A 144,179-nucleotide genomic window follows, 5' to 3' on the forward strand; every position below is an offset into this window, starting at 1 on the left:
GCCAGGGTAAACCCAGGATTATCCAATACTGAGGCGCTCGGATGATGGTGAAGTCTATGCCCTCTTCATGATCCTCCCCATATCTCACTGGTAGTACCCCCGTGTGGTGCCCTATGGGGCCGGTGACCAGTTGTCTTCCATCCACAGCATAGACATCCTCGGGCAGTTCTTTGGGTATGAGCGCTACACCCAACCGCCTAGCCTCGTCTTCGTCCATGAACAGGCCAGTGGCCCCTGAATCGACCATGGCTTCTACGGGAATCCACCTGGTTTCTACGGATACTTGTACTGTGATGTAGAGGTGCTGTGGTTTTGCCCGAGTAAGACTCAACAAAGAAGGGATGCTAGAACGACTCCGAGAGGCCCCTTCGCTATTCAGGGAGTCGGTTAGTTTTCCACCTGGACGTCGGATACTGCTGTTATCGGTTTATTGGTCCTGAAGCGGCTGTTTCTTGGTTTAGCTGGGCATTCTCGGACGTAATGTCCCTTCTTGCCACAGTACAAGCAGAGGCCTTTTTTGTGATGTGCCTCTTTTTCTGTGGCAGTGAGGCTGGCTCGAATGGCTCCGATATCCATGGGTTCCGCCTTTGTGGTTGCGTTGTTCTCCGGGTGTCCGGGCGTCCCTGGTAAAGGCAAAGGCTTCCCTTTCTTTTTGAGGTCTCCTTTGCGTTCGCCCAGACGATGGTCCAAGCGTAGTACCAAGGCGATGAGACCTTCACGTGTCTTGGGCTGGGGATCGATCTGTGCAACTTCATCTTTGAGCTCCTCGCTCAGTCCTTGATGGAACAAAGCTATCTGTTTTGAGACGGGCCACTTGGTTTCGGCCACTAAACGACAAAAAGAGTTCAGATACTGCACCACGTCGTTGTTGCCCTGACATAGTTCAAGCAGTTCGCTGTCGGCAGTGTACGTATCCGCCCGCCTATCGAAGACCTTCAAGAATTCCTTGCGAAACGCCCCCCAATCACACAGAATGGGGTCGTCCCTGCTCACCAAGGGCACCGCCCATTGTGCTGCGTTTCCCGCAAGGTAAGAGATGAGAAATGCCACCCTAGCCTGACTCGTGGGGAACGATTTGGGTTTGCAGGACAGGTGTAATGCCACCTGGGTCATGAAGACCTGCACCGTATTCAGGTCTCCGCTGTAACGTTCAGGCGTGGCCAGAGGAACGGCCATGGGCATCTAGACCACAACCGCTGGAGAAGGGGGAATCACCGGGCCACCAGCATCAAATGGATTCCGTGGGTTGCTTCGAACCTGGCTTTCAAGTCCGCTGTTTCTTGTCTGGAAGCTGCTAGCTCGATTTGGACGGCGGCCAGAGCAGCCAGTACGTCTTCCAGGGCAGCCATGGTCCTTTGTCCCCGACCGGGAGAAGATCGGTATGGAAGGTCGGATATTTTGTAATCTCCCTAGTTCTCGGGATCGGGGAAATCGTAATAATCCCACTATCACACCACGGTGTAGGTTAAGCCAGGATGGTTATGTTTAATGCACACAACAAACATACAGACATATAAGAAAGTAAGAAAGAGCGATGAACAGTCTCGCTATAATAAATGTAATTTATACGATACCCATCAGTCGTGGCCCTGTTCCCAGGAGGGCCAAAGTCCAACCGTCCTCTGCAACAACACCGCTCCCGGTGTTGGTCCAACAGAGGACACCGTGCTATGTAAAGGCCGAAAATGCCATTTGAGTACGACTGATGGGGCAGGAACTGAAAGGCAGAGCTGTCAAATGTGAAACAGCGTCTCTGCGCTGAGAAGACTCACAACTCAGGAACGCCCAGCCGAGAGCTCCACCGAGGGGTCTATCACGGAAATACCGCCACACACTGCGACGCGGAAAACACCTCCCTTGGTGTGCGTCGCTGTGCCAGTGTCCGTCCGGGGAGCGTAGAAACCAACGCTTCTACCCGGACTCCGACAAGTGAACAACAATTGAGCAGCCGCTCGCCTTCCTGACGAGTGAACCTGTCACCCGTACAGCGGGTTCTCTTCCTACGAGCTCTTCGAGTGTCGGCTTTCCAGGGAGGCAAGAGAACAGCAAGACGTCTCCGATGGCCGGCAAGGATTCGAATATCCGATGGCTTCCCCGTTGTCCTCTGCGTCTTAAGTACGCTATGTCTTGCGTGCGCGGTTCGCGCTAGGCATGCTGGTTTATGTAGTTCTTGCCTGCCCGTGACGCAGCATTCTGTGGCGGATACGGCTTTCTCCCTCGGAAATGCTTTGCGACCCGGGGCACCTGACACAGTGCACGGTAGCGCGTAGATGCGACCCCCACCGCGCTCCGTGGACTGGTAGCTGCAACCCAGCTAAGTCCAAAACAAAGGGTAGGATCCTTAAGTTCTCCTGGAAGTTAACTTCACTCCCAATGAGGCTAGAACGGCAACGCGCGGCTGTTCACCGCAGCGCTCCGCTCAACTCAGGATACAAACAGAACACGGCGTATCAGAAAACCCGCCGGTAAATAATCAGGCGCTCCCTGCTGTTCCGATCCTACCTGGATCAAGGACACGAGGACTCCGACCGAAGCTCAGTCCAAGACAGCCGAAAGGTCGGCTGCACGGCGTCTCACAACGGTTCCCGGACCCGGAACCAAAACGAATTACACGCAACAGGACGCGTGTTTGGATGGTACAAATACTCCCCTTTTTCCGGGGAGTCTGGGTAATGTAGTATTTGCCTCGCGCGTGCTCCTAGAGTGTTACGCAATGCAGGCGCAACATGGGATTTCCTGACAAATTTATAATTATAATGTTCATTAAACCTATAGTTTTTTCAGTGATTTTAAATTATCATTTCATTCTCAACCTGGTGAAAACAGCCGATATCGCCAGTTTTCCATCTATAGCTTCTGCAAAAAAAAATCACCACAAATGAGAGCAACAACTAATGCTAATAATATGCAGAGTGGGCATTCCTGTGCAAAAATAATACAAAAATACCACTTCCTGATATTTTCAGCGAGCAGCCAAATCGGCAGTACGATCCAAAAGCAGGTGATAAGCTGCGTTAGCAGTATGAATGTAACATCTGCCTTTTACTAGTGTAAAGTAGGACGACTACCTACAGTGTGACAGGGAGCCCTGCCCAGAATAACATGTGAAGACCAACACATGTCATAGAGCTACTGATTATGCACCTCCGACCCCAGAAGGCCACAAAACCCTTTGCCACCACCCTCAGGACCTCCCCCCAGAACACCCCTCTTCCACCACCGAGGTAGCACACAACAGGACAGCGGACTTTCCAAAAATGGCATGGCCCCTCAGCCACACAATAGCTGAATGTTGCGAGATGTGGCAACCAAACATGTGTGAAGGACGCAAGTCACCCACCAATAATAATGCACACAATACAAATGTAGCGGTGATGTGCTGGACAGAGCTCACTATGCAGAGCACAAACCTCTCCATGTGTACATATACTGCTGGTGCTTCTAGTGTTGTGGACAGTGGATGCAACCATGTTACCTCAGGGAGTGGGGAAGATCTCGGTCATGTACCTGTGTCGTCGTCCCCTGCACGCGGAAGCGCAGTGGGCTGGTCCAAACATACGCCTCTCCAGCGTAGAACTGTGAATAAAAAGGCCGGGGCTCTAGCCGTGGTTCACTTGTGTGAAGGCCAATACCAGAGCGGCGGCCCTAACCCTGCCACGGGGCTGCCGCCATGACCGCGGGCCTCCTCCACACAGACCCCCTGTGAACACAGTGGCACAGCACTGCAGAGTTATGTCTGTACAGACTACTGCCTTTGTTCTACACTGCGGACAGCAGGGCTCACAATTCAGATGGAGTCGTGATTGCAGATGACGCTGTCCAGCAGGCAAGACACATTGCTCCCAGTGCGGCCCGCCTGGACCACTCATCATCGCAGGCTGCGTATATGCTGAGCGCCAGAGGTACCACTAACTCAGTGCGCCACAAGTCAATGCCACGTGGCCCTATAAAGGCAGAATTCATTAGACAAAAGACATTGCTACCAGTGCGGCCCGCTGGGACAACGCATCATCGCAGGGTGCACACACGCTGAGTGCATCAGGTGCCACTAACTCAGTGCACCATAAGTCATTGCCACGTACCCTTATTAAGGCAGAATTCATTGGACAAAAGACATTGCTACCAGTGCTGCCCGCCTGGACCACACATCATCGCAGGCTCCGCACACGCTGAATGCTTCTGATGCCACTAAATGTGCAGCTCAACTCAACACCAAGTGGCTGTGGGCCCTTGCTGACCACTGCCTCCAGCCTTCACTGCGGTCAGCAGAGCTCACAATTAAAATGCAGTCTTGATTCATTAATTACAGAGTCCAGTAGGCAACTAACTACAACGTCCTTAAAACCTAAATAATATCCTTTTAGTATCCTTGCTTCAAGAACTTTTTTGATATCAATTATAGCTTTAGTCAATGACCAAATTCATCTTGCAAGGCCAAAGGAACACTGAATGGCAGTCTACACTGTGGACAGCAGAGCTCACAATTTAAATTCAGTTTTAATTTATTGATTGCAGAGTGAACTGTACTCTATGTTGTTGAATTTTGTCAAGAGGAAGTGACAAAAAGCATTCCTCGATGTCTGTTCTGCATGGCTCACAATTCAGATCGAGTTGCGATTGCAGATGACGCAATCCAGGAGGCAACAGACATTGCTACCAGTGCAGCCCCCCGGACCACGCATCATCGCTAGCTGTGCACACGTAGAATGCTTCTGATATCCCTACCTCAGTGCACCACAACTCATGGACCCTTTATGATAGAATCTTTTGTGTATGATTTCAGATCTGCTGCCCCTACCTCATTGTACCACAAGTCAAAAACTTTTACGATAGAATCTTTTGTGTATTATTTCACATCTGGTGCCCCTAACTTAGTGTAGCACAAATCATGGACCCTTTATGATTGAATCTCTGTGTGTGATCCGATGATTACTGTTGTACTTGTTGCCAGCACCAGCCATTCCCTGAGGGCTGGATTACACTCAACCCACAGGCATCCAGCACAGATGTCACTGGACATGTGACTCTGGTAATAGAAAGGGGCTGAGCTCGCGTGCTCATACCCAGTTCCACTATCTATTCAGCTGTGTCCGTGTGTTCATTATGTGCTGCCCACGGACCCTACCACATTACATTCTGCTGTGGACAGCGCTCCCAACCATGTTACCTCTAGCAGTGGGGAAAACTTTGGTTATCTAACTTTGTCTCGGTCATTGCATAAGTACATAGGTAGAGACTGGATCATTAGAGTACTGCAAGGAGAGTGTATAGTGAATTTATAAGTGCTTCGGAATTGGCGGAGTGATTGGATAAGTACATATGTTGGCGGAGCCTAACCGCCGAGCACGAGCTTGGCTCTAATTGGCTGCCCTCTATGTGCCAAAAACGGAAATCTGGGCTTTGCATGGCCCTGTATTGCTACAGCTGCAATACTCCACTGAATGTGCAATAAACATTCATATCCACACAGATGAGTCATGTGCACGTTTTTTCATGTGTGGAAGTATAGATGAATGTAGGGGTCAGTGATTCCCTCTACCTTCCATGTTGGCCATGTTTGGAACTTGGGCGGGTGGCATCAGCACTACAACAGGGACACCTGCATCAGTTGATTCCTCATACAGCACAGGACAGAACCACGCCCAGAGATCTGGAGTCATTGTTCACAATCTCACGCAGGACTAGCATACGCCAGGCCAGCCCACTCGGTTTCACATCGAGGGAGGGACAACAATGTTACATGGCCCAGATATTCATTGTAGTGATCTGACAGCAAGCACATTGACCTGGGACTTCATTCGCCGTGGGAACAGAGATCCCATACTAATTGCGACTCGCAGGGGGTCATTTATCTAATGTAAATGTAAATGTAAATGTATTTCGATTTATATAGCGCACGAATCACCCAGGGGTCTCAAGGCGCTTGCTTAGGGAACCCGTCCTGGTATTCCCCTGTGAGATACCCCGGCAGGGTATTCACAAGGTGAAAGCCAGGCATCCCGCCGCGAGGGGCCGTAGTGGAGATTAAGCAAGCTATTGCCCAGAGTCGCAGAGTGCGACCCCGTGAGTCGAGTAGGCACCGGAGCGAGAATTGTCGAGTCCGTGGAATTTTTGAGCCCGAGACCCGCCGAGGCGGGGAATCGAACCCTGGTCCACGGCTGATCTCAGCTTCCGGGTCTGCCGCCTCTAACCACTGAGCCACGCTTCTCCACCACATCACATGCCCATGCCACAAACAGTAAGAAGGCATGACCAGTAGGAAGGTGAAGACGCGAATTACAGAACACCGTAGCACTATTAGATGTGGCAGATCTAATGGTAGGCTGGCGGCACACTTCCTAGAGGTAGGGCTCACCTCGGAAGACTTAAGGCTGACTGTGATGGAAAAACTCTATTTGGGTAGGCATGCGGTGGATGATAATCAAACCTTGTTGCTGCATGAACAGAATTGGGTCTATCGACTCAGGAGCCACATTGTGGGACTTAACGATGATATACCTTGGCAAACCCTTGGTAGGTGAACTTTGTTTTCGTTTCATTCAGGTCACTTGTCATTGATATATCAGGTATATAAATGTGAGCTACGGGCAATGGAGACTGGTCTGGTTGGTCAGTAGAGATACTGACAACACTCTTTTTGATAAAATGTGTCTAAAGGCGAGTTTCATCTCGGGAAAGGGTTTTTTACTGACCACTAGTATAGCAGGTCCTCTTTATTTGCTTGGGCTCATATATTTGAAATAACCTGGGTGAGAGAGGTACCTACTATATCACATGAAATACAAAATAATCGATTTAATGTTCTTGGGTTACATCTACTAATGGTACAGTGGGCCACTTATCAACCCCACACAACAAACTCCCCGCCCCCCTTTACAATCTGTGGAGTGGGGTCAGTGTGTTATTAGACTGGTATGACCTGTATGGAGTATGTCCTTACCATTACTAGGAAAAGAGAGGGCTTCTGTTGCATTGTTGAAAAGAGTGCATTTACAACACTATTTATACATTGACGGTGATTCTTGAGAGTGCCCTGGAACACATTTTTCATAGCCTATGCACGAAATTCAGAGTAAAAGACTTCCTTCCGGTTGTCACGACAACCACCGGAAGGTACTACACCTCCCAGCAGCCCCACATGCATTGACGCACTGACCCGCGCACGGTCTCTGGTGGCTGCGAGAGGGCAGGTGTGTCAGAGATTTTCATTAAGTTAGGGAGCCACCTCGCGCTTGACACACTGCGCGGTGACCCAGGAGCAGGCACTATTAGTGTGGATATCCGACAGAACAGTAAGGAGTATCGCTGTTGTCGGAGGGGGGCTTGAGTTAAACGACTTTAATATTGTGTGGATGTCCTCAAACCCTGTTGGTAGTAGACACGCCGTCTGGAGGGGACACCGAACTTTGATGCCTGAAACGATCTCGTGTCGTCCTTTAACGATAGAACTAATGGTTCCCCACCTTTCTTTCTTTCCCTCAAACACAGGTTGTGTACTTTGGAATCCTCCATGCCGGGCGCCCTTTCGAGTTTAAAACATTGATAAACTCGGTAGGTACGCCATGAGAGTCGGGCACAGATGGCTGATATTATACTACCTTGTATGCATGCCGACTTTTAGGACTAACTACAGCAGGTTGTGCTGTAGGAAAATGTGGTACTTTTTATGCAGCAGTATATATTTTAATTAACTTTGTTTACAGATACCTGATCATGGCATGAAGGGTGGTGAGTACATTCATGAACCACACTAGGGGTCTGTTTAATATAATAGTCCCAAATATTTTGCTATTGAGGGGGACATCATTGAGACGCAAGACAGATGTAATTATTTAAGGGTGTTTATCAACTATTTGCATGATACATGAAAGTATATGACTTATTGTGCTTTCTTCCAGTATTTGTATCCCGTGATGGCGGGACTATCCTCCACACGTATTTGATCGTTTCACAATCCATTTTTTCTCCACCTATTTGCAGGACTGAGGTGAGGTGGTTAACAGGACTGGGAGAGATAGATGTCCTGAAGAAAACCTTGGTGACCTGCTTATTATTGGCACAGTAAATCGGTCGAAACATGTTGGCAGAAGCAGTTTATGGAGGGGTGTGTCAGAACTGAATATTCTCTTCAGACACCGTCCAACCTTCACTATTTTAATCCTGGTCGTGGAACCTACAAATAAAGGTGCTAAGGGTATCCACGAGCCAGTTTTATACATGCCATAAACATGACTCTCCTACCTAAGCTGCTTTATTTATTCCAAGCCCTACCTATTGAGCTGAAGCATGGCTTCTTTCGGAAAGTGAAATCAATGATGCTACGCTTTATCTGGCAAGGCGAGAAGGCCCGTTTCTCTTACTCTTTGCAGCGCCATACCCGCGCTGATGGGAGAGTTGGCTTAACCGATTTTCTTTTATACTACAAAGCGACCCAATTGAGAGTCTTGGTTGAATGGTCCCAATTAGAATCTGAAAAACATTGGCTGCATATGGATCGTAGTGTGACTGGACGGACTATTTGGGATTTAATATGGCGCCCACGTAAGGACAGACCCCCAAACACCTACATTAGCACTCCTACACGCACCACTCTCAGAGTTTGGGATACGGTTTTCGGCGATGACAGATGGACCTCCTTCCCTTCTCCGTTCACTCCGATCCATTTCAATCCAGCCTTTCCCCCAGCACAACACGAGGGACCCTTCGAGGCCTGGAAGAAAGGGGGGTGCCTTGCCGTAACTCATTTATTTCACAACTACGACCCCCTCACCTTTGATCAATGTAAAAGGGATTATGCATTAGAAGACACAGAACGGTACCATTACACACAACTGTTGCACTGGGCACTTTCCCCCGCGGTTAGGGAGGCGGGTACTCGACCCCTTACTAAATTTGAGGCCTTCCTCACCAAATCCTCCTCTATGAAGGGGGTGATTTAATTTATTTATAGTTTTTTGCTTACAACACTTCTCTCCCGCGCCCTAGATATATGTCTATGTGGGAAGACATGATCCAACGTCCGATCCTTGAGGAGGAGTGGGCTCATCTTCTTTGCGATATCACGCGCTTTAATCACTCTGTGGAGCTGAGAGAGGCGCATCTGAAAACCATGATGGACTGGTATTTGCATCCTTCCAAACTTAAATTGATCTTCCCAACTTCCTCAGATAGATGCTGGAGGGGATGTGGTCTACTAAGTAATTTCCGACACATATGGTGGGACTGCCCGTCTATCAGCCCATATTGGGGAGAAATTTTAGCTCATATAAAATACATGCACAGGTATCCTATCCCTACCACTATAGAGGGAATCCTTCTGGGGCTTCGGGATCACCAGACTCGAGTAGACAAAAAAATCATGTGGCTCTGCATCGGAGCAGCTAAGGTCACCCTGGCCGCTGCCTGGAAAAAGTAAGAGGCCCCGGCTATTTTCCTCTGGCACTCATGGCTCTGGAGGCTGCTCAGTCTTGAACGTATGGCCGATATCTTCAGAGATAACTTTAAGAATTTCGAGTACCAGAGGGGCCCCTAGCTACCTTTCTCTCCCATGGACTTCCATCTGCGGTCTGTCCCTCCACCGTTAGAGCCCTCCATCTCTTTCAAGTCTGATGAATTTGTCAGTGACGCTTAATTCCATTCTTGTATCTGTACTGCCGCCACCACGGGTAGGGTGGGGGGAGGGTAATGAGGGGGGAAGGGGTTCTGGGAGGGAGGGGGGTTTGTTAATTTGGGGTATGTGTCCCACGTTGGGACAATTTTTGTTCTGCTCTGTTTATTTCGCCTAAGGCTTTCTAGCTGGACTTTTTAAGAGACCGCACCGCAGAGGTCTGTGGCACCGCTATCACCCTGCTCAGAAGTGCAGTCAAGTTGCTTGGTTACAAACGGCTCTATAGGTTTCTTTAACGGGGCGTCTCCGGTACGTTAAGCAGCTGTATCCCTCATTTTGCTTTCTTATTGTGCAGAGGAGCTGGCCTAGTTTTTCTTATATGTTATTCCTTCAATAAATGATCATATTTTCTTCCCATGTGCAAATTATGGGTTTCGGGATCATGGACCGCTCAAGGCCTGTTAAGGTTATGATGTCACTGTATAGGATAAACATTATTTGTTATAATTATTTGTTTATAATTCTCTAAGTTCATAAACTTATTGCCTTTGCATTCTGTGATCTAAAAGGTATACCTTGATAGTTGAAGAGATATACTCAATATTTCATTTGGTTGTTGGGTCTAAACTCCATTCTTCTACCCATCAAGTGTCTTTCTGTTGAGTGGGGCAGAAAAGAATATAGAAAAAACTCATTTTTGTAGCTATTAATTAGTTTATAGTTTAGTAGTTCACATCCTTAGTCTATTAGTGTACCTGGTTATATTGCAAGGTTTGCCGTATATTGGACCACCAGGAGGAGCCACTGTTTTGTGATTCCTGGTTGCCGTCTCTTTCCCCTTTATAATTTGGGTGTTGAGTATGGTATCAAAGAAATGGTCCGTTTTAAATTCGGTCCATTTTCTTGTTCTAAATGGGTGGAAAACAAATGTACACGATTGGTATTTTTTCAGATGTTGTTCATTTTCATAGTGATTTAACTTCTCCCTTTCTTATTACTACCCAAGAACGAGTTTCTAAGGGTTTGGCTATTTCCTCCCCCCCCCTTTTTTTTTTTTTTTCCCCCTTTTCCCTTACTGTTATTGGGAAATGGCACCCGGCCAGCATTAGGCTCGGGGAACCACTCTTCGTAGTATTGCGTGGCCTGGTTTGTCATCTCACTTACCCTGAATCTTGGAATCGGCCTCCCCGCTCCTTCTCTCCTGGCAGTCAGTCCGTGTGTTACACAGTCGGTTTATCCCGAACTGAAAAGACACTGGCTTTCTGTTTCCTTGCGTTTTTAAGCAAGCCCCCATCTCGTTGGCTCATCGTGTTCTAGTCACTCATTGGTTGGAATGTAGCCAATCACCCTCCTGTTACTATGGTGATTGAACGCGTTTTGGTGCATTTCCGTGATGTTTTTCTATTCGCTCCTACGCTCTCATTTGACGTTTTTTATTGGTGCCTCACTCGTACGCGTTGTCATGGGGATTTTAGTTGCCATTTTGACCAATGGTTTACCACGCCGGAAAAATCACGGAACAAATTCCGGGGCCCCGTATTTGCCGTGGTTTGCAACTACATAATATCTGCCTATGTTCTGTAGTCTATACTTATTTAGATATTTGTTGGCAATAATCCCCCATCCACGGATATAAAGAATGAGCGAACACATCAATTGGGCATATGACTAAGGCTGCACTCAGTAACTTGAGAGTATTTCCTGCATGGTCAGGTTTGTTCCTCTCTACTATTGTGTTACTTGCCAGCAGCCCTAACCCCCCGTTTACATACAGTTTTTTGGGGGTATTTTCTCATGGGTATTCCCGGACAACAATCTAGAGTGTCTCTCATCTGATGATCTTTTCCCAATCCTCTCTCGAGTTTAGGCCACACCTCACACTATTCAGAGTGGACATATAAAATTGCTCCCTACGTTTCCTTTTGTTGTCCTGATTGCCACCTCTAATACTACTCGTTATTTTCTCCAGACCACACCATTTCAGGTCGTTAATTGTATGATTCGCCGCCCTCCAATGTTCAGTGAGGGGTGCACCTACTTTGTTTGTTCTTAGGGCTGACCGGTGTTCATTAAGGCGAAGCCTGAATTCTCTGGATGTTTCCCCTACATAGCATTTTTTGCATGGACATTGGATGAGGTAAATTGCGTTCTTTGTTCTGCAATTCATGAAGCTTTTGATGTTTATAGTTTTTCCATTAGCTGTAATTTTATCGCCTCTGATTATACTGGCACAGTTGGCACATCCCACGCATGGATGGGTTCCCGTTGGTAAGGGGTTGCCATCAATAGTTGTCTGTGAGTTCTTACTGGTGTCTCGATATGTGTGCACTAAAGAATTTCTTATTGTCCTATTCCTCCTGAATGAGAACATGGGTTTTGGAATTGGGACTAGAGTTTTGTCAGCGATTAGATTCCAGTTTCTATTTATGATGTTTTTTATTTTATAGCTTACTTGGGAATAGTTTATTACGAACATGATTGGCTGGGAGTTGTTCTGATTATGGCTTTCTGGGTTAAAGATACTGTCTCTGTTAAAATATTTGGCCCGTTTGTAGGCGTGTTTAATCATCAGAATGTGGATGTAGAATGATGAATTGTTTCAAATAATATCATGTTGAAAAAATACTAGAAAAATCTGTCATAGAGTGTACAGTACCCTGTTGTAGTAGTATAGAACAAATGACAAAAGATACAAGTATAGTATGAAATATGATGAAAAGGATGTTTTAGAGAGAAGAGAGATGTATGTTTAACCTGTACCAAAAAAGAATGGTAACTCTATGTTTTTAAATTCATTTAGAATCAGTCCTGAGGAAGGTCCACCATCAAAAATACCGAAACGCCGCGTCAACTGTTTTGATTCTTTGTTTTTTAAAAAAAAAATTCAAATGTTTGATCATGTGTTTTTAATATTATTGTAACAATGTGAAATTATTGTGATAGAATAAAGTGTAACAGATTTTTACAAAACATATAGTGTGGAAAATACATCTCTCCTTCTTGAATTTATGCATGTTTTTGACAAAAATTTTCTCTTCAGTTTCCTAAAAATTTGAATTTTAATTTTGAATTTTGTGTCATACTATTACAAGAAATGTGAATTTATTCAGGGGTATCTAGCATAATTGTGAACCCCCCACAAGAAATTTAGGATATAGCATTGTACCTTTACCTTTCCCGCCCAATTGATGGCATGCTGTGTTGTAGATAAATAGTTTCCACTCGAGTGATTACTCTTGTAATTGGACACCCAATATCTGTCCATTCCCAGTGGGGACGCCTTTATGTTTCTTTAAAAGAACTCACAATAATAACAATCCATAAACCAGGCAAACCTCCCAAGGACTGCACCTCGTACCGCCCAATATCATTCCTCAACGCTGAAGCCAAGATTGTTGCCAAGCTTTTAGCGACGCGCTTGACCCCTCACCTAACGACCCTAATTCGCCCAGATACAAAATTGCGCCGCACGGACTCTTTTACAAATCCCCCGCAGATCATCAGTAAAGTCCGGCCTAAGGAGACTGTACTGGCTCCCCGTTAGGGAAAGAGTCAACTTTAAATCCCTCTGTATTGCACATCAGGCCTTTTGGTCTTTAGGCCCAGTAATCAATCTACCTCTCATTACACCCTATCATCCTGCCAGACAGCTGCTCTCAACCGATGCCAACTTGGCCATTGTTCCTAAAATAAAGAAATCAAGATCGAGAGGCCGCTCTTTTTCCTATAATGTGGCCAAGTTGTGGAATGCTCTTCCCCAGCATCTAAGGTCCAACCCCGATCTCATCTCATTCCGCAAACAGCTGAAACCGCTCCTGTTCATTAATCAGTAGTTGGGTAGATATCCTTCTCTCAAGCAACCTACGCCTCAGTGGTAATCTTAGCGCTTGGACGCCTCAGGGTAGCTATGTGCGCTCTATAAAACTCATTTCATTCATTCATTCATCAATCCAGGTTCATGCTGCAGAAAAGCACAGCTCTTAACTTAAGGCGATTGCAAGCGGTGCTGGCTCGAAGGTCATTTATTCAGGAGCCTGCAGTCATCCTTGCACTGGATGCAAGCATGGCGTTTGATGTGGTGGAGTGGCCTTATCTATTTGCAGTTCTTAGACACCTGGGCTTCGGTCGATAGTGCATGGATTTGCCTGCTCTACACTAACCCACTTGCGCATGTGCTGGCCAACAGTCATATATCGAGGGACTTCCCGCTTTCACATGGGACACGACAGGGGTGTTCACTATCCCCATTATTATTTGCACTGGTTCTGGAACCGCTGGCGGCATGGATTTGATGGGAACTTCAAATCCACAGCCTTCGGTGGACACAAACTTGGGAAGACCGCATCTCATTGTATGCGGACGATGTGTTGCTATACCTATCATCCCCTGAAAAATCCATTTTAGTGCTCCTCAATGTTTGCGAAATATTTGATCGAGTGTCGGGATATACCATTTATTGGTCTAAATCGGTTCTCTATGTTCTGAGGGGTTCACCGCCAGTGCTGCCCCGGAATTGTCCGCTGCGAATCACTGATGTGGCCTTCAAGTATTTGGGCATTTACTTGACACCTGAGTTTGACGACTTCTCCTGGAAAAATCTAAAGCCCCCATTAGAGCGATCTAAGCGAGACACGGTATCTTGGCGTAGCCTCCCCCTCACGATGTTGGGTAAGGTTGCGCTTTTTAAAATGATGAAACTTCCCCATTTTTTATATGTCTTAGAAAACACCCCGTTTACGGTCCCACCGGCATACTTTAAGGCCATAGCGGCTGAAGTCTCCAGTTTAATATGGGGAAATAAGCCTGCACGAATTGCTCAAGACAAGCTTGTGCGAAGCTGGTATGATGGGGGGATAGCCCTCTCAAAAATACAACTATATTACTGGGCAGAACATCTTAAAATAATTAATCAATGGTTTCATGTCTCTCATGACGAGCCGGCGTTCCAGGCAGATAGGCAAGGGCTAGGAGAGGATGGAATGTTGTCGGCACTATATAGCAAACGTAGACCGCCCTCCCTGATTGGCCCAACAGCACATACGGTTCACGATATGGTATAGGGCGCAAGCTAGATTAAAATGTTCAGGGGTTATTACACAGATGACGCCACTCTGGGACTCATAGCAGCTTGGGTGACTTAGGAACAGTAAGGGATTCAAGAACTGGGACACTATAGGTATCTCCACCGTAGGTGATCTTTATAAGAAGGAAGCAGTTATCACTTTTGCTCACCTGAAGGCCCAATACGAACTGGCACGGACGGAGAAGTTTAGATGTCTACAAATTCGGCACGCACTTCAGGCGATTTTAGCAGCAGGTACTATCATACCGGAGGCTACTCCTCTGGAGGACAGACTCCTGACGGAACATATGTATAAAAGGGCGACATCTTTCACGTATCGTAAATTAGTTAATAATCTGCCAGACCCGATGACAATCCTAAGACAAAAATTGTCCTGCGACTGGGAGACTTCGATGAGTCGGAATGGCAAGAGACACTATCATCGCTGCGTGAAACTGCCATATCCTCGCGGCTAAGACTTGTACAACTCAAGGTGTTACATCGTACATACTACACCAGAACGACACTCCATAAAATAGGAAAAGCTCAACACCAGTTCTGTCTGCAGAATTGTGATGAGGAGGGTACATTTTTTCACACTCTTTGGGAGTGTCCACACATTGCGGCTTACTGGGCTTAGGTGATGCGCATCATATCACAAACCATAGAAATATCGATACTGCCAGAACCAAAACGATGTATATTAAACATGTGGGAGCCTAACGACCTCACACACCAGGTGCAGGACTGGGTGACGCTAGGAATGACATTTGCCAAACGTAATATTGCTATGTTGTGGGGGTCGGGAGAAACACCTACACTCCGGAAGTGGTACAAAGACATGGACAAGGCCATGGTGGCCGAAAGGGCGGTCTTTATCCACTGTGGATGTCCACGAAAATGGGAGAAGGTATGGGGAGCATGGAACAAGTTCAGAGGTTATGTTTGCGACCCACCTGAATTAGAGGTAGATGATGTGTCCATGTAATGCGATGGAAAAGTGGGGCGGTCTGGGACGGGAGTCACGTGCAATGTTTATGGTAAAATGGATGCTGCTGAAATGTGTAGTGTTGCCGTATTTAACAGCTATGATTAGAGCCTTCTATGTGTATCTTATGAATGTATTTTACCCTGATTTTCAAACTAATAAAAAGTTTAAAAAAAGAAAGATCCTGTACATATTTCTAAATTCATGAATTGTAAGACTGCCTTCGTAGTATACTGTCTGGTCTGCTCATGTGGCCTAACGTACGTGGGCAGTACCATACACGCTGCCAAAATACGGATACTAGAACACCAGAGAGCCATTCAGAACAACGATAGCAATTATCCGGTTTCACAACATTTCCAGTTGCACCATAACAGCAACTGCAAACTGCTAAAATATTTCTTTTTTTTTTTTGACTGCACAATAACTTTATTGTGCACTAGTTACAAGACTAAGCGTTTCTGCGTAAGCCTTTCTCAAGTGACTTGCTGTACAGCAATCCCCTTTAAAAATAGGCTCCACAGTGCATAAACATAGAAAAGTTACTTCCGGCTTTGGCATACACTCGTAATCAGACCAGAAAAGCATTATTGTTTATAAATGTAATGGCAATTCAGATGTAGCATAGTTGATACAATTAATTCCATTCATTTACAATTAAATTCATTTTAAATCAACTTATACAAATTAATTCTTAGATAGATTGTCTCGTTACCTCTGTAACTAAAGTACGCAATGCAACATAATGCTATGCATTCATGGACCAATTGTCGTGTAATAACAACTTTGTCAATAAAGTACAAGCAACAAATGCAACTGGGCCGCTTCAGTAGCATGTTAGACACTGCCACCGTCGTGTAATGAATAACAACAACAACAATATCTAACATGCCACCGAAACGGCATCATGTTTTTTTTTTGTTTTTTTTTTGTTTAAGACGTTTATTGAGTACTGTCAAGGGTACACAGCGCAATGCCCACAACCCGGAGGCTGGCCGCTATCGGTGCAATCAGCAGTAAAAGTAATGACAATCATAAATCGAAAGGGGGGGCCACGACAGCAGCAACGGAACTCACAGTTACTTGATACATCCCCACATCTCCCCATGTTTAGTGAACATCAGAGCAACCTCCCAGCATTCAAACCTTAATCCTCATCAGCCAGCGGGGAGTTCGTATCAAATAGCAATGTAATGGGGCCCATATGTCAGTGGGTCTGGAAGTGGGGGGTAGCAGTTCAGCATATATGTGTAATTGTTCCTGGCAGTACACCATGTCCCGCATCCACTCCTTAAATTTGGGCGCCCTTCCTCTTCCCCACCTGCAGGCTACTCTACGTTTGGCCAATAGCAGGGCCATTGCTACATATTTGCGGTGGGCCGCCTGGAGTGGTTCGACATAGCCCAGCAGAGCCAACACCGGAGACGGCTCCACTGTCACAATTATCATCTTGGAGAGTGCCTGAAAGACCTGATCCCAGTAGTGGTGTACTTGAGCACAGTCCCACGCAAGATGCAGGAAATCTGCCCCCGGAGCCCCGCACCTGTCACAAGTGTTAGTAGAGCGCAGCTGAAATCTGTGCAGACGCGCAGGCGTATAATATAATCGGTGAACGAATTTATAGTGTATGATCCTGTACCTACTGCTGGAGGAGATGCGTTCCGTTTGCTGCAGACAAAATGTCCATTGTGTATCAGTAAGGGGTATGGATAGTTCCTGGTCCCACCGCTCCCTAGCGGGCAACACAGCGTATTCCACATTGGCACGGATCGATCTATAAAGGGTGGAGACAAACCCGTTGGGGTTATCAAGTTGAAGTATATGTTGTAAAGGGAGTAACACAGGAGGTTCGTGTGGGAAATCAGGTGTAATAGCCTGCAAACCATGTCTGAGTCGTATATAATAAAAGACCTCTAGTGGCGTCGGTTGTATCCCTTCATAGAGTTGGTCCTTGGTGCGGAAAGTACCATCTCTGTACAGGTCACCCCATGTTTGAACATGGATTTTTGTCAATAGCCTTTGAAAGCCAGCTTCCCGTAGGAGTGGCAGTTGTGGGTGGTACGACAGGGGCAGTAGGGGGGCATATAGCAGCGGTAGATCAAGTTTCGCGCTAATATAATTCCACGCCGTTACTGTACTGAGGACTGTGTTTGGGGTCTTGTCTCTACCCTCTACTGGGGAGTACAGTGCTCCCTCGATCGGTGTCGGGTGCGCTAGCCAGTGTTCAGCCGCCAACTGTGGCATGTATTTAGGTTGTCGCACCCAGAAATAAGCGAAGTGGGCCTGGGCAGTTCGGTAGTAAAGCTCGAAATCAGGAATCCCGAAACCACCCTGCGAGTACGGCCTGGTGAGGACCTCCCATTTAAGCCTGGGCGTTTTCCCACCCCAGACCAGCCTGAGCATCTCCGAACGCAGCAGCTTAAAAAAGAACGCACCGGGATGAAATGGTATATTCAGAAATAAATACAGAAGTTGAGGGAGTATTACCATCTTGACTAGTGAGGCCCTCCCGGCCATGGACAGGGGAAGGGTTATCCATCGGGAAATATTGTCACCGATTTTGTCCATCACCTTGCCATAATTGGCACGAATGAGCGCCTCCCTATCCTTTTCTACTTGTATACCCAGGTATTTGAAGTCCCCCTCGCACCAGGTAAGTGGATATTCCATTGGAAATTTATGTGTAGAGGCAGTGAGTGGAAAGATACGCGATTTATTCCAGTTAATCTGCACTCCAGAGAGGGCCCCAAATCGGACGAACTCTCTGAGCATGGGGTGTAGATTCTCATCCGGGTGGCGAATATAGAGTGTAATATCATCAGCATACATTGAGACGAGAATCTGCCTTTGAAAGCACCGTAGGGCACGATCCCGATGATGTTGGCGAAGCTTAGCAGCGAGGGGTTCCGTGGCTATGGCAAACAGGAGCGGGGATAGGGGGCAACCTTGCCTAGTCCCCCTGGAGACAGGGAATTCTAGGGATAACTGCCCGTTAATAAGCACTCTGGCTACCGGACGTGTATACAGCAATCTGATCCAAGAGATGAAAATAATAGGAAAGCCCATTCGCTCAAGCACACGGAATACATAATCCCACTCGAGGGAGTCGAACGCCTTAGTGGCATCCAAGAAGATGGCCGCCATTGGCAAGTCCTCATGGACAGAATCATAGACCGAGAAGAAGGTGCGGAGGTTGTGTGACGTCGCTCTGCCTGGGACAAAACCAGCTTGATCCGGAAGTATGAGGTTCGGTAGTAGGAGACTTATGCGCGTCGCAATCAATTTAGCGAGGATCTTCACGTCGCAAGTTAATAGCGACAAGGGTCTATAGGAATCGCAGCGGGAAGCGGGTTTCCCAGGCTTAAGCAGGGACGTGATGAGAGCAGTTCTCATGGAAGCGGGGAGGTGACCAACCTCCAACGCATCCTCATATACTTCACGCAGAACCGGCGCCATGAAATCTATATACGTCTTATAAAATTCTATGGGGATGCCATCTAGCCCAGTGGCTTTGTCCGATCGCATATGCATGATGGCGTCCCTGACCTCCCCCAGTTCAAAGGGGGCACTCAAGAACGCCCGTTGGGAGTCGCTCAGCCATCCCAAAGATACATCTGCCAGGTATTCCTCCAGTGTCAGCTCCCCCGTTCTGGTTGATGTGTAAAGTGCACTATAGTGTCTTACAAACTCATTAAGTATTTGCGTGGAATCTCTAAGTAACAACCCTTCAGCAGTCTCCAACTCAAGTATGACAGTGGGCGAGCGCATAAGTTTAACTGTAGTGGCCAAAGCCTTCCCAGGTCTCTCGCCCTCTCCATACCGTCGTGCCACCCAGTGGTTGTGTCTGAATTTCACCTCTCGGGCAGCCTCATCTGTATACTCCGATATCCTTTCCCGTATCTCAGCCAAGGTGTCGCCACCCGGGTTCGCTCTGAGGGCCTCTTCTGCTCGCCTAAGGTCCATTTCCAGGGCCCTCAATCTGTTCAGGATGCTCGTGAATACCCCCGAGCCCTTCGAAATGCAGAAGCCTCTAAGCGTGACTTTGAATGCATCCCATATAGTTTCAACAGCACAACCGGAGTCCTTATTGCGTTTAAAGAAGTCTAGACATTCCTCTCTAAGCTCTTCCTGGAATGCCATATCTAGGAGCATCGAGGGTTGCATGCGCCACGCTGTGACAGGGGGGCCCAATTCAGCACCTTTCAATGTAATAAGAACCGGAGAATGATCAGAATATGTTCTGGGGAGGTGCGCTGCGTGTATCAGTGACGTGTAGAGGAGGGACGTCAGGAGTATGTAGTCAAGTCTGGCCCATGATTTTGCCTGCGCGGTAAAGTGAGTGCCTTCCCCCTTCGGCCCACAGTGAGAGCGCCATGCATCTATAAGATGGTTGTCGTCAACAGTCGCACGGAGGACTTCCCTCCCATTCGTGTAATGATGTGGGGCGGGGTGTGATCTGTCCAAGGCGTGGTTCAAGGTCAAGTTGAAATCACCCCCCCATATTATGTGTTGCGACCCCGTCTCAACTATTGCTGCCCACAAGGCGGTGAAGTAGTGCGGATCATGTACATTAGGTCCGTGACAACAGGCAAGCGTCACCGTCACACGTCCCAGCCTACCCCACATTAAGCAGTATCTCCCCTGAGGGTCAGTACGCGAGCCTGCTAGGTAAAAGGGCGTTTTCTTTTTGATCAGAATAGCTGTACCACGTGCATAGGAGGAATATGAGGAGAAGGCAGTATACGAGGCCCACCTGCTACCAAAGGAGTGTGGTCTAGTAGGTGCAAAATGCGTTTCCTGTAGGAAAGCAATATGGATTTTATGGCGATCCAGGTATCCCAGTATCTGTCTTCTCTTTCTGTGGTCCCCGAGCCCTCTCACGTTCCACGTGAGCACATTCAGGTATGTGTCCCCCATGGGTGCAGTTTGAGACATATATTAGGAATCAATACATCCATCAAGGCGTAATCCCTATCAATAGATTGCATAACCAACTTAAATCTCGCCCACTTTTCAATACCCAGGGGGAATGGGAGCCGCCTCCCGGGAGCACCTCCCCCGATACCATCACTGCGTGTTAGTAACTCACACTTCACATATCTCAAAAGAGTCCCATCTCTCTCTTGGCCGCCAGCCAGCCGCCTCTCAGCGTGACATCTAAGCAATCTTACAAGAACTGGTGCACAAGTTATGAACTGAAACTCAACAAGTTTGATACCTTTCTCACAAATTGTGATCCGAAAACAAACAGGTGTACCAACTCGATCTCCCCCCCCTCTCCCCCCCCAAGAAACCCCAACGAAAGTACACTGCGTGTAGAACTACCAGTGGCATCAAACATCAAATCAGTGACCCTGCATCCATCCGGCGCCACAAAAGTGAGCCACATTGCACCAGCTGCATTTCCCTCACGCACAGTCTCTCGCCCGCCACCCCCCTCCCACTGAAGCGTCCCCAACTCGCCAGCATCCCACGACCGCCCCCCACCCATACAGTAATCAAAACAGTGAAACAGCAAAAGAGCAAAAGTCAAGGTCTTTGGGGTATACCCAATAGGGGCCATCAGAGGTGCACTTCCTACCACCCCCATTCCTCCCGCTCCCTGGAAGTCCTCACTTAGCGTCTTTGTCCGGAAGGGAGAAGGAGTAGGGAGGGTGGGGGCCTGGCATACATTACCACCTGCCGTCCAGCACCCGCCTTCGGGACCCCAGGAGCCAGTCGTAACCACCGCACACAGTGATATCCTTCGCCATGTAGCAAGACAGCAGTGATAATTCAGCAGATCAGAAACTCACAACAATACAGGACCAGTGATCAGCCCTTCAGCTGCCGCAGGTCGCCTATCTCTTTTAGGCAAAGCTTTAATATACTCTTCAACCTGTTGGGGATTGAAAAAGAAATGCTGCGTGCCTTGGTGGGTCACTCGCAGTTTGGCCGGGTACAGAAGTGCATAATCAATGTTCAGGTCACGAAGTTTTCTCTTAACAGTAAGGAACTTCCGCCGCTGCTCCTGACACATCGGGGTGAAATCCGGATATATAGAGAAGGGCACTCCATCATATGAGAGGTTCTGGTTTGCCCTGGCCGCTCGCAACGCCGCATCTCGATCCCGATAGTTGAGCAAGCGCGCAATAATGGGCCGCGGTGGGGTACCAGGCTTGGGCTGGGGACCAAGCGAGCGGTGGGCGCGTTCCACAATAAATTGGTTCGAGAGAGCTTCCTCTCCTACTGCTGCTGTAAGTAGCTTTTCAATGTATAGCTCCATCTTCCCGGTGTTGGTCGATTCTGGAATGCCTGTGACGTGTATGTTGTTCCTTCGGCTTCTCGCTTCCAACTCCTCATTTTTGGCGGCGATCACCCGCAGCACATTATCCATTCTGGAGAGTCGCGTAGTATGCGCCGCCGTGGTGTCATCATTTTCTGAAATTCGGCGCTCCACCTCCGTAATACGCTCCTCGTGGACATCCAGTTTCTGGGCTATGCCATCCATTCTAGAGGACAACCTATCCACTTTGTCTACCACTGTGGCAAAGCCCTGGCGCATCTCTTGCAGCATCGTGGCGATGTCGGGGGCTGCGTGGGCCGAGGTGGACACCTCCGCTGCCGGGCTCTGAGGCTGCCTGCCGTCGCCCGTTTGTCTAGTCGTTTTCTTTTGCGTCGCAGGTTCAAACTGCAGCTTGGGTTGTCTGTTATCCGGTTTCCCCATAGTGGCAAGGAGAAGGGCCGCTTTCTAGCGCTACGCACACCTTGGCCTGCGGAATGTGAGGTGAAGAGTCCTGTGCACTGTGGATGTGGCGCAATCACTTAGGGTCAATACTCCCCTCGGGTCTCAATGATATCAGCGCAGAGTCGGCAGATGGCCACTGTGGGGGTCCAAGGGCAGTGAAGCGAGGAGCAGGGCAGATATTGTTCATAGGGCTCCAGGCACTCGAGTCAAACGTGTTGCCGCTAGGCCCCCAGAACCGGCAAATAAGTAGCGCCCTGAGGCTCTTCACAGGATGATAGGCACCGCGGGGTGCGCCTGCCTCCGCAGCGCAAGTCTGGAGGGAAGGCAGGAGCAGGGATCTCAGGTTTGTCTGCACATATAAGGAGCACAGGCAGGCCGGGGCTCGGAATTCCCTCAGGGGGGGCAGCAGCAGGCCGATTGCAGCGCTACGCGCTCGCGCCTGTCGAAAATGCAGTGCAGAGGCCACCGGGGCAGAGTAGCTTCAAAGGGGTTCAGGAGCCCCCCTCAGGCGTCGCCATCCCCACTCGCCAAATGCCTCTTACCGGTACTCCCGCCTATGCCAGCTAGTGTCCGTCTCCGCCACCGAGAGGAGCAGCGCTGCCCGCTTGTGCCTTGCCGGCCTGCGCGTCTCGTGGTGATCCCCGGGCTTGCGTGGTTTCTGCAGCCGCCGCCTGGCTTCACTCTGTCAGCACGCTCCCCGGCTCGCCAGTCAACTGGCGCTATCTCCACGACCACAGGTGGTAGAAGTCCCAAACATGCACCGAGTGTGCAGTGTCACCTGTCGCTCCTCCGTGGGAAGTTTGAGGCGGGTGGGTGCAGAAATGGAGGATCAATGTAGGATAGGGATGCCAGGTTGCTGGAGCCTCACTGAAGCGCGGCCATTCAGCCCGTGCGCCCTCTAGCGCCCCTCTGCTAAAATATTTCTGCCTGGACCATGTAGCTTGAGACTCACGAGACGGTGACAGGGAAAGACGTCTCAGAAGGCTAGAGTCTCGGTATATAATAGATTTGGCCACTAAAGTCCCAACAGGTTTGAATATGGGGGAGGAACTTAGGGTACACTTGCAAATATGTATATATTATTTTGAGATTTGGGGTGGTGGGACTAGGGGCGAGCCTTGTTTGGTTTTCTGCACACAACAGTATACATGTGTCCGTCCATTCGGGGAACTGACGTATGGGCTTCTTGGTTAGAATGTTTTTTGACATTTGTTATTAGCAACTCAGGCCCATCCAGAGTGACATCTCACGACTGCTAGTCTCCATGTAGCTAGTCCATGTATGTACATATACAATTTATTGACTTATATATGAGTTGCCTCACGTAATTGTGTTTGTATATTAACTGATGGGACCAAATGTATTTTGCCTGTTTTTTGATTTTTTGATTAATGCCCAGCCCACCCCACTACGAACAGTGATGAATTGAACTGCCTTGATTGTGCAAATATGTAAATATGCGACTTTCTGATTGAGATCGGCAATTTGCCCGACTGGCACGCAGGCAGTGATGAATTTAACTGTTATTTAAGTGTGAATGCAGAAACAGATATCACATTTCATTTTATTGAGTGAAAGTCAATTTATTTACTGTTTATTCATTTGTCTGTTCAATGCTTTATTGACAATCGGTAAAAAGCAACGTTAATCCTGACATTAAGATGGTGCCCTGTCGTGACACCACCCATGTGACCATGTGACCATGATGTGTATTAAATGGGGTTTGGTTATGGCGGTCGCCTCACACTGATGAAGGCGTACCTCTGAAACGCATTTGTGTTGAATATTTTCTGTGCCTAATAAATACTAACGAGGATTTACACCCCCGCGAGTGGCGGTATTTCTTTGGAGCTTTACAGTATACGCGAGCTTGCTGACGCGTCTCCAGCACCCGCTACTGAGTGTGCTGGTGTACGGCAGGGGCCCGGAGCATTGCAATATATATATTTTTGTCAACCAGGGGAGGTTAGAAACATCCCTCTATAGAAAGCCCACTGCCGGAAATAGTATATTACATGCCGGCAGTAGTCACCCCCCCAGTCTTATTCGTAGTATCCCCTACGGCGAACTTTTAAGATTACGGCGGAATTGCTCTCTAGAAAGAGATTTCGTCATCGCAGCAAGGGGATGCATTGCTAGATTTTTGAACAGAGGGTATGATGAGACGTTGCTGAATGATACCTATAACAAGGTACTGAGAATCCCCAGAAAACAACTTCTTGTCCAAACCATGGAGACCAAGAAACATTCGGAAAATACAGGTAAATTTCGTATGGTCACAACCTATTCTGCTGAGGCAAACAAATTGAGAAAAATACTCAATAAAAGCTGGCACATATTGCGAACTGATCCCGTAATAGGGGATGATGTCCCAGAGAAACCTCTTCTTACATTCAGGAAATCCAAACCTCTCAGGGACAATCTGGTACAAAGCCATCTCAAGCCGATTGAACCCAAATTAAGTGGCAAATTGAGAGATATGAAGGGCTTCTACCCATGCGGCAAGTGTCGTGCCTGTGAGAACAGCAGAAGGACATTGAAATACAATGTCCCAGGTCTAAGTCAACCAAGGTCAATTAACAAATTCATTACCTGTACAACCCCATACGTTGTATATTGTTTGGTCTGCCCGTGCGGACTCCAATATATCGGCAGCACGATAAACAATGTCAAACTCCGAATATTAGAACATCAGAGAGCAATAACTAACAAGGATGCTGCTTATCCTGTTGCTCGGCATTTCGCAAAGGTCCATGGCAGCAACAGAGAACTGCTGCGGTATTTTGGTATCGACCATGTACCAATGCACCCTAGAGGAGGAGACAGACTCTTGAGTCTTCGCAGACTAGAGTCCAGATTTATTATTGATCTGCAAACCAAGAGTCCCCTTGGGCTCAATATCGGGGAGGAATTCACAGTACATCTGGGTCGTTAACTGGTAAAATAATAGAGAGGGCGGAATAACATCTCATAGAGATAATAAATGATAAATGAATAATCCAACTCATGTTATCAGAAACTACATGAGTTAATCCTCTCCCAGTCAGCCAGGAATGACGTCACTAACAACATTCTTACACCATACACATTCCATTTCGGAATGGGATCCTGGGTCCAGTTTATGATTCCCAATGATTTGTTCTAAACTTTGATTCACATGATGGGTCTCTCGTATGAGTTTTAGCATTTTGTAAATATCTTTATTGTAAATATTTTCTGATGTAAATATCTCACATGAAATGAATGAGGTACTGAATTCATGATGTTATCTTTGCAACACATGTTTACATGTATATATATCTCTCTCCGACACACTTACTTTTTTTTTTTTTGATTAATGGTATGGCATGTATGAGCCTGGTATTTTGAATCGTCTCCGGTAATTCAATATATATTGTAACACCGGAGAATTGCCGATACACGGCGAGATTTAATTTTTATCCCTGGTGCAAGTCAAGCCATGAAGGGTCTTGAATTTATGGTGTATTATTTGGAGGTTACAATGCAATTGGGGGCGAAGCCAGAAAGAAGCCGATTCTCGGCAAAATGAGGTGTTTATTTTAATGCTTTATTTGGGTGCATTAATTTGCTCTGGCAAAAGCGATCAATGACTTTCATTGCATACAAGCTTGTATTTGAAGACTGTATTTTGACATTTATACCATGCTATGTAATGGCCGCCATGTTCCCCCAAGCGCTGTTGAACTAACACCTATATTGGTACAACAAGTCCGCTTTTCACCTTATGTGAGGGAGTGTACTAATACGAGCCGCGCGCAGCATTTCATTGACACTGAGGAAGGACTGTGTGTTTGAAACGCGTCTGTCATCTTTCGCCTGCTGTAAGCCGCAATAAAATTCTTTTTGCAGTACCCGGAGTGCTTAAGTTTTCCTTTGATTGGGAGAACCACGGAGCTTCTATCTATATATATATATATATATATTCACTGAAAAAACCATAGGTTTCACACCAGTTATAGTTAGGTGGAAATTTTACTCGCATAAAACCATTGAAATTCCCACGTTATAGTTAGTTGGACTCACTATAACTTGCGCGTGCAATGTACTGCTGATGACGTCACATATTACATCACTCATGACATGGTCAGTGACATCACTCATGACATCACTGATGACATCTCAAATGACATCACTGATGACAACATCCTTGTGACAAAGTGGCAGACCTCCTATCAGCATAAAATAACCTTTGACACACACATTCAAAAATAGAAACTAACATGTTCTTAAAAAAGGAGAAACCAATACCAATTACAACAACTTATTAGGTAATTCCAACATCTACATACACATCCACTCATTCACCAACAGTTCTATATAGTCACTCATGCATGTACTTACTCATCATATGTACTCATACACCTATACATCCTGTTACACACTAATACTCATCCATTATTATTATTATTATGCTGTTTTATAACGCGCTCAATTACTGCCGGAGTATCCTGGCGCGAAAAAGAAGAAAGAATTTTAACAGCAAACACTATACCGACCAAAGAACTAAACAGCCAATCTAAACAGGTGAGTTTTTAACGCTTTTTTAAAAGCACCAAAATTAACAATAGCACGCAGAGAAAGAGGAAGCTCATTCCAAGCTAACGCGGCCTTCACCGCCACTGAGTGCCCTCCCAACCGGACACGCCGAAAGCGAGGAACCTGCATCAGATGTTGAGAAGCAGAGCGCAAGTCTCGGTTGGGAGAGTACCGAATGAATCGTTTCTTCAAATAGGCGGGACCCAGCCCATTGATGGCTTTATGAGCCAGGGTCAAAATTTTAAAGGTGATCCTGTGGGGAACTGGCAGCCAATGCAGGCTCTGCAGGTACTTCCTAACGCTGATCCGGCTAGAGATGTTCCCAACAATCTAGCGGTCGCGTTTTGGATTACCTGGAGCCGCCTTACCAAATAGGCCGGAGAGCCACTCAGCAAAGCATTGGCATAATCCAAACGTGAGAGAATTAAAGCTCTCACTACTGACTCTCGTGCCGAGGCAGGCAGATAGGGGAAGAACTTTCTAAGCGCCTTCAGGGTCCCGAAGCACCCTCCGGTTAGCTTCTTAATATGCCCCTCAAACCGGAGGTCATCCCCGAACCAAACCCCCAGGTTCTTAGCAAGGCCGTTCACAGCATAGGGCATGGGGAAGCCAACCGGCCAAAGTAGGTCCCTGAAATTAGGGGGGAATTGGCCATAAAGATGAATTTCGGTCTTATCCTCATTACATTTCAGTTGTGATGAAGCTAACCAGTTGAAAACTGAGGACAGACAATTCTGAATCAGCTCTGTCTCCAATACCGCACTAGGCCAGGTAAACAGCAGCTGCGTATCATCAGCATACGCTATAATGTTGGCTCCCAGATGTTCGGCTAAGTCTATCAGGGGGGTCAGATAAACATTAAAAAGCAGAGGGCTCAAAGTCGAGCCCTGAGGGACCCCTGTCATGAGGGGCCTGACCGTCGATGAAAAAGGGGGGAGCCAAACCTGCTGAGATCTAGACGCAAGAAAGCAACTCAGCCAATCTAAAGCGAGGTCATTGACGCCAATATCAGCGAGCCGGGCAAGGAGGCGTTGGTGAGGCACCGTGTCGAACGCGGCAGAGAGGTCCAATAAAATTAGAGCCGCTCTGCCGCCACCGTCCAGACACTCCCTGACTGCTTCCGTGATTTCCACCAAAGCCGACTCCGTGCTGTGGGCTGCACGGAACCCAGATTGAGCCGGGTGAAGGGCCCCCGATGTTTCCATGAATTCATTAAGCTTCTGAAAAGCCAATTTCTCGCCGATTTTAGCCAAAGCCGGAAGCAGCGAGATAGGCCGATAGTTGGTCAACACTGCAGGGTCAGCTCCGGCCTTTTTAAGCAAAGGCAGGAGCTTAGCCTGTTTCCACTCGGCGGGCACAGTGGCTGATTTAAAAGATAGACCAACTAAATGTGTCACTTCCTGCACAACCACATCGGCAACGCTTGCCAAAACCCTTGCCGGACAGGGGTCCGATGGTGATCCAGATTTCAAGGATTTGATCACAGACAGTGTGTCAATAGCTGTGGGAGGAACAAACTCAGTCATCTTGGCCGATAAACCCCTTGACGGTGGGGAAAGATCAGGCATGCCATCCGCTAGGCTGTTGGCAACAAAACTTGACTGGATAGCAGCTATTTTTTCCTCAAAAACATGGACAGGCTCTCGCACCAGGCCTTTGAAGCAGGAACTATCCGCTGCTCAGCACAAGGGGAAAGAAAGCTATTAACAATCGCAAACATCTCGCGACTGCTATTATTGGCTTTACCAATTCGATTGGCATAGTATTCACCCTTGGCTATTTTAATGCTGGCGTAGTAGTTTCTTTGCTCTCTACGTAAAGCTGCCTTGGCAACAGGGCAGTAGGTTTGACGCCAAGCCCGCTCGAGTTTTTTACAGGCCTGCTTGTGAGTACGCAGCTCAGGAGAAAACCATGGTTTAGATGGGGTAGATCGCATTCTGCCGCAGCACCCCCTTTTAGAAGAGACCGACACCCCCGCAACCATCCATTCATTAAAGTTCAGCACCGCTTTGGCAAGATCACTGCCCAGCACGGGCCGACACTCTTTCAGGGTGGCAGCCAGGGTCTCGGTGTTAATTTTCCGGGCACAGACGGTTTTAACCCTCCCAGTGGAGGCTCTCTGAGCTGACCATGCAAATCTGATCAGCTGATGATCCGACCACGTCAAAGCTTGAGGGGCGTCAACCTGGAGGGAGAAATTAGAACAAATCACCTCCAGGGTGTGCCCCCCCGAGTGCGTGGGTAAGGAGACCCACTGGGAAAGATGTGCCAGATCCAGAAAATCACACAAAGTTCTGCTTTCCGGGAGGTACGCCACCTCGGCATGAATGTTAAAGTCACCCAGCAGTAAAAAATGCGGGAATCTTAGGGCTCGGGGGACCATAGAGTCCAGCAAAGCCGTAAGAAATGGTCCAGCCGGCCCCGGAGGCCGATAGATTAGTGTACACCCGAGAGTAAAATGAGGAGAGAGGACCAGAGAGAAATTCATCACTTCGCCACCTCCTAAGTTTTCCGGAGGATCCACCTGAAGTGTCCATGAATCTCTCAGAATAATTGCCACACCCCCCCCTCTTCCCAAAGCTCTGTCACTCCTATATATTTTATAACCTCGAGGGACGGCCAACTCGACATCCGGAGCACTGTCAACAGTGAGCCAGGTTTCGGTAACAAACAGAAAGTCGAGAAAGCCGTCAGCAAGGAGTTCAAAAATATCCGCAGAGTGTTTGCTCAAAGAGCGCGCATTAACTAAAGCTGCGGAAAATAAGTGGGGAGCAATCTCCGGGGGTGAGGGGTCAGGCAGTGTCTTCGTACAACAGAAGCCACAAAACGAGCAAGGGTTGAGCAGAAAAGAGTTCCTCCCCTCACCCCCGACATCCGGGCACCTTGCGGAGCGCAAGGACAACAACTGCTCACGAGTATAGGGAACCACAGTGCTAGCCCCAGTCTGAGACCGAGAGGCAGCCCGTCCTGCGTCCGACACGGCCGAGGCGCGGACGGGCGCAGACGGGCTGACCTTTGGCTTACCTTCGGCACGCCTAAGGCGCGCCCGCCACGTGTGACCGCTTCGCGTCAGAAAGGGCATGGTGTTCTTATAGGAGCACGTCCCTCCCCCAGCTAGACCGCTGACACAGGTTCAGCCGGGGAGAGGACTCCTAGCAAGATGGCCGCCCGCCCTCCACACAAACGACACACCAGCCGCGATGGACCGGGGCAGGGTAGGCACACCTCACCCCACCGCAAATGTCAGGTAGGTCGAAAAACAGCCCCCAAAAGATAGACTCAGATTTTAAACAGCCCACAAGAATAGAACAGACTGACTCAAAAGGCGAGTCTAAAGATATGCTGAAAGGTGGAAACAAATGTCACAGTCACAATTTGCTCGATAATTATTTAAAAATATTAAAAAGTTGCAAGTATGTGCATCAAAGAAAAAGCGGGTCAGCATAGGAGCTGCCACCACCCACTCTCACCGCCAAGAGCTATGACTGCAGTTGTTCTTATAGGAGCACGTCCCTCCCCCAGCTAGACCGCTGCCACAGGTTCAGCCGGGGAGAGGACTCCTAGCAAGATGGCCACCCGCCCTCCACACAAACGGCACACCAGCCGCGATGGACCGGGGCAGGGTAGGCACACCTCACCCCACCGCAAATGTCAGGTAGGTCAAAAAACAGCCCCCAAAAGATAGACTCAGATTTTAAACAGCCCACAGCAATAGAACAGACTGACTCAAAAGGCGAGTCTAAAGATATGCTGAAAGGTGGAAACAAATGTCACAGTCACAATTTGCTCGATAATTATTTAAAAATATTAAAAGGTTGCAAGTATGTGCATCAAAGAAAAAGCGGGTCGGCATGGGAGCTGCCACCACCCACTCTCACCGCCAAGAGCTATGACTGCAGTTGTTCTTATAGGAGCACGTCCCTCCCCCAGCTAGACCGCTGCCACAGGTTCAGCCGGGGAGAGGACTCCTAGCAAGATTGCCACCCGCCCTTCACACAAACGGCACACCAGCCGCGATGGACCGGGGCAGGGTAGGCACACCTCACCCCACCGCAAATGTCAGGTAGGTCGAAAAACAGCCCCCAAAAGATAGACTCAGATTTTAAACAGCCCACAGCAATAGAACAGACTGACTCAAAAGGCGAGTCTAAAGATATGCTGAAAGGTGGAAACAAATGTCACAGTCACAATTTGCTCGATAATTATTTAAAAATATTAAAAAGTTGCAAGTATGTGCATCAAAGAAAAAGCGGGTCAGCATGGGAGCTGCCACCATCCACTCATCCATATAGTTACTCACACACAAATTCACACATGCAAATAAACTATCAAAAAAACATTTACTTGATTATACTGCTATATACACACCACTACACATACTTCTACAGAAACGGAAACATATTTACTCTCTTAAACAATCAATTATAAAAACACATACTCACTAACCCACCCATACACACAATCATCCACCCATACAGTCTTGCACACATGCTGTCTTTAAAATACATACAAATAGTGAGTCACTCATTCATGCATCTGTGCTCTAAGTAATATCCCCCACCGAACCATGCAGACACTGATACTGATACTCAAAAAAACAACTAATAACCCATATACACACTCATGTAGCTACTCACCAACCCATGCAGCCACTTATACACAAAGTGAGACACAGATACAGCTATTTAAATATTTAAACATTACTCGCTAATATATGTATTCACTAAGATACATTTAATAAGTCAGTTAACCACTTGGATGCTAAGGTGTTTTATGGCTTTGAATGTAATTTCCATTGAAGTCAATGGAAACTCCATGACGAGCTTGGCTCGTCATGAGCGTCGAAGGGGTTAACCAATCAATTTTACACAAAAAAAACATCCATTTAGACATTTATTTACCCATTTATTCTTCCATCAACCTTTAGATATACATATATAAAAAATATTTATTTTTCAGAAAGATACACATTCACTGGATGATGTCATCAGTGATGTCATTTGAGATGTCATCAGTGATGTCATGAGTGATGTCACTGACCATGTCATGAGTGATGTAATATGTGACGTCATCAGCAGTGCATTGCCCGCGCAAGTTATAGTGAGTCCAACTAACTATAAGGTGGGAATTTCAATAGTTTTATGCGAGTAAAATTTCCACCTAACTATAACTGGTGTGAAACCTATGGTTTTTTCAGTGAATTTAATAGGTTTTTTAAATGCTAATTCCTAACTATAACTGGTGTGAAACCTATGTTTTTTTCAGTGAATATATATATATATATATATATATATATATATATATATATATATATATATATATATATAAATTTCTATGGCAAAATGAAACCCCTCATTTTGTTCCTTTTCAAATTAAATGTATTAAGTGTTACCACTTTATTCCAATCAAGATGACTTAAGGTGTGCCATACTTTTGTCATAAGTAAGACTGTTAGCGTTCTAGTTGTTCTTTAGAACACTCTGGGACATTCTGTCATTGGGCTATAGTTGGGCTACATCTGGCTGATATTTGGGCTACATTTGGGCTCTTTTGCCTCTGGTGGCCATCTTGGGAGACTGCATATCAGAATTTTTTTTATGAAATATAAGAGGATTTGAGAAGTCACTCAAAATGTGCCCTAATTTTTCTTTCTTCAGCACTAATCATAATTTCTATGGCAAAATGAACCCCCTCATTTTGTTCCTTTGCAAATTAAATGTTTTAAGTGTTAACACTTTATTCCAATCAAGATGACTTCAGGTGTGCCATACTTTTGTCATAAGTAAGACTGTTAGCGCTCTAGTTGTTCTTTAGAACACTCTGGGACATTCTGTCATTGGGCTATAGTTGGGCTACATCTGGCTGATATTTGGGCTACATTTTTTTTTTTGTCTCTGGCGGCCATCTTTGGGTTACATTGGGATACATTGGGCTCTAACATATATATAGCCCAATGTAGCCCAATATATATTTTTTCAAAGTTAATTTTTGTAAAAACCACTGGAGCATATATCTTGAGACATAGCAAAGGCACATCGGGGTACCAGTCCCTACAATTTTGCCAAGTTTGGTGGAAATCCATTCAGCCGTTCGGGCTAAAAGTGAGTCCAACCGCCCTATGGAAATTACCATGGGGAAAACATGTTTGGGACCTCCTTTTATCTCGGCCCCCGCTTGACGGATCCCCCCGAAACTTTCACAAAATCGTCAAGATCGCCCTCGTATTGGGCTTAAACCCCATCTCTCTCAAAGAGAGCAATATGCCCAAAAGCCTTCTCATCCTCCTAGACCTATCGCTGCATTCGATACAGTCAACCACAAACTGCTCCTAAGGGTTCTTCAGGATAGAGTCGGTTTACAAGAGACAGTCCTTCAATGGTTCTTCTCCTTTCTTCACAGCTGATCACAGAGAATAAAAATCAAAATCTTCTAATCCGACCTTCACCCGGGGGTCTGTACTCTCCCCACAGCTCTTCAATATCTACATCGAACCCCTCACCTCTCGACTCAGAAAATCCAATATCCCCTTTCATCTACATGCGGACGACACGCAGCACTATCTGGAAACGACCTCAATTGAAGACATCCAGAGACTAAACAATACGCTCAAGGAGGTACAAGACTGGCTCACAACTAATCACCTGAAACTAAACCAAGACAAAACAGAAATACTACTCATTTCTAACAAAGATGATAACCCTCAAATCAAAGAATGGTTCAAAGCCATCGATGCCCTCAATGGCAACCTCTCCCTGGTAGACTCAGTGGTAAGGTAAGGTAAGGTAAGGTAAAACTTTATTTGCATAGTTACTTAAAACCATTGCAATGCATACAAATATACAACCATATTAAAAATCTTCCATATTTAAAAGTGCATGCTCCCTCATGAGCGTCGAAACGTGAGCTGCAAAAGACGTTTCTGTGTCAATACAGTTTAATGTCCCGGATGTTTTTGTCTTTACTGCTTGTGGAAAGATGCAGTCCGCTGTGAGATTTAACCAGTCACTTAGTGAAATTTCCCCCGTAGAGCAATTGTCTACAAAGTGACGATCAGTTTTGGCATTTTTAAGCGAACTGCTTCGAGAAATTTAACTAGCCTAGTGTTCAGTTGTGGAGATGAGGGATGAAAGCATGCCAGGACAGCTTGTCTCCTTGTCCTGATCCCTCTTTGATTGAGGGGAATTTTTAGCAGCTGTCTCCTTTCTTGACACAGCTCCGTACAGGTGCAGATTGTGTGAATGATGTTGCCCTGATCCTTGTTGCACAGACTACAAAGAGTAAAAGCCTCCTCCCTTTTCCAAGGTGGGAGCTGCTGCGTAGTTGGTAACACTCCAAGTCTGAACTTTAAAAAATGTTGTTTTAATATTTTTGAATATCCCAAATTAAAGTAATGTTGTGGGGCTAAGTACTTATATGTGGCCAACGTCATCCAGGCATGCGCTCTAAGCGAGAAGGTCGCCTTATCCTCTAGCAAGGAGAGTGTCTTCAGCGTCTTCCGCACCGTTTTTTTCGAACGCCGAATGGAGGCAGTGTGTGTCCCATAAGGGGGAGAGGCCTGTGATCGTCAAAGCCTCCTCAAGATATTGGCCTGCGGGTGAATTCGGCCTCTGTTTGATCTCTTGCCAGAGGAGGTAGTTTAATGTGTTAGGGTTTGCTGACCTAATCTTGTGCCAGCAGTTAATGAAAGCACCGTAGCTGGCCCAAGTTTGCTTTATGAGACCAAATTCCAGACGAATTTGTGCCGGTGAAGTGTAGGTCGGGAGGCTGAACAATGTTCTATATGCTTTAACAAGTGTTTTATCCAGAAGATTGCTAGCTCTGCCGCACAGTGCCTCAGTGCCGTAAGTAATAGAAGGTAATATTTTGGCCCGGGCTACCGTCAAGAGTGGATTCAGAGTGGGGCCCAGTAATTTCGCTGAGACTCCTTTCAGAGAGAGTGCGAGAATCATCCCTTTCCTTTTGATCTCCTGTTGCTGGCTGTTGACTAGACCATCTTTGTCTATATATATACCCAGATACTTGTAAGCCTCTGCTGACTCGACGTGTTTATTACCCAGGAGCCACTGGTAGGGCTTTTTTGTTTCCTGTTAATTGTCATGCTCCTTGTTTAATTTAAGTTTATTGAGAGACAATTTTCTTTTGCATAGACCTCTAGGCAATTCAAGAGATGTTGCAGGCCCACTGCCGTGTAGCTGAGTAGAACAACGTTGTCTGCATAGAGTAGATTAGATATTGGGGAACCCCCTAATCTGGGTGCGTGCAAGTTGCAGTTGTTAAGTGCCAGGGTTAAGTCTGCCATGAATAGGTTGAATAACATGGGGGCCAGCACACACCCCTGTTTCAGCCCTTTCGATGTTTGGATTTTCCTTGAGAGAGGTGTTCCTGAGCCCAATTTTACTTGAACCCAGGTGTTGGAATGTAGGAGCATGATCAATGATAGAAGATTGTTGGGAATGCCCCATCTGGCTAGCTTCGACCATAGTTTGGGCCTATCCACATTATCAAACGCGGCACTATAATCAATAAAACAGGCATGGAGCTGCATGTGCTTGGTTTTTGCCATGTCCATTAGCATGGACATTGCCATGATGTTAGTTATTGGGCCGGTGCTTTTTCGGAATCATGTCTGGTTAAGCAGAATTATTTTTTTGTTTTCTGCCTAAGTTGCCAATTCCTCCAGCAATGAACTCGCAAAGTATTTAGCTTCATTATCGATCAGGGCTACTAATCGATAATTGGCTGGTAGATTCTTGCTGCCCATTTTATGGATTGGCACAATTATCGACCCTTTCCAAGAGTCTGGAATTATGCCCAGATGTCGTACTTTAAGAAATAGTGAGTGCAGTATTTTTGCCCAGTCCTCCGGTTTTTCTTTGAACACTGCTGGTGGAATACCATTCGGCCCTGGTGCTCCCTCCTTTTTCCTTTCTTGATCTGTTTTTTAATTAAGAGCTGTTCAGTGACGGGGGTGCATTTTTTGCTGTATAGCTTATCTCCAGCAGGTTGAGGTGTACTGATTGCCTTTACGCATGAACCAGCTTCAGGGTTTGCAGGAGGGAAGCTGGCGCTTTCCCTACTGCAGTCGGTGGTGTCAACTACATGCTCCGCTGTTTCGGTCTTCCCCGGCGTTGAGGCAGTGAAACTTTGGGCGCTGAAGTGGGACTTTAGATAGGTTGCCCATGTTTCTTCTAATATGTAGGAGGTGGGGCCCACACGGTTCGGATGTGTTATCTTATTTACTGTTTTCCAGAATCTATCACTGGCGTTGTGCTTGATGTTATGCAAGTTTTTGACCCAGAGGTCCTGTTCATTTTTGTTAATATTCCATTTCAGTCTCTTTAGTTTGGTTCTCTGTTCCCGCACATTGGAAATGAGTGTAATATTACATGGGTCGTGACGTAGAGATCTTAGCGAGCCATTTATTGATTTTTTGAGTCCTTTTAATTGAATTCTTTGACTCGTGGATAGATTGATCGGTTGTGACTGCCCATGAGAGATCCTTGGTGTAGTAGCTGTTGCCTTTAGAGCGCTGAGGCTGGTATTTTTTGGTAACTTTCTTCTCCGACAAGCCATTTCAGATAAGGCCAGGCCGGAAGCCCGACGTACCAGAGACTCCATCTCCTATTTTGTTAGGCCGGATTTTTGCCACACTACGGTGGAAAGAAGGTGGCGCCTACGACAACTTATCAAACCCTTTATGGAGAAGAAAGCGCAAGTATACCTGAATAACCCAGCCAAATTGAAAGTACTGTATAATGGACACCCAAATTTTTCACCTCCGAGATAAAAGCTAAAGAATTTCTAGATAGTATGATCTAATGATTTAATGATGACAAGTCCGGTTTAAAAAAAAAAAAAAAAAACAAAAAAAAAAAAAAACTTTTTTCTGGGCCGATGGCTGGGAAGCTAATGAGGTTGGAAACTGGGTTATGTCAGGGTAACTGGTTAAGATAATTGGTTAGGGATATTAGCTATTATATCCATACAAGACCAATTCCACCTATATCTTTACGCTCTTTACTTATCATCTCTTTATCTTACCCTTATCTTTATTTTTATTCTTTCGTGCTCTTTCCATACTTAATTAATTTCAACCTAAGAAAACTCTCCTCTTTCCTTTTTTTTTTTTTTTCTACTGGGGAAAAATATTTTTATTTTTTGTTGATGTGATTCTTCTTTTTTGTCTTGGTCTGGGAGTGTCTTTCCATCACTAACAGACTCTTATAGAGTCTAATTGCCTCACTGTGCGGGTTTTGGAGGGTGGGGGGTGGGAAGTAGGGCTTGGGAGGGAGAGGGAGAGAGCAGGGGGGGAGAGGGAGAGGGGGGGGGAAACGATAAAAATGAGCATGATCAATAACATAAGTATAAATATAAGAAATGATCAAAACTTGCGATTTTTTTCTTTTATCAGGAATTGTACGTTATTTATGTTGATTAATTGGAATTTTGATTGGAATATTAATACCGAGTCTGAAATATGCGGGTATACTTTATACAGTATAGAACAAACTGGTGTGATGGAGGATAACGTTAAATGGGGAGATTAAAACTGCGGTGCTGGAACGTTGCTGGCCTTAATGATGGAAAAAAAAGGGCTCAACTTTTTCAGCTGCTACATCAGGACCCTGTCGATATTCTATGTATTCAGGAGACCCATATAGCCGAAAGTGACAAGAATCTATTAAAAATTCCTGGCTATAATCTGATCGCATCAACATCTCAAACATCTAAAACACGTGGGGTTGCTATTCTGGTTAAACCGTGCCTAGGGGCCCCTAGACGCCAACTGGCAGATAAGTGTGGCAGGTGGGCTATGGTTCAACTGGAGCTAGGCATTACCATCTGTTCACTTTACGGCTCTAATTTGGACGATCCACAACTCTTTGGTGATCTTGAATTAGAACTGGCCTCCTGGCCTGGCCCCCTCATTTTATTTGGTGATTTTAATTTGAACCTAGGGAACTTAGTGAATAAAAAACTGTCCCAGAACTATAACGGTCGTAAACCTAAGGCTTTTAGGGCAGTATCCCATCTGATGGATAGTCATGACCTATCTGATGTATGGGATATGTTGAGACAGAATGATAATGGCTTCACCTACTATTCTTATCCCCACAACAAATATGTTCGATTAGACTACATCATGACATCGCTACAGAAAGCGGCCCTAATAGATATTATTAAATCCCCTAAAACCATCTCTGACCACAACGCGCTCACTCTTCTCTTTGATCTTGATAGTTTTAAAAGACCTAATATCCAGTGGACATTTGACCGTAAGCTCCTTGTCAACCCCGAATATATAGACCATATAACATCATGGGCCCAAGCCTTTTTTGATTGTAATCAATATAGTGCGCCTAGGTTCATTGTTTGGGATTGTTTTAAGGCAGCGATAAGGGGGGAGACTATATCGTTTGTAGCTAAGTGTAAAAAGACTCAGGATAGTACCATCACCCAGCTTAATATGGAACTCACCAACCTTGAAACACTACATGCTAGCCAGATTCAGCGAGGAATTTCAACGTCTAATACATTGCAAAAGCTATTGATCTTAAAAACAGAAATGAATAGCTCGCTAACGCAAAGCTAACAAAAATAAAATCTATGAATCAGGGGAAAATGTAGGGAGACAATTAGCTCTTAGAACCCGACAAAAGCAAACATACAGTAAAATAAAATATATCGAACATGAGGGACAACAATATTCTTCTACCCAAGACATTGTAGGTGTGTTTCAAAAATATTATCAGAAACTTTATCAAGGGGAAGATGATCACCAGCCTACTAGTGATACAAAAACCTTTCTCAATGAGTGGCTTCGTGAACCAGAACTAATTAAAAAAAATGATCAAGTAGTTAAGGAAGATCTTGAAAAGGAAATCACAATTATAGAGCTAGAGATAGCACTATCAGATCTCGCTAATGGAAAAGCTGCTGGCCCCGACAAGATCCCTTTAGATTTATATAAGGCGCTGGGCAAACAGATACTACCCTATCTATTAGATCTTTTTTTGGGGGTACAGTATCATTCAACATCACCAGACTCCTGGAAACACACTAATAATGCGATATTCCCCAAAAAGGGGAAACCCCCTCTGTTTCCGTCCTCATACAGGCCTATATCCCTCATAAACTCCGATTCAAAGCTGTATGCTAAAATCCTTGCAAATCGATTGAGCAGGGTCGTCGAACATCTTGTATCCCCGTGGCAGCATGGCTTCATCCCTGGGCGGGGCACGACCGATCATACCCGTAGAGCTATTTCCCTATTTGACATCATAGGTGCCACAGGGGTGAAATGTCGATGATCCTGCTTGATGCCGAAAAAGCATTCAACCGTGTATCCTGGCGGTTTTTATGGGATATTATGGAATTCAACAATTTTGGTCCTGGTTTTATTAAAGCCATAAAAGCTCTATACATCAAACCAAGGGCCAAACTCTCCATCGCTGGCGCAGAATCGGAGTTTGTAGAGGTACAAAGAGGCACTAGGCAGGGTTGCCCATGCTCCCCGATATTATTTGCCCTAGTAATTAATCCTTTAATTTTAAAGCTTCTTACTTCCCCTCAAATACAGCCAGTTAAGGTGGGCCTGTACTCAACCAAAATTTTGGCATATGCCGACGATATCGCCGTCCTTACAACCAATCCGGCTGATGCAATAATAGAAATAGAGCAAATCACCCAGGTTTTTGGATCTTACTCTGGCTATTCTCTAAATAGGGATAAAACCATGGTTCTCTGTACGAATAACATCACATATGACAGCCCATATAAGGTTAAAAATGCAACTTATCTTGGGGTAAATATATCTCCTGAGGTGAAGAACATCAACCGACTTAATTATGATCCCTTGATCAATATAGTAAAAACTGACCTCAGGAGGGTAGACAATCTACATCTATCTATAATAGGGAGGGCAAATTATATTAAAATGAGTATATTTCCGAGAATACTTTATCTGTTCCGGGCCATTCCACTGATGGCCGACATCTCCACTATTAAAAATCTAGACTCTACTATATCTAAATTCTTATGGAGCTATGGGAAAATTAGGAGAGTGTTACCATTACTGACTCTTCCCCTACAGAGAGGTGGCCTTGGAATCCCGAATTTGACACTTTATCTTTGGTCAACATTACTTCAACAAATGGGTCAATTTTTTAATGCCAAACCTTCCTTCTCGTCTAATATAGATTTATATATCCCTTCTATTTTTGAACTTGGATTAGGCAGTAGGTGCCAAGGCTTATTTTTGAGACAAGTTGAGACATCATACTATAAGAAGATCAAATTTAAGGTGATTAGTGATTCATGGAAAATATGGAAACTTGCCTCTAAACACCTAGGTATTCCTAAAATCACTAAATACACCTCTTTATGGCATAGTAAGATCATACCAACTTATCTAAAGGATAATACCTCTAAGAAATGGGAGAATCTTGGCATTCATACACTAGGTGACTTTTTTGGACAAAATGTTTCTCCATGCTTTGAAGGGTTACGGCAGAGATTTGATATTCCATCTACAGATTTCCTAAAATACCTTCAAGTGTTTACTAGTATCCGTAACTCTAAACTTAACTTTAATTTAGAGAATTTTCATTTTTTTTCTATTATTGGGAAACAGGCTACCAGGATAGGAACCCTATATGATCTACTCTTGGATTCTTCTGTCGATGATTTAGATCGTGTTGAGCGATCCTGGGCACTAAAACTGGGAAACCCCGATGTGGATATTGATTATTCCCTAAACCTCTCAGCAATATTATTTTTAGCCCCTAATCTTAAAGCTCAACATTATAAGACTATTTACAATCTGTATTATACTCCGTTTAAGCTTTTCACGTGGGGATTGCGGGCAGATGATTGCTGCCCGAGATGCGGACAGGCTCAAGCAAATCTAATCCACATGTTTGCAGATTGCCCCAAACTTGATATTTTACAAGCTATGATTGGTGGATTTTGGGCACAGGTTTTTAGTCGGAATCTTAGATCTTCTGCTACTTTATATATTCTCGGTCATGATGAATCCTTAGGGTATAGTATGGAGGAACGCAGGATTGTCTTTTTAGGCACCGCCGTCCTCCGTATTATATTGGCTGCGCGATGGAAAGATCCCGCTGCACCCACGTTTCAGATGTGGCTTAGTCTATTTCTTGCTACATATAAACAGGAGTTAGCTATATATAGGACAAGAGGTAGAAGATCTAGAGCTCTTGGTATTCAGATTTGGGCCCCAATTTCTGAATGGTATTCCAATGCAAGACTCCCTTCCTGATATGAGCTGAACTGACATGATGTTATGAATATATATGCTGTTTTCCTTTTCTCCTTCTTTATTTTTTTATTTTTTTTTATTTTCTGTATTTGTCATTGGTAAATATATATATATTTACTATCGAATTATTCAATGTATTATTATTATATTGTGTTGATATTTTTTTTTTGTAATGAAAGTTCTTAATTACTATTGATTATGCTCAATAAAAAAAAAAGAAAAAAAAAGGAAATGAGTGTAATATTACATGGGTCGTGACGTAGAGATCTTAGCGAGCCATTTATTGATTTTTTGAGTCCTTTTAATTGAATTCTTTGACTCGTGGATAGATTGATCGGTTGTGACTGCCCATGAGAGATCCTTGGTGTAGTAGCTGTTGCCTTTAGAGCGCTGAGGTTGCTTGTTAAGCGTTCCCAGGAATTTATCTGGTTTTCGCCAGGTGTTTGAGCCAATATAAGACTGATTGCTGTTTCTGTCAAGGTCTTTATTGATTCTGTCGAGAACTTAATCCTCTTGTAATTGGTTGTGTAACTTGAGCCTAGTTGTAAAGCGGGGAGGATGTTGTTCGTAGCTGTGCCCACTTGGGATGCCTCCTGTGGGCGGTGATCACTGTCTCCTATATCGCCCATTTTGAAGCCTGTTACATGTTGCCACAGTGGAAGGCTAACAAACGTATAGTCTATAAGCGAGCTTGTTCGCTCAGTGTGGTAGCTTGCCGCTGGAGGAGTATTATTGTCTGATCTTCCGTTGAGGGCCCTCAGGTTTAGGTGTTCCAGGTCTTCCAAAAAGTGGCGATTTACCTTGTTTGGCCTCCCATGGGAAAAGGTGCTTTGCTGAGGTAAATTGTAGTGTAATGATTGGAGAGAGACTTCCTTTGACTCAGATGTTCCCATTAAAAATAAATTCATGTCCCCTGATAAAATGAAATTTGAGACTTCTGAGCAGTCTGCGTGTGAGGATATTAGTTCTATTAGTTTTGCTGTGTCAGTTGATGTTCGTTTCGGGTGGATGTAAACATTAAACAGAATTACTTCAGACGTTGCCACTGCCCATGGGAGGGTGAGTTTAACTGATAATGCTACATCATTCTCCGGCCACGTTAGTTCCGCTGTTAGTATGGATGATATTGAAATATATGTCGCCAACCCACCTGAGGCGTGGCCCATTTTGCTCCCCTTAGTGGCGGGGCGAGCGAAACAGCGGAAACCTTGGATGTACATTGGTTCTATGAGCCTGTTTCCTGTAGCATGATGATATCGAAATTGTTGAGATATTGAAGGAAGTCTGAGTCCTCAGTTTTTGCTGCCAAACCCTTTACATTCGACAAACAAAGGCGAATTGTTGCTGCTTTCGGCACTACTTTATCCTGAGCTACGTAGTTGGTATGTCATTATGACACTCTTGCAAGAGTTATTGTTCTGACACATTGGTCTGGAAGACCAGAGTTCCGTCTGCTTGAAAGTTCCGCCCTTAACGGCGAAAATTGTTTACCTCGATTATCAGCCCTTCTTGGCTCCGAATGGCCAAGAGCCCCTTTTAGAATCGAGGTGGAAGGCCGAATTTTTTTTTGTTGTACTTGGCTTGGGCTATTGGTTATTAGCGGTGCTGGGTAAGCTGGAGGATGGTAGGGGCTGATTTGAATGCCCCAGTCCTTAAAGGTGGTGTGGTGATTTAATACTCTTTGTGCTATAACCGCTGATTTCCATAGTGCCCTTGTTATTTCCGGTTTTCCTGGATTGTCGGCGGGGAGGAACTCAATTGCAAGCAGATCTGAAGTATTTGGATCGTTCAAGGTGGGAATTGCCCGAAGTAGTTTTAGTATATTCCCACGATTCAGCAGATCTTGGCGACCTTTCGTGATGCATTCTGGTTTGAGCAATATATAGCTCTTATGCGACATCTGATCGTTTGACGGATGAACTATGCTTTCCCGAGTGCCTGTTTGGTAGGGGACAATATTTTGTTGTGCATGGTGATAGAACATTTTCTGATCTTGTTGTACTGCTGCACATAGATCGTTGGAGGCACTTCCCATGGTTGTTGTCGGGATTATGATTCCCGGAGGTATCTGAGCTTGCCCAGTGGGAGCGGGCTGTAGAATTTGGTCGGGGGTTATCCTCACTTGATTTTCCTCTGGCAAAAATGCCATTGCCTGGGGTGTGCGAAGGTTTCTCTTTACCGATTCATTGTATCCAACTGTGGCAGGTGTTATTCCCTGCTGGGTCTGGTCGTACCTAGGGAGAGGGAGCGGATTCAGCTGGTCCGGTGTTGTCCTTACGTGATTCCCCTCTGATGCGAGTGCCACTATCTGTGATGTGCAGGTCTTCTTTCCCCCCGTTGCTTCGTTGCCCGCTCGGTAGATGGTGATTTTTAGCCCAGTTTCCTGCCCGGTGCTCACCTGTGGAGGCTTCTCATCTTGGGACATTGGTTCCAATTGCTCAGGCCAGCCGGCGTGGCCATATATCTCACAGCTGGTGTTTGGAAGCGGAGGGCCACGGCCGATTGTATTAGTTGTTTTTCCATATACTGAAAGTGGGACTGTTTCGTCTTCCTTGGGGAGGGCTTCCTTTGGTCTTGTTGGCTTACCATCTGGGTTAAGAGGTGCTGCTGTTTGGGGGTGTAAACCTGTAAGGGTCATTCCTCCTTGGCTTCCATCCTCTGTGCTACGTGTGATTAAGTTTGAGCTTTGTTTGATGAAAATTGGATATGTCTGTGCTTGTTTCAATGTCGATTTCTGGTTGCGGCCTTTTCTTTTTAGCTGGCGACGTTGTTTAGCGTTCCGTGTAGTCACTCCCGGAGTTGTCTTTGCTGCCTTTGGGGAATCGCCGCTGCTGTTCGAAGTGCTTGCCCTTTGCAATAAGCATGTTACAATTAATTTGGTGGATGTTTTTTCTGCTGTCGAGAATGCGTTGCTGTCATTAGTGAAGCAAGCGTCGGGTTGTTTTTCCTTCAACTCCTTAAGCATGGTAGAGAGCATTGCCGGGAGGGTTGACAGTTTATCCACAAATTCGCTGCACCCGCATTGGAGGTATGATGCTGTTTGTGCCCTTCTTATTAATGAATTAAGATCCCCCAGTTTCTCATCAATCTCTGATGTGAACACTGCCAGTGTGTTTAGTAATGTGTGCTGTGTGTCTATCTTATCAGATTGATATTGTAGCGCCTCCACTGACAGCTGCATAGTTTTTAGAAGGGAGACCCAGACGCCTCTGTCTTGCGCATTTGTGTCCCCCTGCGCCTGTCCCTTAGAGCCACCTTCCCTCCTCCCCCCCAATGCTTGAGAATCTACTTATTCAATCTGCGAGTGATTCAGCTTCAACGGGGGAGGGTCCTGATTTTGAGCTGGGGAGTATGCTGCCAGCATGTCCTCCCATTCCTGAGTTCCTAAATATGACAAGGCAGTCCTGTCTTCCTCCTGCCTTGAAAAGTTTGAATTGTCTGGCGGAGATGTGGGCTTTTGGTTGGCTTGACTGATGAATCTGACATTTTCGGCGATTTCGGTGTCGCCACATGGTGTTATTGCCCTTTCATTGTTATGAACGTTTGAGGTCTCGTAACTAGTGGCCACCCCTTCGGTGGGGCCTGGGGAATCCTGATGAGTCAGCTCATTGTCCGGCCTTGAGGCTGTTAAACCCACCTGGTTCCTCTGGTTAGCCTCTAGATTTGTTACAGTTGGCTGTGCTTCTCCACTTGAGGGCCTTGGGGCCTGAGTGGATTCGGGAGTTTCTGCTGATATTGGTGAAATTGGTGGCAGTGTAGTACTGGCTGCTGAAAATGAGTGCTGTTTTGTCAATTGTGGTGGGAGCTGCCGCTCCTTGAGTTCTAATACGTTTGTTGATGCCTAAGGATCTCTTTGGGTTGAGCCCGTAGGTTTTGCATCTCCTGTTGAATTTATACACTGCGCCTTCTGATACACTGAAGGGCTGTCTGAGGGAGTGGATGTTGGAGTCCCAACTTTGAGTTGGTTAAACAGATTCTCGTTATTAATTTTTGTTGAAGGCCCTTCCATTGTGGAGACCATCCTTGTAGGTGAGGATTTATTAATGAGCAGAGCAGTTGTTGGATGGTGTAAAGGGGTCTCCAATTTATCTGGCACAGGGTGAGTGTAAACTTGATTGTGTACTTGTGCAGTTGTTTGCTGCTTCTGCAGAGTTTGTAGTTTTGATTGGGTTGTTTGCCCTTGCAGTGACTCTATATCTAGTGCTTGTTCTGGTAGTAGAGGTGTCTGAAGACCTTTCTCCATATTAATGCTGGAGTACAGGGCAGCCCCAACATCCTTTATAAAGTTGAATTTTGTGTACATTTTTGGTTGGACCAGTGGCGGCTTGGGCTTCGCTGTATGTAGCTCTCCTACACTGGGCTCATTTGCTATTGAGATTAGCGCCGGTTCCTCGTTGCTTTGGTCTGTGGGGTCAAAAGAGGGGTCTCCTTTGCCCTTTTTTCTTCGAACTGCAGTCTTCAGCACCCGAACCCGACCAGACCTCATGCTATGCAAGCAGATGTACAAGCAGCTGTCTCGTCAGGTCAGGTCAGGTGAGGTAGTGAGCTAAAAATTGTGTTTTACGATTGTTTTATGATTGACAGTGCTTGTTGTTCTTTTAGGTCGTTGCACCGTTGCGTCGACCAGCTGGTCTCTGGGAGCCTGTGTGCCCCCTAATGCCCAAAAGCTCTTGAGCTGCCCCCTTCTTGCTGTTTGGGCTGCCCCCTTCTTACTGCTGCTGGTGCTGTAGGTTCAGAGGGAATTCAGAGGAGATTGCTTTGAGTGCCCTTTACTCCTTGAGCCAGGACCCCAAGCCCTCGCTGTCTGCGCCTAAGAGTGTACTAAGGCGTTGGTCTGTAGTGCAGGTGAGTGGGGCACACACAACAGGACATAGGCCACTCCCGACCTGGTCAAGCCTGGTCAAGCCACCTCTGTTGTGTCTGTCACAGGTGCACACTCACCGGCCGCAGGGGTCCTAGCACACCTTTCACCCCTCTCGAAGGTAGCAGTCCTGCAGTGGTAGACTGTGCCGCGCTCGCTGCGCGCTGCACTCACATGGCTGTTCGGGGCTACGTGGTCCAGTAGTCAGAGCCGCCGCTTCCTCCCTCCTTCAGTCCACTCGTGGTCGACTCGCAGTATAATCCCGCTTTTGTGGTCCTGCTGATTAAACGGCACTGGTTTCGCATGAGGCTCGCAGGGCTCGCAATCCAGATCTGCAGCCCCGGTTGCGCTCCTTTCGGTGCTCATCTAGTGCTGCCGCTTCCACTGCTGCCACTGAGCGCGCCACGCACAGAGCCCCCGCAAACCCCCACAGAACCACGAGATTGTCGGAGACACCGCCGCCGCCTCTCTCCTGCTCGCGGCTCCCAAACTCGTAGACTCAATCTCGCTCACGCTCGTTTGCTGCTCTGCTGCTCAGTGAAATTTCTAGGGATCACCCTAGACCCAAAATTTGACATGAAGAAACACATCTCAAGATCTGCTAAAAGTGCCTTTCTCAGCCTAAAATTACTTTACAAAATAAAACAAGCCACTCAGGCATTAGACCTCTCCAGAATAGACTACGGGATCGCGACCCTGACAGGGACAGCAAAATCTCACCTTGCCCCCTTGAAGACGACACTCAATGCAGCAGCAAGAATGGTCTCCGGAATTAAGAAGTTTGAGCACATCTCTCCAGCCCTTAGAGAACTCAGATGGCTCCCAGTGGAGTTGCGAGCCAGTTACAGAACAGCCTGCATCACGCACAAAGCCCTGCACACAGGCAAACCAGGAGCTCCAGCTCACTACTGCTCATCCCTCCTAAAACTCGCAAGCACAGAACCTCAGCCAAAACCTTTGCTGGTAACGCTCCTAAAATCTGGAACTCCATTCCTCCCCACATTAGAACAATACCCTCATTTTAAAAATTCAAGAGGCTACTCAAAGACCTCTTCCTCGACCGTACTCGAGGGAACTGACAGACCCCGGACTGCCCACAACTGTCATTCCAGTTTTTCTAAAACTTTGAGTCTGACAACACGGTCGCAACTCAAGATTCCCTCTGGGTACAATCACTTAGATGACCGATTCTGTACAGTTGAATATCTGCTAACTACTGTATATAATGTATATGTTGTGAAGCGCTCTGATACCCTTTGGTCTAGCTAGCGCTATACTAAACTACTGAAATAAAAAAAATAAAAAAATATACAGACAAACATCCAAGTATAACCATGCACTAAAACAGGTGCAACGGACTCCAATATATAGCTGGTGCTAGTAATTCAGTTTTATTTTCGTGCTCGTGTTGCCCATGATGCGTTTCAGCCATGTCCTGTGGCCTTGATCACATGACCACGCAGTGTCTGTGTGAACATTTTAAAGGGAACTGCACACCCCATGTGATTTGTGATGCTTTACAATGGCAATGGCAAACATTCTGCTGGTTTGCTAGTACATTAACATAATGGTAGCTCTGTTGCGGGGATTCGGCTCATACACAGATCTGTGCACAGAGACTCAGGACCTCAGTGAATTGTGGTGTACCAAAAAAACTCACCTCAGTACCTAGAACCCCTAACCGACTAGCATCAGTGTCTCATTAGCTCTCCGTCCTATAGCAAAGCAGCTACCAATGATTAGACTACCCAGAATATGCGACTTAGGTTACTCTCAAGAATGGTGGGAATCAAGAACACTCTTTCGTTTGTTATTCTCATACCAGTCCACAACGCAAGAAATTAGAGACACAGAGAAGTTTAAAATGTTTATGTTAACGACGTGCTCTAAGATGCAGTATTTTTGCTAACATAAGCAGGCATTGTTACAATTCCATAAAACACCAAAGGAGAAATCATATTCTAATGATAGAGGAAACAGGTCCTTTAGGGCCAGATGTAGGTAGCCAAATACCGGTCGGTAACGGCCGAATTCGGCCGTTACCGACCGGTATTTGGCTTTTGAGTTGTAGGTGGGTCTGAATTTACAGAATCGGTATATTTACCGATTCAGTAAATTTACCACTTCGGTATTTTACCGAATCGATAAATATACCGATTCTGTAAATCCATATGTAGGTGGGACTCTTCAGAGTCCCAAAGGCCCTACAAATTCGGTATTTTAACACCCAATCCAATTGGGTGTTATAATACCGAATTCAGGTGTGCATGCACATCTGTGCATGCACACCTAGCCATGTGACAGACAGACATGGCCTTAGGGCATGTCTGTGTGCCACATGGCGCACATGCCTATTTTTGGGGTGCCAGAGGGTGTCAAAGTGACACCCCCTGCACCCTTGCTAAAATCGGTATTTACCGATTCTGTAATTACAGAATCGGTATTGCCCATTGATTCCTATGGGCTTCACAGCCCATAGGAATCAATAGGAAATACCGATTCGGTATTTCCAGATTCGGTAAATACCGAATCTTAACGATTCGGTATTTCCACATCTGGAAATACCTACATCTCCCCCCTTCATATTTACCACTTCTTAAATACCGAATCTGTAAAATTCGGTATTTAAGAAGTGGTAAATAAGAATTACCTACATCTGGCCCATAGTGCCTTGTGTACCACCCTCCCCTGCTAGCAACTAGGTTTTATAATGATAATAGAATGTCTCTTAGGCTTGAATGGAGAACCCCATACCTCCAAGATCAGCAGAAGTGAATCACATCAGGTTCCGGCAAAGCTCTCTCTCTGGAAAAGGATTTTCTCCAATTGCCCTAATCATGCATGCAGTGCAATATTAAAGGCGCTAGAATTTCAGTTAGCTGTAGCTGTGTTCATGTTGTGTCTTGAGTGTGGGCCAAACAGCCCGAATAACAGCTTACATTGTTATGGTAACCTTGGAGGCTGCTGCACGAACTGTACAGACTAAGGTTCCGATGTAAGTCTAGGGATGTTAAAAACAAGCCGCTATCATGTGAAGAAATTCAAGCAGTCTAACTTACAACAACAGTCACATGCAGTGTCGTGTGCAAAAGCCGCAAAAAGGCAAAATGGCATTTAAACTTCTAATAAGCTTATGCTAACACGGCAATGTGTGCAAGCAGGGCCCTGCCTTCACTACACCCTCCCCTGTTTGGAACACGTACAAGAAGGGAGGCAGTTTAGGAACGCAGAGTTCAAGTTCGAGTGAGACAAAAGCAAGTTCAAAATTTGCCAAAATGTATAATTAGGAGTAATAAGTTCAGAAAAAAACAATAAGGGAAAGTATTCTATCCAACCTTAAAAAGGAAAAAACTGTAAAAAATTGGTTGCCCACAAGCTGCGGTGAAGATGGACAAATGCCAAATCAATCCAACAGCGTATAGGCACAGTACGTTGCAACTGCCTCCAAGAGGAAGTCATTGTTATCATCAGAAAACATTTCAGCCATCCAATTCATTAACGTGAAGGAACATACATGTTCATCGAAAGCCGGAGCCTCTAGCATCATCAGAGGACAACTCGGGTGTTCTATGAGATAACTGCGTGCCAGAAAGTCATGGGCTGCAGCCCATATGTTCCAATTGCCTTGGACTCCATGTACCGCCGCACAGGCCATAATCCCGGTACCAGAATAATCTAACTCATGAGCAGCTAAGGGACTCATCAGTAGATCATAATCCGGGTTAGGAGACACCATATTGTAGACACACAAATCCAGAGCCCATTCAACACAGCAATCCAGGCAATGGAAAACAGGTTGCATGCATGTAAAGAAGGAAAACCGTAAAGACAAACCATAGGCTACACTCGAGGTGGCCAGAGGTAGCGTTCCATAGTATTCAAGCATCTGGTTGCGAAGCTGGAGCAACCGGGACAGGTTGTCTTGTGACACAGACTGTGCAGTCATTATTGAGCAAGCAAATTAACAGCAGTAGACTGGCAGCCAAGTCAAGAATTAACAATAAACCGCTGAAGAGGCTGGAAAAAATATAATGAAAAAATGCCGGTATCATACCAAATATAATTTGGAATGAAGTCACAAGGCCAGACCTTACTACTTTAAAGAAATTAACCAAGCCCGTGGTCGATGAGGCATTGAATATAGTGTGAATCAAAGTGCCGAAATGCAGTGGGAGATCAGTATTTTGCCACGTGAACGACAAATGTTTCATGGGATGAAGTAAGGGCAACTTCTTTCTGTGACAATAGAGCCATTATTCAACTCATCTTGTTGAACTCTGCTTTCAAGGTCAGAATGGAAGTCCAGATGGACACATCAAGCTTCCCATGTGGAGGCGAGAAAAGCACATTCTTACAGCAGACTACACGTTGGGAGACGGTCACAATGTACGGAATCCCAGCCAGCATACCGCAGCATTCTTCATTATTTAAAAGTAAATAGCTACCGTTAGCTAGCAACGTGAATGTTGGTGTTATTACTGGGACTGGAATACCCTCTAAAATGCAGGCTACGTTTGGAGCTTGCGGGTTACACGAGCCGTGCAATTGTATGTTCTTGCAAACTAGTGAGTGATCAGGTGTAGAAGTGCACTCTTCGCCCTTTAAATAAACCTCTTTACCCCCCCTTAGGCACCTAAAAGTAAATGGCAGAGACCAAACTTCATGGAGATAGGTGCTTCCCATTGGTTCATATCTGCCTATGGCATAATGTTTCATTCATGAACTGAATTTAAATAGGGGGAAAGGCAGCGTTATGAACCCATGAATGAGCCATATGGCTGAATTACTTTGGGCAACAGAATAAGGTAAAGGTTCCAATTTTTCCATATGCAAAAGTGAATATGCAGCATACCTAGACATAAACTGTTGTCTCTCAGTCAAATTAAACGGTAAAAATAGAGAAGATGTGTTCATGTAGTCCCAAGGTACTTACTCAGATTTTAAAGTTTGTAAGGTCCAAGCAAACTGCATAATGGAAAGTAATTGATTTTGACCATGGTACAAAACAGACACTTCATCCTGCACAATATCAACAACAGATGAAACAATATTATCTAATGTATAAATTCGGGAAGAAGGCGTATTTATGATATTGTCAACAACTGCAAGCACTTTTTCTAAATTGGCCTGATCAATAGCTCGTAATCTGGAAGCAGATTCAATTTGAGACAGTTTCCAATCTTCATTGTAAACAGTATATACCCATCTTTTTGACCTGCCTCCAACAGGGCCTTTAACAAAGTCATTCAAATCAACATCGTCAGACAATTTGAACAAATGAAGCTTAACTGACGCTAAAGTGGAATGTTTAACCAGTTATGACATAACTTGACTACTTAATAGGTAGTCACAGAATGGGTCCTTTCAATACGGGAATCCACCCTAACCTGTGTATAGCCAGGGGCCAGATGCAGAAAATTATGTTGGTAGGAATCTGAATTTTTTTGCCATAACAACCAACCTTAGCAATCCAAGCTGAAAAAAATGAAAGGAGGAATTTGTCAATAGCGACTGCAATTCAACAAGAGACATATCTGTGTGATTTTCCCATACGGGATAAGCACCTAAATGGTAGGAACATTCAGTTTTTTAGAAGTAGCTAATCCAAAGCAAGTAGTTTGTGAAATAGCCGAGTTCAAAACCAACATATGGTTCGGGATGAGAGATGCACGATGCAAAGCTTCAGTGTTTTGCACTTGCCAGTGTTTAGAACCCCAAACAGATTTAAGATCAATAGTATCTTTCCACAGCTCATAGCCCCCTATAGCTAATTGATCCATAAAGGAATTTGAATATAGTAATTTAGTGTGGGTCAGTCTAACTTTGGAAGAGGACTTCTCAGTCATCTTCTACTCAGGATTGGATTGATTAAAATCAGTAAAATAAGTACACTTGTTTAAAAGAGTATTGGAGCTGCCTTCAACGTGAGCCGGACAAGGTTCCCATTGTGTACAATTAACCACATTTCTAAATGTGTTAGCCTTATGAAGAAAATCATTGCCTTAGTGCTGGTAGCAAAATAAGTCTGCATAATTAGTTGAGTCTAAATAAAAATCTTCAGCATCAAAGGCAGCATAATATTTCAAATCAGAAAACAGAGCCTCAACGGCTTGGACATCCCAATCGTCAGAGCGTATGTTTTGTTAATCAACATCCCCCATTGAAACACAAAGTATATTGGGGACATTTATAACCTCTGTAGGGCCGTGGATTTTAAATTTAACCGCATCACACACAATCTCGTCGAATTCAGGCCAAGCTGTGATATTCACAAAAGACTGGCCCCTCTTCATTCTGTGCAATGAGGAGTGGGGTGCCAAAGTTCCATCAATTAACCTAATTGTAGATCTCTCCTTAACATAATGTCCATTTACTAGATGAGAAAATACAATTACAAATCCAATTGACATGAATAAAATAAATGAAAATAGTACCAGCCAAATGTAAGTCCACGGGGGTATCAAAAAATGTCTTTTAAACCAAACAGCAAAACTAGAAACATTCGATGGGGATTTTGATGTTGTAGAGATAGAGCAAATGAAAAGTGTGACTGATCAACTGCACCTGTTTGCACACCAGGCAACGACACATCTGTGGGATAAGTATACTTTGTATCATCAATGGGATCACCAGCCGGTGGATTCAATAAAGGAGTAGTAACTGTATGCATCTCGATGGCAATGTCAGGCCTGTTGGTATTCGCCGGAGGCAACACAGAATTTCTCAGCATCGCTGGACAAGAGACGGCTCGTGTCATACTAACAAGAATTGGCCACTCATTGTAGTTTGATATTGTCAATGGAGATGTCCATGTTTTCATTGTGACCAGGAAGTGGAGGTAAAATGTCTGTTCTTGCACCCTGCATGCCAAGCACTGGAACTGGTGCACGATATGAGGGGCCGAACTCCTTCGTGTTCTCCACCTTCTCGCGGACCAGGTCACCGACTCGGGGTAGCCAGCCAACTACCAGAATCTAAAGTGTAGCATCAGATGTGGAGGTCAAATGTTCCTTTGCAAGACTGTCACGAGTCTTTTGTAGGTTCTGTAATACAGCAGAATGATCATCTACGTTACAGGGTGCCGCAGATGCCGCCGTGTCTAGACCGTCAAGGTCTGGAACAAATATTTCTATGCCAAAGAGCATTTCGTATGGAGTCCGTCCACCCAGAGACCTTCTAGGGAGATTATTAAGTGCACGTTGAATGCTATACAGATGGGCCAGCCAGTTCCTGCCAGTACCTAAAACCCTAGCTGTCAAGGATTGCTTTAAGTCACGTTCATTTGCCCCACAACACTATTGCCCTCAGGCTTGTATGGAGATGAAAATTTGACCTGCACCCCCAGTGAATTCTGTACGCCTTAGAGGCAAACGCTGGACCTTGGTCCGAATGAAGGGTGCTACATGCAAAAAATTCCAAAAAGACACTCAAATCCCCTACGACAGTTTGAGCATCAGCACTACGTTGTGGCCAGAGACAAATAAAGTGTGTGCATGAATCCACTGCAACTAAGATGTACTTATACACAGTATCTGAGGAGAAAGGACTGCAGTGATCTAAATAAACGCATCCAAGTGGTTTATTAGATATGTACAACTGTGTTTGTGGTGGCCGCGCAGCAGTTGAAGGTTTGATCTGCTGGCAAATGTCACAATGAAGGACATAATCACCCATCTGTTTGTACAATTCGCGCCACCAGTAACGCTGCTGTAAGATAGAGACAGTCACTGATTCGCCGGCATAAGCCGAGGTCATGCCCTCGTGAGCAGCTGTTATGAAGGTTTGCCTGCTATCCACATTGGGAATCACTCTATCACCAACACCGTTACTTCTCACATAGGGAACTTTATCAGGACTTAAATGATAAGAGTATTTAGAATTGAAACCTCTAGGGTAATTACATCCCTTCTCTGTTGCAGCATTGGCTGCCAAGATGTCATCATCAATCTTACTTTTGGATTGTCTAACTGCCGCTACTACATATGTTGCTACTGCTGTCTTTGCTGCTTCGACAGCAACACTGTTACCAACACTGTGTACTCCTATGTGCTGGTGACCAAGAGTATAAATTACAAACACGAGTGGCAGATGTTCTTTGAGCTCAGCCACTCAAACCCATAGAATTTTATGTTTGATAGTGCCACCTTTGGAATCAAGAGTCCAAAAGAATACATTTTCATTGTAGGACTGAACACAGAAGTAAGAGTCACTTACGATAGGAGTAATCACACAAGGGTCAGCGTACTCCAGTGCAAGCACCAGAGCACGTAGCCCTGCCAATTGGGCGGTACAGTCCCCTAATGTCTGTGTATGCAGAACATCGGACTTAAACTCTCCATTCACCACTGTACCCACCACTATTGCGCAGGCTGCTGAATTAGCATGCTTTGAATCCGTTGCCGCTTGCTCCGAACCGTCAGTGTAAATGATACAATGGAAATCCTCCAGCGGGCGCAAGGGTAAAGGAGCCGGATGAACAAATTCATACTGCAAGTACTCCTGAGTTTGCAAAGAGGAATCAGATATAAACGTGACATCCGGGGATGTCAAGGATGTGGCCCATTGTATCCAACGTGGATGCAAAGCTTTCGAATTAGGTACACTGGCTCTCGACACTGCCTCCAGGTCAGGATACGGTGTAACAACCAACATGCGTTTCCCCATGCGACAGCGCTCTCTCTTTTAGACTCGCTATCTGCACCGCTGTCTAAACTTTCTCGACAGAGGAAAAGTGCATTTCAGCCGAAGTGTACAGGTGTGACGTGTAAGCAATAGGGACTTTGTCACCCTCATTAAAAGTCAGGTACGTGAAACCAACTGCGCCTGGGACAATTCTTATCACCAGGTTAGTATGGTTGCAGCGAGTCAGTAAGTATTTAGATTCAAGAAGATCAGCCTGCAAAGAATGCAGAATAGCTGAATGTTTGGGCAGCCAGCAAAATTTGGTAAAAGTAGGTTGCATCAAGTTATAAAGCGGCTTGATACGCTGGGCATAATCGGGAATATAAGTATGCCCGATGTTCAAAAAACCCAGCAAAGATTGTAGTTTTTTTCAAAGTCGTAGGAGCGTGCAACTGTGCGCATTTCTCCAGGAAGTGAGGTGCTAAACCTCGACCTTCATTGTTGAGCTCATAGCCCAGGAAAAACACTGTGTACTCCGCAATGTATGATTTTGCAAAGTTACATTTGTAACCGAAGTCCACAAACATGACAATGATGCGGTCAATGCGACACAGATGCAGCCATAATTTATCGTCTGTGAGATAAATATCATCAACATACGAGCACTTATCAGGGTCGAGTCTCTCCAAAAGAGAGACTATACGAGCAGCAAAGATGCCTAGGCTTTTCTTGTAGCCCATGGCTAATCTTTTAAATTGTTTCTGTTTGCCGCCAGAAGTAAAAACTGGTTGTGGCTAAAAAAGTAATTGGATAGGTTAAGTGTGGTCTTAAACCGTTTTCTCACGAGACTATCCACAAAGGCAGAACTGTGAGTATTTTGTACCGGGCAGGTCCAACAATGAGAGTTCAAGCGCCGGTAATCCAATATCAAGCGGTATGACCCATCTGGTTTGGTCACAATAAAAAGAGGATTATTCATGGGTGACACACATGTTTCAATTACACCTTGATACTCCAATTGTTCAATGATTTCTTTAACGGGAGATTTTGCTTCACGGCGCATGGGATATTGGGGTTGAGGTTGTGGCATTGACCGCAATGGAATCTCATGTCTGAGAGAAAGTTTGTCCCATCCACATTGAGTATGGTACAAAGCCAGTGCAAGCACCTTAGCTCCCTCTTCTGCAAAATTCTGCGCCTGCTCTTTCAGCACTGAGTCAGCGAAACTGGGAAGGATTACCTCCTCCCCTCTCAGGGTGGCCAAAATGAAAGGTGGGAGCCAGTCTGCCTCCGCTAACAAAATGTCATATGCAGGGGTCAGATTTTCCCCAAAAATCCCTTTTATTGTACGTTTTATGTCACCTTCAATTAAAAGGACTATGTCAAATAGTCTATCAGGGGGAGCCACTCTAGTGTCAGCTGTCTCAACAGTAATGAACTTGTCAGTTGTTGTTACCTTCAGATACGGACGCAGTGCTTTCCGCACTACTGTAACCTCCGCTGCGCTGTCGGGCAGTGTTAGCACCCATGTCAGGTTCCGAAGCTGTGTTTTCACTATCCGTGGCATACCTTGCTGTTTAAGAAGCAACTTTATTTTTCTGAAACTGAGGGCGTTGACGTTGAAAGTCGTCCTGCTTGCCTTTACCTTCCATCTGGCGGGGCTGCTCATAACCTTGTGGTGCGCCTCGACCTCTGCTGTGGTCTCCGCCACCGGTTTGCGAGACCGAGGTTTCCTGTAAAGAATGAGGAGAAGGTTGATCAGGAACCTGAAAACGATCAGGTGACTTAATACTCATTCGGTCGCACAAATCAAAAGTGCGCTCAGTAGACACAGGTATCGATGAAGCAGGACGCAACCCTTGTTTTTTTTGTTTCTTACCCAGTTTTTGGGATTTCCAACTTTGTTTAGGAAAGTTTGGACGGTCGTCCTTATCAGACTTTGCCGTCTGAGTTTGCGGTTGAGCTGCTACTTTAGCAAAAGGCTTAACACCCAAACTATTGTGGCCAATGGTTTTATAAGCCTCCGCAATAATTTTCGGTAACTGCCGGGGTTTATCAGCATCGGGGACATCGCGCAAAGCATTAGACACCTGAAAGTTCACCATCCCCCTTAACATTTGCACAGACGAGATCGGAAACTACGTCAAACACTCCAATGAGTCTTATTCCCAACTCAACAGCCTTGGACAAGCTTAATCACTGAGGGTAGGACAGCCATAGACTGCCACAAATATTTTACCCCAGGTCTCACAATCTGTTAGCTCAGGCACTTAGTATTTCTGCAAAATAATGGTCAGAATCCTGTGTTTCTCAACAAGAGTTGTATTTGGAAATACTGCTTCCAGTTGGTCAAATTTCTCAGCAAGCCAAAAAGGTATAAAGTCTTTATCTTTATCTATGCCAACGTCCTTTATTTAGGCTTGCCAGAGTACCTCCTGCAATGGCTACAGGTAGTCCAGAATACGGCTGCGCGATCCATATTTGGCCTCCATAGGCGAGCCAGAGCCGCTGGCCTTTTGCAGTCCCTCCATTGGTTGCCTATCCGGAAGAGGATAGTGTTTAAGGCTTTAACATTGGCCTTTAAGGCTCTCCACGCATCCGGGGCAAAATACTTGCAAAGGAGGCTCGCTTTCTACCATCCGGCACGGTCTCTGAGATCAGAATCGTTGTCTCTTGCTCTGGTTCCTCGTGTGAAGAAGGCCCGTATTGGAGGGTGCTCCTTCAGGCTGCTGGCCCCAGAGATTTGGAATACTTTGCCCCTCGCATTGCATAGTGCCCCGAGCCTGCTGGCTTTCAGGAAGGGCCTGAAAATCTGGCTCTTTGCTCTTTAGATTCCCTGTTTTTAACAGTTCTTGCTTTTTTTTCGTGGTTGTGTTTGTCTTTTTTGGGGTGTTAATAAAGCGCCGGGACACTCTTTTGAGTAGCCGTGCGCTATAAAAGACAACAAATAACATAACATAACATAACATCTTGTGGGTGCTTGCCGATAACCAAATTCACCATAACTGGACTCATTTTGCCCCCACCTGGATGTTGCGGGAAACATATTGCACTAAAGCCCGATGCCCTCCGACGATGGAGGCATAGAGTATATGTAACTCAGCTATAGTGACTGTCAGATAACGTGGATGCGGTGTGAACCTGGCCAAAACTGGCCAAGTAGCCCCAGGAATCGACAAGGGACCCAACCGAACTGCCGTTACCGAGTGGGGAAGGGCGCTATCAAACCAAACTCGATTCTGCCAAGCTGTAATCGGAATCTCCTGTGTCCTATGCGGTGTATATACATTAGGTACGGCCGTGGGAGTATAAGCATGAAACGTACCACTGTCCGCATTCACTGCAGGAAAGTTAACACATGAGTAGAAAAGCTCAAATGGATATGCGGCTTCAGCACTCACCACAAAAAGTACCGCCATGACTTCGAAGCGTACGCCAAACGCCTGCAAATGATTGCGGACTGGTACCCGACTATGTGGGGCGATTTCAACATCACCCATCAGGACACAGTAGAGAAGAAACAATCTATATAAGATGTAGCACAAAAAGGGTAGTAATTCAAGTTACAAATCTTTTTATAATAGCAAGCTTGAATAAAACTATAACACATTCGCATAGGTAGGTTAATCCATCACTACCGTCAACCGGAAACAGTGTCGTGGACTGTTATAAGCACTACTCAAGAGTCTCAAATATAAGACCACATCGTTAGGTGCGCCGAGTTGGGGGGATTCTGCTCATACAAAGAACTGTGCACAGAGACCCAGGACCTCAGTGAATTGTGGTGTACCAAAAAAACTCACCTCAGTACCTAGAAACCCTAACCGACTAGCATCAATGTCTTATTAGCTCTCCATCCTATAGCGAATCTACCAATGATTAGACAACCCAGAACATGCGACTTAGGTTACTCTCAGGAATTGTGGAAATCAAGAACACTCTTTTGTTTGTTATTCTCTTACCAGTCCACAACGTGAGTAATTAGAGACATGGAAAAGTGTCAAATGTTTATTTTAACGACGTGCTCTAAGATGCAGTATTTTTGCTAACATAAGCAGGCATATGACTAAAAATAGTACGATCAGCCTTGTTATAATTCCATAAAACACAAAGGGAGCAGTCATATTATAATGATAGTGGTATCAGGTCCTATAGTGCCTTGTGTACCACCTGCCCCTGCTAGGAACTAGGGGGCATATTATCTAGCAGGGTGTTAAAATTATCACAGTTTTAGCGGCAGAAAATTGCTGCTAAAGCGGCGATAATGGGCTTGATAATATGCCCTGGAGAAGCCCATGTTCACACCAGAACATGGGTTTCTATTGGAATTCGCAAGGACATATTATCAAGCCCATTATTGCTGCTTTAGCAGCGTTTTTTTGACGCTAAAATGGCCATCATTTTAATGCCCTGCTTGATAATATGCCCCTAGGTTTTTTAATAATATTAGAAGATCTCTTAGGCTTGGATGGGAAACCCCATACCTTCAAGATCAGCAGAAGTGAATCACATCAGGATCAGCAAATGTCTCTCTCTCTGGAAAAGGATTTTCTCCAAGTGCCCTAATCATGCATGCAGTGCAATATTAAAGGCGCTAGAATTTCAGTTAGCTACAGCTGTGTTCATGTTGTGTCTAGAGCGTGGGCTGATCAACCCGTATAACAGCTTAAATTGTTATGGTAACCTTGGAGGCTTCTGCACCCGAATAACAGCTTAAATTGTTATGGTAACCTCAGAGGCCTCTGCACGCACTGTACAAACTAAGGTCGCAATGTAAGTCTAGGGATGTTGAAAACAAGCCGTTCTCATGTGAAGAATTTCAAGCAGTCTAACTTACAACAACAGTCACATGCAGTGTCATGTGCAAAAGCCGCAAAAAGGCAAAATGGTGTTTAAACTTCTAATATGCTTATGCTAACATAGCAATGTGTGCAAGCAGGGCCCTGCTTTCACTACAGCTCCTAACGAGAATTATAAACAAGGCAGGCATGGAAGCATCCAGACGTAGTGTCTACATCTCAGTGTGTTCATAGTAAATACAGACACAATGTCTACTTTTTCACTGTGTTCATAATTGTTGCACAGTTATAAATATCGCAATACGTACTCATACAGTACAATGATGCAGTGCAAATAAAATGCCATGAGGTACTAAATAATGTTGAGATGTGCAAAAAAAACAATGATACAGTACATTGATAACTGATAGCCTCTACTGGCTGCTTTGAAGCAGAATGTGCAAACACGCAAATGCAGGGTTGGTTAATGTGTAACAGGCACAGTGCTTAGCCTCAATTATTGTGCCTACTTGTTGATCCAACCAATACGTGCTACAAATACGCAGATTTGGAATGCAGAAATCACGATGACCAGAATGTCTGTGTGATTGCTATTGTACTAGGCTGCCGGGGTGTGGAGAACAGTATACGGCGTGCAAATACGCGAATGGATGCCTATAATGTCATAACTCAATGAATACATAATGCAATATTCGAGCAACAATAACAGTTAAAATACTATAATTATTCCAAAGTGCTAATACGCAGTCTTAATGTGCTAATACGCAAACTTGGCAAACATCAATGCGTAAAGTCCTAATGTACAAAACAGTCTTTTGCTAGTAAATATGGCATTGATTTGCGGAGTCCCTTATGAGGGTCCCGTACTGGCATATAACTTTATATTAATAGAAATGTGCAAATTCGCAGATATGTTGTGCAAACTTTGCAATTCTAACGTGCCAATACGTGTTCTTTGCATACATCAATACATGAAGCCTTATTGTGCAAAACACCCTACTTGCTAATATAAATGACATCAAATTACGAAATCCATTATAAGGATCACATGCTGGCATGTAATGTTGTAATTATAAAAATGTGCAAATAAGCAATTGTAATGTACAAACATTGCAAATATCATGTGCAACAATCAATATAACAAGCCTACATGCCCGATTCCCTAAAATCCTAAAGTGTATAAAAATGATACGCTCTTATGCTAAAACTGCTGACAAATTGATATGTTACAAATGCTGTGCTAGGTATGGGCGCCCATATTATTCTCCCATGACCCAGTTGACAGTGCATACATCGTAGGAGAGGGACACCTAATGGCAAATCTGGTAGGGATCTACAAGTAGGTTTAAAGGTCTTCACCTGTGTCGAAACCTAATAGGGCCTTCATGTCTAGTTGCAAAATGTATTTGGACTCTAGGGGCCAGATGTAGGTAAATATCATTTGCTGATTCTAAAATACCGAATTTTACCAATTCGGTATTTTAGAATCGGTAAATATGTAGATAATGAATCAGTAAATTTTACCGAATCGGTAACATTCGGTAAATACCGATTCAGTATTCCCCATTCATGCCCATAGGAATGAATGAGAATTACTGATTCCCGAATCGGTAATAGGGGGTAGACCTACAAGATGGCAGGGTGTCACATTGACACCCTGTTGTACCCCTGTATAGTGCATGGGTGCACATATGGCACACATACATGCCCCAAGGGCATGTATGTCTGCCACGTGGCACTGTTAAAAAAGCATAAAATTGCTTATTTAATGTTTTTTGTTATTTACCACCACCTTGTAGTTGGTGGTAAATAACGAATCCTTACAAGTGAAAATAACTCACTTGAGTGCTTCCTACATTAAGGATTTGGTAATTTACCGAATTGGTATTTAAGAATTCGGTAATTTCCAATTCCTTAAATTACCGATTCAAATCCTTAAATTAGGCCCCTACATCCCAAAAGCCTAATACTGGTGGGTAAAGACCGAAATTCGGTCATTTAGGCTGTTACCGAACGGTATTAGGCTTCCTACATCTGGCCCTAGCTGCCTTAGTGATATCCCACAGTTTCCTCCACTAGGATGTGCCTGAACTATATTGATAACAAAGTATTGTAGGCAGCTCGGGTCATTTCCGTGTACAGCTTTGAAATGCCTTGTGACTGGGTACGTGGGATCGGAATTAACGATTGCTTGTAAATGTTGCAATATGCGAACATGCACTTGCAACTTCGTGCTCCCTATATAACGTAATCCACAGCTGCATTGTAACATGAACACCGCATGGTCAGTTCTACAGGTAAAATGTCCGGTAAGCTCTATAGTGTCATTTGCAAAAGCTGTTGTGTAGGAAGTGATGTTGACCCCAAACTTACAGGCCCTACATGTATTACATTCGTAGAACCCTCGTTTGGGTGTAAGGCAGCTGGTAGTCCTACTGATCTCAGGACTGATGCCAACTAGGTCATTGTGCATGTAATATGCCTTGTGAGAGGCAAATGTAGGTTTGGCTGGAAGTACCTGCTTTAATGTAGAGTCAGTGAGGACAATGGGCCATTGTTGGTTTACAATTTCCCTGATCTTGGTGGCCTGCCTACTATATGTGGTCACTACTCTCATGGGTGCCCTTTCCATATCAGATATGGACATGCTAAGGGGAGTTAGTTCCATGTTAGCCTCTTTGCTAGAATTGTGAAGGATATATATATATTGAGATCAAGGGCTCACAGGGCCCGAAACGCGTCATGGCGGAGATTGTGTTACACGCTCATTAAAAGATTTTGCAAATTACCTGCATGGGTCCGTGTTCGTTTTTCTGGAGGATTTCAGATGAGAAAGAAACGGAGTTCTTTGAATATATATATATATATAGATATATATATATATCTATATATATATATATCCGCACGTCGGTTCAAGGTTCCCCGGCCGTTGAGCGCTCGTTGTGGGTGCGGTACCTACGGCAGAACCACGCCGTTTCTTATCATTACACTTCTTCTCCTGGGTTGGAAAAGATTTGGGCGCACTCCCTTTGGTTTCCACAAATTAATTTATTTCGATCTCTCAAGCATGAAAAGCGGATGAGCTATGCGTTTCGATGCTCCAAGCATCTTGCTCACGATCAGTTTCCTGCATTTTTTTCAACACATTTAAAGCATTCAATTTGATCTTACATCATTTCCTGTACAACAAGTGCCAGGCATTGTGGTTATTGTAGTTTTATCTAAAAAAGTCTCTGGGTAGGGTTTTTCCAGTCAAAACCTTGGAAAATAATAACTCCTTATTTTCACTACCTTGTCTTTTTTGACAGTTCTGTGTTTTTTTGTATATATGTTTTTTTCGACCTTTTTTGATTCTTAAAAGTCATGAATTTAATTAGCGTCTCTCGCTCTTCAGTTCTCATTCAAATCCCTCCAGTGGGATTCGTTAATTAGATTTTTCAGTTTTCCTCCATAGGAATTCTTTACAGTTTTTTTTATTTTTATTTTTCTGTTTCCATTTTCCTGTGACTGGATGTTTCTCCCTTTGTTTCCATTAAGAATTGTCTTTCATATTGTTTGTTAGAGATGAATATATAACTCCTCCGATTGATTGAGGCCATACGGACTTAGCGTTTTGAAATTTATGATTTGACGTGACTCTTTTTGTCTTAGGGATTTTTGTCGGTCGCCTCCTCTTGTGTGTTTTGGTATTGTTTCTATCCCAAAGAACCTCAGTTTCAACCAGTCTCCATTATGTTTCTGCTCAATGTGTTTTGCCACCGCATTTGCTCTGTCTTTATGGGTGGTTGCTCTGGCGTGTTCCATTATCCGTTTCTTTAATTCTCCTTTTGTGCTGCCCACATACAGTAATGGGCACGGACATTCTACTCCATAGATCGTGTACTCCGTTTTACAAGTGATTAGTTGGCGTATTTGCCACGTTTTGTTGTTTGGCATCTTCAGTTCTTTTGTTTGTTTCGCAATTTGGCACATTTTGCAGTCATAACACTTTATGAAGCCCGTAGTTTTGAGCCAATCCTTCTTGTTCTCCTTTTTTGTTTTACAATGACTGTGGATAAGATGGTCCTTCAAGTTTGGAGCTCTTCGATAGGTTACAGTTGGATATTTTCCAAATTTTTTCCACCTGTGTCGTCAAGATGTAGGATTTTCCAATTTCATCCGCTTTTCATGCTTGAGAGATCGAAATAAATTAATTTGTGGAAACCAAAGGGAGTGCGCCCAAATCTTTTCCAACCCAGGAGAAGTGTAATGATATACATATATATATATATATATATATATATATATATATATATATATATATATATTCACTGAAAAAACCATATTTTTTAGGCCTTATATAGTTAGGAATTAGCATTTAAAAAACCTTTGAAATTGACTCAAAAAACTATAAGTTTTAGGGGTGTTATAGTTAGCTGGACATTTCACTCATACAAAACCATTGAAATTGCGCCTATATAGTTAGTTGTACTAACTGTATTTCGCGCACCCGCAATCCACTGCTGATGATGTCACATATTACATCATTCATGACATGGTCAGTGACATCACTGATGACATCTCAAATGACATCACTGATGACATCACTGATTACATCATCCAGTGAATGTCGTTTGCTTCGGTATTTAAATATGCATTATATATATAGCAATTTGCATTGAAGAATGAGTGGATATATAAAAATAAATATTTGGATGGAGGATTTAGTAGCAGTGTAATTGACTGTTTATAGTGTCTCACTAAATATAGTGGAGAGTGACTAAACTGTGTGAATATCTGTATCACTTTGTCAGTTGTTGTGTAAACTGGCTCTCCAGTTGGTTACTAGCTATGTGAAAGTCTATATTAGTTATTGATTAGTTTACTGAGTATTTGTATGGGAGAGTGAATGTGTGTGTGGTTCGGTGGGGGTGTGTGACTGCCCAAAGATGTGTGAATAGTTGATTCAGTAGATATATGAAGTTAAAACTACATGTTCTAACAGTTGTTTGGGTGAGTGAATATCTTTATGGGTGTGGTGATGAGCAAATATATTTCTCAATGGTACATGTCCAACAAACTAGAAAAATAAAAGGCAGTGTAAGTGTCAGTTGTTGTATATAAATAAGTATACATAAGACTCAATGATTGTGTGAGTGACTATATGGATAACTGTATACTTGTAATAATGATTTTATAATGCACTAAGTATGACTTACTATCTAAATGAATAGATGAAGTGGTGTTTGTATAAGTGTGTAGCTAAGTAAGTATGTAAGTATGATCCATTGTTTGCATAAGTGAGTAGGATAACTTCATATGTGAATAGGTTGTGTACTGGTGTGTAATGTCGATATAGGTGTATAAGTATTTTTGATAGTGTTCTATTGTTCATTGACAGCATGTATGAGTGAATCTACAGGTAAGTGATTAGATGTGTGTATACATCTAGGAATCTCTGAGTGGATTTTTAGATACTTGTATTGCTGTGTCAATGGATTCAAAAATGATACTCTGCATTTTACAAAGAGTGATGAAAGATTTTACTAGTGTATGAAAAGGTGTATGTGATTGTCACGTGGATGATGTCATCAGTGATGTCATCAGTAATGTCATTTGAGATGTCATCAGTGATGTCACTGACCATGTCATGAATGATGTAATATGTGACATCATCAGCAGTGGATTGCGGGTGCACAAAATGTAGTTAGTACAACTAACTATATAGGCGCAATTTCAATGGTTTTGTATGAGTGAAATGTCCAGCTAACTATAACACACTTAAAACTTATAGTTTTTTGAGTGAATTTCAAAGGTTTTTTAAATGCTAATTCCTAACTATATAAGGGCTGAAACCTATGGTTTTTTTCAGTGAATTTCAAAGGTTTTTTAAATGCTAATTCCTAACTATATAAGGCCTGAAACCTATGGTTTTTTCAGTGAATTTGCAAGGTTTTTTAAATGCTAATTCCTAACTATATAAGGCCTGAAACCTATGGTTTTTTAAGTGAATTTCAATGTTTTTTTAAATGCTAATTCCTAACTATATCCTGCCTGAAACCTATGGTTTTTTCATTGAATTTCGAAGGTTTTTTAAATGACAATTTTTAAATGTATTATTGTTATTTTTTTTATGCTGATTTGCAAAATTTTTGCAGGCAGGTGTTCAGAGGGCACGCCCCCTTTTTACAACACTCTGCAGCGCAACTCCATGGCGCTTACTGAAGATACCTGTTGGACTAGTTCCCTCTGCAGAGAAGAAGAGGTTATAGGGAGTCCAAGCTGAGGAGTCTAGAAACAACATATATTTTGGCAAAGTTTAAAATGCCTTGCAACAGGATAATTATCATCATTGTTGCAAATAGCACGAATATGCTGCAAAATCGTTTTATGTGCTGGCAATTTAGTGCAACCTACATATTTTAAATTACAGCTGCAGGTCAGCACATAAACCGCATAATCTGATTTGCACGTAAGGTGTTGATTGATTTTGCTAACTGCGGGATAAAATGCCGTTAGTTAACTTGTAGTATTTATACCATGTTGGCATGCCTTGCAAGCAGAGCATTTATAGAACCCTTTTCTCGCCATTAACTAAGAGCTCTTAGTTTGTGTATCGATACTGCTCCTAACCAGTGATGCACCCATACTGTTAGTTTTCCTGAAGGTAACTGATGGGTTATTGAGCAAAAGTCCCCCTATCACTGGATCACTCTTGATGATCGGCCAATTCTTCCTGACTATCTCCCTGATCTGTTTCTCCTGCCGGGAAAAGCCAAGGCTAAGCTGTATTGGTTCTTCCTGTCCTCTTCTACTGCTCTGTTTGTCCTTATATTTCAACAGATCCTGTCTACACAACGATTTAGATTTAATGATGCCTGTCTCGATAACATCTGAGCTATATCCTCTATTCAGGAACCTGTCTTTGCATTCCTTTTGCCTATCATTACAATCACCTTCCCTGCTACAGATCCGTCTAATACGGAGCATCTCTCCATATGGAATGCTCTTGATTAAATCAGACGGATGTGAGCTGGAGGCGTGTAGCAGTGTATTACCTGCTAAGGGTTTTCGATATAGGGTAGTGGTCAATTCATTATCCAACACTTGGACTCTAACATCTAAAAACGTGACCATTTCCCTAATTATCTCTGCTGTAAATTGTAGGTTAACTGTATTGTCATTCAATTTTTCAATAAAATCAACAGCACTGTCAATGTCCCCATCCCACACTATAAACAAATCATCGATATAACGCAGCCATGTTAACACACTCTTATTGTATACCTGCTCATGTTGTTGCCTGAGGACCAGCTCCTCCCACCAGCCAATAAATAAGCAGGCATAACTGGGGGAGTAGCTGGCCCCCATGGCTACTCCCTGAATCTGCTGAAACATCTTCCCATCAAATAAGAAAAAATTATTATCCAAGAAGAATAAATCCATCATCCCCTTTTGTATCGCTTTGTTCGCCCTAAGTTGGCAGGGTATGCTCAGACGCGAGTCCCTTGCTCACTTGGCCACTGGATTCAAGATAGCCTGGCTGATGAGGATTATGAATCCAAAACCGGTCCCAGGATGCTTGTTTCCGGTCCAGGGAAGACATGGCTTGGCAGTTCGGGCAAGACTGTTCCCATGAGACTGTTCCCATGAGGCAGAGGGTCAGTCTGATTTGCATATGACCATGTCTGAACTGGGGTGGCTGAGTGAGCTAAAGAATGGTGATGGATTAAACCCAGATCAGTTGACTGGGGGTGAGTGTTTGATTTGCTCAAGCGCTCCGTCCATCATCCCCTTTTGTATCGCCAAGCAGAATAATAACATTTTGAGCAGCATCTTAGAGTGCTGAGAAAAGATTATGGGCCTGTTCAACAAGAAGTACTCGATTGCTCTCATACCATCTTTGTTCTTAAAACACGTATACAGACTGGATACATCAAGTGCTAACAACAAATAAGGTGACTTCCATTTTATACTCTGTATCTTTCTCAGAAAGTCACTTGTATCTTGCGCAAAAGATTTTAGACTTCTAACAAAGTCCTGCAAGAAAAAGTCTATATATCTTGTAAGGTTTTCCAAGAGACCATCGCACGCAGCAATAATGGGACCTCCCGGTGGTTTATCCCTGTTCTTATGAATTTTCGGTATAAAATAGATGACTGGGACAATAGGGTGTTCCTTCTTCAAATATTTAAATTCTTCCATGTTAAGTAGCCCAACACTTTTCCAGGCCACCAATTGCGTAAACAATGCATCTTGAGTATCCTTAAATTTTGTAAATGGAACCTTTTTATAGCACTTGATGTTATTCAATTGACTGTATGCCTCATTCATATAATCTTTTCGAGTCCACAACACCAAATTCCCTCCTTTGTCAGAGTTTCTTATTATGATTTGGTCGTTGTCCTTCAATTTCTTGACAAGCTGCCAATATTTCCTCTTGTGATTTGAAATTTTCCTTTTCGAATTTGTGGTAGCAATGCTGAGTTTTTTGAATTGTGCTATTAACTGTTCGTTAAAAACATCTATTGAGTCCCGTGTTATAATGGGTACAAACTTAGACTTTTGTTTAAAAGGCATTAGAGGCTTAACATTAGTCCCTGAGATTTGGGATGGCTGCATATTTTCCTCCCGCATGTCATATGTCCTGTGGGATAGGCTGGGGAGTTCCCTCACAACTCCCTCCAGCCTCTCCAATCCTTTCATGTCATACAATAGATCATAATCTGCCCCACATAGGCCCTGTAAACCGGGGTTCTGTATTGTAGCTGCCGCTGCAGTATCCTCCTGAACCCCCCGTTGTTGATGAAACTTCTTCAATTTCAGTTTCCTTATGAATCTATATATGTCAGCTTGAGTTTGGGTATAACTAAAATTGGACTCTGGGCAATACGACAAGCCTAATGACAGTAGTTGTTTCTCAGCCGCTGAGAGGTCAATGCCCGCTAAATTAATGAGGGTATTGCTATTGACTGTGCTAGGGCTGACTGCTGAATTGTTGATCTCAGCCCCATTGCCCACATCTATCTGCGAGCTCTGCCTCTCCCTCGTTTCATGGCACCGTCTCCTTGCTTGTCGACGGGCTCTCCTCCTCCTTGTTGCCCTGTTTTGTTTGCCACTTTGTTGCATGGTCTCAGGGTGTCTCTGCGGCTGCTTTTTAAAATCTCCAGTTCTTCCCCCAACTTAAGCTTAATGTTGGTGGACTCAGACCTTGTTCCCAGATTGTCTGACTCCGAGCCACTTTCCACGGCTGAACTAAGGTCCGAGACTGATGCTGATTCTATCCACCAATTAGGTAAGTGGACGACAGCCTTGATGTTGGGCTCAGTACATCATGTGTGGGTACTGGAGGTTGAAGAAACAGATTCTCATACCTAGCATTGAATGTGATGTCAGTATACAAATACCAATGTGTCTTTGTCTTCTTTATTTGTTGTTGTGTTTGTCTGACACACTGACCTATTCCATTTGGACGTTACTTCTCTCAGAATCTTGGAGGATTGTCAGAGATCCAAGTCATCTAGGTGACACTTTTGGATTTTATAAACACTTGTGATTTTTTATTTATTTATTTTCCCCTATAATGCAGTAGCAAAGTTCTGGTCCTGAAGAAAGCAGCGGACACCTGGTATGGTCCATATACTGCTGAAACATGTCGACCTTTTCTATCTAAATAGTAGCTATTTGTTGAAAACTACTATGTTCCAGCACTGGTTTTTATCCTTGGAAGTATGAGAGGCATCTAATAAATCTTTTTTCCTCTCCACTCTCCAATTTTATATTATTCACTTTTTTGTACTCACCCTATAACGCACTGCTTTTCAGTTATTATTGTAAGGTTACCTTTCATACACCCTTAGCTACACTGGGGCATCCGTTCAATTTTTCAATACCTATGTTGGATGTAGTAATATCCTACTCGGTGTAAGGAGTCCCAAGTGATGACAAGGGCGGCACCGAACGATAACTGATGGGTACTTGTACACTCTGGAAGTATCACACATTATTTTGGATTACGCTTTAGTTGGGATAAGGTTAGTGGTCAGACCCTTTCAACAACTTATCTATTTAGACCCACAGTTACTTTTGTTTTTCATGTATTTAGACCCACAGTTACTTTGTGTTTTTCTTGTTCTGGACTTAGGGGATTGTAACTGTGCTGGGTCTCTAAACTCCCCTGGGACCCTCACTCTATCTGTTTGTTCTTATGATTCTACCATTCCCCGATTTGTCCTGTCTCCAGCATTGCCCATTCCCTGACCCATTTGTTTATTTGCAGTGGCCATCCGCATTGAATCGTATCTTTTGTCGAACGTAAAAATGTGTCCGTTCGCATAATCGTCTCTATCACGCCTGAATTTGTAACTTTTTCTATTTTTTATTTTGTCTTCCTCTTTTTTGAGGCGAACATTCATTTCTTCCACCATTTTATTTTTGAACTGTGGATCCCCTTGTAGTTCAATTTATTTTTCCAGGAGCTCGATTTTTCCCTGGAGCATACTCCTGTCTATGATAGCATATTTCACTAGTATCTCCACCAGCGAACGAGATGATTCTAAATTAGATTCCCCACATTCCGCCATCATTGCAGGATTGGGGGACTCGTAGCTGGGGGCAATCAAGATGCGGAGGCCCCATGGTATCCTGCCCACATCCAAATACCTCTGGAGGGACTGGGCCTCCCACCATTTTGCCTGCTCATGGCGTTTGAGCTTCTCCAGCGCTCTGAAACTGGCCCTAAGCCCTTTGCCTTCATTGTCACTGGGTTCCTCGTTTGTCACATTACTGGCCCCCTGTGTCTCATCCGGGGTGTCAGAAAACAACCCCGCAGCTGCCAATTCGCGATCCCTGAGTGTATTCGCGGATATTTTTTCTGGCTTACTATATATGTTCTGCGCACTGATTGCTTACTCTACCAGTCAATACCGGGAGACCCGCAATGCCGCGCCGCACACTTTCCAATCTGCGCTGTGCTGTTATTGAGAGCTGTACCTTCACGATGCTCCTGTAGTCCTGCCGCATGCTTCCTTCCGACAATGAGCCCGCTCTGGGCTCCACCGTAGGTCCGGAAGTTTAGCTGCTCACCACTGTTCGCACCGTGTATGTGCTCTTGCTTCTCACAGATTCAGCTCGCAGGGTGCTCCGTTGCTATTCCGCCTTCCCGGAAAATTTTCAAAGTAGCCCGGGGGGTATATATATATATATATATATATATATATATATATATATATATATATATATATTACCTACTGGCGGTCGCCAGTAGGTATATATAGTTAGGATTTTTTCCCTATGGGATTTTTGAAAATTCTATGTCTAATAACTTTGGCGTTTGTGGACGGAATTGGCTGAAATTTTTCTGGAAAATGGAACATTTTGTTTCTGAGCAGCCCCTGGAAATTTGGGGGGGGTTCGTCAAGGGGGGGCCGAGAAAAAAGGGGGGTCCCAAAACGTGTTTTTAACATTGAGTTTTCCATAGGGCGGTTGGCCTCACTTTTAGCCCGAACGGCTGAATGGATTTCCACAAAACTTGGCAAAATTGTAGGGACTGGTAGCCCGATGTGCCTTTGCTAGGTCTCAATATATGTGCTTCAGTGGATTTTGAGAAATTAACGTTCAAAAAAAGATATATATCTGTAACAGCGGACCGGGCAGCGCTCCGGTTCGCGGACTTTACGCGTAACGGAACTTCGCGTAGCGAAGCTGGTTGGCTCTCCGGTGTCTGTCAACATTCTAAACAGTCCGGAGCGGCCGCCATCTTGTCTCTCGGTAGGATTGAGAGACAAGAGGAGGCCAAAACAAAGGGGGAAATGACCATAAGTGGGCATAGTAGATCCTCCCTGACCCCCTAGGTTTAATGTGGAGGCTTTAAAAGGGCCCCGCGGGGCAAAAAATTTTTTTTTTTTGTTTTTTTGCGTGGGTAGCGCCCGGTTCGCGAACCGGGAAGCGTTCTGGGCAGCGTACTATAAGGAAAAAAGAATGATAGACTTTTCAAATACTGTATGTTAATTGATTGTTGGTTTTGTTGATTATTTTTTAATTTTTTTATTTTTTAAGCAATTATTTATTATTGTGATTGTGTTTGAAAATGTAATAACATTTCTAACATTTAACTAGTTTATGAATTACATATAAAAATGATTAAAGACTCAAACCATTTTTTTATATTACATACAATTTTATTTTTCAGATTGTTTTTCAAAATTTAATAGAACGTCTAGCATTTGACTGTCCGATATGTCCTCTTGTTGAGTGAACATAAGTTCCCACATTTGACCGTCATCATAATGAAGTAAATGATCCACAGATTCTACACATTGAACTAATTCATGGTCCCGTGATTCATCCATGAAATCTGAGTCATCATTGTCCTCAATATCTTTTTCTGTGTTGTTCTCCAGAACAATTTCGAAGGAAACATTCTGCTCACCTTCCATTTTATTGCTGTAATTTGCATAAAAAATAAATATATCAGTAGAGATAGGGCACTGTTGGGTTTAAGTTCAGACAGGTACTTGTGAGTTTATAACAGAGAAGTAATCTATGGGCACTGTATGGTTTCAGGCGTGAAGTAGTACTATTAAAAAGTGCCTGTGAAGAAGCCTAAGTAAATTCATAATTATACCACAGAAACCTAAATCAATCCATAATTATAATAAAGAAGCCTTTCTCAATGTCTAACTCTTACAGAGGGATAGTATATAACTATCTGAAAATGTTTTCAAATTTATAAAATAATATCTCACCTTCTAAAAACAAGTTTAAGTTGTGAGTGAAAATGATCTTGCAATGTAGTTCAGGAAGTAGTAGTCAAAATGGCTGTGTTTCTCTCTCTTCCTTTATATATATTCAGGTACATAGCCAATCAAATGTCAGGTAAAAAAAGTAGAAAATGAAAGTAACATTTTAATTGGTTGTCAATTCCAACACTTCAGATGTGTTTTGTGAAGTAATTTACCTCAGGGTATTTAGAGAGGTCTACAGGCTAAATGGTTAAATGGAATTTCAATCAAATTTGTGAAAATGGTAGGCATTGGTATGTAGTATGAGCTAATCTATATTTGGTGAAATTGTCTCCAGTCGCTTTTCTGTAAACTACTTTCCCACCTTTTTTGATGGTGCGCTTCCCAGGGAGCGACCCGGTACGCGAACTGGTGAGCGCCCCGGTTCGCGAACCTTAAGCGTTACGGGAGTCCACCATTTTGTGTTTCGGTCGAATTAAGATACAAGATGGAGGGCAAATAATGTTCAGAATGGGTAGAAGGGGGCACGGTAGACTTATCTTGACCCCCTAGGTTTTCTGAGGGTGGCTGAGGAGGCCCATATGTGCGAAAAAAAAACATTTGTTTTTAAATTTAGCGAGGTTAGCTCCCGGTTCGCGTACCGGGTAGCGCCCCAGGGAGCGTACTTTGTTGAAAATTAGTGAAAAATGTTAGAGTAAAATAATAATTGTGAGTGATCAGATGTAGGGTAGCTCTGAGAAGAGCTTTTGGGTTTATGGTACATTTAGGTACTTATAAGTAGGTACCAATGCACAGTCTTAAATTCAGAATGAAAATTCTGTTGCCCTCATCTGAGAAGTGAACTCCATCTCCTCTGTAGATATCTTGCATGTAGTAACGCAAGTTATTGTTGTACAGGGAGCCCATTCCAAGGTCTCTCATGTAAGCTGAAACAGATTTGTTTACATGCTTCCTCGACTTCTCAATTTGTGGACAAAATTGGTTTGACCACCTCCATTTCTGTCTTTGGCATATATTTGAATATACCAAGGCAGTCTGAGGAAAAAGTGCCATCAATTGCTCAAAGGTGTCCTTTAAAAGCATTTCCAGACCTACCCCAGTCAAAGTGCCCAAATCATTACCTCCACAGTGCACAATTAACAGGTCAGGTTTTGGCAAATGCATAAAGGTTTTCACCAATGGTATCAATTGGTGACATTTTAATCCTCTGTGGCCAAACCACTTAATTTCCACATCTTGTAAATTGAGGTTAGGTAAATTCCTGTTCTCAGCATACCTCTGAGCCCAATAGATGTAACTATGTCCAACAATCCAGACAGAAAACATGGTGAGAGAAGGTTCTCCTGCAGTCAGATGAAGTGTGGCAATGAAATGGCAGTTAAAATAAGAGTTTAAAATGAAAAAAACTGTGGAGTTTCTGTGTTAATGAAGCAGTAACAGTGATTGGTGGATTTTGATTGCTGAAAACAGAAAGTTAGGGTGCATGGATGAGTTGTTTGAAAGATGTATTTTGAGTGGTCAAGAAAAAATCATTAAATGAAAGAATGCACTGGATATGAGGTGCACTGAGAGTTCAGAGTTCAATTGCAACATTGTTGTGTGAACTTGCAAACACCAGAGGTCTTCCAAGACGTGGTTGCCATGCAAAAAGGGCAGAAAGGGCAGAGGGGGGAAGGGTTTTCATTTGAAAAAAAGTGAGGGAAGAGTTTTGATTGGGTGACATGAGAGATATGTGTGAAGAATTACAGCATTTCTGTGCTTTTGATAGCTGCAGACTCTGGAGTGCATACCTTTTGCTCTGCTGAAGACAAATTGGTGTGTTTCTGAGACTGTTTTGAAACTCAAAGTATTTGCTAAGGTGAGAAAAGATTTCTTTAATTTAGATAGAGAATAGTGTGCTTTAAGGAGAAAATTATGAAGAAAGTTGTGTTTTTCAAATGTTGCTTTGTCTCAAGTGTTTTACAAATAGATTTTGTTTCTTTGAGAAAATGTAATTGGAGAAAATGTGAAGTATTAGTACTGACAGGGTGTTATTGTGCATAGGAGCTGTGGAGTCTTTTCAAATTATGACTTGAAAATCGTTTTTGAGGAAAATGAATGGTTATAATATTTATGACAAGGACATAATGGTGTATGCTTCATTATAAGGCAATTGAGTGTCTCTGATGTTATCTTTCCCATTTTAATGTAAGACCTTTCTCTGTGGAGCAAATTGCTTGTAAATATGCTCCCACCTGTGCATGGCAAATTTAGATTTTGAATGTTTGCGTTACATAGCCATGTTAAAAGCGACACAAACATGCTGCAAAGGCAATCAAAAAACGCTTTTATGTGTCTTAAGGACATTTTAAGTCATTTCTCCATGTGCAGTGTTTTGAAATTATGATTTGAAAATCGTTTTTGGGGAAAAGGAATGGTTTTTAAATTTATGACAAGGACATAATGGTGTATGCTTCTTTATAAGGCATTTCAGTGTCTCTGATGTCATTTTTCCCACATTACATTAAAAGACCTTTCCCCGTGGGGCACATTCCTTGTAAATATGCTCCCACCTGTGCATGGCAAATTTAGATTTTGAATGTTTGTGTTACATAGCCATGTTAAAAGTGACCCAACCATGCTGGAAAGGCAATCAAAAAACGCTTTCATGTGTCTTAAGGACATTTTAAGTCATTTCCCCATGTGCAGTGTTTTCAAATTATGATTTGAAAATCGTTTTTGGGGAAAAGGAATGGTTTGTAAATTTATGACAAGGATATAATGGTGTATGCTTCTTTATAAGGCATTTCAGTGTCTCTGATGTCATTTTTCCCATATTACATTAAAAGACCTTTCCCCGTAGGGCACATTCCTTGTAAATATGGTCCCACCTGTGCATGGTAAATTTAGATTTTGACTGTTTGAGTTACATAGCCATGTTAAAAGTGACCCAAAAACTTGCAAAGGCTTTAAAAAAACACTTTCATGTGTCTTAAGGACATTTTAAGTCATTTCCCCGTGGGCAGTGTTTTCAAATTATGACTTGAAAATCGTTTTTGAGGTAAAGGAATGTTGTTAAAATGTATGTGTGCCATATGTCCCCAAATTTCTTTTTCAGGGGTGCAGCAGGGTGTTCTTGAGACACCCCTGCACCTTTGGAAAAATTCCTAATTTGCGATGAGCTAATTGCTAATCGCAAATTGCACCTTCATTCCTATGGGCCTCCTGGCCCATGGAAATGAATGGGTAATTTGCAATTAGCAATTTGCTCATCGCAAATTAGGAATGGTAAAGAATCGCTATTTATTCCTTAAAATTCGCTATTTTGGAAATGCAAAATAGTTTGATGATACATATGGCGGTTCATCTCTAACAAGATAAGAAGCTTAGGGATACATTTATGATGACTGGCGCAATGAAGTGGACATCACTTACTTCATTGGCAGAGCTTTACATGTATTATCTCCTCTGTATTTTTCATCAAGCGTAACTTTCATCTGCAATCCTGAGTAGGCCTCACCTTAAACAAACCTCTGGATAGGGCACACCTTATCGTCATCCTGAATTAATCATTTAAAATGCTAGGGACAGATTTATGATAGGTGTATGCCTCTTTTGCGCCACTGTGCGTCACTTTTGTGATGCAGCGGCGGTGCAAAAGATTTGCTATGAGGCGACAAAATTACAAATTGATGCATTTAGGCAGATGTGTCATGGTGTAAAAAACACCGTGCCACATGAAACTGATGCAGCAGTGATGCAAAAGATGCACCATGTTGCAAGACAGGCCTCACTTGGGGCCATATGTATGAAGCTAATTAGCATTTTCAAAGGCCGAAGTTCTGTGAATTTCGGCCTTTGTGAATGCTAATTAGACAAATGGTATGTATCAAACAAGTTTGATGCAAAATAAGGAATAGCAAAATTTGCTATTCTTTATTTTGCGATTGCACTGAAGGATTTGCAAATTTTGTGATTTCTTAAATGCAATGTATCAAACAAAAAATATGCAAGAAATGCCATTAAGGATTTGCAAATTACCACCAACTTCTAGTTGGTGGTAATTTGCGAATTCTTTTCAAAAAGCTTTTTTTCCAAAAAACAAAAGGTGACATATGACGCCCATACATGCCCTTAGGGCATGTATGTGCGCCATATGCCCCCAAATTTCTTTTTCAGGGGGTGCAGCAGGGTGTTCTTGAGACACCCATGCACCCTTGGAAAAATTCCTAATTTGCGATGAGCTAATTGCTAATCGCAAATTGCACATTCATTCCTATGGGCCTCCTGGCCCATGGAAATGAATGAGTAATTTGCAATTAGCAATTTGTTCATTGCAAATTAGGAATGGTAAAGAATCGCTATTTATTCCTTAAAATTCGCTATTTAGGAAATGCAAAATAGTTTGATGATACATATGGCAGTTCATCTCTAACAAGATAAGAAGCATAGGGATAGATTTATGATGACTGGCGCAATAAAGTGGACATTACTTACTTCATTGGTAGGCCTTTTCATGTATTATCTCCTCTGTATTCTTCATCAAGCGTAACTTTAATCTGCAATCCTGAGTAGGCCTCACCTTAAACAAACCTCTGGATAGGCCACACCTTCTCGTCATCCTGAATTAATCATTTAAAATGCTAGGGACAGATTTATGATAGGTGTATGCCTCTTTTGCGCCACTGTGCGTCACTTTTCTGATGCAGCGGCGGTGCAAAAGATTTGCTATGAAGCGACAAAATTACAAATTGATGCATTTAGGCAGATGTGTCATGGTGTAAAAAAAACGTGCCACATGAAACCGATGCAGCAGTGATGCAAAAGATGCACCATGTTGCAAGACAGGCCTCACTTGGGGCCATATGTATCAAGCTAATTAGCATTCGCAAAGGTCAAAATTCTGCGAATTTCGGCCTTTGCGAATGCTAATTAGACAAATGGTATGTATCAAACAAGTTTGATGCAAAATAAGGAATAGCAAAATTTGCTATTCCTTATTTTGCGATTGTACTGAAGGATTTGCAAATTTTGCGATTCCTTAAATGCAATGTATCAAACAAAAAATATGCAAAAAATGACATTAAGGATTTGCAAACTACCACCAACTTCTAGTTGGTGGTAATTTGTGAATTCTTTTTAAAAAGCTTTTTTTCCAAAAAACAAAAGGTGCCATATGACGCCCATACATGCCCTTAGGGCATGTATGTGCGCCATATGCCCCCAAATTTCTTTTTCAGGGGTGCAGCAGGGTGTTTTTGAGACACCCCTGCACCTTTGGAAAAATTCCTAATTTGCGATGAGCTAATTGCTAATCGCAAATTGCACCTTCATTCCTATGGGCCTCCTGGCCCATGGAAATGAATGGGTAATTTGCAATTAGCAATTTGCTCATCGCAAATTAGGAATGGTAAAGAATTGCTATTTATCCCTTAAAATTCGCTATTTAGGAAATGCAAAATAGTTTGATGATACATATGGCGGTTCATCTCTAACAAGATAAGAAGCTTAGGGATAGATTTATGATGACTGGCGCATCACCAGGGATGTGCCAGTCATCCTGCGCTGCTGTTCCGCCACCCATGGTGTGCTGCATTTGAAATGCGGCGCAGCATGGGGCAAAAATGGCACAGATGCGTGACGCATCTGTGCCGTAAAGGTGGCGCATTGCTGGAGTTGTATCGCAAGTGTGATGCAGCTCCAGCAAGGCTCAGGGGTGCCCCATCTCCACAATGTTGCGTCAAGACCTATGCCTGCTTCAAGCAGGCGCAGGGTTTTGACGTAGCTTTCTCCTATCTGATTGTAAATGCGGCACACCATGAGTGGCAGAGCAGCGGTGCACGTTAACTGGTGCATGCCTGGGGATGTGCCATTTAACATAAATCTGCCCCTTTACATTTAAGTATGTGCAGGGGACACAGAGTCGGTGAGGCTTATCCAAGGTTAAGATGAGATGAGTCCTGTTCACTGAAAAATTAGACATAGGCTTCACCTGCTCAGCATCGTTGGACATGGCTATATAATAGCTGCAAAATGTTACTCTTGTTAAACAATTTTACTATTATAATCTCTGAGATTTGTCTCTTACTCTGCAACATCTCATTGTTGTTATCTTTCTTTAAAGATAAAGACAACATCAACATGAGCGACAATCAGCAATCAGTTGATTTTGACCTCATCATTGAACTCGTAATTGAAACATCAGTGGATGTTGATCCCTTGGATGATTTAAATCCTGAGGATGAAGAAGAACGTGATGAGGATGCAGATTTGTCCGAATTATATGACATAGGATGGGAAGCTGACGTGCTTGAGCCTATGGAACTATAAACATTTATTTTAAAAATTTATAATAAATAAAAAGTAAAAATGTAAACCGTTTAATTTAAAAATAAAGACACCTTCAAAAACAGGTTATGTGTAGTGTCTTCAATAAAATATTAAAATATGCTCATAAAATTAGATCAGATTCACATATAAAATAGCACAGGTAACATGAATATAAATTCCATTTCTTTTCTGCTATTTCTGTATTCTAAATTTGCCAAGCACTAAAAAATCTTCTATGTAAAAATGTCAAGTAGTGTTTTAAGTTTTTGATTACTGTTATTGATTTACTGTTGGGTAATAGTGGTTAATAACATTTTTTATTATATTTTACCACAGATTCAACTGCAGATCATTTCAAGATTTCAGCATGCCAACCAAAGAAAGAGTAAGAAAGGCTGCAAAACGTCAAAGACAGCAGGTTAATGAAAAAAAGCAGCAGTCCTCTAACAAAAAGATTTGTCAAGTCACCAAGAAAGCACCGGGTAAGAGTACAAAAACATTCATAAGAAATATCTGTAGTAAAAAAAATATTACTACAGAAAATGTTTCAGTCCAGAAAAAGAGAAGCAATTCAAACGGAAAGGAAAGGCCAATGAAAAATGTTACTGCTAGAGCAAGAGATAACTCTGTGCATGATAGTAGAAGGAAACAACAGTTTAGGGACATTCGTAAACGAATGTTCCGCAACAGGATAATTGGCAATTTGTTAAAAAATATTAAGAAAGGTCAACAGAAAGTGGTTTTTTATAAGAGAAAAAAAAAAGTTGAGAAAGTTATTGATCAGGCATTTGAAATTAAACGTAAGTTATTTATTTTGATAATCAATAGAATTAGGAAGCTAAACAAGGCAATTTATGATTTCAAAAGAAATAGTAGATGGAAGAGAATAGTTAATCGTAGTAATTTTTGTGAAGTTTTTTCTGGAGAATGGATGCATAGTTCAAGCTGTGAGGCATTTTTTAATGAGGAGAGTTATTTCCAGGATAATGATTTGGTGCATGCAGTTGACACCAGTGGTCGTGCTTATGAAGTGAAAGATAGTTGTCCAGTTGAAAAAGAAAAACTTGTGACAACAGAGGCAGAAGAGGTGTTAGGTAATGAGGTTTTAGGAAGACGTGCTAAGGGTCCTGTGTACACCTGGAAGTGTAGTAGTATTTGCAGTGTGCGACAGGATTCCATCAATTTGCTTTGTGATTTTGTACGGTCATTTAATAAGAAAAGTTTGAAGCAGAAAATGAGGTTATTGCAAGAATTAGATCCTTGCAGAGTGAGAGAAGTGACAGGTTTGCATGGTCATTCACTGGCTTGTCTTTCCAGGAGAGTATGCCAGAGTGTTTTTCATCATTTCAGGATGCTAGCAGTGCATCATAATAAAGTGAGGAAATTAGTTAGAATGTTGTATTATGCTAAGAGTCCAGCAATTATGCTTAAACAATTATGCGCTGCTCTTTTGCATGGTTCTGAAATAGATGTGAAGAATATATGTGAAGAAATTGAGTTTTGTTACTTTGGAAGTAAAGAGGAGAATGTTGAAATTGACCAAGAAGAAGCGGGTAATGTGGAAGATAGTGTACAGGTTTCCAGTACAGATAATTTCCAGAGGGAAATTGCGACGTTTCAGGTCAAATCAAGTGAGAGGCCAAATTTCACTTGTGTGTGTTGTCGACGCACTTATTATAAGAATCAGACTAAGTTAGTGGATTTATATGCAAAAAGTGAAAGGGAAAATAATAGTGAATGGAAGGATTTCGCAACATACTTGATGGCAGAAAATTGTTTTGATTTGGGATTGGATCAACGTGTGTGTACTTATTGTTGTTGCAAATTAAATCAAAACCAGATGCCTGCTAGAGCAGTTCATAATAATCTGGAATTGGTTGAGATTCCTTCTGAATTGAAGGATTTAAATACTTATGAATCTATTTTGATTCAAAGTATCCATCCCTTTCAGGCTATTGTAAGAATGGAGCCAAAGACAGGGAAATTGCCTCCATCAGATTTACAGAGAGGATTAAAGGGAAGAGTTGTTTATTTGCCTCTAGATTTGAAGAAAAACATTAACACAATTGGAGTAGAAAAAGTGGAAGAGGAACCTCTGGTTATCTTAGTTAATGGGGTTCCGACAAAGAATAAGAAAATATGGCAAGATTTAGTGGATGTTAGGAAAGTTAAAAAGGCAACATTGTATTTGAAAAAAAATAATAAATACTATAAGAATGTATATGTTGCAGAAGAGGAAGTAAGTGAGGAAGAGGATAGCGATTTGTGTGCTGGTCAAATTGAGAAAGTAGAACCCTCTACTTCTACTAGTGAAGAAATATATGAACATTATAGTGTTCATCCTTTGCATTCCAAGGAAGTCATGGGGAATGCTATTGAGTTGTTTCAAATGAAACAAGCCAAAGGGAGTCCCATTAGTGTTTGGGAGGAAAGTTTGGAAGCTCGGTGTTTCCCACAGCTTTTTCCAACAGGTCAGGGAGGAAGATATGATGAGCGGCCTCATCAAATTCCTGCTTCTGAATACCGGACTTTGCGATTGTATGCAGGAGATGCTAGGTTTCGACAATGCATTCCTTATTTGTTTCATCTCCTGTTTGAAAGCGATCTGTCTGGACTGTCATATGCAGTGAACCACATCTTGAAAAGTGGTATACACATGCAAAACATCTCGGCAAGTGACTTTATGGATAAAGTCAATGTCCAAGACAGTATTTTGGATTCTCACCTGATTAATCTCATGGCGTGTCAGCGTGGTACTAATGAGTACTGGCACCGTCGTCATGGTGATTTAAAATGTATGCTGAGGAACTTAGGAACTCCCACATGGTTCCTCACTCTGAGCTGTGCCGAGTATGGCTGGGAAGACTTACTTGAATTTCTACGAGAGGCAAATGCTAACGTAGAAAACATCGAATTCAAGACACCCGGAGAACTGTGCTCTTTGGATCCAGTCAATGTATGTAGGTACTTCAATCATAGATTTGAAGCTATGATGTCTTTCATCATGAATAAGAAGAATCCACCTCTTGGAGAGGTGTTGGATTTCTTCTGGAGAAAGGAGTACCAAGCAAGAGGTGCTCCTCATATACATATGTTGCTGTGGATCAAGGATGCACCTAAATTTGGAACGGATCCAGAAGACTCAGTGATGAGTTTTATACAACAGTATTCTACGTGTGCTGTTCCAAACGCAAAGGAGAAGAAAAGCCTAAGAGAAAAAGTTCTGCGTTTCCAAAGCCATCGATGTGGAAAGTACTGTCGTCGTAAATTCCGAAACAAGGACAAGTTCTACACCAAATGTCGTTTCGGCTTTCCACGACCGGTGATTTCTAAAGGAAGAGTAAACAGTTTGATGTCTTCGCTGCGACATAATGTGATGAAGAAATCACCTAAAAACACATACAATTTGAAGAGGAACGAAGAGTCCAAGTACATCAACGACTACAACCCGGTGATTTTGTCCATGTGGAATGCTAACATGGATATACAGTTTGTGGCTGATAACTGTATGGCTGTGGCTCGGTATGTGACCTCTTACATCACCAAAAAAGAGAAGACAGAATTGAAGGATATGTGGGAGGACATTTCCCATGAAAAGAGCCTCAGCAAGAAGTTGTACAGTTTCAGTCTGAAGATGTTGTCACATCGAGAAATTGGAGCGTACGAATGTCCTGACCGGTTGTCTTCAGCAAGTCTCTATGCCAAGTCCAGGAGTATCGTTTGGCGAGTCTTGGTCTTGCTGCAACGCGTAATCGAGTTCTCAAACCTGTGCGGGAAATTGAGTATTTGGCGGAAAAGGAGCCAAACAGTACCGACATTTTGAAGACCAACATGTTGGATACATATTATCCAAATCGAAGCATTCACCTCGAGAATGTTTGTCTGTATGAGGTTCTTCAAAATTACATATTCAAGAGGAACATCAAAGAAGATACTGAGAAAGGAGTGTATGCTGTAATAGGAAGTGAGGGATGTCTGGTCAAGCAAAGAAAATGCCACTTGGTAAACCATCGAAAATTGAGTGGCGAATCTCCTGAAAAAAAGGAGTTTTTCTATTTAGCACTTTTGCAACTTTTCAAGCCTTGGCGTGCAGAAGAGGAACTGCTTGGAGATTTTCTCTGTTACGAAGACTCTTTCAATGCCGCCAAGGAGACCATAGAATGTCCTGCTTTTCCCAAATATGTAGAAATGTTGAATGCGGAAATTGAGCAGGAAGCAATGATTGCAGCCGAGATTGCCAGAGACAGTTCTCAGGACAGTCAGAGTTCTGCTTCATTGAGTCAGGATCCACTAGGAGGACCTGTTATCGAAAATGAAGCTGCCACTGCTATGAATGAAGTGGAAAGAGCCATGGCACATGCTCAGGAGGATGCGGTTAACTTAGAAGAGTTGGAAAGACAACTCAACGTTGAGCAGAGGAAAATATATGACGAAGTTACCATGCAAATTGATCATAGATTAAGTCATGACAAGAAAGAGTGCTCATGTACTTCGTTGAAGCCTGTCCGACTGTACGTGAGTGGAGAAGCGGGAACTGGAAAAAGTTTCCTTATTAAAGCAATTTCATGTTATTTGCAGGAAAGGACAGAGTCATCGCTGTCTTGTGTTGTCACCGCTCCAACTGGACTGGCAGCACATAACATTAAAGGGATTACTTTACATCGTTTACTGATGCTGCCAGTGGAGCATGACAACAAATTACAATATCACAAGCTATCTGGAGATGCTTGTTTTGAAGTTTCAAGAATCTTGAGGAAAATGAAACTTCTTATCATTGACAAAGTAAGCATGGTTTCCAATGTCATGCTTGCCTTTGTGCATTTGAGAATGCAAGAAGTTCTCAAAACAGAGTATGATGTGTTATTTGGTGGCAAACACATCATTGTTTTCGGAGATCTTCTGCAGCTGACACCAGTGAAAGGGCAACCTGTGTTCAAAATGCTCACGCATGAAGATACCAGGAAGTGCCTAGGCAGCATTGGCAACGTCAATATATGGTTAAACTTCAATTATGCTGAACTGCATGAAAATATGCGTCAGGCGAAGGATGAAGTTTACAAGACTATTCTACAAGATGTTAGAATTGGAAAAGTGACCGAGCATGGGAAAGAAGCTTTACATGCACGATTACTGTCAAATTTATATCCAGAACAAGATGTTGTGCCTGAGAATATTTTTCAGAAAATTACTGAGAAGAAATCTGGAATATGTTTGATGCCAACTCTTGCAGAATGTGCCAAATTCAACAACAAAATGTTGCATTTAGAAAAGCAAGAGATTGTGAAACTGGAAGCTATTGACAGAGTAGAGCATATGGGATCAACAATTATTTTGTCTGAGAATCTGAAAACAAAATTGGATTCATTAGAGAAGAGTATATCTAAAACTGCAGGTTTTGAAAAGACTCTGAATGTGTGCTTGAACTGCCGTATAATTTTAAGAAGGAATTTACATGTTGAAAGAGGTCTGGTAAATGGATCAATGGGTAATGTTGTTGATTTTGTAAAATACAGAAATAGAGATGGAATTGAATTTTTAAAAATTTAATTTGATGGCATTGAGGAAGTACAGCTAATTGGTCATTGTTCTGCTAGATTTTTGCTTGTAAAAGACTTATATGTTCGCCGTAAGCAGTTTCCTGTTTGCTTGGCATATGCGGTGACAATCCATAAATCGCAAGGTTTAAGTGTAGACAGTGCATTGGTGAATATTGGCAGTTCTGTGTTCAAGGAGGGTATGGCATATGTGGCATTGTCACGAGTTAGAACTTTATCGGGATTGTACTTGATTGAGTGTGATGTCACAAGCATTTGTGCGGAACTAGATTGTGTTAAGGAATACAATAGGTTAAGAAGAGAGTATGCACCACATTTGCCTCAATATCCTTTGTTTGAGAAATGTGTGGTAGGCCGGAAACGAAGAAATGTGACCAATACTGGGGAGGTTGTAGCAAAAAGACGAAAAGTCGATGAACCTGAAATTATAAGCAGAAACAAAAAGGATTCTGTTGAAGATGTTGTTGGTTTTCAATTTGAAAACAGTTCTGGTGTCAACTGCTATGCTAATGTAGTGGTTAATGTTTTGTTTTCTCTAGAAAATGTAAAAGAAGAGATTGTGGTCAATTCTGATCAAAGATTTTGCAGTTTGTTAAATTCTGTCTTAGAAAAATGTAGCACTGATAGAACAAACATAGAAAGTGTGTCTGAAATTCGAAATCTGTTAGACAGATGTTCAGGCCAAACACAATTCTCTCAAAATATTCAGCAAGATTGTCAGGAGTTTTTAATGTATATGCTTGATGTATTGCATGCTGAAGGTGTAGATGTAGATCAGCTGTTTGGGCTTTCTTATCAATGGCAGCATGACTGCGAGAACTGTAGGGTATCAAGTACTACTAGTGTAGACTCCGAAAGATTTATATATTTAACTTTGCCAGACAGTAAATCAGTCTCCTTTAATAAGCTAGTAAAAGCAGCTGATCACAACATGGAGTGTAGCCAATGTAAATCTGAAATGATGTCCACATTATTTATACGAACATATGGCCAGTATGTCATTTTAATGTTCCAACGATGTAGGCCTGATGGAACAAAATTGACAACTTTAATTAAAAATTTTGTGGCTTCGCAATTGTCAATATCAGGAAGGACTTTTGTAACTGCAGCAATTATATATCATGACGGTCCTTCAACAACATCAGGACATTACACAGCTTATTTAAAGTCTAGAAATGGCTGGTCATTCTGCAATGATTCTGTTTTAATTTTCACAAAAAAATTGCCGTATGACCTTAAAAACTATTACCTGGTGTTTTTAAAACCAAAATTTTAGGGAAAGAATCTCGGGATGTGCTCTGAGGAATTTCAAGAAGTTCTAATGGCTCCGACACGATTTGGCCTTGAGGATAAGTGTAGTTCAGAGACATAACTTCTAACCATAAGACTGGACGTCATGGAGAAATAAGTGCACTTTGAATGAGTTCAGAAAAACTATTTCTTTTTATAAGCTAATTGAAGCAGCCAATCAAAACATAGAGTAGAGGGAATGTAAGTCTGCAATGCTGTCTACTGTTTTACATTGCTTTGTGATTAAAAGTGATGTAGAGAATTAAATAATTGTAGTAGTCATAGAGGTAGTGTAAGTCTGCTTCATAGTAAGCAGTATCAGTGTCATAGGAAATGTAGAACATGACTGAGGAAGAAGGGGAAGATATTACTAGTCCAGGATTGTGAAAATGATCTTCAACATTTTAATTCTGAAAGTTGCGGAAATGCCAAATGACGGGATTGGCTTACAAGAAATCCAAGAGTTATAAATGGCTCTGACAAGATTTGGCCTTGTGGAAACTTGTGGTAGAGAGCAAGAAGTCATTTATTGTATGTAACATGTTTTTCAAAACGATGGAGGTTTTCTTTCAGAAAGTGGCGGGCTGAAAGTAATAACAGCACAACAGAGTGTAAGCTGTTCATAGGACATCCTTTGACGTCATGGAAAGTAAGTTAACTTTAAGGAGTTCTGAATTCTGATTTGTTATGTTGTATGGGTTTTTAAACACAATCATTCTGATTGTGTTTTTTTTTCCCCGCTGTTATATGATGAATACCTTCAAGTCACTGTTTTTAGTGAAATTTGATACATTCTGAGAACAGCAAAAATAAACCATTTAACATGTATAATTAATTCTGTACTGTTTCCATTTATGATGTACATTTAGAACTGTGTAGGAGGCATGGAGAAGGAGAGGCTTCTGTAAGTGTCAAAGTTCTTGCATACAGTGCTCATATTCTACGTAGTCTTTCATATGATAGACTACATTTCCACAATGAGATACCTAAGCAAAGGAAACACAGGTCATATGATTGTGGAATGAGCAAAAAAATGTGCATGTTTTTCAATTATATTACCTGTGTTTCCTAACATTACACACCACATTGTGTAGATGAGGTTTAGGCCTGTTCCTGGAGACAGAGGAGGTCTGACATTTGTTCAAGAGTGCAGTGGACATTACTCACTTCGTTGGTAGGCCTCCACATGTATTATCTTCTCTGTATTCTTCAACAAACCTAAATTCCATCTGCAACCCTGAGTAGGACTTACCTGAAACAAATCTGTGGATAGGTTACACCTTATTGGCATCTTGAAACAATCATTTAAAATGTTAGGGTCAGATTTATGGTGGCCGTGCGCCTCTTTTGCTCCATTGTGGGTCACTTTTGTGTAAAAGATGCACCATGTTGCAAGATAGGTTTCAGTTCATCTCCAGCAAGATACCATCAGTTTAAAATGTATATAATTAGCATTGTGTAGGGGGCATGCAGAAGCAAAAGCTTTTATAAGTGTCAAAGTTATTGCATGCAGTGCTGCACTTCTAGGTACTGTTTAATATGCTGGACTACATCTGCACTATGAGATACCTAAGCAAAGGCAACACAGGTGATGTGATTGTGAAATGAGGAAAAGAAACTCCACATTTTTCAATTACATCACCTGTGTTTCCTAAGTTTATGAATGACATTGTGCAGATGAAGTTTAGGTCTGTCCACGGACACAGAAGAGGTCTGGCCTTTGTTCAAGAGTGAAGTGGACATGACTTACTTCATTGGTAGGCCTTCACATGTATTATGTCCTCTGTTCTCTTCAAACAACTCGAAATTTCATTTGGAACCCTGAGTAGGTCTCACCTCAAACAAACCTCTGGATAGGACACATCTTATTGGCATCCTGAAGCAATCATTTAAAATGTTAGTGTCTTGCGACACTTTTCTGAGACAACAGCAGTGCAAAAGATGCACCATGTTTTAAGATAGGCCTCACTTCATCTGCATCAAGATACTGTTAGTTTAAAATGTATATCTTTAGGACTGTGTAGGGGGCCTGGAGAAGCAGAAGCTTCTGTCAGTGTCAAAGTTGTTGAAAAACTGTTTGTCCTTCAATCTTTTCCCTTGTCTTTTGTAATTTTTAAATACATGTTTTAATATTTTTCAAATGTTTGTTCTCTCTTTCACAGATTGAAAGTATAAAAACAAAAAGTGAGTAATTTAACGACAATTATAAGGTAAATGTTTTGTATTCTTTTCGTTACATTTCTATCACATTCACCTACTATTAGTTCCACAGCTTCATTTCTTTAACCCTCAGTTTCCTGCCTTTGCTACTTTCCTCATTCCTTTCTCTATTACCTACTTACTCAACTCCTTCCACTCTTTTTCTCAGTCCCTCTCTTCTCATAGTTCCTCACTCTTGTTCACTCACTCCGTCTCTATTACTCTTAGTGTCTTTGACTGATCACTTTTTCACTACTTGTTCATAATGCTTTCTCTGTGTAGTTGAAGCACACTAAGGGGCATATTATGAACACAGCCAATAAAATTATTGCTGTTTTTATTGGCAGAAAACTGGTGCAAAAGTGGTTTTAGCGGCAGTTTTCTGCCGCAAAAGCGGCTTTGGTGACATATTTCTGCCGATAAAAGCTGCAAAACTTTTATTGCCTATGTTGATAATATGGCTCTATGTTATTTACATTTCTTTGCTGTTTCAATTAATCTTTTTCTGTTATTTTTTGTTTTCTGTTTTCTATTTTTTCTCTCTGTTATTCCCCATGTTTTAATCTTATTTTGAACATTCACTCACATTCTCCAAGAAACACAAGAGAATCCTTTTCAAGCTCTTAGTCACTGTATTTAAAGCTAACAGGTGCTTGGGTCCATCCTACCTGATTAAGCGCTTCCAGCGCTATAATCCAACTCGCTGTTTGAGGTCATCGGGCGCCAACCTCATCTCTGAACCCCGTATAAAATTAAAATCCAAGGGTGGAAAGACCTTTTCTTTTTTGGCGGCCAAGGCATGGAACCGCCTTCCCCCCAGCCTGAGGCACGCCCCCTCCGAAAGCCTATTTAGGAAATCCCTGAAAACTTGGATTTATACTCAGTCCGACTCTTCAGTTCTCGCAGCCATTTGATCCATGCTCCCCATAGACGACTTTCTGTGTGCTCAGCGCCAAGATGCTCCCTCCGGAGCGAAAGCCAGCGCTTTACAAATGACAATAAATATCAAAAATATTGTTCTACTCTCTTTTTTTTCTTTCACTTCCTTATCGATTTTGTTTTCCACAATGATACCCTCTTCCGTCTTTTCTTCGGTAAATAGATCTATTAAACAGTATCTCTGGTTTACTCCCTATAGCTGTCTTTCTTTTAACATCACTCTCTGTTTACTTTCCTTATACTTACTCTTCTTTTTAAATTTTTTGGGTTCGCTCCCGATTCGCGAACCGGGAAGCGAACTGGGAAGCGAACTAAAAGAAATAGAGCTTGCCAGAGTGCTAAACATTCTAGCAATTTTTTTTGAAAGGGGAGGTAGTTCTGAAAAGAACTTTTTTTTTAATGTTTTTGTTGTTTTATATTTTTTTTAATTTTTTTTTATTTTTTGTTTTTTTTGTATTTTTTGAACAATTTTATATTTTTGGGGGTTTTTTTTGGGGGGGAAACAACAAAAAACAGGCATTGAAAAGGGCTCAACAGGAGCAAAAAAAAATTACTGTCTGGGGCGGTTAGGGCAATTATGATTGTTATAAGCTAGGTTGATTGAATAAATACTCATGTTACCACATGATATCAATGCACCGCAGTGCAGACAAGTATATTTCATATGCCCAAAATTCTCCTGGATGTTTGGCACGGTTTCCCGTGCCTCTGCTGCTGTCAATGATATTAACGATGTTGACCTGGCCACAGGAGTTGCTGTTGGGTTTTGTTCCATGTCACGTATTTCCGCCCGGCTGTAATTCAGTGGATGCCACCTGTTCATGTGCCGATGCATGGTATAGTTCCCATAGCTATACTTTTTATCAGTCCCTCTTGATAATTTCTCTTTGCAAATGAGGCAGGTGACATACCTCGCATTTACTTTCTTCTGCCCTGGAGGGATTGAAAAAAACTGCCAAATGAAACTGGCTTTTCTATGGGAAACCCGGGGCACCTCTTCCAAGAACTGTGGTCCTTCTCTCTCCTCTTCCTCTAGTTCTTCCTCTTCCTCCTCTGTGTTGGTGATGATCTGGGGAGGTGGTCCTCTCTTCCCATGAGGAGGTGGAGGTGGTGGTGGGGGTGCACCAGCTGAAGCAACTACTGAAGCCATTGCTCTACTATGAATAAAGGTCTTCCTCTCACAATGATGAAAGTCAGAGTGAGGAAAGAAGGAGGGGTTTTCATCATTTGGGAAAAACAATAGTTCTAAACCAATGAAAAGTGTTATTTTTAGGTCACCTGACCTAGCCTTACATGATTATGAAACCAAAAGTTAAATGAACCAATGAAAAGTTTTATTAACAAGCCACATGACCTCTCACGCTTATGTTACGCGCTGCGGAACGCGCCCCGGATCGCTTCCGGGTCGCTGCGCTTCGCGCCTCGGTTCGCGCTCCGGAGCACTTCTGGGTGCGCTAACGCGGCGCGTCATAAGACGCATTACGCGGCAACGCGATACGTCGCGCTTTCGCGAAGCACCGCGGATCGCTTCCGGGGAGCTGCGCTTCGCGTCTCAGTTCGCGTACCGGAGCACTTCCGGGTGCGCTAACGCAGCGCGTCATAAGACGCATTACGCGACAACGTGATACGTCGCGCTTCCGCGACTCGTCACGATGTTGATTTCTAACGCGGCAGTTGCGCTAACGGAACGTTTACCGGTTCGCGGACCGGGTCGCGGCATCAAATTGAGCTAACGGAAAGCTTCCCGGTTCGCGAACCGGGAGCGAAACAAAAAAAATATTTAAGAAAAAAATTATTAATAAACATATAAAATATATTTTTGGATTTAAAGAAGAATACATTTTACAGCTATAGATATTAGCTTTTAAAAAACCAATGAAATTCACTGAAAAAACCATAGGTTATAGACCATATATAGTTAGGAATTAGCATTTACAAAACCTTGAAAATTCACTGAAAAAACCATAGGTTATAGACCATATATAGTTAGGAATTAGCATTTAAAAAACCTTATTTTACTCACACAAAACCATTGAAATTCCATATATAGTTAGTTGTACTAACTATATATCGCGCACCCGCAATCTACTGCTGATCATGTCACATATTACATCATTCATGACATGGTCAGTGACATCACTGATGACATCACTGATGACATCTCAAATGACATCACTGATGACATCACTGATGACATCTCAAACGACATCACTGATGACATCTCAAATGACATCACTGATGACATCACTGATGACATCTCATTTGACATTACTGATCACATCACTGATGACATCATTCATGTGATAATACAATGAACCTCTTCAGACTCTAATATAACCTTAGATACACTCAGTGTAAACATACACTCACAGACTGTCACTCATCCATGGAGTTGCTCAGACACCTAGTCAGTCATGCAAAGAATCAATCACACCTCCATTTTCTCAACTATACAGTTATACACACCTTACTTATTCAAACATATACTAAAACATATTTACTCTCTTATACAATCCTGGATACAAGTTCACAATGATGCATACAGCCACTCACACATTCACTGGCTCCTATGCACAGTTATTTATATATGTCAACTCTCACATGTACTGTATTTTACATATGTACTTACTTTGACATGTAGCACTGAGATATCCATTCACTCACCAATACACTCATGCACACAGTCAACCGCCCATACAGCTGTTTCCACATGCACTTTTGAACCCATACATCTAGTGAATCAACTGCTCACACATATATGCACAGAGTCATACACCTCCCAGCCACCCACACACACACTCAGTCTCCCATACAAATGCTTGGGCAACCAATCAATAACCCATATAGTTACTCATATAGTTACTGATCAACACATGCAGCAGTTTACAGAACAACAGACATAATGATGCACAAATTAAGACAGTTTAGTCACTAACCCATGCATTCAGTGAGACACATTTAATCACTCACTCATACAGTCAGTCACGCACCTACTAAATCCTTCATCCAGACACTTCTACATCTACTCATTCTTCAATATGTAAAACATATTTAAACTTTACAGAAACACACAGTCACTGGATGATGTCATCAGTGATGTCATCAGTGATGTCATTTGAGATGTCATCAGTGATGTCATCAGTGATGTCATTTGAGATGTCATCAGTGATGTCATCAGTGATGTCACTGACCATGTCATGAATGATGTAATATGTGACATGATCAGCAGTGGATTGCGGGTGCGCGATATATCGTTAGTACAACTAACTATATATGGAATTTCAATGGTTTTGTGTGAGTAAAATAAGGTTTTTTAAATGCTAATTCCTAACTATATATGGTCTATAACCTATGGTTTTTTCAGTGAATTTTCAAGGTTTTGTAAATGCTAATTCCTAACTATATATGGTCTATAACCTATGGTTTTTTTCAGTGAATATATATATATATATATATATACATAGATACATATATTTATATATATATAAGCAATGAGGACAGACCATATGAACATCTCTGTAGCAAGTGTGACTACAGGGGTCCCTCAATTCTTCCCTTCCCATGGGACATTTGTACCCCTAACCCGGGGTCTCTGGAGTTTTATAGTAGAGTTTGACAAATGTCAACCTAACTAAGTGGATTAATCTTAGGCTCTTTGAGACTAGATAGGAGCCCATTCTTCCACGTCCTGATGAATGCCTTGGACCCTCCTGGCTACAGAGGCAAAAACATGTTGGTGACACTGATGGGGATAGGGCACTAATCCCCAAGACCCCTTTATTAGTTTTAATATTGAGCAAATCCTGCGTAATTAGAGTTTTCATGTAGTATTTGCATCAATCTTTAACAGCACTCACTCACTTTCTTAGCACGGGCCCCCACTTAGTTGTAGAAGTGCCTCCCTCTCTCCAGGTGTAGGCCCGCTCTTTATCAAACGCAGTTTTTAAAGAGCGAGGACTGCCGAAGATGAAGCATGACACCTGGTATTGTGTAAGGACAGTCCTTACATTTTTTGAGATGCCCAACAGCACATAGGTTACCAGCATAGTGTGCCTGTACCTCCCTTAAGAATCAGACAACTTTCCAGGGTAGCTTCTTGTTGTGTGAGATAACTAATTTTGTTGCCCACTGCAAAATGTAGTGTTCACACTTTTGGCTCTGAGAGCCATACATAATTATTAGCTTCAGGAGGGCTGTATGATTGGTTGTTTGAGCAGGGATTGCCTGATGAGGTGCAAACAGTAGCCGTGTTTGGATAGGTAGATGGATGGGTGTTCATATTTTCTGCTTTTGACAGATTGTTCAGGAGAGGGGAAGGAGGACTCTGCAGATGTCAGTGTTCTGCTCCCTGAGGGGAGGGGGCACTGCCTTGTGAGGATCCCACCCCTGAAAGGGCTAATGGGTACAGAACCCACGGGTAGATTAGGAGGATGGTAAGTGTAACTAGGTCTACTCTTAACTGTGGCAGGTGCAATCCCCCTCCCACTAGCTACACAACTGCTGATGATGTAGTACCTAGGATTTATGGAGTAGTAACTGGACCATAACACTTTCCAGAAATAGGAAATCCCCAACCAAATGATAGATCAGTGATGGCTTCCACCAAAGCAAACCTGCTTTACACAGGATGCTGAAGAAGGTCGTGGCTGACCTGTCTTCATTGCCATTTTTCTGGTGGGGTGAAGGGATTCATGCTAGACAGACAGGCTACAAATGACGCAATGAGCAAAAATGCCATTCATCACCCATACGTTACCCCTGTGCTCCAGCCTATGAGGATAAAGGGACCCTGATGTAGGTTAAGAAGTGGAGTCCAATGTGGGCACTAGCCGAGTCAGGAGTTATTCTGGTTCCAGTGTCTTGAATCCCATTGTTTATAGGAAACTTTTACTGGTGTTGAGTAAATATATTTGGGGCATGACAGTGGATGAGGCGTGATCCTAGAGTGGCTCTGAATGATCTTGGTGGCCATTATCCATCTACAAGAGATGTTTTTAATAGTTTCTGAATATGGATGGAAAATTAATTAATATAGTATGCTAAATGTGCCGGAAAGAGTGTAGCATTTAAGTTTAATCTGACATACATTTGAAATGTGCTAACTCGCAGTAGGCAATCATTGCTATTCAAGTAGGTCACAGAAGAACCTTGAAACAAGTTTTCCTAGGTAAGAAAAAACAAGAAATTGTTGAAATGTGCACAACGTGATGTAGAAGCTTGACCTTAGATTGATGCTTAGAGATGTTTTTATAACTGCAGAATTTTCCCATTTAACAAAGAATATTTTTATTCTTGGATGTCATGAATGTCCTATTTCTTAATGTTTCATGTAAGAATTTAATAGAATTGCTTATGCATTTAAAAAATCAGGGCTGTTGTGTAGTACGAAAAGAATGCATTACTTAACCGTGATTTTTCTTTCAGTTAGTATTTCATTGTTTTTGCAGTGAAACAAATACTGATACAGAAGGTCAATGTATGTTAATGTTAATGTTAATGTTATGGTGATTTGTATAGCGCACGGCTGCCCCAGCCAAGGGGCATCCCGGCGCTGTGAACAGACAGTTTACAGAAGGAGAGAGGCGCAGAAATGGAACAGTTATTGAAAGAGATGAGTTTTGACAGCCTTTCTGAAGGCTAGGAGATCCTGTATCCCACGGATAGCTTCAGGCAGACTATTCCATAACTTGGCTGCCAGAAAGCTAAAGGATCGGCCGCCCACTCTAGCCAGTCTGGTGCGGGGAATGATCGCAAGATGCTGCCCCTCTGAACGGAGCGATCTTCTAGGGATGTATTCTGACAGAAGCGGGCGAAGCATTGGGGGAGAGGTGGTTTTAAGGATTTTGAAAGCCAGGCACAATGCCTTAAACTGGACCCTTTTGCCCACCGGGAGCCAGTGCAGTTTTTTCAAGGCTCCAGATACCGAAGAATAGCGCGGGAGACCTACCAGAGCCCTGGCTGCCGCATTCTGAACTCTCTGCAATCTAGTGATTTCAGCTAGATTTGCCCCCAATAAAAGAGAGCTAGCATAGTCCAGTCTGGAAAGAATGGTCGCCTGGACAATTAATTGGCGGGTGCGGCAGTCAAAAAACTTCAGAATGGGCCTGATGTTACGCAAGATGCCAAAGCACGTGGCAGCTACTCTTTTAGTGTGGTGAGTGAACTTTAGAGCACAGTCCACCCAGACTCCCAAATTTTTGACGCATTCCTTCGGCATAGGGGGTGGGCCTAAGACATCAGGCCACCAGTTGTCACCCCAGGACGAAGTGTTTTTCCCCAAGAGCAGTATCTCCGTTTTCCCGGCGTTTAATTGAAGAAAATTCGCCGTCATCCAGTTGGTGATGTCAGTGAGTGTCTGTTTAAAGTGATGAGCCTCCAGACCACTGTTGTCATTAAGTGACACCACCAACTGGGTATCATCTGCATAGGATACAAGTGCAAGACCGTTTCTTTTAGCCACCTCCGCCAAAGGGCGGACATATACATTGAACAGGGTGGGGCTCAGGGAAGAGCCTTGCGGCACTCCCTGTCCAATGCTATGTTCCTCAGAGATGTAAGGGGGGGTAGAGACTCTGAAAGACCTGTTGGCGAGGAAGTCTCTAAACCATCCCAAGGCTGTCCCTGTAATTCCAACTTCCTCCAATGTGAGAACCCTATGGGAACTATGCCTCATGTTTCCAGAATCTAACCTTGCAAGACTGCCTGTAGCTAATAACAGCGCTAGTCATCCTGTGTGGTGCATTGGACTTTGGCGATTGTTCTGGGAGTCGGGTCCCTCTTTCTTCTGAGCGGGAGCTTTTTGCTGGTGTCCTCAGTATAACCGGCAGTGCGGAGTGCAGTAACCGCGCTTCCAAGACGGACCTGCAGCAAACTTGGACTCAGAGTCCCAGAAGCCTCTGGGATACTCACACCTGCTCCGGGGCTGCCTCCGCCCCCAACACCGGCGCACAGAGTATAATTACCTCGCCGCACCCGCTGTCGCGGGTGCCGCAGCGCTAGTCATCCTGTGTGGTGCATTGGACTTTGGCGATTGTTCTGGGAGTCGGGTCCCTCTTTCTTCTGAGCGGGAGCTTTTTGCTGGTGTCCTCAGTATAACCGGCAGTGCGGAGTGCAGTAACCGCGCTTCCAAGACGGACCTGCAGCAAACTTGGACTCAGAGTCCCAGAAGCCTCTGGGATACTCACACCTGCTCCGGGGCTGCCTCCGCCCCCAACACCGGCGCACAGAGTATAATTACCTCGCCGCACCCGCTGTCGCGGGTGCCGCAGCGCTAGTCATCCTGTGTGGTGCATTGGACTTTGGCGATTGTTCTGGGAGTCGGGTCCCTCTTTCTTCTGAGCGGGAGCTTTTTGCTGGTGTCCTCAGTATAACCGGCAGTGCGGAGTGCAGTAACCGCGCTTCCAAGACGGACCTGCAGCAAACTTGGACTCAGAGTCCCAGAAGCCTCTGGGATACTCACACCTGCTCCGGGGCTGCCTCCGCCCCCAACACCGGCGCACAGAGTATAATTACCTCGCCGCACCCGCTGTCGCGGGTGCCGCGGCGCTAGTCATCCTGTGTGGTGCATTGGACTTTGGCGATTGTTCTGGGAGTCGGGTCCCTCTTTCTTCTGAGCGGGAGCTTTTTGCTGGTGTCCTCAGTATAACCGGCAGTGCGGAGTGCAGTAACCGCGCTTCCAAGACGGACCTGCAGCAAACTTGGACTCAGAGTCCCAGAAGCCTCTGGGATACTCACACCTGCTCCGGGGCTGCCTCCGCCCCCAACACCGGCGCACACAGGCATTTGAACTCTACACAGCTCCCGCGTCGCGGGACCGCGCGCGGACCAGCGCCGGGCTAAGCCCGGGCAAAGGGCGGGCCGTCTGAGGCCGTCCGAGGTTGTCTACGGTTGGGTTGGGACCGGCCCCTTGGTTCCCTGCCCCGCGGTTGAGGCTTCCGTGCTTTTTCACGTAAGTGTTTGCAAATCTTTGATCGTGTGTCAACAGCACAATGCCTCCTAAAAAGGTAACCACACCCAGCAACTCTATAGAGAACTACCTGGTACAAGTCGTTGAAAAAATCAACTGCGACAGGAGAGCCTCGCTGGGCATAGACTCAGCCAATCAATCCCCCTTCATAGACATTGAGTCAGAGGACCCCTTTGGTCTTGTGAGCACTTTTAGTATAAACAATGATACACCTAACCCATTCCCGGACACTAGTATTATTCAGCCTAGCGGTATTGTCGTTGAAGAGCGTAGCACGCAGGAGACAGCGCTAGAGTCAACTACTAGTATTGAGCGTCATAATTCCCCACTAGTACCTGTTCCGGGAAAACGGGAATGCTTAAGATCAGCTAGAAATAAAGTGGCTAACCTCCCGAGGAAGCATTCTGATGAAGACGAGTTAGACTTGACTAGTGAAGCTTATTTTACAAACGCGCAATTCAACAAATTATTGGCTATGATGGACACCAAAATCAAAGGCGTGGTTAAGCCTCTGGTCAGCAAAATAGACAAGCTAACATCGGAAGTCAACCGACTGGAAGGCCTATTACAACAGACTATGGCTGAGATAGGAAAACTCCCTGATAACGTCTCTGCTAAGATAGAGGAATCTTTAAATAAATCAGTATCCACAGCTATCAGCGGTCTTATACCTACCCCTGCTTCAAACCCTCCGCCAATAAACTACATCACTAATAGCACTCCTCCGGGTGCCCCCCTGTTTGCACCGACCTCTGCTGCTGTTGCTGATGACCCATCTACAGAAAAAGGGACCTTCGAGCTTGTGGTTGAAGCTTCCCCATTGGTACTTGTCCTCGCCAATGTTCCTCCTTTGGCTCAAGGTGAGCGGGAAACAACATCTTCTCTAATTAACAAATCCTTATCCTGGCTATCCAACAATATGGTAATCACTCCTTGGGGAAAACAACAACTCTCCCAAGAGCTCGTCAAAGCTAGAAGGGTCCAGTGGATCGGGGAGAGGGTGAAAAAGTTTCAGGGGGAGTGCGTCGTTTTACACTTTTCTGACCCTGGGGTTCTGCCTAATATCCTTCCTAACATCCTACCACCACAAAGGAGATCAACCTCTATAGTTCCATTGACTCTGGATTTTTTCTATCCCAGAAAGGGCAGTGGTCCTAACTCAAACATCTTGAGAACCAAATGGAACATTGTGACCAAAAGAGGGAGGAAGGATGTTACGTCGGTGGATTGGGGCTTGGGGTTGGAAAATCGCTTTTCTGCATTCTCTAATTTAGATGACTGCGATTGACAACCACATATCGGTAATCCCATCACCCTGCCCTGCTCTGACAAAAGAACTTCGGACGGAATCAGCAATTTAACATCAGGCTGTACCCAGGGGTATCTGTTCAATGACCCCCCAGGTCCATCAAATGTAATTACCATTAACCTGGCCAATGGTGACAGGGCATCACACAAGTCCACTACTCACCCCTGCTCTCCTACTATACCTATCTTGAAGGAAGAAACAGGATGTAAAATTATTAGTTGGAACATTGCCGGAATCAGTACAAAATGGAGCGACAACGAGTGGGTCACCTTTGTCGCAAGCCACGACGTTATCGCCCTACAAGAAACTTGGGACTTGTCTTCCAATCAATGGCTGGATGGCTTTGCTGGCTTCTCAGTCGCGGCTCGCCCAAGTGCCGCAGGTAGAGCGAGGGGAGGCCTCTCGACCTTTTTTTCTCTAGACTTTGCTGGCACGCTGAAAAAAATTGAGTGTGATTCCCCAAATTGCCTAATTGTGGAAAGGCAAATCTGCCCATCAAAAAGCATTCTGTTCATTAATTTCTACAATTCTGTCAATAAGGAACTTGGGGGCAATAACATCACCCAACTGGATGCATTTTTAACCGCTTTTACTCAAAATTCCCCCTCTAGCTATGAACTGGTGTTAATGGGTGATTTTAATATTCACCCCTGCAATCTGGGCTGCCCCGCCCTAGGAGTTACGGAGGCTTGGGATCAGGAGGGTCCACACTTCGAACATACTAGGCGAGGAGAGGAACTGGAGGATTTTCTGGCCAAATATAACCTTCTTGAATTCACAGCAGGAGAGGGGGCTCCCAGAGCATCAACGTTTAAGGGCTCCCCCATGGGCTCTGTTATTGATTATATTTTTGTGACTTCTGCCATTTGTAAATGCATTATTACCTATTGTACTGTGTTTTCGCCGTTTAGCGACCATAATCCGGTTTTCCTGTCCATCTGCTGGGGGGGTGCCTTAGGCCCAATGCCAGGGCATTCCAAACAGGGCCTCACCCTTCGCACAACAGATCAAGGCAGGCGTTTGAAATGGGGGAACGTGGTGGCAGAGGAGTTCTACACTAATATCGGTCAGCAGATCGAAGAGCACATCAAAATTTGTCAAGACCCGACCGTGCCAGGTAATGACACCATGTCCGCATTTCAATCAATATGCCATGTAGTGGCAGAGAACCTTACGGTATTAAGGGGTAGGGGTGAACAAAAGCCGCATAAATGGTTCGATTCTGACTGCACCAGGGCCCTTAGAGCCTTAAAAATGGCCCTTAAAGCACAACCTAGGGATAGGGTTTTGGTTTCAGCCTTGAGAAAAGAGTACAGGGCCGCAACAAAGTCTAGAAGGGATAGCATTAAGCAGGAGGCATGGGACCAATTAAACGACATTAACATCTTGAGAGACAGCAGGCAATTCTGGGCTGTAGTAAATCACCCTTACTTTTCTGATTCTCCAAATCTAGATACCGATTGTGTAATACCCGATGAGAAGTGGCTGGCCCACTTCAGCTCTGTTTATGGCGAGTCTGGTGCCTGTTCGTTGCCACAAAACAATGTAGGTTTGGGGGCCACACCTATACAATTTAATAGTGGGGAAGTGGAAAAAGCAATTTGTGCTACAACAAAGAATAAAGCCCCCGGACCAGACGGGGTACCAGCTGATTTTTATTTACATTCCCCCAAATTCTGGGCTGGTATCCTAGCCAATGTGTTCACAGCCGCAAACACCTCGCCCCCTCCAAATACATGGGCTACGTCTACCATCGTCCCAATATTTAAAAAGGGCAGAAGGGATGACCCAGGGTGTTACCGGCCCATTTCTCTCCTGGACTCTGCCATTAAGATCCTGGGCAGAGTCCTTTTAGTGAGATTAAGAGACAGCCTGGAGGAGCGTGGTGGCCTGGCTGACATACAGTACGGCTTTAGGGAAAAAAGGGGCACGTTAGAACAGTGCTCAAACCTGCACCTTCTGATTTCCAAGTATACGGTGGCCAAGGAGGGGACCTTGTATTTAGCATTTATGGACCTCTCCTCGGCCTTCGACCTGGTAAACAGATCAAAACTTTGGGAAATCCTAACGAATATGGGAATTGACGCCGATTTGGTGGCTTTTATAGCTTCTATGCATCAGGATTTATTCGCTGCTGTAAGAGTAACCAAAGAGGGAAGATGTACGTCAAGTTTTCGATCTGTACGGGGCGTTAGGCAGGGATGTATATTGGCCCCCCTGTTGTTTACCATCTATATAAATGACCTAGGCAAGCATTTACTTGAGGCAGCATGTGACGTACCGCATGTAGGAGAAGCTAAGATTCCTGCTCTCCTATATGCGGACGATGCTGTACTCATTGCACGCACAGGGGTATGTCTCCAAAAATTGTTGGACGCTTTTGGGACTTTTATGGACCGGTTGGACCTGAAGGTCAATGCCTCCAAATCGCACACCATGGTTGTAGGGACACAAGGGAAAAGCGGCAAGAGAGGAATTAAAACCTTCTTTTGCAAAGGAGAGATTGTGTCGGGAGTTCCCGTGTTTTCATACCTGGGCGTACTTTTTGACTGCAGGGGTACCTGGGGCCCACAGATACGTGCAAAAAGCCTAGCGGTTACAAGAACATCTAGGGCCATTCTAAGTTTCGCTAAAAGGCTGGGACATAGACCCATGAAGGCCATCATCAAGGTTTATAACAGTAAATCCCTTCCCGTGGCCTTGTATGGTGCCTCTTTATGGGGTTATGCACGACTAGAAGAAATCCAGGTAGCTGAAAATAGTTTTTTACGCTCTGTCCTGTCCCTCCCCCAATCCTCCCCGGTGTTCTCAATCCATACAGAACTTGGTTTGGACTACATCCAGGACAAACTGAGACTGGCCCCATTAATATACTGGCTTAAGACTTGGTTAAATCCTGAACTTGTGTTAAATCACACGATCATGAGGGATGTGATGAGTTTAGAGTATAGTCACAAGATACCATGGATGGCGTATTTGCACAAATCTTTTACTGAACTAGGTCGTCCAGATTTATTTACCTCCCCTTCGTGTATCACTAAGCAGGATGTGAGTCTTATAAAAAAACAGTTTATGGTTAGGGCATACATGCTGCGTGAAGAAGTCGAATTGTCAAAACCTTCTGTTCGAATGCATTATTTGTCACTTCAGTCACTTGCAATTGAACCCTATTTATGTTTTGTCACTAATCCGTTTCATAGATTCTTGTTAACAAAATTCAGATTTAACACTATTCATTTTTATTTGGGCAATTTTAATACCTGGATGAAACCTGAGTTAGCCCCCCCTTGCACTTGTGACAATTTTTCTGTTCAGGACAGTTTACATTTTGTTATGTTTTGCGATTTCTTTTCCGACCAAAGGAAAAAATACCTGCTACCAGTCTTAAGAGAAGCGGGCTTCTCTCAGGTGAGACCAGCCATGTTATACTTAAAATCACTGGGTAACATCTGTATCACATTCGCCATGGCCAATTTTCTTGTGGCAGCATCCAGAGCCAGAAGGGGCATGAATTTGGAAATTTGATGTTCATAATGTGTTTTTTTATCCAAATTAACTTGCTCGTAAATGAAATTGTTTAATTCTTTCTTAAATTGTAAATAATACTGTTTTTATGTACTTTGTATGATTTTAACAAATCGAACAAAGTTAATTTGACTGACTGACTGAACATGATAAAACGTTTGATCCACATTTATTTCCGTGGGAAATGAGGAGCTGAACTTGCTTACCGAAGAACCCTTTCCTCCTATTAGCTTGTGGAGGCTAAAGCCGCCAACAATGTTTTCTATTGTTTTCCCTTTTCGAAATTCATTATTAAACATCAAGGAACAACCAGTGCTTGACCAAAGGTGTAAAAGAAATAACCAAATATTACAAGCAAAAGATAACAACAACTAAAATGAACAGCATCATAATACCTAGGGGATGGAAAGCCCTGTGGACACCAGGATAAACCCGGGTTCAAATCTGGGCAGACCAGCCCTGGGATACAGCCATCTCTGCGAGCCAACCACAAATAGGATCTCAGACCTGACCCAACCTTTTCCTCTGAGGATCATTACCAATTAGAATCCTCTCCAGCCTACTTCGATATTAGAATTCCCGGCAGCAGATCCAAAGATCTGGTGGATCCCTGGCAAGCCAGAATCGAGCCAAAATCAGGCTTGTCAGCATTATGGAAAAAAATAAACCCCGCAAAAGGAAGGGGTAGAAGGGAATAGCCTGAGAATACCCCAACATAATGATTTTAAAATCTACCAACACTGCCATATTAGAAATAGCCCCCAATTGACCAAAAGTGAATTGCCAAAACAGTTGAAGAGCAGGGCAGGATGCAAAAACATGGACTGCATAGGACCCCGCCATTCCATACCGAAAGCACTGATCATCCGGCCATAGTTTCCTAATAAAAAGACAATGCGGAGTAAAAAACCAATTGTTTACACATTTAAGATGATGAACCTTATTCAGAGAAACGTTCAATGTTGAATGGGCCATCATATGACTGCGGCGAAGATCCTTGCCAGTGACTTCAGTGCTAATCCAAGAGCTCCACTTATAAGCCCGCTGCTGAAACCCAGCCTCGGCTAGAGCATGTGAAGCCATATAGATCACCTTATAAACCACCCCAATATTTCTTCTAGAAGGAGTTTTCCTAATAAGATGCAGCCCTACATCTTCAAACCAATTCAAGTCCTCGTCCTTGCAGCTCAAATTTAAGGACTGCATTTGTAAATATCTAAAGACAAACCTGGACAGCAGGGGGACCAACTGCTGCAAGGTGCTGAATGAAACAAAAACATCCCTCTCAACAAGATGTCCTAAGGTCAGCAGATCAACCCTTCCCCATATCTCTCGAAACCCTTCATGAATACCATGAGGAAATTAGGGGTATAGCCCAAATACGTAAGCAGATTAAATGTAGTAATGCCAAGGAACAATCTCCTAAAAGAGCACCAAACCATATCAAAGACTATTAAGGTCTTAAAACGGGTAAGCTTGAAATACATTGTATTAATAATACCCGACCCAGGGACGAAAACCTGCCAGCCAATGACCAAGGAGCCCATCCCTGCACCAACCAAAGTTGTGTGACAAAAGACACCAGAAATTAAAAGCTAAGGATAGGAATTGTTCTCCCCCTCCCCATATCTTCTTTAAACTGCTGTAAAAACTGAACCTTACATTGAGGTCTATGGTAAGCCCAGATAAAGACCTGCCACAGTGTCTCCACTCTGGTAAAAATGGACACTGGAAAAAAGTGGAATGCAGCAAAAGAGATAAAGACAGCGCAAGAGAATAATCATATTTATACAATTACAGTGACCGATAATCCCCAAAGGCAAAAGATTCCACTTAAGAAAGACCTCACAGAATGCTGATACAACTTTTTTTTAGCATATCTTTACTGGCATTTCAAAGTTGTACACAGATGTTTCCAGATCCAGAACATTGATAAAGTGGTCCCCCCTCTTAGTATCCAGTACATCTGCTTATAACCTAGTGCGGTCATTTTTAAAGTCATTACGAAGGGACGCTGTCATAGGCCCTTCCTCCGAGCATGCCAATGAGAAACAAGAAACTTCCCCAATGCCCTCTCCCATCCCATCCTATGTCAAATTCCCATTTGTCGCGCTAGGTGTACCATATATGTGCAGTGCCTGTAGCGTAAATGTCCCTTCTGGGGCCTTCCTGTGACCCATTCGTGAGTCATTTCGTCAGGCGTCCTCCATCTCTGCATTGTCTGAGTCATTATTTCGTGGCTGTGGATCCCGCAGATCCGCTAGCATTGCGACCCATGCTCTTAGGTTGTCCTCTAATTTATCATCTTTTCGGACATGCTTCATGCGCGTTGCCTCTGGTAATGACCACTCATCCATGCCCTTTATCCAGGTCTCTATCTGGGAAAGTGTGTGGCGTTGCAATGTTATCGGAAATTGTCTTTTTGCTAAAACTAGCCCCAACATAACAAGTTTCCTACTCAATTTCTTTTTTTGCGGGGTTGGTAGCAAAACGGTCCATATTACCCACCCTGTGGCTCCCCGCAAATGAGTCAGTATAGTTTACCAATATATTGTCAGAGTTGGGCCGGACCATACGATATGCCCGGTTACTCACCGGTAATACCCATTACTCCAAGTCCTGGTCTCCCCGTCCCATTCCTGATGAAGTGAGCAGCTAGTCTGCTCTACAGAACCCCTACCTAGCTGAGCTGTTGGCACTTCCCCCTAGGATGACATCACCATCACGTGACTACAAAGGGGGAAGTGCCAGAAGAATCATCCTGAAAATACCAAAGACAACAGAACAAAACACATACAATCACCCACAGACACCCCAAACCAGGGAGGGAGGGAAGGGCTCAGGAATGGGACGGGGAGACCAGGACTCGGAGTAATGGGTATTACCGGTGAGTAACCGGGTATTACCTCCTCGTCCTGTCTCCCCGTCCCATTCCTGATGAAGTGAGCCCATAGCCAAGCACACGGTGATTGTAAGAACAAAACAGACCAGAACAATGCAAGAAACAGGTCCATTTTAATCCACAAAAAGAAGTACAAGTCACAAATCATGTACAGCAGACAGGACAGAAGCCCCAAAAGCAGCAGAGGCCGCCATCCCCAACTCCAGACGATAATGGGCAACAAAAGTGTGGGGAGAAGCCCATGTGGCAGCATTGCAAATGTCCCTCAACGAGGCCCCTTTGAACATGGCCCAGGAGGAAGAAACACTCCGAGTCGACCGACCTTGAACAGAAGAAGGCAGGGGACAGTGGGCAGAATCGTAAGCAGAAACCACAGCGCCCTTGACCCAACGAGACAAGGTGGACAGAGAAGGGCGAAGTCCCATACCCGACAGGCCACAGGTGACGAACAGGGAATCCACTTTACGAAAACCAGCCGTACGCTCCAAGTAGATGCTGAGAGCCCTCAGCACATCCAACGAATGGAGGAGCACCTCTTCAGGAGAAGAGGGAACCGGAAAAAACACCGGGAGAACAATATCCTCCTGAGAGTGAAAGGAAGAAACCACCTTAGGAAGAAAGAACTGACTCGGACGGAGAATGACCTTGTCAGCGCAGAAGCGCAAGAAGGGGGGGGAAGCCATCAGCGCACCAATCTCACCAACCCTCCGCCCAGAAGTAATGGCCACCAGGAAAATAACCTTTGCAGAAAGGAACTTCAGGGCCACGGAGTCCAACGGCTCGAAAGGAGGACCCGTCAAAGCCCGCAGAACCAAGGGAAGATCCCAAGGAGGCACAGGCGAATGGGAAACAGGGCGCTGAAGCAAGAAACTCCGCAGAAGGCGAACCACCAACGGGGAGACAGAGGAAACAGAGGAACCCGGAAAAGCAAGAATGGCAGCCCACTGCGCCCGCAAGGAAGAAACCGCAAGTCCCAGGACGAAACCATCCCGTAAGAAGTCCAGCACCTTCACGGCCACACAGGAGGCAGAAGAGAGACCCTTCCTCAGACACCAAGTGGAAAAACTCTTCCAGTGGCGGGCATAAGATCGCAAGGTGGAAGGACGCCTGGAAAGCTGAAGACATTGGGCAACCTCCATCGAGCAACCCAAATCCAGCAAACTCAACCTCTCAAGTGCCAAACCCCCAGCCGGAGGCGCCGCAGGGAGGCAAGACTGAGAAGAGGAGCCCGCAGGGGGGAGGGAGACAGGGGAAACCTCCAATGAGGGCAAACAGAAAATGCCAGGAGAAGGGGGTACCAAGACTGCCGGGACCACTCCGGAACCACCAGGAGAACCTCCGCCCGATCCCAACGAATTTTCCTGAGGACCCTCGGGATGAAGACAAACGGAGGGAAGGCAAACAGCAGAACCCTCGACCAAGGAATCGAGAAAGCATCGCAGGCCCACGCCAACGGAGAGGGAATGATGCTGCAAAACCGGGGAAGAAGGGCGGACTCCTCCGAGGCGAAGAGACCCAGCCAAGGAAGGCGGAACCGGAGGACAATCAGATCGAACAGATCCGGGAACAGACAGAGGGACACCGAGGAGGGGAACACCCTGCTCAAAGAATCCGCAGGCCCATTCTCCTTCCCTGGAAGATAGACCGCCGTCAGAGACAACAGAGTCGATTCGGCCCAAAGGCCGATCTCCCGGGACTGGAGAAACAGAGCACGACACATGCCCCCCCTGGTGATTCACATAGGAACGAACCACCTGATTGTCGGTCTGAACCGAAACCGCCCGACCCTGAAGGAGAGGAGCGAACCAAAGAAGAGCCAACTAAACCGCCCTCAATTCCTTCCAGTCCGAGGACTGGAGGGACTCGAAACTGGACCACCGACCCTGAGCCTTGGACGCACCGAGAACAGCACCCCACCCCAAAGCACTCGCATCCGTGGACAACACGACCACAGACTGAGGGGGAAAGAGATCGAAACCCCCGGAAAGGGAGAGAGGGGACAACCACCACTGGAGATCCGCCCGAATCCCCGGAGTGACAGGGATCAGAGTCTCGTAGTCCAAGGAGGCGGGATCCCAGTGCGACAGGACATGATGCAACAGGGGGTACAGATGAAGCCTGGCCCAAGGAAGGAGATGCAGAGTGGACGCCATCTCCCCCTGACTCCGCAACCAGAGACGGGCAGACACCTACGACTGGGAAAGAAGCCAAGAAAGGTGACGAAATAAAGTCAACTGGCGCTCCTGGGAGAGGAACACCATGCCCAGGTCCAACCGGAAGAGAGCCCCCAGGAACTTCAGGAACTGAGAGGGCACCAGGGAAGAATTCCGGTGGTTGATAAGGAACCCAATGGAACCCAGCAGAAGACACACCTGTTCCACATCCGACAGAGCCTGTGAAAAAGAGGGAGAGACAATCAACCAGTCGTCCAAATACGGAAAAACCAGCAGCCCCCTGGAATGAAGAATACCCACCAGAGGGGCCAGGAGCTTGGTGAACACCCTGGGCGCCGACGACAGGCCGAAAGGCAGCACACAGAACTGATAGTGAAGGGTCCCCACAGCAAAACGCAGAAAACGCTGGTCGCCCGGATGGACAGGAACGTGAAGACATGCATCCATCAAATCCAGGGACGCCAGGAAGCCACCCGGAAGGACCAGAGACAGGATGGACTGGAGGGTCACCATTTTGAACGGACGATGAATGATGAAGTGATTGACCCACTGCAGATCCAGAACAGGACGAAGATCCGAAGTGTCCTTCTTGGAAACCAGAAAAAGGATCGAGTAGCACCCCAAGCCCCTTTCCAGCGGAGGAACCTCCACAATAGCCCTCTTCTCCAACAGGAGTCGCACACCCGCCAACAAAGCATCTCGTCGTCGAGGAAGACGGGGCAGGGGAGTCCGAACAAAACCCGGAGGAGGAGGAGAGGAAAACTCTATCCGGCAACCCTCCGAAACAGTCTGAACCGCCCAGGCATCCGGGACCGACAACCACTGGGCGCGGAAGCACTGGAGGCGACCACCAACGGGCAAAGGCAGACAGTCATTGAGAAGAGGAGGAAGCGGTGGCGGCAACACCGGCAGCGGCCCGGGGCTTGGCACTTCCAGGGACCCCCGGCCACGACCCCTGCCTCGAAAGGGCTGAGAAGCGCCACGAGCAGGAGGCCCAAAAGCACGACGATAACTAAATCCACGCCCCCGAGAAGGAGGACGGACCGGGGCCACCAGCTTGCAGTTCTCCGCCGACTGCTTGACCATGCCCTCCAGCTGAGGACCGAACACCTTTGAACCCTCAAAAGGCAACTTAAGGAGAACCGACTTCTGGGAAGAGTCCGCCTTCCAGGAACGCATCCAAATATGACGACGGGCAGCAATGGACGCACCAGAAGCAGCGGCCGCCGCCCCCAAATTGTCGAAGGAAATGTCCGACAGGTAACGCACCTGCAACTCCATCAAAGACAGAAGAGGCGTTGCATCCTCGCCGTCATTCAGCAGAACAGACAGAGACTGGAAGTCCTTAAGGAACGACTGAACCATATAGTTGGAATACGCAGTCGCACGGACAGAGAAATTAGAAGCAGCATAGGAACGCTTCACCGCCCCTTCAACACGCTTATCCACAGCGTCCGCAAAAAGGGCGTCCTCAGAAACAACCAAACCCTGAGAGGAAAGGCCAGCCATTAAATTGTCCACTTTCACAGCCTGAGGGAACTCATCAGCAAAACCCTCAAGAGGGTAACGTCTGGACAGGAAACGAGGAAAAGAAGACTTGTCCACCTCCTTCCATTCGTGAGACAGCACATTGCGCACTGCACTATGCAAAGGCAAAGAATCCGGAGCAGGCTGGACATAATGCGTAAAAAAGTCATCCTCAACAACAGCATCCGCAGGAGGAGAAAACCCCAAGTTGGACCTCACATGGGCAAACAGTTCAGCGAGCTCAGCACCCTGAACAAAACGACCACGGACACCCTCATCCTCATCAGTACCAAAGTCTTCCACAGGAGCAGCCTGCGCATCCAAAGAAACATGAGGCACCTTGGGAGGAGGCCCAGCCGCGTCCCTAGCTCAGGAAAGCAGCAGCCACAGCCTCATTAATAATGAGGCGTAGGGCATCCAGAGGGGTCGCAGAAGAAGAAGCATCCGAATCCATTGCGGAAGCAAAAAGTCCAAACAACACACCCAACAGGCATAAACAAGGACAAAAAACATCCCAACAAGGACCCCAGATATAGCCGAGGACCCGAACACCTGTGGGAGGAGAAAAAAACTGGGCCGATATAAGAAGCCCAGCCAGCTGCCAAAATCGCCCCCTTAAAGGATGCAGGACACCAAACTCCTTAGAAAGGCCCCTGCCCGCTAGAGCAGGGCGAAAAACGGACCGGAGAATGCCCAGGAACGGCCGCTGGAGCAGGCCAACCCAAGCCAGGTGAGCACCAGCAAGCACAATCAACAGAAACGGCCGCAAACGCGAGCCGCGTGTAAAACAGTGCCCCTAAAACAGAGACGGGCGCTAACGCGAGCCGCGTGAAACAAAGAAGCCCCAAAACGGAGCCAGCGCGGGGGAAACGGCAGCGCATAAAGCACAGGCGGCCGCTAGAGCAGGCCGCCGCAAATACAAAATAAAACAGCATGGAGACTTACCAGAACACAGGAAGACTCCAAACAGCACAGCCAGGAACGCGGTCGTAGACTGCAGAATGAAAAAAACAGGATGATTCTTCCGGCACTTCCCCCTTTGTAGTCACGTGATGGTGACGTCATCCTAGGGGGAAGTGCCAACAGCTCAGCTAGGTAGGGGTTCTGTAGAGCAGACTAGCTGCTCACTTCATCGGGAATGGGACGGGGAGACAGGACGAGGAGGTAATGTATAAATTCAGCGTCCCTAGCACTGCATCGGGGACATTCACCAGAGCGGTCGGGATAGATTCTACTCAATGCCCATGGGGTGAGATATGTCTGATGTACAAACTTATACTGAATAAGATTGAAGCGTGCACTAGTGCTTGCAGTACTGAATCCCTGGGGAATGTTTATAGTGAGAGGATCCCCAATTGTGCCTTCCCATTTTGCTTGTACTGGGAGCGTTCCCACAGGATCACCAACTCGGAGTGCCTGATACAGGTGTGAAACCAGCCAACGGCCCTGTGCCACATATATCGAATGGTTTGAAGCACATTAGTGCAGAGGGGCTCCTCCGTAAACGATGACCAGAGCTCTACAGCCACATTGGATATTTTCCCGTATTGTAGGAACTATCCTGATCCTAGTGAAAAGGCAGTCTCCGCCTCTCTTTGGGTCATAAAGTGCCTACTATCGAATAGATCTCCCATAAGGAGGCAGCCCCCCTCCTGCCATCTTCTTATCGACATGGAGTCCACTATTTGCTGGAAGGGGGTCACTATCCAGAGGGGCATATCTGGGGCATACGGCGCATGTCGTACCACCCTGCGGACCAAATGTTTCCATATCTCAGCAACATATCTTATAACATAGGGAAGGTCAAAGGGTACCCCGGACCCAAGCATCAAGAGCTCCGGTAAGGATCATGCCCCATATGTGCCTTTCTGTAGCTGTTTTTCCCAATTCTCATTGTCGTCCAGCCAGTGTACTGCGTGTTGCAGTTGGGAGGCAGTTTAGTAGAGCTCTGGGCGTGGCACCTCTAACCCCCGGCCCACGTCTTTGGCCGCATTTTTAAACATACACGTTTTCTTTTGAAGACCCAGAGGAGGCCCACCATCAGACCATTGAATATTCTAAAGCATTATTTGGCGGATTTTGTAATGGGAATGCTGTAGAGCTTAGAGTCGTTGTGGAATAATTTCATCTTCACAATGGCTAATCTTCTCATAAGGGACACGTTCCTCCAGAACTTAAAAAAAATTGTGTATATCCTCTATGATGGTCCTTATATTAAGGTTCAGAAATGCAGAGGCCGTGTTCGCCAGATGGAACGCTAAATACTGAGTCCCTTCAGCTGCCTAAGAAGAGAATCCCACTTCAGGTAGCACTTCCAACAGACCCGTCTTCAGCCTCCCCAGTGGGACCAATTGATATTTTTTAGGTTAATGTGGAGCCCTGAGATGGTCCCAAACTTATACAGGACATCGAGAATAATGGGCATAAACCACTCTGGTTGTTGGGCATATACAAGTGTGCCATCCGCGTATAGGGAGACCCCCATAGTGGGTCTCCCCAAGAACTATTACCCAGGGAACCATCTGTTTCTGCAGGGCCGACGCCAGAGATTTTATAACCATTGCGAAAATGAGTGGGCACAGAGGGCAGCCCTTTCATGTTCCCCGAGACAGCGAAAAGGAGTCAGAGACCAGCCCTCCAGTTTGTACACAGGCGGCCAGAGCAGTCTAGAGTACTTGAGCCCATTTAAGAAATTTAGGGCTCACCCCAAACCATTGCAAAACCAACCAAATATAGGACCAATCTACAGAATCAAAGGCTTGCTCTATGTTGAGCAATGCCATGGCATAGTTGTCCTCCATGAGACATGGAGCATGCCATACAACACTTGGATAAAATACATATGAGAGGGAGTTACAAAAATGTATGAGACCCCTCTTGTGTTGGAAGTAGAGAATTTGGTGTGATCATATTGGGTCAGGCCTTATTGTGGTTTATAATGTGTTGTTTTTATCCCCCTGTGGCTCCTATTGTGTTGATGACGTCTTCATACACCCCCCCTATGACAACCATCATGGCCTCCCACTCAAGCACTTGATTTGAGGCTGTCCCCCGGTTCTCCCCAAAATAGTGCATCAGTGCGCTCTATACCACAGCTCAAAAGGGAGGATACAGTAGTGCCTCGCTCACATGCACCATAAGGGTAGTGCCTGGTGCTCTGCTGTACCCCTAAGAGTCAGCAGGACAGGCGAATGGTCCGAGAATTACGGCGTAGGTACGTCACTCCCTCCATCCCAGGAGTAAGCTTGGGCGAGTGAAAAAAGTAGTCTAGCTGGTTAAAAGTCCCAGTTGCTGGGGTTTGACTAGAAAATACTCTCTTGGCAGGGTAGCGATCTCTCCACACAATGCCTGCATGCCCTGTAAAATATCACTCAGGGTCCCAGTCATCCGAGGTTTAGTGTATGGGGGTTCCAGATCTAATGTTCCATCCATGATAATTGCAGCACCCAAGTATGGCGCTGCTACGGCCAATAGTGCTGGGAAGAATGAAGAGCAGTCAATGATAGGGGCATATGTATTGAGGATACACAGTACCCGGCCATCCAGGGTACCATGAAGGATGACATACCTCCCATCGGGGTCCATTATGTGGTGCAAATTTTGGAAGGGGAACCCTGAGCCCACCCATATGAGGGCTCAAAGTGCAAAGCCCAAATAGGAGGTGGCATAAAGTTGCCCTCTCCATCTCCTTCGCAAACTGGGCAGTGAGTACCCCCATAAATATGCCTCCTGTAAGCATGCAGTTGCTACCCCATATCGTCTCAGATAAGCGAAGACGCATCTGTGCTTCTCAAACTGTGCTATAACTCTAACATTCCATGTGATCGGTTTTGTTATGCAGTGCGCCATGAGTCGAGATACTTCTGCTGTTTCTTCTCTTCTTCCCCCTCCAGCCTTGGCTCTGCTATCATCCAGTGGGACCTTTTCAGCAATGACATTCCTGCGATTTCACATGGAAGCAATAGAAACAGAGCAACATTTCCCACAACATATAGGTCCTGAACAGTCCCAGCATCCCCCCTCCCCATGGGCAGTGTCACCATTCCCTCCCCTTTCCAAGCACAAAGGGTAAAGATTTGGGTATGCCACCCCATAACCCTTTTAAACTCCAAGCAAAATAGAACAAACATCCACAGCTTCATTACCATCAATTTTTCAGGTATTTAGTGAAGTAATATGTGGACTGTGTGCAGCGATAGTGGTTGACTAAGCGGTGGAGGCAAGGCCAAGACCTCTAACTTCTAGCGCTGGAATAAAACTCTGGGGGAGGGAGCCCCCCGCTGACAATTAGTTGTTCTTATAAGGAGATTTCCTGTTCTGTCACTGCCAAATCAGCTCCCTTCTATTTAGTTCATAGTGGGCCAGATGTACAGCGAGCAAAATTGCGCCTCATTTGCGTGTCGCAATTTGCAAGGCTCAATATGCCATGTACAACAGTGTGTTTAACACTGTTTGTGATTCCCAATGGGGTCACAAATTAATATTAATGAACCTCTCGCAATTTGCGAGCCCATTGGGAATGACAGGCTCTCCCAGGCATGGTGGCCTGCTGGGCTCAGCAGACTACCATGCGAGTGGTTTACCACCTACTTGAAGTAGGTGATAAACTGCAAGTATTTTGCGGCCGCAAATGCGGTTGCAAAATACTAGTACATAGAATGTTGACTCGCTATTTGGAAGGGATGCCCCTGACTTGCAAAATAGCATTTGTACATGCTATTACCCTTTTTTGCGACTGCAAACGGGAGGTTCTCTCATTTGCAGCCACAAAAATGGGTCGTACATCTGGCTCAGTGTCCACCCAGTGACTCCCTCCCACAATAGTTTACTTATCGGTCCCTTCTAACGTGTCTAAAACGTTCCTGCATTAGCTGCTTGCCTCTCTGGAAAGCTCGGATCAACCACCTAGTCCTGCATTGCGGCATTCGAGTCGCTCACCTACGCTGCAGAAAAGAAGAACAACGGCTTCCCTTTGTGTCTGATTCACAATTTAGCTGGGAAGAGGAGGCTGTATTTAAACGTAAAGTCCCGTAGCCATCGCTTAACCTCGAGGAACGATTTCCGTTGGGCCTGCACCCTTTATGTGTAGTCCAGGAAAATTGAGATAGGTCTGCCCCCAAAAAGCAACGGTCCCTTCATGCGTGTGGCCTGTAGGATAGTGTAATGATCTCTGTGATTAAATAGCCGGACGAAGATGGCCCTAGGAGGTGCACCCGGGTTGGCGTGGGACCATTGCCCTGTGTGCCCTTTCAATATTAAAGAAATTTGCTAGCCTCCTGGGAGCCAGATGTTCATGATCCAGTCCTCAAGAACCGCTCCGCTGAGGGACCATGTGCCCTTTTCGAGGAAGCCTACACAGCGTTAGTTATTCCTATGTGACATTCCTTTAAAATCTTCCGCCCCATCATCAAGGTGCACCACCTTTTTTTTTTTAAGCTCAAAGACGGTGCCTCTAAGGGAGGGTACCTCTGCTTGAGGGGTCTCCATGGACTGTTCAGTGGTGGTTACTCTCTCAGTGACTTTATGGAGGTCGCATCTTAGCAGATTGACATTGATGGCCACAGAGTCTATTCTGTGCATCAAATTGTCTCTGGTGGATTGTACTGCTGTCAGCACATCCCCAATGAGGGGGCAGCCACGGCAATGCCTATAGCCTCCTTGCTACATTTTGCTATGGTGCTCTCCTGAGTGTAGTTCAAGATTTTGTTAGTTTGGGCCACCAGGCCTCCCCTGTCCTTTACCATTGTGGTCCTTCACCCGAAGGTTATCCCAGGAAGCTGCTGCAGTGCAGTCTCCCAACGGGACTGTCAGAGGCTCCGTAGTTGCCCCAGGTCGCCCTTCAACAATTTGTGGTCAATTCGGGCCCACCTGTCAGTTCGGTCAGCCCCAGGCTCACCCCCAAGGAGGCGTCTAGCCATCCATTATCCAGTGAATCGGCAGCACCAGGCATCAGTCAGAGTTCTCTGCACCCGCCCAGTCCGCTTAAACAGACCTCCCAAACGCAGTGCACTCCTCCACTGGCAACCACAGGGTCCGGATAGGGCCTGCACCACATGCTCAATCCACCAATCTGTACTGCGTCTGCTCCTCCGCTTAAGGAAACTGCACTCGAGCCAACAGTCGGCACCCCAGCTCATCCCAGCATCTCCGTTCAGCCAGGCCGAGCCCTATGCTCGGGGTGAGGGACAGCCTACCAACACAGTGCCAGTCGGCAGCAGCTGGACCGGGATCCCACATAGGACCAACCCTGGCGGTCAGGGCTACACTCACCCCTGAGTTCATTTCTTGGCCCTTACAAGGCCTCTAAAATGGCACCACCGCCTCACCAGAAAACAGCCGCTTTGGGACTCTCTCTGTACCCCGGGTAGACGACTCCGTCACCAATGAGCCCTCAGGTGAGTCTCAGTGATGACTGGGGTCTCCTCTGTCGGTTCTGAGGGAAAACACCTCTGGGTATCACAGGATAGTGGCAGATATAATGTTTGTCCATGGGAGCTCCCGCAGACACATCTACACAGCCATCTTGTTAAACCACCGAATGCGGACACAACGGCCATAGTTATACTCCAAAATATCCGGCATACTAATCACCAGAATGACCCCAAGGTATACCAGATTTTGAACCCACCTCTGATCCTGAGCTGGTAAGGCTACATTGGATATTATCTGAGTCTTATCAGTGTTCAGCCTATAACCAGAAATCTCCCAACATTATTTGGTTGCAGCTACCACTGCCCTAAATCCTCGAATTGGATCAGATGCCAAGATCGTGATATCATTCACATACCCCAGCATTTTCACCTCAAATCAATGTAACCTCAAAGATGATATACCCTCACTTAGTTTGAGGGATTGAATGAACAGCTCTCTATAGAGTCATACAATTGCAGGGATAGCGGTCAGCCCTGCTGAGTACCACGAAGAATAATGATGGAATCAGTGAAAAGACCCACGCTACATACACTAGCTTTGAGGCCCTGGTGCACATGCCAAACCCTGGTATTAAAGATAGAGCCCAAACTCATGGACTCCATTCCCTCCCAAAGGAAGGGCAAGGAGGCCCAATCAAAGGCCTTCTCAGCATCCCAACTAATCACACCAAATGTGCTCCCTGCCACCAAAGCCACTTCCAAAGCCATAGTTGCCATGTCTACATGTAATGTTGTGTCCTGGGATAAAGGTAAAAGGAACAAAGGATGGACAGAATGCTGACAATTCATTGTTCACAACCAGTGAGAAAGAGCTGGGTTTAATACATTGTTCTTTTGCTCACCACGCCACCCCAGTTTAGACCCAGCCATATGCAAATAAGCCTTGACCCTGGTCCTCAGGGAAACAGATCAGCCCGAACTGCCAAGTCAGGTCCTCCCTGGACCATAAACAAGCATACTGAAACCGGTTTTGTGTCCCGGAGTAAAGCTATCTTGATTTGAGTCCACCAACTGCAAAATAATCGCTGACAACCAATTAGCAAGAATGAGAGTATACATTTTAGAATGGGCATTGAGTATAGACATAGAACGAGATGACCTGCAAGAGGTGGGATCTTTCCCACTAATATAGTATGCTAAATATGCCGTAAAGAATGCAACATTTAACGTTAAAGTGACATACATTTGAAATGTGCTAACTCACAGTAGTCAATCATTGCTATTCATGTACGTTGCAGAAGAACTTTGACACAAGTTTTCCTAGTAAAGAAGAAACTCGAGATTGTTAAAATATGTATAACGTGATGTAGAAGTATGACCTTGGATTGATGCTTTGGTGTCAGAATCTAACCTCGCAAGACTGTCTGTAGGTAATAAAATGATAGAAAGTTTGATCCACATATATTGCCGAGGGAATGGAGGAGCTGAATTTGCTTTCTGAAGAACTCAGGGGCATATTATCATGAACAGGCGATACAATTATCGCCGCTTCATCGGCAGGAAACTGCCGCTAAAGCGGCGATAATGGGCTTGATAATATGTCCTTGTGAATTCCCATAGCAGCCCAGGTTCTGGTGTTAACTTGGGCTGCTATGGGAATTCACAAGGGCATATTATCAAGCCCATTATCGCCGCTTTAGCGGCAGTTTCCTGCTGATAAAGCAGCGATAATTTTATCGCCTGTTCTTGATAATATGCCCCCCTGTCTTCTTATTGGCTTGTGGAGGAGTAAGCTGGCAACAATGTTTTTAATATGTTTTCTTGAATTTTGTATTAGTCCGTGTTCCTAGGTAGAGGTAACACTTTTGCTTGGAGGACTGACCCAGAGCCTTGATGGTGGAAGCTACCACTGCTTCCCTCCTTTTACCTGACTTTACTTGGATTCAACTGTTTGCTACTGCAACTGTATGCTGATCATTGATTTTGTTCTAACCAATGTTCTTTATGTTGAGAATTCTGTAAACGTATTTGATTCATGGACTAACTGAATCAAGATAAAAAATAAATAAGAATCTTTACTAATCTTTAATGAGAAAAATAAACATTTTAAATTGACAGTACAAATCTCATCCTTGACTGAACTTAAACTGCTACTTTTGAGACGTCTGAATTGCTCCTTGACTGCTAATACACAATTCAAAAGTCCATTCCAGACGAAGAAAGACACAGTGTGAGACGGTAAGCTCAACTCTGACTCAACTGATCATTAGAAAATAATGTGGGTCTCGGTACCTCATTATCACTTTCTAAAACAAGTGCAATCCACACCAACATTGGTACCTCCTCGGTGCAGGATTTTGGCACACATTCCCAGTATCTATACTCATTGGGTAAAGAGAGACCTCCATTGGTATGAACTTCCTGGCTGATAACAAATGAGGTGATGGCAGTAGGGAAGCTTATATTTATCGCAGGAACAGTGCACACAGGGCACCGCATGTTATACACACAGGCCTTGGGCCCAGAAGCCCACACCTGTATGTTACCATAGATTGAACCCCTGCCGGTCCTTGATGGAGGACAGGCTGCTGGGCTGTGCTGCTCGACTTTCATTCCACATGCGGAGTCTTCTGGGTGGAGGGGATTTATAGGTGGCTATAAAAAGAATTGGGAAAACCACTATCCAGATTTATAATTGCCTTCAAAGATCAGATGAATGTTCTATGACTTACAACTCCAATCTAATTGTTGCCAATTGTATTCATTAGATCCACACAGAGCAGGAGAGTAATTCAGGCACCACTTATAGCCCTTTTGTATCTTTAACAGAGCAGGTTCCTCCACAAGATAAGGGTGAGCAGTAGCTTACTGGTGCTAGTTGGAGATGGTACCAAAATACTACAAAAGGCAAGGAGCATTGCCTTACTCAGTGTATTGGGAAGATTCTATCATGTAAATGTTTCTTTTTTTCCAAGAGTGTTGAAAATCCTCACACCCAGGTGGTAGCTATCATAAACACAGCAGGTGCAGGGCCTCCAGCGAGGACCTCTTAGAACCCTGCAACTTGTTGTAGTTTAGTATCCCAAAAGCATTCAAAAGAGTCATTTTCCTAGCTTGCACCATGGATCATGACATCCTTACTAAGCTACTGGGCCCGAGGCCAAGGGGTGTTTCATATGTATAGGTGGTTGTAAGGGTTGGGCACCTGCAATAAACAGGACTTATATTTGAGCATCAGGCTTTGACTCAAAGCAAGAGAGAGAGAAAATGGAATAGAACAATAGAAAGCCATGGAGTAAGCAGGGAATTAAAAAATGGCAAGAGTGAGATACAGAAATAGGAAGTGTAGGGTTGCTGCAGGACCAGGCTTGAGTTGGATTTACGACTAGGCTGCCTTGACATTTTGGAAATGTTTGGACCCTGTGCCCTGCACTTACCTGTTACAAATTAAGGTGCATATTTCCGAAACTTTTACGCCACGCAGTGTAGCAAACAAAGTTATTGAGCTGCGTTGCATTAAAGGCAGAGGGCAGAAATACTCCATATTTACAAAGTCATGGAGCATTCCTGCTCTCTCCTTACACTGGAGCACTCCAGGGAGCCAAGTGCCAAAGCAGGCACCTTTGCTCCATGGGGCAAGGTGCCTGCATTGCAAGGAGAATGAAGGGCTCTCTTCCTGCACAAAAACAATCTCTTGAGGCACTTTACTTTTTCTGTGTGTGTTGCAGATTGCAGTACACATAGAACGAGTAAATAACGAGGAAAAAAATATTTTTCTCCTCGTTACACTATCCTCTGGGAGGCGTAGCGTTTCATGAAATCCCAGCTTTACAAACCTTTGTAAATCTGGGATTGCATGAAATCCATGAGTGGATGCATGGGAACACCTATAGTCCAGCTATGGAACACCTCCCAGAATGAAAACTAATGCAATGTTCTGCAAGCCGCTGCACTGTTTTACATTTTGTTTTTACAAAGCCACGCAGGGCGGCGCAAATCACTTCTTGCATAGCTTTGTAAATATCTACTGGCCTTTTGAAACATGGATGCGCTACAAAAGTGGTGCAACCATGACACAAAATGTTATCAAATAAGGACCTTTGGGGCAGATTTATGAGGCCCTTGCGCCTCTTTGCGCCGCAATTGCGTCACTTTATTTGACGCAACGGCGGCACAAACAATGCGCCCTATTTACAACGTGACGCATCTAGGAGATGCGTCACGTTGTAAAGCCCTGCGCCATAAGGAGGCGTTCCTGCGCAGGGGGGGCGTTCCTGTGCAGGAACGCCTCCTAAAAGTGGCTGAGTGAATTCTATAAGATTTCACTCAGTCACTTTCAGGCCAATGCTGCGTCAAAACCCTGCGCCTGCTTGAAGCAGGCGTAGGTCTTGACGCAGCATTGTGAAGATGGGGCACCCCGAGCCTTGCTGGAGCTGCGTCGCGCTTGCGACGCAACTCCAGCAATGCGCCACCTTTACGGCACAGATGCGTGACGCATCTGTGCCGTTTTTGCCCCATGGTGCGCCGCATTGTAAATGCGGCGCACCATGGGTGGCGGAGCTGTGGCGCACTGTGGCGCACATTAACTGGCGCATCCCTGGGGATGCGCCAGTTAACATAAATCTGCCCCCTAGTACTTGCGACCACCGTAACCCAATTACGGCTGTCTTTTACTACTCAGCTGGGAACCAAGGGAGCCATTTTCTTTGCTTGCATTAGGGCCGTCTTCACGCTTGCTACACTACTGTTGCTCCAGCCTTAGTGAACCCTGTGGGTAGTAAATAAAATGTTGCTTTTGCTTTCCATTTAACTCCCCTTTGCTTCACTGCCTGATCTAAAAAGTGCTGTTAGCAAACACTTAATCACTAGTTTCAGTGTTGTGCTTGTCGCAGTGATCAATCCCACGCCAGCAGGACTCCTATTAGCTCTGAGCACTCCCACTCTGCGGGTAGTGGAAAGAGGACGAGATGGCTATTTTAAGTAAGCTGCAGTATGTTCTTAGTGAACAATGTCAGGCAGTCAGATCACTGGCGAAGCCAGCGAGAGTGGCTGCCCCAGCATCGTCTGCAGAAAAAGCTCGACTGTGACTTAAAGAGCCAGAGAATGACAAGTGACGTAATAAGCAGGGACAAGCTAAAGAACCTTTTCTGCCTCTTCCTTTAAGCATGACAGTTCACCAGACTGTGGGAAGCAAGAACATTACTTGTGTGGGTGGCTCGGGGGACATGTTTAAATCAAGCAACCATGGGGTACAGGAGTCGCTAGTATATACTGTGGGGCTTATCTACAAGCCCCTTGCGCTGCCCATGCATCACTTTTCCCCAATGTACATTTTAGCAATGCTGCACAGAAGCAACTGAGTTGCTGTGCACCGTGGCTGAAAGTAAAGAAGATAAAAGGGCTGTGTTGCAGTCAACACTGGCCGCATCATGGAGCTTTTTTGTTATTTACTTTAAGCCATTTTGCACAGCAGCCCATTCTGCTGTGCAACTTGTCTAGAAAACAGTGATACGGCCAGTAGCTATCCCATAGGCGAAACCTATTGGCTTTGCCAGTGCTTGTTTTGTGAGGTGACCATGTTTCTGAGATGACTAGCTGTCGGAGTTAGTAGGGCTGGGGTTTTTACATACAGCGGGCACAGCAGTTTATGAGTGGGGTATCTCTGCCTAATGCAAGTAAGGTTAGGCTCTTAGCCCTACAGTTAAGCTACAAAAGACAATCATAATTTCTGTACACAGGGCCAACCACAACCCAGGCTGCCGTGGCTCTAATGAAAGCAGGAAACTGTGCTCATGTACTGGTCAATGTCCCCAAACTCCTACAACCCGAACCTCCTTTCAAACTTCCCTCACAGAAACTGCACCAGAGTCCCCGTACTGCCAATAACATGGCTTTGCTAAACATGATCAGATCACGCTCTGTCCTGGGGGATATTGAAATCAAGCACTAGGCCTGTAATAATGTTCAACATTTGGTGAGTTTTAAAGACCCCTTCCCAGCGTTCTGGGGAAGCCGGGATCAACCTGAAGATTCTTTTGATGCAGTAAGTGTCAAATGGTGCTATTTAAAGCAAAAAGTACGAGTAGCTCGAAATAACATGAAATGCTTCACAGACCTCTTTATAGGGCTGTTAAATGGGGAGGTTTCTATAGGTAATTTTAGAAAAACAAGTTGTGGCAAATTGCAGACTTTAAAATGCACTAGGAGTCCAATTTACAAAGGGATTTTAGTGTACATGTACTTATGTATGCTCTTTTACATATTCCAAAATGCCTTTGTATATCAGCTCCAAAATATCTAAAATGGAAATAAAATTCCAATATTCAGGAAACATCCACATACTATTAGTACAAAATTGAAATGGTTGTGCACTCTTTGCACTTTTACTGATGGTGGGTCGGATGTTTCAGGGTCAATTCACAATTCGCTGATCGCAGCAACAGACGACATTCGAACACTACTGGACAATGGAGAAACTGTTGCCCTCATCCTACTTGACCTCTCCGCATCCTTCGACACAGTCTGTCATAGCACCCTCATACAACGCCTCAGCAACGTCGGAGTACAAGGAAAAGCACTGGACTGGATCATCTCGTTCCTCGCCGGAAGAACCCAGAGAGTCCGCCTCCCCCCTTTCAGATCGGAGCCCACTAAAGTCATCTGCGGCGTACCACAAGGATCATCACTCAGCCCCACCCTCTTCAACGTATACATGAGACCCCTCGCATCTATCGCGCGCCAACACAACCTCAAAATCATCTCCTACGCAGACGACACCCAGCTGATCCTCTCCCTCACCAAAGACCCATACACCGCCAAAACCAACTTACACGAAGGAATGAAAGATGTAGCCGAGTGGATGAAGAACAGCCGGTTAAAACTGAATTCGGACAAAACGGAAGTCCTAATCTTAGGCTCTTCCCCATTCGCTTGGGATGACTCATGGTGGCCACCGGCCCTGGGAACAGCACCCATACCAACGGACCACGCATGTAACCTGGGCTTCATCCTGGACTCCTCCCTCTCGATGACCAGACAAGTCAACGCCGTCTCATCATCATGCTTCAACATCCTACGCATGCTCAAAAAAATATTCCGCTGGATCCCCACCAAAACAAGAAAAACGGTCACCCACGCTCTGATCACAAGCCGACTGGATTACAGAAACACCCTTTACGCCGGAACCACAGCCAAACTACAGAAAAAACTCCAACGCATCCAAAACGCCTCAGCCAGACTCATACTAGACATCCCCCGCCAAGCTCACATTTCCGGTCACCTGAAAGACCTCCACTGGCTCCCCGTCAACAAGAGGTTAACGTTCCGACTCCTCACCCACGCACACAAATCCCTCTACGAACTAGGACCCGAATGCCTCAATGCGCGCCTGTCCTTTTACACCCCCACTCGCCAACTAAGATCGTCCAATCAAGCCCTCGCCACAATTCCACGCATCCATAGATCCACCATGGTGGGAAGATCCTTCTCCTACTTAGCGGCCAAAACCTGGAACTCTCTCCCCACCCACCTCCGCCTTACACAGAACCACCTCTCCTTCAGAAAGCAACTCAAAACTTGGATATTCGATAAGTAAAGTCCCCCCCCTCCCACAAGCGCCTTGAGACCCTCTGGGTGAGTAGTGCGCTATACAAATTTTTGAACTTGAACTTGAACTATGCCACACAATATAATGGATCAAAATGTCATCACTTAATTTCCTCCATGCTATTAGTGTTTAGGATGGTAACCAGCAGAAAACCATAATATTTACTGTTACTGATATCCAAATACGATTGTGCTCTAGAAGATCGAGTCCAAGAATATTGAGGCACACTAATATTGTTGACAAACTTTTAAGGAACAAAATATCCAAAGGTAAGTGTATCTTAATCCTGAACACCACATATATGTACCTTGAATATATACATCTCTTTCTCTCTCTCTCTCTCTCTCTCTCTCTCTCTCCCTCTCTCTCTCTCTCTCTCTATATATATATATATATATATATATATATATATACTACATGTATATACAAACACACACATATATATATTCACTGAATAATCCAAGGTTAAAATAAATAACGCTATAGTTAGGCAAATATTTCAGCGACAGCATTTACGTTTTCAACTCATGACATGTTTGGTGACATCATTTATGACATCATTGATGACATATCAAATGACATCCCCTTAAACAATACTGTTGGTCCCAGGGTCCGGATACGGCTCTGGGAGAGGGGCCGCGAGCACCCTCCACATATTTATTAAATCGGGCCACTGGGTTGAACATAACTCGAGGAGGGGAGCCACGTGTCCCCTCCCTATATTTATTCAATCATGTTCAGGAAGGGGCACCATCCATCCACATATTAATAAATTAGACCCCGTGGGACGCGGTCCCCAGGGCGCAAAACAGCTCAGGGAGAGGGGGCTGCATACCGCCTCACCTTAATAAATACAATGCAGCCCCAGACCGCAATTTTGTTTTCTGCAATGCCCCGGGAGTCCCACAGGATCATGGTAAAGAATTGCAGATTTCTTTTTATTTTGGCCCGGGAGGGGGTCCTTCAGGGTCACCTCAATGGGGCCTAGGGGGGGAGGTTATCCCTACTCTGCCCCCTCATATACGTTTTTTTAATAAAAGTTCAGAACAGGGGACTGAGGGCCAGATGTACGACCCTTTTACAACTGCAAAAAAGGGTAATGGCATATACAAACACTATTTTGCGAGTCACTGACTCGCAAAATAGCGTTTGCGACTCTTCCCCTTTGTGAGTGTGTGAGAAAATATTTTTTTAGGGAAGGCAGTGGTCCCCGGCAAATTGCGAGTCACAAAGCGACGCAATTTGTGAGTCGCAATATGCCTGCATCGGACATCTGGCCCTAAGTCCTAAAATAGCTGGCAGCAACATTTTTCTTACACATGTACAGACCATAAATGTCCTACATTTTCAACAAGCAAGTTTGCATCCTAAACACAACACTGAACCAGTGCCAGTCTCAATGATTGATGATTTAAGGAAGAACTTGGATAGAGGACATGTTATGGCTCGAATTTTGCTCCATATGGCTGTGGCCTTTGATATGATTGAGCACGATATCTTACTTCAGCTTCTCAAGGCTGCAGCCATTCAAGATATCACATACGAGTGGCTAAAATATTTTACGTGTTAAAAAAGGGCCCTCTCTGAAGGGTCACCCCAAACCTTTTGCGTTCCTCCTCCTCTTTTGGTTGAATTCTTTTTGTAGCCTTTAGGACTCTGACCAGCGCTAAAGTGCATGTACTCTCTTCTCTAAACATTGAATATTTAGTTAACTCCTGTTTGGCATATTTAATTTACTTGTAAGTACCTTGTAAAGTGGTATACCATATACCCAGGGCCTGTAAATTAAATGCTACTATTTGGCCTGTTGCACTGATTGTGCCACCCACCCAGTAGCCCATTAAATATGTCTCAGGCCTACCACTGCATAACCTGTGCGTGCCGTTTTGCTGCCACTTCATCTTGGCATTTAAAACCCTTTCCCAGCCTGAAACTCCCCTTTTATTATACATGTCACCCCATAAGGTAGGCCCTACTTAGCCCATAAGGCAGGGTGCTCTAAAAGCATGGACATGCACATTTAAGCTTTGCATATCCTGGTAGTGAAAAACATCTACATTTGTTTTTCACTTCTTTGAGGCCTACGCCTCTCATAGGTTAACATTTGCAACTCCTTAATACACTTTTAAGCTTTACTTCCTGATTAGAAAGGAGTGGCTGTCTCATGTTTTATATCTTTAGAATGGTAATGACAAATCCTCTTTACTGGTAAAGTTGGATTTGACATTACTATTTCAGAAATGCCACTTTTAGAAAGAGGACATTTCTCTGCTCTTACAGCTCTTTGTGCCTGCAGCTTGTCAAACACAGGAAGGTTAGGTGTGTTTGAGTAGCCACTGCATTCAGATGGCTCTTCCTGAGAAGAAAGGGAGGGAGGAGCTGACACTTACACCCAAATAGGTAGGGTCTTGTCCCCACACAACAGGCTTATTGCCCCCTACCGTTAGGGTGGAGCCAGGGATGGGAAGAAAATGAGGCTTCTGTGCACTTCAAAGACCCTTCTTTGACGTCACCCTCACTTCAAAGGTGCAACTGGGTATAAGTACTGGAAATCTGACCCCACCAAATCAAACACTTCTGGACATGTTACTGAACTCTACAAAAAGAACAATTGATGGACAGAATGTAGAACAATGGCATACATTCACCCCAGTGCAGAGATCCAGGACTAAATCAATCTTTTTTTTGTTCACCATGCCATTCCAGTTTGGACCCAGCCATATGCAATCAGTCTTGACCCTGCGCCCAATAGGAACAGTCCAGCTCGAACAGCTAGGCCAGGTCCTCCCTGGACTGGAAACAAGCATCATAGGACCGGTTTTGGGCTTTCAGCCCTCATCAGCCAGGATAGCTTGACTCCAGTGGCATGGAGAGCACGGGACACACGTATGGGCATTCCTGTCCCACTCTAGGTGGCAAATGCGAAAAGAACAATTGATGGACAGAATGCAGAACAGAGTCATACATTCAACCCAGTATAGAGATCTGGGCTTAATCGTTTTGTTGCTCACCATGCCATTCCAATTTGGACCCAGCCATATGCAAATCAGTCTTGACAATGTAACTGAACTCTGTCAGAAGAACTGCGTGCTGCATCAAGGACTGACACTCTGTTAGCCTGCTGAGTGAGAAGACCTGATGTACTGCTGTTCTGTCCTGCTGCTGATGCTCTCTAATCCTGCTAAGGGAGGGCTGGATTCTGCCTTGCAACTGAAGTGATCTCCAAGGACTTGTTGGAGTGCCTTCTGTTGCTTGAAACCAGTCACGGTTCCTGCCGTTAGGAGTGGTGGGACAGGGATGTCGACAGACAACAGAATAGGCTGTACTTAATTTATTTAATTTTCCCTATTCAATCGTCTGCTGACATCCCCCTGCCCCACCTCATCGCCCCACCGTGCTTACCTGCAGGAGCTGCAGCTGCTTGAAACTCAGGGTTTCCAAAGTCTCTACAACAGCTACTGGGTCTGGTTCACTGGAATGGATCCAGATACTTGCACCTGAGAAATCGTCGAATCTCCAGTCTGCGTGTAGGAGCGGCACATCGACCCTGTTGCGGAATTAGAATTAGAGCAGCGCTCTCGGAACCAATGCATCAACTTGAGAGCCCATCACTTTGGAACCGCACTTCGCATGAGAGTGGAGAGATCAACGCAACTACTCGACTGAGAGGAGAAACCCAACGCATCTCGCCTCAGTGCTTCATCTTCGGAAGCGATGAATCGCAACCACTTCATGGATCCATGTCTTCTGCCTGCGCTCCATCGTGGTCGGCCTGAACTGTTGACTTTACTCCGGTCGAGCACGACCAGGTACCCCCAATAGACCCTTATTGCTTCTAAGCGCTAGAACTCGACTACTAACTATTGCATTTTTGTCGGTTTGCTCTTGATTTATTTTAAAATTATTGCCTATTATTCTAATCTGGTGTGGAGTCTTTTTATGGTGTTTTCATTGTGTTACTGTGTGTTGTGCTGCACAATTTACACAATACTTTATACATTGCCTCTTTAGATTAGTGTGACTGCTCTGTGCCAATCTACCAGAGGTTGAGCACAGGTAATCTTTTTATCTGTATCTGACTTACCCTGACTAGGGTTGTGATTCCTGATTGGACAGGGTGCATACCTTTGCCACCACAAACCGAATTTTTAACAATTAGCAATTGAACTCAAGCAGTATATCTGGCACCATTCATAGCCCTTGAGGTTAGAGTTGACTATGGAGTCCCTCAAGGATCAGCTCTTTCACCTCTCCTTTTCAGCATCTATATACAGCCGCTGGTAACGGAACTAGCCAGAAGAGGGTACCACATCTTTAATTGTGAGGATGAATCTCAGAAATGTACTATGCTCGGAGAGTGGGGAGATCTTTCAATGCTGTTTTCAAGACTCTATGCACTTCATTCATGGTTGGATGAAGAAGAATCTTTTAAAGCTAAACGCAGACATTATAAAATTGTAGTCTTTAATGGCAACCCAGGAGTCTGGTCATTACTCTACTGGCCTAGGGAAATGGGCTGGCTACCTACACCCATTGTGGTGGCAAAAAGTCTGTGTATAATAATTGATCACAAACTTTCCATGAGTCTGCAAATTAATAATGTGGTCTCAAAAGAGGATTTTACTCTTCGGACAGCAAGAAAGCTCATATTGCAGCAATGACTGGAGGGAGAATTTACTAGGCTCATAGAATTGAGCTGAGATTACCAGACTGTGGCCTAGAAGGTCTCTAAATATCTTAGAATGCTGCAACCAATTTGGTGCCTTGTGGATCATACACACTCCAGTTGTTAAAACAACTGCATTGGTTTCCAATAGCACAGTGCATTCAACTTAGTTAGCTTAGTTTTTATGGCTATTTATGCTTTAGCCCTAGATTTTCTTACTCATCATATATTAAGGCATGTCCCAACCAGGGTCTCATGTACATCCAGCCAATCTTCTAGTGATAGGAGGGGGATGGGCGCACCCTGCCTCACACTCCAGCACTCAGTTTGCCCCGATGCATCATAATAAATGCAGTGCATGATAACACTTTCTTCGGTGTCAGGCTTTAGTTTTTCACCCTTGTGGGTGCAGCCAGTGCTGTGTATCTCTAGACACGTGTTTCAGGATAATTGTCCTTCTTCAGTAGAGAGCAACACTTTTATTTTGGGGGTGCTGGAGATGCTGCCTAAAGTCTTCTCGGGTCTCAGTACCACTCGCTGGGCGCAGGTGCATCAACCAGAGCTCCTCAGCTCGTTAGCTCAAGGGAGCCTTTTCAAATAGGAGGGGGGTGGGCGCACCCTGCCTCACACTCCAGCACTCAGTTTGCCCCGATGCATCATAATAAATCTTCTAGTGATACCCAGGAATCAAAAAACTAGGGGGCAGATTTTCAAGTCCCTTGCGCTTCTTTGTGCCGCCATTGGGTCACTTTTTGTGATGAAACGGCGGCGCAAACAATGCACCCTATCTACAACATGACGCATCTAGGGAGATGCATCACGTTGTAAAGCCCTGCGTCACATTATACCTGCATCAGGTATAATGTATGAAGGGGGCATTCCTACGCAGGAAAGGCTCGTAAAAGTGACACCGTGAAATCTACAAGATTTCACTGCATCACTTTTTAGGACGCCACATCATCAAAACCTTATGCCTGCTTCAAGCAGGCTCAAGGAGTGACACAGTGTATTGGGAATAGACCACAAAATGCATTGCTGGACTTGCGTCGTGCTTGAGACACAACTCCAGCAATGCGTTACTTTTGCCCCAACAGACGCGTCAGAATTTCTGACGCATCTGTCAGTCCTTCCCCCATGGTATGCCGTATTGTAAATAGAGCGCTTCCATGGTGGCGCAAGCATTTTTTAGGACGGTGCAAGGAAAGATATAGATACATCACTTTCTTGTAAATCTGCCCCTCGGTTTCCAGGTCCAGCTCCAAAGATATGGAACTCTCTTCCAGCATCTATTCTGGCAGTAACATCGCTTGACCTTTTTAGACGAGCATTGAAAACCTGGCTGTTTCAGAAAGCCTTTGGCTCTGGAAGATAGCAACTGACATAATAAGAGCAATGTTTTCCTGGGGGCACAGCACCATGACACCTTTTATTGAATGTGCACTTAACAAGTCACCATAACTTCTAATTACTTTTGCCCCTTCCCCTATTTTAGGCCTGTGGTATTTTCAAACTGCGGTTTAACATACCGCAGACACGGAAGGCCTGTCCTCTTCATTTCTCCCTCTTACATTTTCTCTGTGGTCTCTAACCTTTTGTTTCTAGCCCTGTAATGATACTCCCACAGGTGTTGCGTTCCCCACAGGTGTTTTTGTTTATGTTGTTACAGATACAGAATATAATGTTGAATATTTATATGCACTTGCTATATAAAGCTGTTAGACCTGGCATCCTTGGCATGGTTTCCCTAACTTTTTGCTTCTACCTCCTGTATTTTTGGACACTGTGCTGGATTTTGTTTTGCTGGTTTAGATGTTTTGGACACTTTGCCACTGCTGAACAGTGTCAACGTGCAAGTGCTCCCTGGTTAAATTATTACTGTGATTGGCTATCCATGATTGGCATGTTTGTTTTACCTGTCAAGTCCGTAGTAAAGGGCACTAAGTGTGCCAGGGCTGTATCCAAATGCTACTAGCGGGCCTGCAGCACTGATTGTGCCACCCACCTGAGTAGCCCTAAAATGGTGTCTCAGGCCTGCCGCTGCAGTGCTTGTGCGCAGTCTGTGAACTTCCATGTCGCCCTGGCCAGTGTACACACTGACCAGGCCTGACCCTTCCATTTTCTTACACATTTGACACCCCTATGGTAGGCCCAAGGGACCCCCCTGCACAGGGTGCAGTGTATGTGAAAGGTAGGATATGTACTAGCGTGGGTGACATGTCCTGATATTGAAAAACGAATTTGGCAGTGTTTCACTATTGAAAGGCTCTCTTGCCCATAGGCTAACAAGGGGAATGCTGTGTATCATATTTACATGCATATCTTCCCATAGCTGCAAGATAGACATATGGAGTCTGGTTTACCTGAACTCAGAATTTAATAGCGCATCTTTTAGGAAAGATATTTTTTAAATTCCTTGTGTGAAAATAGCACTTTTTAGAAAGTGGCTACATTCCTGTTCAACTTTTCTGTGTGCCTCTGCCTGTTTGTATATTGACTGTCTAGTTTGTGAGGGCAGGGGCTGGGGGTGGCTGCAGGAGGCTGGGGGAGTCAGCCCTAGGCTGAATAGACCTAACTACACTTAGAGTGGTGGGAGGAGTTGCACCTGACCCTGAATAGGACTGTGCCTACCTTCCACTAGTGTGAACTGTGTTACAAGGGTGAACTGTATAAGCAAGGAACAGTACAAAAGTAAGCTTGTGGCTAGAAACATAACAAAGAACCATTTTAAGGACTGAGAATCTTCGTATTTATATGCATGTGTACCTTTGCTGATGATCTGATCTAAACTAGATATGAAGATGTTGTTATTTTTATAAACCATCTGTGTGGTGTACATTTGTGGTGTTTCACTGTGTTACTGTGCGTGTTAGTGAAAATACTTTACACATTGCCTTGGGGATAAGCCTGTCTGCTCGTGCCAAGATACCAAGGGGGTGAGCATGGGTTATCAACAGTGTGTACCCCCTTACCCTGACTAGAAGTAAGGGTCCCTACTTGGACAAAGGTACTTACCTCTGCCAACTAGAGACCCCAGATCCAACAAAGGCACAGGTAGGTTAAGCAAGGGTGTAACTCAAAAAGATGGGACCCCAGTGCAGAATGTGAAGAGGGTCCACTGAGTCTCATATATCTCACAGCTATTTATTAGCTCTAGGATGAACCCCCTTTGAAGCTTTGGTGGGCCCCTGAAGGGTTGGTGCTGCAGGTGCCTGAGTTACACTAGGTTGAGCGACTTACCAATAATCACTAAGGGTCCTATTTCTGAGGCCCTATGTGCTGCTCTTGCACCACACAACGTAGAGCAAGAGCAACGCAAACCTTAAGACAGATTTTGAAGCCATGCAAAGCCACTGTGCTTGCTTTGAGTGTCTCCCAAAATCTGGAGTAACACAATGCAGCGCAAATCGCTGGGTTGTGTAACTCTGCCCTGGGAAGATGTTCCATGGGCATTGCGTGGGTGTTCCCATGCATCTCCTATGGATTTCGATGCATCCCCTGATTTACAAGAAGTTGGAGACCTGGGGATGTGCCAAAAACGTATGTGTTCCCAGGGAACACGAAACAAGGGGAAATATCTCTATTTCTCCTCGTTTATTCCTCTTTCTATGTGTGCTGCATTATGCAGCATACATAGAAAGAGGAATATGACTCCTAGAATTGTTTTTGTGCAGGAAGGGAGACCTTCCTGCACAAAAACAATCCTGAATGCAATACAGACACGCTTGCACCATGGTGCAAGGGTGCCTGCGTTGGCACTGGGCTGCCTAAAGGGCGCCAGGCAGAGGAAAGGGCAGGAATGCACCGAATTGCCATAATGGAGCCCATTCCTGCCCTTTTCCTGTCATGCAGTGCAGAGCTGCACGGTGGCTCACTGCGCTGTACGGAGTGGCTTCATCAATGAGCCCTACAATGTTTAGGTCACGTGCCAAGGCTAGAGCAGAACTTAGGGCTACAGCTACAAGAGCACTTCTAGTCACAGTGCAAAAATAAAATTCATTTTTTCGTATTTTTCCTAAATATGCACCCTGTTTCAAAACGATTTTGTAGCTTGACGACAATACTGGGTGACTCAATTCTTTATACATTTTGTTCAGGGTTTATTTTGGTAGTTGGCAATGTGCCGGGCCCTAAAAAGGGGCACCTGAGAGCATCGCGATGCATCAAGTACACTGGAACACATTAACATAAAAACATTAAAATAAATTTTGAGGAAATCTCAAATTGCCCATCGCAGAACTCAGAATGCTTTCAGGCGAGCTTCATTAATATCCCCCGCCTGGCCCTGTGGGTCTAAAAGCGAACTGCTTCATCTTACTAAACCTGCGGCTGGCGGCTGCCTCCTGTCTGGCACCGGGAAGCATTCCGGATGATAATCATAAAACAATTCCCATGCTTGCAAATGAGGAAAGGTATTTATTAAAACGCTTTCTCGGCAGGTAGCCTTCCCAGTAATAGGCTATTAGAGGCCTGCTGGCTTCGGAGGCGCCTCAAAAGCCAAAATTACTCTGGAATCCGACATTCATTACCACATCCCACCGAATCTGGCATTCACTTCTAAATTTTATGTCTTTTTAGTTTTGTGCTCATATTAAATAGTTGCTGAGTTTTCAAATGAGCCCGATATCTTTCCTTGTTTGGAGAAACACATTTTGATTGAGAGAGTGCAATAAGACATTGCAATTAGATGAGGTGCCTTGATGTGAAAGGTATGAACTTACAAGCACAGCTACTACTTGGCCCTGATAAAAGGTGAGTAACTTTAGAGTTTATTTAGCACCACATGTAATTGTTTAATTTAGCACATATTACTCACTAATGTCGGCGTAAATCATGGCTTGAACGTCTGATAAACATATGATTTTACCAATGTTCAATATTTATTATAAAGATTAAAAAACAAAAGTAATTCGTCCCCAAAAAATATTGTGAGCAGGGCACATTACCCAAATCCAAAGTAGGAGCACATCTATACTAATATTATAAAGAGAGAGCCCAAACCTTTGAGGCGGGTAATCTCAGGGACCACAGCACCAATCATAACACTCAAAACAGCATTGGAAAGGGCAGTTGCAGCAGAAGGACATAGGTTATACAGATGCCCACCATATATATTTGAAAGGTAAAAGAACCTTACCAGCAAAGTAGTCCCTTGTGGGCGTGGGCGGGGCGAGGCATGACGACAAAAAAAAAGCGTTCCTTAAACGTGTGCGTTGTGCTGGGGGCGTGTGCTGGGGGCGTGAACAAGGCCAATGGGCGCGGCAATTGCAATTGCGCCGCAAACAAGGGGTGAGGCCAATGGGCGCGACAACCGGCAACAATAGCGTGGCACATCCCAAAAACAAAGCGTGCCTTGGGGCCTGGCCAATGGGCGCGGCAATTGCGGGGCTTAGGCGGGGGCAGAAGCGACTGATCGTGCCTTGGTGGACAATAACTGCACAGCATCCTGCGCGCTGTGAGCCAGTCAACTCTCTGCATAAAGGACCGTGCCTGCGGGGACACTAACTGTAGCCTCTCCTGCGCGCTGTCACACACTCAACTCTCTGCATAAACGAATTGACACCAGGCGCACAACATCAACCAGGGCTGGAGCCAGGCTCACGCGGCGGATGATGTGACTAAGCGTGCCTGCTGGGACACTAACCTTTGAACTGACTGCACTTTCCCACACGCGCAGCATCTCCAGTGCGCGCTGTCACCCACTCAACTCTCTCCATCAATGACTTTACACCACAAGCACAACATCAAACAAAACCTGGAGCCGGGCCTCAAGCAGGGAATGACGCGATTCAGCGTGCCTGTGGGGACACAAAATTTACAACTGAATGCACTTTCACACATGCTTACCTGTGGAGTACATACACACTAGAGACATCTGCTAATACTTCTTACTCCGAGGTACACACAGTATCTGCACACACATGCCTAACTATTGTGACACTTCATGCTAAAAATGTTTTCTACTGCGAGATTTTAAAATAAATTTCCCTTGCCTATTACACACATTACACACATTCTGTTTCATACCCGGACGGCGTCGGGACGGGCTGCTAGTGTGATATATAATGAAACATACATAAAAATAACTTTGCTTGGAAAATGAGATCTCAAATGGGCAATATATGTCAATCAATCAATCAATCAGTTTTTTTTAGAGTGTGCTACTCACCCGTGAGGGTCTCAAGGCGCTGGGGGGTGTAGCTCCGGAGATGTACTTTGAAATCGTCAGTGTAGGGGGCGTGGCCAAGATGGCAGTCGGATAAGATGTACTTCTGTGTCTGTCTGACTGGCCGATATTACCATTGACCCAGCTTCCCCCTATGGAACCTTGCTGGGGGAAAGGCCTACTGACCCGGGAACCGGGGGCCCTATTGAGACTCACCGATAGGTGGAGGAGCGGTGCTGCGAGGCCCCGAGCGTTGCGGATGAGGGTGGGCCCGGCCCGGATTAGCGCCTCGATCTAGCTGAGCTGAAGGTGAGAGGCGAGCATTGGCCTCCTGGGAGGTCAGACAAGCTATAGGAAGGTCCGGGGGCCCAAGCTGTACCCACCGCCAGAAGGGGAACGCCCTGAGCTTCTCTCCCACCAACCTCTAAGTGGGAGGGGGCCCGGGTGCCCTGCTCGGCTGAGAGGGGCGGCACAGCCCCGAGCAGGAGCAGACGAGTAGCATACAGGAATGCTGGTCCTCTGGCGGAGGGACCTCCCGGTCCACGTCGCTCCTGGCGGCCCTCTGGACACTTGCTGTAGAGCTGGGGCAGCCACCCCTAGCACGATAAGTGCAAGGCACGCTGGGGGATGACGTCGGCTGATGGCGGGCCCGGTGCATTATGACAGGCCTCGTCCATCGATTTTAAAGAGCGCAAAGAGATGCAGGCCAGCAGGGTCCTCCAAGAGACAACACTTGGCCCATTCATTGCACCATGGAGAGCAGTGTGCCTGGCCTGCTCTGGTTTGAGATTGCCTACGGGGGTGACCCACCGGGGTGCTCCGAAGTTTAGACCTAGATTTGGGGCACACTCCGGTTGGATGGCCGTGGGGGATCTCCTTCTCCTCTTCCCCAGGTGCTTCACATAGGAGCCGGTAATCTATCTGTCCCACCCCCAGGGGCGGTCTTAGGCATGTGCAAGCTGTGCACCTGCACAGGGCCGCCAAACCCCAGGGGCTGCCACGCCAATATATATCCTAATTTAATAATAATCCTCTGAGGATGGATACATATTTGCTGGCGGCCCCTGGCAGAGATTTGGCGGCCTCCGGCTCTGTTCCATTTCCAAACACCCTGACCCCCCCCCTCTTCACTGGCCTCCGCGCCTGCGTTCCTCTGGGGGCCCCCTACCTACGCTCCCTGCCCAGGGCCGCCATAAGCCTAGAGCCGCCCCTGCCACCCCACACAGTGTTCCCCAGAGGGTTTGCGAGCAATTGAAGGGTGGGGGGCGGCCCTGCAGGGGTGCAGGCTGGGAATCTGGTGCCACACACTCTGACCCACCCGGGGGAGCCCTTGCCACGCGGTCTCTTGGTGTGGTGGGTCTGGACTCTTCGCCCCCTGAGGAGCTGGGGAAAGGCTTGATATCCTGAGGCAGCACTACAACACTCGAACGGGTATGCCTCGGTCATAGCACACATCACCCCCTGGATGGGACACGCAGCTTAGAATCCTCCCACATAGCTGACGCTTGAAGCGAGAGGAACCTCTGAGTTTTGACATGCAGATCTCATCCCGTGGCAACTGGGAGCCTCGGCGATACACGCCCAGCACCAAGGGGTTCCCCTGATATAAAGGCGCCCGATGGACGCACCAGTGCCCTCCCTGGTCAAACTCCAGCATGCAGAGGACACAATGGCAACGGCCCGGGCAAAGAAAGAATGCTCACTGAAGGAAATGCTGATGAAGCCGATCTTGTCGGAGACCCATGTTGGGACGTCTCAGGATGGAGAGGGACAACAAGAGGGAACAGAGGACGCAGAAGTACCTGTCATCAAAGCATACATGACCGCGCTGTTTATGTCCCCGCGTGAAGACCTACAAGAACTGAAGGGGCAACTAACCCCCTGACAGGAAGGAGGTGAAGCATGACTTAAAGGAGGTGGAGATGCGCAACTCCGGCAGGTAGGAGTAGCTCAAAATGATGCAACAAGAAATAATTCGAATAAAGGACCAACATATAGAGCTTCAGGCCCATGCGGAAGACCAGTTTAGATGGTCCAGGTGCAACGACATCCGCATCAGGGGTGTCCCAACAATCGCGGAAGGCGAAGACATCCAAGCCTACGTCCTGGCCCTTTTCCGTCATCTCCTGGGTGACGATCAAATCCCCCAATATCAAGATTGACCATGTGCACAGCGTGGGACAACCAAGGAATGGCAGGGCTCCCCCTGCAGACATATTGGCGTGAGTCAAAGAACTGATCATTCACCGGGCAAGGGAAGCACACCCTGTACACTTTCAAAGACATTCACCGACCCTTTTCCAGGATCTTTCCATAACCACACTATACAAAAGGAGGGAATTTCAAATCAGTCACGACCCACCTCTGAGAGAAATGGATTGCATATTCATGGGGGTACCCTTTCCGGATCATCTTTCAGTACAGAGGTCTGACGAGACAGCTCTGCTCTCTGAAAGAGGCTCATGACCTCCTGGGGCTGATGGAACCCAAGGCTCAGGATGGCGGAAGACACTGCAAGGAGGGCTCCCAAAACAGACAACCTTGCTGGCAAAAGGTGGGGAAGCCCTCTTCTAAACATAAGCCAGGTCTAAAAACAATAGCGAGAGAAAGGGAGGTGGTCATTCACTCTCTCACTGGGTCACCGGTTCAGATGGCTCAACCTGAACGGGTATATGTTATTGTGAGGGGGCCTCAACCTGGCTGTGGTTGAGGTACGCCTCTGCTTCCACCTCTCCTCCAAAGTGACACTGGATGAAGACACCCATGTATATGGATGAGTCCCTGCAGGCATCCAGAAGGCCACAAGTCGGCGTCCCCAAAGGAATCTCCAACGTTGACAAACTGTTGTTAGCGTTTGCTTGTTAATAATTTCTTTTTAGGAATTTTGTTGGGTGTTTTTGGGGTCGGTGGGGGTTTTCTGCACCCAAAGCTAGACTGTATGTTCTTTTCCCCCCACGCCAGTCCCTGACAGCATCTAGAGATGGCAATAGGATAACACTATATCATACCAGACTACACATTTGCTAAGCGTCACTATGGCATCCTCCCATAAACAGACACAGTATAGGTAAAGACCTAAAGATAATTAACCTCAACGCCTGAGGCCGTAACCACCTGGTGAAATGTGCTGTGATTTCTTTTTTGAAAATTCTGGGGAAGATATATGCCTTCTTCAAGAAACACACCTGTTGTCAAAGGATATGGCTCGCATGCGATCCCAGCGCTTCCCAGCGCTTCCCATACCAATTTTGGTCCTCAAAGGCTTCTAAAAAGAATGGGGCTGCTATCCTCTTGGGCGCGAAATTTGCGGACAAAGTATTCTCAACGTTGCTTGAAGGGGTGTGTACTTGTGATTCAAATCCATTGGGGGTCCCTACATTTCACATTAGCTAATATATATGCTCCGAACACTCACCAAGAACCCTTTATCATAAAGGCCCTACTGGTAGCCCCTGATCCTGGTGGGAGTGGACTTCAATTTGGTAATGGACACCGAGCTAGATAGTTCTTGCTCGTGCTCTCACAGTCCAGGGCATTCTCAGTCAAAAGCAAGCACTGGCTGGCGGACAATGGCCAGTACGACACTTGGCGACGACAATACCCGGAGTCTCATGACTACACCTTTTACTCAGCGGCCCACAAAACGTATGTGCACCTCAACCACTTTTTAGCCTCTGCTGCATTATCATCTAGACTAAAAGACATGACCATAGAGCCTGTAAAAAAGACCCCCTGCCATATTACAATGGCTGGGGGTCCGCGGTGGATAGAAAGACCGTCCGCCGATTTTCAGCACAGTCGACATGTCGACCGGGCGGAAACACACCGCCAGCCATATAATGTGCATTTTGGAATGCCTTTCAGTGGCGGCACTGCCGCCACGGAAAGGCATGCGGAGTATGCTTGGGGGCCCGTTGTGGGCCCCCATGGAGGTTACTTATGGTACCGCCCTGCCTTTCAAAGCACAACGTGGCAGACACCGCATGGGGCCTGTCACATTGTGCATGGAAAAGCCCAACATGTATTTTTAGCTTTGCGGTGGCGCCCACCACAATGTTAAAAATACGGGATGCGTCTACCACTGTGGCGGGTGCATCCTATTTGCCCCCACAGGACCCCCGCCCTTATGGCGGGCGGTCCCTTTTAGCGCGAGGATGGCGGGCGGACAAAGCCTGCCTGCCATCCTAATGATGCACTAAGTAAGTAAGAGTTGTTGTGAATGTTTAAAGAGTGAAGACACCCTTTAATTGCCATTAGTAAAGGCATTAGGGGCGGGAGTATTAAGTAACCAATGGCCTCATCTATCTGTGATTTCATCTCCGCTTTGAAAGTTTTATGGAGAAGACTAAAAGTCAGATCAGATCACCTGGTGTTGAACTGAAAAGTGAAAGACGGGTGGAAGGAAGAAGGACGGGCGGGATTTAATATTTATGACTGACAGGGAGAAGGATACGTGTGATGCAAGCATACAAATTGCAAAGGTGGCTGATAGTAAAGAATCTGATGCATGGTTGGTTGAATGCCTGAAAAAAATCCTGCAAATGTTAAAGCCCAAGCAAGTGGGAGGATAGATACATTCCACAAATCTTAGGTACTGTGCTTTATAGTGCTCCCATGCCACTATGTGTATAATTAACTTGTCTTACTGTTTTTCTAAGAGGATATTTTACAATTGTCTTGTTTTTTCTTTTTGATATACAGCTACTCCTTCCAAACCAGATCGGAAGGAGTTGGTCGCCAAGGCACGGCGCCGCAAGCTGGAGGCAGTCCTACGAGAATATCGGCGGCTGGTGGTCTTGGAAGAGGAGGAGGAGGAGGCTGCAGCAAATGAAGCTCCTCCAGTGCCCCGGGCCCCAGCCACCGCCCTCCAGCGGTACGGCGCCACCGTCTGGCAGCCGTCCGCCACCGCATTTCCAGCTCTGGTGCCCCCCCTACTGTGGCTGCAACTGCCGCGCTTTAAAGCGCCTCATCGCCCTACTAGAGGAGGCAGTGCGTGTCCTCCATAGACAATCCCGCCACACATAGACCCTATCTATTGCCCCTTTTTTAATTCTTGTTTTGGTGGGTGGGAATTGGGCGTTGGTGTTTTGGACATTTGGACTTTCTGGTTATGGACATTGGTTGAGGTTAGGGAGAGGGGTGGGTCAGGTTATGTTTTTTTTTTTACATAGTTTATTTTTGTTAGGGTTATATTAAATCTATATTTCTACTTTACATACAATGTTGTTAATGTTTTGTAGGTGGGGTTACTGTTTTACATCACACTGTTTCCTTGCTGGTGCAGGTCTGCCCATAACCAGTGTTAGATTTAAATAATTGGCTGACTGTGTAAGACACAAACAGATAGACCCCTCACTGATTGAGTTGTCCTACTAGTACTGTCAGTCTCTCTCTTCTAGTCTATGCATTCTTTATCTGGACGCAAAGGGGTGTGTGAATTGATTGAAAACATGTCCATTATTAATCATGCCTCCCCCAAACTTCTCTTACCTTTGCTTGATGTTTAACTTAGGCACAGCGATGGCTGCATGGTGACAATGGTTTCCTTTTTCTAAATGCCCTGATTGTGGTGGTGGTGGTGGTAGTAGTAGTAGTAGACACTGGCAGGGCATCAGCATTTGCAAAAAAAAAGAAAATGAGACTGTCAGTCGCCTTTGAGAGACTGTTCGAGGAGTAGTAGAATTAAGTACAGTACAGAACTTACCGATCAACAATAATATGCAAAAATATTTTACAACAAAACATAATGGTGGTGGGGATAGCCTACTAGACAGAGTTACAAACTATCGTTGTGTTGAGTCACTTGACTAGGCCTACAGTGTAACAGTTAGTGCTGTGTATGAGGATGACAACAAATCAAATCAATGCCGGCAATTAATGCGAAGGTATATGTTACTTTGTTAAATAAAAATCACCTCTAAAATATACTGCTCATGGGTGGGCAAGCAGAAGAAGATCATCGCTCTTGAAATTGAAGTACTTTTGCTTTCGCCACATCCGCCCCAGCAAGCGTGTGATTAATTATTGGTGTACATTTAATTTAGTCACACCTCAATAAGTCACACAGCCCGGGGAAAGAGGGTTAGGGTTTGGAAAATGGATGGGAAGGGGGGGTTTGGGGAAAGGTTTGAAAATTAAAAACAGACAGTACGCATGGACAAACACCAAACAACAAACTCTGTAGACTACCATATCCATATCAATATGTTAAGGGAGAAAAAGGAAATGCATGCCTGATGATGATTGATAAGGAGACCAGGATTACATACACTTCTTGTTCAGTTGTTCCGGGCTTAATACTTTTACAGATAGCAAATAAAATGTTTAAATATTGGTAGGGATGAATCATAAACAGAGAGCAAACCTAATGATAATAACAACAAGAAAAACACACTGTTGTAAAGAATGTAGACAAAAAATGAATCAAATTATTTAAAAGATTATGAAAGTTGAGACTGTTACTGTGTTATCCTGGTTAAAAATGTGGACTGGATTTGCATCTCGGCATTCCTCTTGGTCCTCTCGTCCATCAATCTTGGGCGTCGCCAGCCGCCACTGCCCGCCTGGACAATGTAGATTTATTGTTAAGGTAAGTGTTCATTGTAATGTTTTCCCAAGTATAGGGCAAGGCCCGGCCTGTAATTGTAGATGGAAAAACAAATGGAATATTGAGAAACAAAGTTGAAAGAAATGCACAAGTTATGGTGTAGTGCAACAAGAACACTTTCGGAGGCGGCATGTATGCATCATCTCTACTCTAGTCTGTTTCCAGCATTGACCTTCAACAACAACAGGACAGAGCAGGCCCGCAGTGACGGCACGTCGCTTACCACATCCTCTGTTTAGAGTACTTTTTTTTAAAGAGTTGGACAAAGCACATATCCAAACATAGTATTTTACAATTTAAGTGAGTAAATCAATGCACCGCAGTCATCCCACCGCTACACTCGACTCCACTTCTACACAGACATTTGGGTCTGCTGTGGTTGTTGTTGATGTGTTTACCTTTTATGCCACTCATGAATCATCATTGATACTTGTACTGACTGACTGTGAAGATTGGTCTGCAGTAGAAGTAAACTTTTACACAACAAGAGTAGAAATATTATTGAGTTGAGTCACTCTTTAGTGTGCACAGTAAGACTACACTTTGACTTCACTTCATGCGCAACAAACGAACAACAAAAACACCAATCGCTCAGAGTCAGGTGTCATGCATGACATTCATTTTCATTACCTGTTCCTTCACATCTTAAGTTAATGGGCCGTCTTTTTCGCCATCATCATCATGGACGATGCTGTTGTCATACTCAGTGTGCAGATTGAGTCCCCTTCCTGTAATCCTGTATTCAATCAAAAGCAATGTATCAAGCTGCAGTAGAAGTACACATTTCTTATAAAAAATGTTTGCAAGAAGGGGAAAATTGCCTGGAGTTACGTTTAGTGTGTACTCTAGAAAGATGATTAGTGCACAATGACATAACTTCATGCACAACAACCAACAACAAAATCACTCAGTCTGCAACTCTGCGTCCAATGCAGGGCATCAATCATTACCTGTTCTATCTCATTTTAGTTAATGGGCAGTTTCTCTCGGCTCTGAAAGGAGGATAGCTATAGTAGTCATCATGTTCCACTTCTTTTGGCGGGACTAGGAAAGTTTTTGTTTTTTCTTCTATTTTCCATCATCGAAACATCATGAGGACAATGGATTTAGGGAGATTCATTATGATGGAGTGGAGGCGCTGGATTCGGAGGACTGTACTGTGAAATGCAGACACCTGAAACTTGTATATTGAAATAAGAAGAGTAGAAGATGGTGGTAATGTATTTGTTGTGATTAAAAGTTTGTAACCGGAACGACAGACACACAAATAAAGGAAAATAAAAGAGGAAGACAGTAAGTGCAAGCCTAATTGTCAGGGAAGTATAGCTCGTCCTCAAACTCTGGGGGTTCAGCCAGTAGTAGGTAATCATGTGACACACTACTTCCGTCACCCGAGCCGCTGTTGTCATCTTCCTCCCTTGCTTCATGAATTGTGTAATTCAGTGGTATGAAGTGCTGATTCTTTTTGATCATTATTAACCTCTCCACGTTTTTGTGCAAGAGATTGGTCCTTCTCACTGTTACAATGGAACCAGCAGCACTGAAAACACTTTTGGAAGAGACATTTGCGGCAGGGCAACCCAGATAGCTTATCGCCAGCCTGCTGAGCAGTGTCCATTGGATGTATGACATTATAAACGCATGCTTTTACATCACATGCTTTTTGCAACGCGGTTTTTACAACGCATACCATTGCAACGCATAGTGCTTTTAGGCGCTGGATAGTGAATTGTTTAATTTACTATTCCAACTCCAGTCCCCGTGGATAGTAGGGAAGGTGTTGGATAGTACATTACACACATTCCCTATCCTAGAGCGCTCCCAGCGCAATGCGTTGTAATGGTTTGCGTTGTAAAAGTTGCGTTGTAAAGGCACTGCGTGGTAAAAGTTGCATTGTAAAGGTTGTTTACCGTGGCCATTTAGCCCTTTCATATACCTATACTGCAATGGGTTTTGATCAATGTACACCTCTGTTGGGTCATCCAGCTAGGCCTGGACCATCCGCTCAATGTTCAGGGGTGCTGCTGCTAATCTTTTAGGCTCTTTTCTCTGTGCATCAGCACTGTGCTCATTAATGCCTAACTGTAAATACCAATCGTGTAACGATTATACTGGGCCTAATGATCCAGTTATTGTTGCTGTTGTCGATAGTGATGGTGAGTGTTGTGAGCTAAAAGCACTGCCCTCAGCCTCCGAAGTTGCACTTGATGTCGCATGCCCTGCTGCAGTACTTCTTGTGGGTTGATCTAGCTGGCTTTTAATTAGCAGCCGTTCATTTTCCAACTTACTCGCTGCCTCAGCTATCCAAGTTTTGTAGCGGGCAACATCCATCTCTGAAAAAGGAATGAATGCCTTCATTCCCAATTTTGCCTGTGGATCCAGAATTGTGGCAGAAATGTAATGTTTTTGTGATAAAATCTTATTTTGCACCCTTGTATTTTCAGTTAAGCGACGGGCTAAGCTCTCAATCAAGTCATAGGCTTCCTTTCTTTCCTCTACACCTTTGTATGATTCAGACACCTTCTTCAGCTGATGCTCTAGCATTTGCAATATGGGATAGTTTGGCCCATTGTACAGTCCTCCTTGCTGACTTCACGTGTGAAGGCCTCAAAAGGACGAAGCATCTCAGTCAGGCATTTAACTAGGCACCATTTGTCCATCTGAAGTGTTATGCCTTTCACAGTAGCTTCCAGTCTTCGTATGACATATTCATTGAGTGGCCTGTACTGCTCAAACAGATGATCAAGCATGTAATACGTTGAGTACCAACGTGTTGCCACCTCCTGGATGAGCGCTTTGACTGGCATGTTGTATTCAAGTTGAATGATCCTCAGCTGCTTCCGAGCTTTAAAAGAATGGCTGAAGTGAGTGCATAATCTTAGGCAGATGGTCAGTAAGGTGCTGACTATGGGTTCTTTTTTCAGAAAGTTTTGAACTATAATGTTTATGCAGTGCACCAAACATGGAACCCTGAAATAGGAACCAAGGTCCATGGCCTTAAATACATTACTGGCATTATCTGTGGCAACAAAACCAATACAAAGCCCTCTTGGGCGCAACCATTCAAAAACCTTGCTGTGAAACTCTTCCAAAATGTTTACAGCAGTATGAGATTTCTCTATGGCGAACATGGCTACAGTTACATGTTTCCGAGTAGCTTTAAAAATCTCAGCTGTGTCAACAGCACCTCGTTCAGATAGCTTATCTCTAACACCCACAAAAGAGACCCAGTGTGCAGTGATGCACATGTAATCTGTGGCTTGGCAACTGGTCTACATGTCTGTTGTCAGGTGGATATTGTGAACAGCACTCTGCTGCAAAGCTTGTCCAACCAATTTCAGCCCATCATGATGTAGTGCCGAGAGGCGCTAGGGGGCGCACAGCGGAATGGCTGCCTAGCCTCGCAGCTCTGCCGAGCGGATCATGCTTCTGAATATTTAGCATGCTATAACGGATCACAGATCGATATAAAGCATCCTGCCGTGGATGGGAATACCCAGTGCACAATCGGAGCCGGGAAAGGTGACTCCAGAGGCGGAGATGACTCAGCTACAGCCTGGAATCCTCGCGGACTGCACGACCTAACATGGCGGACGGTTTGCTACCCGCATAGAACAGAAGCGGAAGGCTCTGAGCGCGATGCGAATCGGGGATTGTCAGCGCCGCTACTGCCCTGACAGGAGAACGGTCTACAAAGCCCCGGAATATACATATCCGTAACCTGTGGAGAACCGAGGCCGGTGAGGAGGCTCCACACGAGCGGTCTTCCCCAAAATCAAGATGGCGACGGACCAGACCTCTGACGAGTGCGTTGCCGACCGATCCCCGCTTGGAAGGGCTCCTACCATCTAGACTGCGGTGAGCCTCTAAAAGAAACCTAGCGCGTCCTGCCCCGACCGCTCGCTCGTCTACTGCAGGTAATGCGGAGGTCTCGATCGGTTGTATGCGGCGCAGACGGGCGCAATATGGCGGCGACCATGTCCGACTGGGCCACCAATGTCGCACATTACGCGCCTCATGCACTTAAATGATGAACTACACCCAAATGTTGGCAGGAATGCAATTGTGCAGGGCATCCACCCGAGTAAAATGAAATGCCTCAGTCGCGCAGTGTATCTTACCTAATTGAACCACACATCGCTGCACATGTAAAAAAAAAAATGTGGATAAGGGGGATGGGAAGGCGCGAAATCTGAACTACGTCCCGTCGCCCGCCACAGGAGAACAGGCTCGAGATAGACGTAGACGCAGCCTTGAGAGCACAGCGAGCTGGGCCTGTACTATTGCCGCTCCTGGATGTCTGAATCCGACCCAAGGTAAAAGACGCCGCCACTGAACCACCATCGGGGATTGTGTGGGAAACCGGACAAAATCACATTGGGTATATATCGGGTCCACTACAAATCTACGCAGGACTTCCTGGGGCGGACGCAGCCACACATCCAAAGTTCCTAGGTAGACCACTGCTTACCCGGCCTGATCGCAACCCGCACGATACAATCCACTTTCCCAGACCCGACAGACAACGCACAAACGACGCTCACGGATTTACCGCTGGCGGCCCCTGTCTGAAAGGTCTTGATTACACTACGAGGTGGCGGAGGCGGCACCCTGCTGACTCTGGTGCAGATACTGCGGCTGTGGTGTGGTTCGAGCCGCTGACCCCATAACACATGTTGAATCATTCATCATGGGGAAACCAGACAACAGGCAGCCTAAACTAAACTTCGAGGCTCGAAAAACACCAAGGGGTCAAAATGGAGCGACGGACGAAGACCAGGACACAGACCCCCAAGAAGGCAGCGCAATGGAAAATATCCTGAAAGCTATACAAACGAATTT

The sequence above is a fragment of the Lissotriton helveticus genome, chromosome 5_1, assembly GCF_964261635.1.
Source record: "Lissotriton helveticus chromosome 5_1, aLisHel1.1, whole genome shotgun sequence".
Taxonomy (NCBI): Eukaryota; Metazoa; Chordata; class Amphibia; order Caudata; family Salamandridae; genus Lissotriton; species Lissotriton helveticus.